This window comes from Lutjanus erythropterus, chromosome 9 (assembly GCF_056507025.1).
Source record: "Lutjanus erythropterus isolate fLutEry1 chromosome 9, fLutEry1.hap2, whole genome shotgun sequence".
In the NCBI taxonomy this organism is placed as follows: Eukaryota; Metazoa; Chordata; class Actinopteri; order Lutjaniformes; family Lutjanidae; genus Lutjanus; species Lutjanus erythropterus.
In genome coordinates, this window is record NC_139325.1 from 34,414,338 (window position 1) to 34,558,516 (window position 144,179).

Genomic DNA, 144,179 nt, shown 5'->3' on the forward strand with positions numbered 1-144,179 from the left:
TCAGCCGCTCCTCACTGCTAAAAAACATGATTGGCACATGCAGGACTTTTTAATGCCAAGCCTGCGGTTCAAAATCAATGCAAGGCGCTGGACTAAATGTTCACTTCAGGGAGAAAAAGATTAGGATACAGGGGTAGCTATTAAAATGCACAGTGTAAGCTTTGTCATTCCCGTAAAGCGTTGCAGATCGCACAGCTCCCAGGGGGAATCCATTCAACATGCACAGAAATAAACAGATAGACACAAAGGCTAAAACGCCAGTGTTGAGTCTTTATTTAACTTCCATGGTACAGAAAGACCACATTTCTACAGGAATGCTACCAAAAATCACAAGACTGGGTATCTGGAGGATTGCACGAGCCACGCATGAAGCCACCAGCACTATGTCTGTAGTGGAAATGTGTGTACGTTGGGGGTTCATGTTTAGAAAAGTTGCCAAACACAAACTGACATTTGGCTTTGAAAGGTTCTGTAAGATAGCCTATCACTCACTGATAGATAAAATAGACATTTATAAATAATAGATTTGAAGCAACTCTCACATGTTTTCTTACTGTATACATGCAGATTCACTGGAGAGACAGAAATGATGCTCCTTGATGTACAACTTTCCTTTGGTGCACCCAAGACAGCTGATTTACAGTGACTTGATAATGATATGAAAGGAGATGATGGCGGTTTTGTTCCAGATTGAGATACTTGGCTGTCAGGTGGAAAAAAAAAAAAAAAATCCATGTTGTAGGAACATCATACCTTTGATCACACGCACAGTTCACACAGATGCTCATTTCCGTGATGACATAAATCCGTCTTTGTTGCGTGCCATCCGGAAACCTTTGGGAATCATTGATTTTCAGTAGGAATGCCTCCTCTATCCGTCCCCGTTCTGAATATTTTATCTCCACGGCTGAAAGTACTCTATGCTTAACACACCTCTACACAGTCCAGCAGGAACAAAGGGTGCTCGCTAAGGCTCCACAAAAGAGGTGAACGTAAGCCAGATAATTAAGAGAACAAATCATGAGGAAAAAAACGAAAACAAAACCGACTCCTCTACACGCTGCGGAGGAAAAAAGCCACACTATTTGCATTTCAGGCGCCCAAAGCAGGGAATAAACAGCAGTTTTTGGAGCGTGACATGTTAAACACATTGCCTGTTGGCTACAGCCGTGCCAAACAGCTTTGTGAAATACCCCGTTCAGTGTTTGGAAATGCTGAGAATGGCCTTTTAACCATTGAAGAACCGGGCAGAACTGAGCTGAATTTGAGTGAGAGAACAGTCTGATAGATTGGAATTAACACCGAACAGCTTCACGTGTGCAGCCGAAACGCTGCGCACAGTCGTGGAAGCACAGGTAAGGGGCATCTCAGGGGTAATGGGATGTTGCATGGCTGCTAAACTGCTTGTTTGTGAATTAGTCATGGCAGGTCGAAGCGCGGAGCGGGTTGGGAAGCTTGGCGGGGCTCGGGGCCATACAGGGGGATGGAAAACAGGGAGCAGGTTACAGTGACGCAGAGCCACATAAAAGAAATTTACACCGAGCACAGAGGAAGGAAGGAAGGAAGGAAGGAAGGGAAGGAGAGAGCACTGGAGAGGGAGATGAGTTTTTTGGGGGGGGGGGTTTAGACCGCAGGGGAGCCGAGGAGTTTTGTGATGGCTGGATACCTGGGATCCCTGAATTCATTTCACAGTTTCAGAGAAAATAAAACGGCGCTGCGGGCACACCCTCTGGTCGCGTTGATGTTCCTCCTCAGGCCCCGTAGAAATGTTTACCATATGGAAAAACAGTCACCTCAGAGGTTCACAACTGGGATCCTGACACAGCAAGAGACACAGAGAAGAAGGAGAAGAGTGAGAGGGAGGAGGAGGAGGAGGAGGAGGAGGAGGGTTGTGTTATGATGGGAGGAAAGACAGAAAAAGAGAAGAGAAGTGGAGCAGAGAGGCCTGAAGCTGGAAAAGTGGTGTACACGCAAACGGAAAGCTGCATCACAGGGGACAGAGAGGGCGGCGGAGGGAAGAGAGACGGAAGAGAAGGAGGAAGAGGAGGAAAAGCTGATGGAGAGGAGGACGAGGAGGAGGAGGGGGGGATGGAAGTGAGAGGGAGCAGTGGTGTACAGCACTATAATTATCCTGATTGAGATTAACTTTAAATACCCTCAAATAAAAGCATCATTTCATGGACGGCGGCGGCGGCTGGGCGCCTTTTCACAGGCCCACGATGACTCATCTGGAGAGGGAGTTTAAAACACTGATAGGCACTAACACTCCAGCCCTGAGTGCTCCACAGAGAATAACACTACTGTCCAATTATACTGCATGTACATCCTCACAATGCACGCAAAAAAGGTAATAAGACACTCATATACACACACACACACACACAAACTTGAGTCCAGAGGTGCACGGAGACTCACGCATGCACATCAGACTCATAGACTTATAGACACACACACTCAGGCTGTGCAGAGCTGGCGAGGCGACTCATTACCTCTCCCTGTCGGTGAAGGAGGAGGAGGTGCTGTGCAACGTCTGCCGGCTGTCCTCCGAAGCGAGGGATCGAGGGAGCGCGAGGGAGAGGGGGGGAGCCACGCCACGGGAAAGCGGGGGTGGATGCTGGGAACAGCTGCGATCGTAACTGGGAGAGGAGGATAGTGGCACAAGATAGATGGAGAGAAGAAGAAGAAGAAGAGAGGAAAAGGAGGAGAGGGCATGGAAGAAGGCGAGAGATTGTGGGAGACGTGTAGAAGGAGAAGATAAGGATGGAGGATGGGAATTCAGGATTAAAAAGAGACAACGAAAAGAAGGGGAATAACGGGAAGACAGACAAGTCCAACAAAGAAAGATGGAAAAGTTAGGGACAGTGAGGCAAAGAAGAAAAGAGGAATAAACAGGAGACAGACAAGAAACATTCGGAAATTTAGGGAAAACGAAGCAAGTAAGAAGAGGTGAATAAAGGGGAGACGGAGGAAAAGAAAAAGATGGAAGTTTAGAATAAAAAGACCAAGGAGAAAAGGGGAAAAAAGAGAGAAAGACAAGACAAAAAACAAAGATGCGGGAAAAAAGGGGACAACGAAGAGGGGAATAAAGGGGAGACAGACAAAAGGAAAAAGACAAAAAGTGAGAAAAAAGAGAAAAAGAAGACGGGTAGAATAAGAGGGAGACAGATGAGGAAAAAGAAGGATGCAGGAAAAGAAAAAGGTAGAAAATGAGGGGGAAAAAGAGATTAAAAAGAAGATGGAATAAATGAAACACAGACCAGTGGAAAAAGATGCAAAGGGAGGGAAAAGAAGACAAAGAGGAAGAGAGGACATAAATGGGGACAGACAAGAGGAAAAAGAAAGATGCAGGAAAAGAAAAAGATGGAAAAGAAAAAGTAACAAAGAAGAAGGGAATAAAGGGGACACAAGAGCAAAAAGAAAGTGAGGACAAAAGAGAAAAGGAAGAAAAGTGGAATAGAAGGAAGACAGAAAATAAGAAAAAGAATGAAAGTAAGGGAAAAGATTAATAATAATAGGGGGTAAGGGGAGACAAAACAGAGAAAAAAGACAGATGCAGGAAAAGAAAAAGATGGGAATTTAGGGGAAAAAGAGAAAAGAAGAGGGGAGTAAAAATAATACAGAAAAGTGCAAAGACAAATAGTGAGGAAAAAGAGAACAGGAGACAGACAAGAGTAAAAAGAAAGATGAAGGAAAAAAGACACAAAAAGACAAGGAAGAAGATGAACAGGAATAGAAACATGAAAAAAACAAATAAAGTTGGAGTAAAACAAGGTGAGACAGTGAGAGACAGAGAAGGGAGTGATTGAGGTTGAAATTGAGGGAGACAGACAGAGAAACAGATCAAGAAAAACAGCAGAATAAAGAGAAAAGACAAGAGGGGGGGCAGAGACAGAGAAACAGAGTCAGAGAGCATCGAGAAGAAAAGCCGAGCCATTTAGCATCAGCGAACACATTACACTGCCACTGTGAGAGAGAATTAGTGCGCTCATCGGACTCATTAAAACGCTGTCAGAGGGGAGAGGGAGGCAGAGCGAGAAATGGGGAAGGAGACGGGCACTGTGGGATGACGGAGGGACGGACAAGGGGGGAGGAGGGAAGGATGCAACAAGGTGGACAGAGGGGGTAACTTTAAAAATGAACTCTGATATGATCATTAATTTGATGTTATAAAATACAGTGAGAAACCTAAGTGCAAGTCTCACAGTATCAAAATAATGTAAACTAATTACTTCTCGCTTCTTTTGCATCACTTTAATATCAGATATGGTGAAACTGTTTCGTGTTTGTTGTTGGTTTATTAATTGTTTGTCCAGATATTTCTTCCTTTGTTGTGCACAAATGCACGTTTACATTAATAGCTGTAATTATACACATTTAAATGTACTTTCTTTAGTAAGACTAAGCTATTTACACGTCACTCTTAAACTTTAAGTAAACAGTGTTCAAGTATTTTTACCCACACACCATCCTGGTCACCAGTATCACCACCTACTGTCCCAAAACGTTTTTCAGTAGTATTGACGGGTTAGTTTCTGTGTAGCCGGGCTTGAAGAGTAATGGATTACATGTAATAGGATTAGATAATTAAGATGCATAAAAAAAAGGTGACTGTATTCACAAGAAAAATGTTACAGAAAAAAGATGTCTCAGAAAAGAGGAACATCACAGTAGGGTGACAGTTCTGCCTTCAGCTGTGAAAATACTGTCATCATCCAAGAACTCCACATCTGATTTACAGAAACATTTACACCTAAGATCAACTGGTAAAGTTAGCTACACAAAACAACCTCTAATGTTAGCTACACAGACCAACTGCTAATGTTAGCCACAAAAACCAACTGCTAATGTTAGCTACACAGAACAACAGCTAATGTTAGCTACACAGAACAACTTTCAATGTTAGCTACACAGACTAACTGCTAATGTTAGCTACACAAAACAACCTCTAATGTTAGCTACACAGACCAACTGCTAATGTTAGCTACACAAAACAACCTCTAATGTTAGCTACACAGACCAACTGCTAATGTTAGCTACACAAAACAACCCCTAACGTTAGCTACACAGAACAACTTTCAATGTTAGCTACACAGACCAACTGCTAATGTTAGCTACACAAAACAACCTCTAATGTTAGCTACACAGACCAACTGCTAATGTTAGCTACACAAAACAACCTCTAATGTTAGCTACACAGACCAACTGCTAATGTTAGCTACACAAAGCAACCGCTAACATTAGCTATACAGACCAACCAATAACTATCCTTACATCGAGTTAGCGAAGTATTAAGTAACCCATCAATACTACTGCTATTATTGAAAAATATTTTGGCACAGTAGGTGGTGATACTGGTGACCAGGATTGCGTGCGAGTAAAAACATTTTTTTCACATTAAGTTTGAGTGTGAAGTGTAAATAGCTTAATGTTACTAAAGAAAGTACATTTAAGTGTGTATAATTACACCTATTAATCTAAATGTGCACATTTGTGCACAACAAAGGAAGGACTATCTAGACGAACAATTAATAAACCTGCAACAAACATAAAACATTACATTAGACTAAACAGTGTCACTATATTTGATATATAATCCAAAAGTAATGCAAAGTGAGTTACTTTAATATTCTCATACTTGTATTAGGTTACTGGCCACATTTCTTTAAACAGGTAATTAGTAATTGTATTAAAATACATTTTTAAACTGACCCTCGTGACCCCGTGTGAGGCTAACATTACTGGTTAGTCTGTGTAGCTTAGCGACTATTTTGTGGTGCTAATGTTAGTGGTTGGTCTACATAGCTAATGTTAGCAGTTATTCTATGTAGCCGATGTTAGCAGTTATTCTATGTAGCTGTTGTTAGCAGTTGGTCTGTGTAGCTGATGTTAGCAGTTGGTCTGTGTAGCTGATGTTAGCAGTTGGTCTGTGTAGCTGATGTTAGCAGTTGGTCTGTGTAGCTGATGATAGCAGTTGGTCTGTGTAGCTGATGATAGCAGTTGGTCTGTGTAGCTGATGTTAGCAGTTGCTCTTACCCGTAATGTTTCTTTAAATTAGATGTTGAGTTCTTGGACGATGACACTTTTCACTCTTTTCTGACTTAAAAGACAAAAGATGTTGAACTTTTAACCAAGTGAAACTAGAGGCCATGATGATGAACTGACTGCTGATTGGCTGGTTTTACTGAGACCAGAGTGGTGCTGTGAGACACGCCAGGTGTTGTACTCTGCAGTGGAATACAGTTACCTTTCTTTTGCATCCCAATCACGTAATTCCCAGTACATGTAATCTATTACTCCCCAAGGCAGATGACGGCATTATTTCAATGAGGACAGTGAGTTAAGGTGAAGACACAGTCGAGAGCCACGGGTTCAGCCTCTTAAGAATACTTAGTGGCACAACAAATCTGTTCTTGCAGCCATAAAAGCCATCCTGCACCCTCGTCTTCCCTCAGTAACACCTGTCTACTTCTGGCTGACTCCTCTCCTCCTCAATGTGCGCACACACACACACAGATACACACTAACACTGTCACGCTTGACAACATTAGCCACACTGTCGATTTTAGGGCTGGGAGAATCACTGAGCACATATGCCGCTCTTCTATAATCATAATGAACTGGACGGTGGCCAATTTCCACTATAGGCTATCATTTCAGTCCATCTGTACCCCCCTCTCGTTCATTCCGCGGCACTTTCTCCCCCTAACACATGGCGTTATTTACACATTTATGACACTGAAGCACGAGCCAGTCTATAGAGAGGAGGCTGCAGCCATGTCTACCAGCGAGGCCCACTTTGGATCCACCAGCAGCAGCAGCAGCGGCGGTGGGTTTTCCTCCACAACAAGGGGGGAGGAGGGAGGGCGGGGCGGCGAAGTAAGTTATCCAAACAACAGCGAAGGCCAGTCTCAGGAACAGAGAGAAAAAGGGGGTTTATCGTGTATCAGCTCACAGCAAGCTGGAGGATTATCTGTGGATCTGCGGCCGGACTGGCAGTGCTGGGAGAGATAGGAGACTGGTGAGGCAGATAAGAGGAGTACCAGCTGTGCAAAGACAGCCAGCGTTAGAGCTAGGCAACAACGATAACTGGAAGTAGGCGAAAGAAAAGAAGAAGGGTGGTTGTGGTGGTGGGTGGTTGGGGGGGGAGCACAGGTATTCACGGAAAGAAAGAAAGGAAAAAAAAATCCCTGGGAGGCGAAGGGGAAGGAGGCCCAAGTGGGAGGAAGGGAGGGTTAGAGAAGGCGAGGGGAGATAATGTAGGAGTGTGGGAGCAAAACTGAGATTAAGAGCGAGTGTGAAAAAACGAATATGAAGGAGAACGAATTATAGCCTACAGATTCAGGCAATGAAATAAAAAAATTACGATACAATAGAAACGTGGGTAAGATGAGCAGATAGGAGCATTACAGTAAAGAGGAGGAGAGCAGAAGTATAACATTCATTCTTGAGGTTTGGGGCAAAACCGCATTTTGAAGGGGGGGGGTGATTTCTCTTCAGTAATGCTGGGAAAATATCTGATAAAAGATCAAACTCTTGGCTATTAAAAGCTTGTAACAGGCCAACCTCCGAGTGATTGATTTTTTTTTTTGGATTAAAGACGTCAATTCCCTCAGATGGAAATACACATTTTTAAAACATGATTCTTATTTAACTTTTTAATATGTTATGGTTGAGACACATCTGACAGCAACGTTATTTAATGAACTGATCAAAAATACAAAGTTTTTTACGAGCCACAGCCTTTTTTAAACCAGGAAATGAGACACGTGTCTTTAAGGTATAGCTAACCTCTTCTATGCCTGATTAAATCTTTTTCTTTTTAATCTGACGGAGCTGAAACAATGTTACATTTTTTAATTTCACAGCATAGACATAGTGAGAAGCCATTTTTTTTATTTAAAGTTGCTAAGCGTTTTCTTAATGCTAAAAAATACACATTTTAAACCATAATTCTTCTTTAACTTTGATTTTAAAGGTTATCGAGTTAATATGTAATGGTTGAAACACAATGAACTGATCAAAAATAGAAAGTTTACCAGTACTTGTTGTCCCGCCTTTTTTAAACCAGGAAGTGAGACAGGGGTCCTTAAGGTATAGCTAACCCTTTTTATGCCTGATTAAATCATGTTTTGTTTTTTGTTTTTAATCTGACAGAGTTGACAAAATGTTACATTTCTTCGTTTCACATCATAGCCATAGTGCGTAGCCATTTTGTTTATTTAAAATATCATTAAATTAACTTAAAATAGAAAGTTTATCAGTGCTTGAGCAGTATTCCTGCCTTTTTAACACCAGGAGTTTTTGTAAAAATCTGACGGAAGTGATGGAAATCTGGGGCACAACTTTAAAGGGCCAACATTTTCATTTAAAAATGATTTTAAGCCATAGATGATTATAATAGCACCTATATCATCAGTAGGTATTGTTAAAATTGATGTTGTGAATTCTTGTTTGTCACAGAGCAACTTTAGGATTTTAAAAAATGAAAGCAAACCAAAACATTTCATAAATTACATCTATTTCAAATATATAAATATTTAAAGAATATTTTCCACCAAATATTGGAGTTACAGTGTTGGTGTTAATAATTTTTAAAGGTTGTCTTTGGTAGGACATGATTTATCCCAATTCTCAAGAATGAGTGTGAGATTAAGAGCGAGTGTGAAAAATGAATGTGAAGAAGAACGACTTATAGCCTACAGATTTAGGCAATGAAATGAAAAATTATGATACAATAAAACTGTGGGTAAGATGAGCTGATAGGAGAACTGCAGTGGAGATGAGGAGAGTAAAAGTATAAAAAAGGGTGAGGAAAAAAGGGGGGGACTGACAAAAGAAGAGAAGAAAAAGCAGAGTGTGAGAGGCAGGAGGAGAGGGGAGAGAAGTCCCAGCGGTCAAATAAACTAGGTGTTATTGGTTTGATCAGCAAAGCGTGGAAGTGCTCCACTACATCACATAGATGACTCCCCGTTTCCAGCTAATGGCCATGTGTGCAGCTTCCTCCAAGGCCAGAGCACTCAACATACACAGACTGATCCCCCACCCCTGTGTTTACATGCTCCGAGAGCTTTAATGGCTGCTGGGCTCTTAAGGCGTGTTGACACCCGTGAAGCCATGTTGCTGCTCGCGCCTGTGAGGCAACAGATCTGTTTTTGTCTAAGGGCTATAAAGAATTTTTAATCATTGCAACTCTAATGGCACTAAATGACACATCGGTGCCGACTGTGACTTTCGGGAACACAAGTGCTGTTAATAAAGTCATTAGTTAGCAATTACTCAGCTCGGTCTTTACGGCGGGAGATACGTGGACACATTACGTAATCGTGGACAGCGGGGACACAGACAGGACGGACAGATCAACATGCACGTGCAAACACAAGTGTAACTGTCTCATCTGCACAAAAACCCACACAACTGGCCTCGTCATCAGTCCAGACACATCTTGCCCAATCCATACATTTTCATCTCGACACATCAGTGAGTAGAAAGGGGCGAAATGGCAAATTCTAGATGCTTTCAACCCCATCAAAGCACAGTATACTCTTAAAGGGAAAATTCACCACTTTTCATGTGTTGATGGCAGTGTGTGCTGTACTGATCAAGAAAAGCCGATTTCTCCTGCTTGCAGAGCAGTGCCGTCATGTACCAGGATGCATTGCGTGCAAGCTTCTGACGCCCGTGTTGCTGTTTGTCACCGCCTTAGCCTGTAGCGGTTACCGTGTTAGCCAAAACATAGTGTTAGGTGACAAAAACAGTCATCTTGCACTTGGGCTGCCTCCGATGAAAGGCTTTTCCAGTTGGCTTGTAGTCATTATCTCAAGCCATAATTGATTAAAATCTGCAAAATCCGTTTCTCTTCCTGTTCCAGTGATGTCACAGTGATGCAGTTGGTGTTGCAGAAGAACTACAGCTTGAATTTGTAGTCTCCACCTCTGCACAGCCAGGGGGCATGCTAGACTGGGCTGTTTAGTCTTTTCATTAGTCCATTAGTTGTAGATAAAAGTTTAAAAAAGAAAAAAACACCTCACATTACATTAGGGAGCTGTGCCTTGCTGTTAGGCTCAGGAAAGTATCAGGGGATCGTTGCAACACGGACCTTTCCTCTGCTAACAGTGAGGCAGGTTGCTAACTGTGCTGTCATTAGCTGGTTATGTCCTCTGTCTTATTAGACCGGGACACAGCCTCCGAGAACGACAGAGGTCAGTTTGATGACAGGGAACACAGCACCAGAATGATTTACAGAGGCTGCGACCAGCAGACTGACACCGGGGATGAAGGCGGCACGGCTGGTTCAGACGGAGACAGGAGGTGTGAAGGGGTTGAGGTACAAGTTTGCAACTTAGTGAGGTGATTTGTAAGTATACATCATCCATCATGATAATAGTGGGTGAGCATTTGTTTTTGTGGAGTTGGAAATTATTTATTCCTGTGTTTTGAACAGCAAGACTTGTGTGAGGTTATATTGTGTTAAAATAAACCAACAAAATGTTCCCGTCTCCTGCTGGCTGTTCCGACACATTCAGAAACATTGCCACTTTTGACTTTAGCATTTAACAAGCTAATGGCTACGAATGGCTTCAACTGACAATTACTAGTCAACCTGAAAATCTTTGCTCAGGGGCAGCCCTTGTGCTAGATGGGTAATTTTGTCATCGAACTCTTATGTTTTGGCCAACAGCCTAAGGTGGGGATATGCAGCGACATGGGCGTGGGCGTCAGAAGCTTGTACGCTATGCATCTTGGTGCATGTAGGCACTGCCAGTGTTCTGACTATTTATGCAAGGCAGCACCTGTGACAGAACACCTACTCGTGGGAAGTTAGACTCATCTTTTTTGGTCAATATAGCACACAATGAGGAAATAATTGCTTCAACTGACTACAATTACCATCAACACTGATTTGACATCAACATAAAAAGTGCTAAATTTTCACTTTAACATTTATGGACAGCCTAAGCAAATGATTGAGTCAGCTGTTCCAAACATATTTTTTTTACCAATTTAAAGTCTACATGCGACTTATCTTTATGTGTACAGATTATAAACATAGATATAGATGTAATATGTGTGTGGCTCATCTATGTTGGAAATAAGATCACATTTTGAAGACGGTTAAAAGATGTTGCTGGGAGGGTCTTTAAAAATTGACATATAAAAGTAGGGCTGCACAATTAATCGCAATTGTAATAAAATTGCAATATGGCCAAGTGCAATATCCAAATCGCAGAACCAGAACCACATCGCAATTTTTTGAAAAAGGAATAATGTGTGAGAAAACAGCATTAGAATTAAGTCCTGACCTAAAAATCTTGTTCTCCAGATAAATTAAAATATGTTTGTTTTGTACAGACTTTAATAAATATCACATCATCAAGATTTTAAGTTTTTTTTCAGTGAACCTGAAAATTGTTCTGCAAAACTGATCATTTCCACTTATCGTATCACAATTGCAATTTCAGTCAAAAACCTTTTTTTCGTGCAGCCATATATAAAAACACATCTTTAGTTAGCTAATGTTAGCTAAATTGTTAGCTAATTTGACACCAGTTGTTAGCTAGCTAGTTACATCTGATAGCTAATATTATCAAAACACTTGCTAACTGGCTAGCTAACATTTATGTAGATCAGCTAGTTGGTTAGCTAGCATTTCACTAACATTAGCTAACTTAAGATGTGACTATATGTTTTACAGGTCCCCCAGCAACATCTTTTAACCATCTTTAAAATTTAGTTTACTTGCAACATAAGTTAGGTTAGGCTCTTGTTAATGATCTCGCAACTCCTCAGATTTATCTTGTGACTCCTTTAAGCACGTCCCAAAACTTCTGTTCTAAGGAAATCTACAATTGACTTTAACACTTCCCTGCTTCAACTGAGGTACACTCAAACAAAAAAAAATCCATTTCTTTCTGAATAAATAATTCATAGTCTACAAGATGGTTTCAAATCAAGCACCTCATCTAACCCTCCCAGTCTACACATATCCAATTTAGAAATCCAAAATGACTCCACGTTAAGGGAGGACTCTGATATTGAAGCGCACACTTCGCCTGTGGTTGTCCTGAAACTGAGACAACTTTTACTGTAAGAAACTAAAATCAGGGGAACCAGCAGTGTCCAGCTCACACAGGCAAAGTTTGCTGATCATTCACTCGTATTCAGCAACATCCACTTTATATTCACATGGTCATTCACACACAAACAAGAGGAGAGGAGGGAGTTTTGGAGGAGAGAGTTGAGGTTCCTACCAGAGTTTGGCTGTAATGACGACTGCCGTCAAGATGAGCAGCGAGGAGATGGTCACGGTGACGTAGAACTGAGGGTCCACTGTAACACACACATACACACACACACATGCTCATGCAGTTACTAATCTCAGACCATGACCATGTATAATTGTATCCAGAACAAAAGAAGAAATCAGTGAAGCCAGCTGAGACATGAAATTGGATGTGCGAGACGCCGGCCCCCAACTACACCAACACTAATCCGATGACGTCTTCTCTGTATCTTGCAATTTGACAGCGGCCAATTCCTCCCTGTGAGTGATGAGAACTTTATTAGGCATTCCCCGTCGCAGACACAGCCGGCTGCACACACTGTCAGCCTTCACCCTGGTGACAGCTAATTCCCTGGAGGACTTGTGGCGTGTGTGTGTTCACATGGACTGCGGCTCGTGGCCACCTTTATTTAGAAATCCTTCATGTGCATCTCCTGATGCCCACCTTCCTCAGGCTCCGTCTCCTCCGCCTCCGTCCCTCCATCCTCCACTCCCTCCTGGTCCTTAGACTCCAGCGGTGCCTCCTCTCGGGGCTGCACGCTTCCATCCGGATAAGGCCAGTCCTCGGACGTGGCGGTGCTGGCCTCCTGCTGGCTCCCGTGCTGCTGCTGGTGGTGCAGGGGGTCCGTTTCCTGGCTGGAGAGGAAGTGATAGGTCTCATCCTCCAGAGGCTGCGTGGGACCCCACACCACCGCCCACAGAGGGGTGGGTGTGACCTGGGCCGTGACGGACAGCTGGACCGACAGGGCGTCCACCTGCTCCTCGACCTCGCTGTCGTCACGGTTACAGGTGGAGGGCTGTGTCACCAGAGCAACCAGGAGGAGGGAAATGAGGCAGCGGAGGGCAGTCAGTCGTGCGACAGGAGAGATGAAGCTGGAAGAGAGAGGTGGAGGAGAGGAGAATGAGAGGCGGTGGAGGAGTGACAGAGAAGTTATCTGAGAAAATGTATTGTCTACAGGCGCCCTGCACAACCTCATCAGCTCACACATTGATCCTCCTGCCAGCCATCACTCAGAATGACATTTTATACATTTGCACACTGGTGGACTCAGAGGGGGGACAGAGAGGGCCCCATGTTCACAAAAACGCCGCAAAGGTGCCCTCTTTGATGCCCCTACAGTAGATAAAACACGATAAATATCTTCTAGAATGGCCCAATGTCCAAGAAAACGTGATAAAGTGCCCTCTGGAGTGCCCTTCCTGTGGACAAAGCATGGTCAAGTACCCACTAGAGTGCTGTTCCAATAGACAAAGCACAGTGAAGTGCCCTTTAGACTGCCCTTCCAGCAGGCAAAAGTGGCTAAGTGCCCTCACAAGTGCCCTTCCAGTAGAGAAAACGTGATAAAGAACCCTCTAGAGTGCCCTTCCAGTAGACAAAGCACAGTGAAGTGCCCTCTAGAGTGCCCTTCCAGTAGACAAAGCACAGTGAAGTGCCCTCTAGAGTGCCCTTCCAGCAGACAAAAGTAAGTAATTGTCCTCATGAGTGCCCTTCCAGTAGACAAAGCACAGTTAAGTGAGTGCCCTTCCAGAGGTAAAGTGCCCTCTAGAGTGCCCCTCCAGTAGAGAAAATGTGGCAAAGTGCCCTTCAAGTGGACAAAATGTGGTAAAGTACTCTCTAGTGTGCCCTTCCAGGACAGAAAGCGTGGTGAAGTGCCCCTCCAGTGGACAAAATGTGGGAAAGTTCCCTCTAGGGTGCCCTTCCAGTCGAGAACACATTATGAAGTTCCCTATAGAGTACCCTTCCAACAGAGGCAACATGATAAAGTGCCCTTCCAGAGGACAAAACGCGATAAATGCATCCCATCTTCCGGCGAGCTGCTGCCCCACCACATGCAGCTGGTGCCCTTGTTTTATTTTTGTTTTTTTTCGCCCCGGCCCCTCAGACAGCCTGAGTCCACCACTGCATCTGCACACCACACATCCCTCCTTCACCTCAGATTCTATCCATCTTACCATCTCTCCATCGCTCCGCTGTGTTCACTGAGACTCCGCTCCGCCGATCATCTCTCTCTGGAAGATAGGACAGAGGGGAAAGAGGGGAGATAGAGAGGAGAGAGGGAGAGAAAAGGGGGAGGGTCCAGCTTTTTTTTTTTTTTTTTCTTTTTCTTCTTCTTCTTCTTTTACGTTGCCAGATAAAAACCATAGAAAGTCACTTTTCTTTCCCCCCAATACAGACTCCCCTGGGCTTTTTAGATTTAACACTCAATTATCCACCACATGTCTGCACAGATTCCACATCTGCATCCAGAAACAGCCACAAGTACACACTCACTGTCACAGTTACAGTGCACACACACACACACACACACACACACACACACACCTGAGCACGGCACATTAATCATCATTAGACGCGTCATGCATGGAGCCAACACTCTATATGGCACTTTGAGCAGAGAGCTGTAACTTCCCATCCACGAACTGCTGCCTAAAATGCCACAGAAATGTCACTCAGAGAGAGAGAGAGACACACACACACACACACACACACACACACCACAGCAAAACACCGGCAGAGACGGACACAGACGCTCACACACTCCGACACATATCAGTTATCATGCCTACCTCTGGCAGCGGAGAGAGAGGGAATGAGGGAGGGAGACGGAGAGAAAGGGGGGAGATACAGAGGAGGAGAGAAAAAAAAGCATCGGTTGCCGTAGCGACTGAGACATGTAGAGTCTGCTAGAGTAAGAGAGAGGAGAGAGAGAGAGAGAAAGAGGGAGGGCAAGAGACTGTAGGAAAGAGATTTAAATGCTAATTATGTGTGTGTTTTTTTTAAACGGCTTCAATTAAATGGACGCAGAGGAAAAGAAATGAAATTGACGAGGCAAACAGAAATGATACTGAGGACAACATTAATAAGCTCGTTTTAGAAAAAAACAAAAAAAACAAAAAAAGAACTCTTCAATTGTGTTTACAAAAAACAGCAAGGACACCCCAGAGAGAAAAGAGACAGCAAAAGAGGAGGAGGAAGGAGAGCAGAGGGGGAATAAAGATGGAATAAAATTTAATTTACATTCATTTACACAAGCTGCGCCGGCAGAGCGGGGCGGTGAACTGGTGTTTGAAGAGGAGGCAGGGTCAGATTGCGATTACGAAAAAAAAAAAAAAAGAAAAAAAAAAAGGGAGAGACAACAAGAAATGCAAATTTGGAGGTGAGAGTCACACGGTGACAGCTTTATTGTATGTGAAGACAATATTTACATAGAAAACAATCTGCCCACCGCTCACACATTCACACACACACACACACACACACACTTTCTCCATCCATATGCTCCCTCTCTCTGACACTCAGTCTGTCACACTTCACTCCCCTCCCTCACTGTCACCTCCCCGTCTTCCCCCCCCACTCCCCCCGTCTCATTTCCTCCTCATGGCTGCAGGCGGTGGTGTCCTCCGCCGGCACTCACTGGAGGACGCAGCGGAGCCACGAGCCGGACCCTCCGTCCTCCTCCTCCTCCTCCTCCTCGCCGTCACACCGCCTGTCTCTTCCTTCATCATCGTTGTCATCATCATCCTCACAATCTAAACGTGACAAATGAGGTCGTAATGATTCGTCACGACATCTAAAATTAACTTGGGAGTGAAATCTGCAATTCCATGGTTACTCATTAAGACTGGCTTGCACCAATAAAAGATTCATTTAATCTGAGATTAGTTCTCATCGGAGTTCAGCAAAACTGGGTTTAAAATGAGTAAATCCACGTTTAAAATTAAGCTGAGCTCTGTTGCACTATTAAAAATGAATCTCTTTGGTAAATTCAAGTTTAGTGATTTAAACTGAAATTAAATGGAATTCAATCAATAAGTGGAGATGCTTGCTTACCTAAAATTAAATGAAATAAAAAATAAATCTGAGTATTGTTGGGAACCAGTAGGTATAAAGGACAGGGGGATGCCTTGTTTTCTAAAAAGTTTGTAAAAGTTTTATTGTTTGCTAGCTATTATCAAAACATTGAATTGTTTACTGGCTAACTTGCTAAAAGGCTATGTTATTTTAAAAAATGTTATATGCTGGCTGACTGGAAAGTTAACCAAATTTTGCATCGTTTGCCAGCTAACTAAAAAGTTATATTGTTTGCTAGTTACCTAAAACATTAATTAAAATCTAGCTTGCTAAAATGTTAACAAAACATTGCATCATGTACTAGCTAGCTTGCTAAAAGATTAAGAAAGGTTATATTGTTTGCTAGCTGGCTAAAAAATTAACAAAATGCTACAATGTTTGCTAGCTGGCTAAAAAGTTATTGAAATGCTGAATTGTTTATTAGTTAGCTCACTAAAAGCTTTTAAAAAAAAAGATTATAGTGTTTACCAGCTGGCTTAAACCTTGTCTTTTTTGCTATCTAGCTTAAAATTTAATAAAACCTTGCATTATTTACTAGCTACTTAAAGAGTAAAATTAAAAAACTTATGCTTGTTAGCTAGCTAATAAGTTATCAAAATGCATTTCATTGTCTGTTAGCGAGCTAAAAAGTCAATTAGCCTAGTTAGCCTTCTCATAACTCAGCAGAAAAACTTGAATTTCTCATCCTTTGAGGAAAACTTGTTGCCCGAATTATCACTGTAATTAAAGACAGAAAAGGTGCGCATCATAAAAAGTCATTTGGTTTTTGAGTTTGTCTCTTTCTTTTTCTTCAAGGAACTTGATTATTTTGCTCAATCCAGCTTAAAAAAAACGCAACCATTTGAAAAGTTAAACCTCCTCAAGTGTAAGTTTAAAGTTAATAAGACATCAAATCGGAGTTTAGGGTTTTGGTGCAACAGATTTAAATTTCATTTGGTTTTGAGTAAAACCTAAATTGGGATTTTAAGAGAAATTCATATTTAATCTTTTTTAATTTTAAGCTAGTTTAAAAGGTTTGGCGCAACGTAATGATTTAATCAGGTATGAAAATTAATCCTTGTTGGTGCAACTCAGCCTAAACGTCAATAAATAAAGACATGAAAGGGTGTGAAATTGCAGCGTGTGTGTGTGTGTGTATGTGTGTGTTTGTGTGTATGTGTGTGTGTGTACCATCAGTCTCCCCGTCATCTTCTGTGTCTCCCTCCGACTCCAGCATGCAGGACTCCAATCGGCCGTCTCTCTTCACTGTGATGTCACCCCTGTAACAATTCATTAAACAGCTAATATCAATAGAAGTGTGTGTCAAAGTCAGTTAAACCCACTCGCACATTATAAATCCCAGTGTAGCTTCAGAATTAGCCGTGCCGTTGACCTTGGAAGAAATATGCAAATAAGCAAAATAATTGAGCAGTTTACATTAGAACCTTTCTGGCTGAGTACCGCTGACATGCATCGCACCCACCTCTGCTTCCCAGAGCTGGGGAGCTGCTCCCATACGACGAGGTCTCGACCTCCGCTGACCCACCGGTGGTCTCCGCTCCCCGTGGTCCACGTCGCAAAGCAGAGGATTCTGGGAGCGTCGGGCCAGGTCAGAGAGGCCAGGTACCGACACCGAGGCAGAGAGAACACTGGAGGGAGGAGAGGGGGATGAAGAGAACGGAGGTCAGCGGAGGAAAACAAAGTGGTTTCGATTTTGTCTTAAGTCCTTTCAACCCTCTCAGAGTGGAGACTAACTTCTGGCTGCACACGGTTTACTCCGCGACTCACAGTTTAGAGAGCTCTCTCCATTCGCCAGATCATAGCAGGAGCCAATTAGGAGGCCTCCTGCCTGGTGGGCGCAATCTGTTACCCCGGTGATGCTGCTGTGATTGGTCAGTCTGGACATCGTTCCTGTCATAATTGGACAGATGTTAGGCGTAGGGATTATGCAGATGTTCCTGCATCTACCTCCCTTTTTCAAACTTTCACACACGCATGCTGCACACTTTTAGAAACAACGGTTCCAAAATGGTTCTTCCTGAAGGGCCGAGGTTCTACCCAGAGCCATTTTCTTCTTTAGAACCCATTTTGATGGAAGGGTGCATCGAGGGTTTTCTGTAAGACTAAGGGTTCTTCAGGGACTGTTGAAATCCTCAAAGGGGTGGGTGGGTTCTAGATATAGACGAATAACAGAAGAAATAGAAGAACAGATGAGAAGATTCTTGGTTCTTGGTAGAACCCCCAGGGTGGGCTGAGGTAAAACCCTTGTGATATAAAAAGGTTCTCTACAGAACCTCCCCTGCATGGGTTTTAGAAAAAAAAATCATGGAATATAAAACGTTTCTTGGTAGAACCCCCTTGGTGGGTTTTAGACAAAATTCTTGTGGTCTAAAAGGGTTCTAGGTAGTGTTCTTGTTAGCATCCTTAGAAGATGGAAAGGGTCTGGGTAGAACCCCAAGAAAGCGTTCTGGGTGGAAACATTACACCATAGAACGGTCCTCAGGAGAACCTCTTAAAGGGGGTTCTCTGTGAGACCTTTCACAGATAGTTCTAGGTATTATGTTGTCTTCTAGGTTAAACTATGTGGAATATTAAAGGTTTCTCAATAGAGCTTAGTTCTTGTCAGCATCCTTAGAAGATGAAAGTTTTGTGGATAGAACGCCAAGAGAGGGTTCTGGGTAGAAACATTACACCATAGAAGGGTTCTCTGTAGAGCCTCTCATAGGTGGACTCTCGGCAGAACCATATGAGATAGTTTGAACTGGAACCTCTATAAAAGGTTCAACCAGGAACCAAAAAGGGTTCACCTATGAGGACCACCCAAAGAACCCTATAGGCTAATAAGACTAATAGTTCCATTAAGAACCCTTTTTGTAAGAAAGAGTTAATCAGGGATTGTTGAAATCCTTGATGAACCCACTGGATGGGTTCTAGATAAAACCTTTGAAACATAAAAGGCTTCTCGGTAGAACTCGGTTCTTGGTCCTTAGAAGATGGAAAGGTTCTGGACAGAACCCTAAGAGAATGTTCTGAGTGGAAACATACAACAGAAGGGTTCTTGTAGTACTTTTCATAGGAGGTTAAGGATGAAGGTATAACCCTTTATGTTGAGTTCTAGGTAGAACTCTCTGATAGGCCTTTTCCACTAACACAAAGTATTTCCATTAAAAATAAATCTGTTCAGAACCAAAAAAGTTGGTTCCCACCTGTAGCCAAAAACAGCAGGATTTCCCTGAGAACCAAAGTGGGTGTGTCATGTTCTGCAGGTTGCTGTGGGTTGTGCAGCACCCTCTGTTGATGACATCCTTGATTACAATGGTTCCACCCAGAACAGGGAAAGTGGCCCGGACAGGCTGAAGAACCCTGTATGTTTCTAGTTAGCACTTGCGTTATCCAAGCCCGTTCCACAGCTCACCAGTCCTCCAGTGCAGGATCTTGAGCCAGGCGCGGCCGTGAGCCAGGAACACACGGTCCCCCCGCGGGCTGAGGGTCAGACGGCCGCCGGGCCCCCCGCCGCAGCCCGTCACCTGGCCGCTCCAGTGGTGCAGCAGCCTCAGAGGGTCTTGGTCGGAACACCGGTTCTCCCACACAGACACCCCCCCCTCGGCCGAGCCGCTGAACACCAGCGGACCCTGAGACTGTGGAGGGCACAGGAGACACGGTTGTCATGGTGATCTGAGTCTGCACCCAGTGAGTGTGTGTGTGTGTGTGTGTGTGTGTGTGTGTGTGTGTGAGAGAGAGAGACACACACAGAGAGGAGGAGAGAGTGCACATATGTTTGTGTACATGGAAGAGAAGTGTGTGAACATTTCTGTGCTGCTGCTGGTTATAAATGGATTGTGCGCTTTGCATGATAAACAACAAAGAGGATGACAATGATGCGTTACGCTTTAATGCTTTAGGCATATTTTGATGATTGCAAATTGAAAAAAAAAAAAATGTGCATATGCAGCTTTGGATTTCGATATCCATAAAAAGCCTTTTTACTCAAAATATGTACAGTATGCTCTCTAAAATTGGCCGAGCTCCACAGCTTACATCTCAACAAATATCTTTGATTTCCATTTGAAAGCGATAAACAAGGAGAGCGTGCGTGAGGATGAGAGTGTGGAAATATAGCTGTTTGATTTTCTGAGGAGAGGCTTTTCACAAATTAATAATTAAGAGTTCTTAAACTACTTTAGACACTTCCTGCAGAGAGAGGAACGGTGGCGTGTTCTGTCAGCCAGCGCCTTCCTTAAAAATAAAAATAGGCCGAGCGCGAGGAAGCAGCGTGAGCATCCTCGGCGTGGACAGCGATTCCGTGACCCACCCACCTGGACGGAGGTGACTGCTTCCTGGTGAGCGTTGATTGACTGGCAGTTTTCGAAGGTGTGCCAGCTCCAGGCCTGAACTTTCCCCCCGTCTGCAGAGGTGACAGAGTGTGAGGTTAACATGTGCTGACAGGCGTCTGGCAGTCATTACTGCTGGTCACGGTCGACCCACCTGAGCCTGACTGCCTAAACTGTGCGCCTCCATCTCTCTGATTCGGCCCGATAAACCTGCGCTACACCCTCTAACTCGGTGGCAGATGATGATGATGGCACGGGGTGACACTCCACATAGTAGTAAAGAGGGTCACAGATTACTTTGAAATGTAGTCAGTTACTGAATTGCACTGTAATTGCATAATAATAATAATAACATAATTAATTGAATTACAAAAAGTGCAATCTAATCTGAATACTTTTGGATTAGTTTTGAATTACTTCTGCATGAAATGTTGAAAAACTTGCACCTTATACTACAAAATAATTGTTTTCTTCTCTTTAGACATCTCAAAACATTTCAGATTTAAATAAAATAGTTTTGTACATCGCTGTTTTTTCTCCAGCCAGGCCCGTCAAAAAATCTGAGCTCTTGTCTAAGAACAGCAGTATATCAGATGTGCTTTTCATGAGTTATTTAATGTGGGGTTGTATGAGGTACTTATCTACGGTCAGTGTTTTTCTTGCAGTAGATGTCGGCTTGGACAAGCAGAGGAGAGTCACGGAAGTTAAGTTAGCAATGTACTGCTCAAAAATCAATATTCATTTAAATGTATATCTATATTTATTTATTTGGACTGCTTTACTTGACATCAGATAAATTCTTCTGACAGGGAACTTCGCTTTCTGCAACCCAACCAAACTCCACAGGCAAAATCTGGTATTTTACCTCGCAGAAGACAGGAGTTGCTCGTCTGCAGCTGCCTCGTTTAAGGAGTTTGCTTCCTGTTATTGTGTGATTTTGGTGAATGTGAACTATCCTTTTAAAACACCAAAGCAACTCAATAACACAAACAAACTGACAGATTGAGGCAGCAGTAGAGCAGCAACTCCAGTGTCCTGTGAGGTAAAATGACTGAATTCTCCTGTGGAGTTTGGTTGGGTTGGAGAGCGCGTGATTTAGTTTACATAACGGCGGCTTCGTGTCCGGAAAGGCTGTCTGACGGCAAAGTAAAGTGGTGGAAATATTCTAAATATAGCATACATATTTATATTTTAATTAATGTTTTGTATTTGATTATTTATTTTTTTTAGGTAAGCAGCGATGCAGTAAACAGGATAATGTACAATGAGCAGGTCATCGTTGGGGAAAGAAATCAATTTTCTTGAAAGTATCCAAAAGTTGTTAAAAAAAAAAAAAAGAAGACAGAAAGTCAACATGCTTTGAGAGGCGTTTTTTATGATCTAAAAACTACTGGTGAGGACCAGCGCCAAACTACACTGTATGTCAGTTAAAGGAGTGAGTTTATGGAACAGCTGCAGTGAGGAACTGAAAACGTGTAGAACATTAAGTAGGTTTAAAAGTTTTTTTATGTTGTATTTTTTGTCTCTGTTGTTATTTTGATTGTCTTGTTTGGTTTTGTTTTGTTGTTGACTGCTACATATGATGCGCTGTGAAAAGGGTAGGTGTTATAAGCTGTAGCTTCAGCCTACACCTGTTTCAGTCTACAGAACAATTATCTTAAACTTACTTTACTGTAATATTTTGCACTGCCCTATTTAAGTATCTGACATTTTCTGTAAAAGGCTATGCATTTATTTACATGAATTTGTAGATTAATACACAATGTTCTGATTTCTATTTGCAGACTGAAAGAAATTCTAAACTTTAATAACAAATCCCTTCAGGGTGATTCGAGTCTTGCATCAACCTGTCAGGGTTTATTTCGCAATAATGACGCAGAGGAAGGAAGAATTTAACCGTCTCACACGGAATTGCAGGTCTCTCCGGTGCCCTCAGGGGCAGGATACTGGTGTCACGGGAAAGACACACTGGAGCACGAGGTGACAACTGACATTTCGACGCATACCGCGCTTTTATCAGTGTCAAACAGAACAGAGACTCACATCCTCTTAAATAACCTCCTCTAATTAGACGCTGATTCAGCACCGGCTGAAACGACAGATTCGCTCTTGTAGAATATTCAATAAGTCAACAACAATTCATTACATCAGTAAACAAATTACTTATAATCAACCACTTATATCAGTAATATCACTCAAATCAAAAAAACATAAAAACAAAACAATATCTAGAATAAAGTGTTGAAAAATACTGTATTAACAGTTGATTAAAAGGGGGAATAAGAGATTAATGACACCCAGCTCTCAACAGCAAACCCCATCATTCAGAGTTATCTGTATTACAGCTGCACAATTAATCAGAATTTTATCAAAATTGCAATATGGCTTTCTGCAATTTTCAAATCTCAGGAGGTGCAACGTTTGTTAAAGATAAAATGTGTCAATTACAACTGAGGCTTTAAGCTGAAGATGCAGCGTGAGCGGAAAAGTTAGTCAATAAAACTTTGTCGCTGTGCTCCAGTATGTTTGGACCTGTTTTCCAAATCTTTCCTGTGGCAGCCCTACTTCTCGCTCACTGTACATTTTCACTTTATTATATTTTGTAAACTGATTATGTAATCCTGATTACATGTAATAAGTTATTATCCAACGCCGGCATTCATACACGTACGTGTGAACATGTCCAGAACCAGGGGTGTAATTTATGGATATTGTGCTTTTATGAGTAGATTTTCAATTCTGTTGAAGTATGCATTACACCATGTAATCTACTTTTAAAATCATAATTGAGTATTGAGTACAATTTTATATAATATCCAAACTATTCATCTGCATTTTTGTAGCCAGTCAGGTTATCTCAATGAAAATGAAAACGATAACAATCACTTAAAATGAGAAAACAAAATGACAGTATTTTGTATCTTATTAACATCCTCAACTATCAGTTAAGGGAAATGCAGAAGTTTTGCAGCCCCAGTTTGAAGAGGTGACTGTGAGCGCCGAACAGAACGCAGCAGCAGGTGGGAGTAATTCAGACTGGAGATTTGAAGATTTGGTGAAACAGAAACACCTTTGATTGAATGTTGCATTTCATAATGCCTCAAAAACCAATGGTTAAAAAGTAACTAGTAATTGAGAAATATTGTGGTGATGTAGGAGAACCCGTAGTTCAGATTTTCAGTGCCCTTTTCCAGCCCTGTCCAGAACACACACTGTACAGAGGGAGACACAAACACGATGTGAAACGACAACATCCAACTCCAATTACTGTGCTGACTGTGTCACTGGCTCTCAGTTCTTCCACATGCACCTGCTCTCCACACAGAAACACACCTGACCCGGTGATGATGTAGCCGTCTCCTTCTGGCACAAAGCAGAGCGCCGTCACAGCGTTGAACGTGTAGATTGACTTAATACACTGCCCTGCAGGTAGCGGGAGAAAACTAATTTAATTGACAGGACACAGCCCACCAGTCGCACAGGAATACATTGATTACGAGGTACGCACACACAAACACGCGTTCGTCAGACAGAGCCCCGAGGCTGCGTCTACCTTCATATATATGTATATATCTGTGCGTGTATGTGTGTGTGAGTGTTTGTGTGGTTCAGCCTACCAATGCTCAGGGCCCAGATCTTCACGTAGCAGTCTGCAGAGCCACTCAAAATAAACCTCTCCTTGTCGGACAAAGACAGGGACCAGGCTGTCGAGAGGGCAAACACAGACAAAAGGCCGGGAGGGGGGACAGAGGACGAGGAGGAGGAAGAGGAGGAGGAGGAGGAGGAGGGTCAGAAAAAGAGAGACAGAGAGGAGAGGACGAGAAATTAAGCTGGGTGGAAGCTGTAAATAAGTGATGATGTACAAAATGAAAAAAAAAAGAGATTGCAAAGACAGAAGACGGAGAGAACAGATTTTAAAAAAAGAAACAGATTAGTCGATGAACGCAGAGTGACGATAGTTTGACTGAGCTGCATCATTTATGCGCTGCTTGGTATTTTAAGTTGGGGAAGCAGGTGGGGGGGGGGAGTGTGGGAGGCGGAGAGGCCGGTGGAGTTCAAGTGATGGAAGGCTGCCTGCTTCAGACAGACAGTGAACTCTATAAAGTGTCTACTGAGGTTATCTCTCACTGGGGTCGATCTGATGAACCGCTCCTATAATTACCAGACCGCAGGACACCGGCATTACTCAGCCCACATGTAACAATGTATGTGTGTGTGTGTGTGTGTGTGTCCTCACCCAGCCTCTTGCAGTACTCAGGGGGAGGCGCAGACAGACAGGTGACCCCGCCAGAGTGACCCCCCAGGTTCTTGTGCTCTGTTGCCGTGGGAACGTGCCACACCTTCACTGTCGTGTCTCGGCTTGGAGGAGAAAAGATGAGCAGAGATAAAAAAAAAAAAAAAAAGAAAGGAAGAAAGAGAGAGAAAGAGAGGATGCGGGAAGATATAAAAGGGAGTTATGGTGAGCGAGAGAAGGCAGGCGAAAACAAGCAAAGTTAAAAGGCGTTCGACATAAACCGCAAGAGATTTTTGCGCCGAGCGATCAGGGAGGGGGAAGAAAAACAAATACATGTCAGACAGCGAAGGCAGAGAGCAGTAGCATATTAAGTGATAAATTAGGTGAAATGTTCACTTTGCACATCCATTATGCAAATGGGTGCCTCTTTCCTGCGTTACCTTCCAGAAACCACCAGGTTGTCAACGGCAACCACGCAGGTGACTATGTCATTGTGACCCTCCAGCAGCCTCAGGCGAAACTTTGCCTTCTCCCAAGACGATTTGAGGGATGTAAATTCAGCTTCTGCAAAAGAAATGATTTGTGCAATTAAGCAGTGTTGCCTCATCAGCACCCCGGCTTGTTAATCTACACAGTTCTTCAATATGGATTAGTCTGCCAATGCGAGGAGTCGGGCTAATTTAGCTCCAAGGATGCAAAACGTGGGTCCTGTCTTCAGGGAAGCAAATGCAGCCTGTTGGTTTTAATACCGGCAGCCACATGAGCTTGTTAGGACTCCTCTGGGCATACATGTATAATCTGATTCTAGATGTTAATCGCAAATTAGAGTGCCGCATTGTACTTTTAACCGCCTGCGATCAGTAGATGATTTATTTAAGCAATGGATGAGAGCAACACATCCGGGTGCTCCTGAGTCATGCCCCCCCCAACGCTATTTTGGGTGAGAACAAACACTCTAATTTGTCTGAGGGCCAATACAAAATCAGAAGTCTGTGCCAGTTTAAACGCAGAAAGTACGAAAAAACATATCGCTGTTTAGCTGTTAGGAAACCAAATCCTCTGGCCAGTCAGGGGAACAATTAAACTGTGCCTTTGCTGATCAGTGATCAGTGTTGGTACACAGTCTGCCTCCATCAGAGTGGACAAACCTGACACACACATCTACCTTACTGAATCTTCTTTTTATATCGTTAAGACACTTTATTTTGCTTTTTTTTTTTTTTTTTATAGTTTTATAAAAAGGCCATATTTCTTTTCACAGCATCATCACCGAGACTGTTTTCTGATTCCCTTTGATCCACAGACACAATCAGCACACACGTCATTTACTCAGTAACATCTTTACAGCAGCACTCCCTCTTGTCTGACGTTGCTTTTACACAACAGTTTTACAGGTGCCATTTATTAGTTATGATTATCAATAGTCTGTTGATTATTGTCTCGATTAATCAATCCCGGTCAGTTGAAAGATAGGTCCATACACGTGGAGCAACATTACTTATTACTGTTGACCATTTTCTCCATTAATCAATCAGTTATTTGGTCAATAAAACGGTGATCAGTGTTTCCCAAAGTCCAAGATGACGTCCTTTTGTTTTGTCCACAACCCAAAAATATTCTTTACTGTCAGAGAGGAGGAAAGAAACCAGAAAATATTCACATCTAAGACACTGGAATCAGAGAATTTTGACTTTTTTTTTTTCTTAATAATTCACTCAAATCGATTAATCCCTCTGCCAGCACAAACAGTTCCAGGACTGGACTGGAGTTGGTCCGTTGCCGAGCAACACTAACATTTTGTTGCACACTGATATTAGCTTGGTAGCTACTTTGTCCTTTGTACTTTGTCTCAGCTCGGTCTGAATGTGCGTGTTCAAATTTTTGAGACTCGCCGAGGCTGAAAGCGGTGCAAAGAGGAATGTATGTTTTTACTGGCTATGACGGCAGCACAGGCGCAGCGCAGGGAGCCTCAGGTAAAATGAGACGGTGAACTTTAGTTGTGTGATTGTCTTTTGTTTTGTTACCAAGTTAACATCTACATACTACAGTCATGTTGGGGGATAAAGTTAAGCAACCGCCAGCAGGTACTGGCAAAGTAAATATTAACAGGTTAATAAACTCAGATTGCTCTTTTCTTAACTTTAACTGAATAATTTCCCTGCCTTTCAGTCTGCTATGTTAACCTCTCTTATCAGCTGTTATCAAAGTATAAAAGCTGCCAAATGCAGTTTAATAACCTCTCTATGATCCATTTATGTCATGTAATATTTGTAACAGTTATTAGAACATCTGTAAAGAGGAGTGATACTTGTCCCAGTGCGACTATCCTTTATATCAGTTATCATGGAAAGCCTCTCGTCCAATCAAACTGTTTAGTTGGAACTAAATGTTGTATTACAGTTTTTGACAGTGGGACTGATCCAGTTCGTGTCATTCAACCGCGACTAGTGAACCAACTCTTGAAGCTATGCAGTGTAGTTTAGAGAACGTTGTAGAGCAAAAAGTCGCAAATACACGTCTCCGCCTTCAGCAACACGGACAGCTTCATGCATTTATCAATACACAGCACAGTGAGGCTGTACTGTGTATTTCAGAGCCGTGGTCGGGGCCATAGATTATAACTTGTACAAACCTCAGATACTTACTACGTTTACATGCACAACAGGTTTCCACTATTATTCAGAATTTGTGAATATTCTGAATTTAACAGCATATTACATTATTACATCTTGAATTGGTGGGATACACCAGCACGACTTAGGTTTTCGGTTTTAGCATTCTTTGAGCAAAAGAACCCCCAGCAAAAATCAAATATCCCCACTCCATCTGCAACCAGGGGAGAAAGAGGGGAGCAGGCCCACAGCCTTTTTCTAATTCACATATAGTTTAAAATGTCAAATTAAAGTGACAAATTGCTTTAACTACTTAGCTTTACGGTGTGTTGTGAACAAAAGTCGGCATGCGTCACCTCGCCAGCTGAGCTGAACGGTTCTGTGTCCATCTTCTACCTTGTGTCTGTATTATGTGTTGCATTGGTATTTCATTTTAAGACACTTTGGGACAAGACAAGCCGAGACATTTTACACGCCAATTTTTCATTGTTATGCCACGTGTAACTTTAAGATGATGGTTTATTGTTTGGTGAACTTGAGTAATGAGTGTTAGAGCACTTGACAGGTAATTTAGGGCAAAACCTGAAAGACACTGCAGTTGTTCTCCTCCGCTCGACTTGTTTGACAGCGAAAGTGATTTCAATGCAAAGAGAGGCTGAAATGAAAGAGTGATTTTAAAATTGGCCATATTTGTGACTTATTTTGTGCTGGATTCTAGTCCAATTTTCATCTATGTGTTGGCATTATTTCATAAGTGACTGCCGTTGCTCTCAAAATGCATAGATTTAAAGGAGAAATCTGTAATATATTTACTGTGATAAATCATAAAATGACCATTATATGTCATCAAAGATCAAGGAAGCAGTTGAGTTTACTCAGTTGAAAGAGCTAAAATGCTCATGTCTCTGACAACAACGCTCCAGCCGCGGTGTCCTGCTTTGAAAATTTCTGTTCCAGGCCGGAAAAACAGTTTTTGTTTGCCCGTGTCACGTTACAACTCATCCTAACCACAGATCGCACTATATATTAAACAGGATTTCGACTCCTTAATCCCCTCAACTGGCCTTATCCAGTCCGCCAAAGCTTACTAAAGATTACAATACGTATATACTGTATTTCCAGTATTATGAACTGGCAAAATTTCTATATATAAGTTACAGCTGAGATTTCCTGCTGCTGCAGCTTGACGGTAAAAGCATTTAACCGGTTTTATTCTGAAGAAGTCACAGGAAATGCAATGTGCTTTCTCATTGACACTGACAACAAACGCTCGTCTAAACCATGCAGGACAACAAATGTTTCCAGGATTTGTTGGCAGCAGATCAGAGAGTCACGAACAGTCAGGAGCAGCCACAGTGATCAGGAGCTGCAGGCGACAGGCCAGGTAACCAGCTCCTCTGTCTGTGCTCTGCCGTTCACAGGCTCCTGCTGTGTGCTGCATTAAGTCAGATCACGGTCGCTCACAGAATGATGGAAAAAGGCCAGTTGCCCAACTTCTTTATTGAAAAACGCCCCCAGAATTTTGTGACCCGTAGTAATAAATCAATTTCTTGTTACCATCGGTAACAACAGGTGTCACACGCACAATAACGGTGCAACAGCATAACGGCATCAAAACCGTTGAAAGTTGACTAATACGTCCTGCCAATCAGGGCTGCATTCTGCAATTAAGTTTCTGGAATTACAGATTTTAATCATCACTCCTCAGTGAACTCTCACTCAAAACTCTAGTTCAGTGTTTCTCAAACTTTTTTCACTGCGTACCACCTAATAAAAATATTCAGCTCCGCAAGTACCACCTCACTGTGGCGTTATTTGGCGCTGGCAGGTGCTGTGGACACTTCACTGGCACTTCTTACTAACACTTGTGCTCAGTTCACTGTCTTTCAGTGAATTTTCAACACGGCTGCATGAAATATTCTCCTACTGATCTGCACTTCTCTTTATGATAGTTCCCAATTTGGTTCCCCATCACAGTTTAGCTTGAACTACCCATTATCAGGCTGATATTTAAAAAAAAAAAAAAGGGACAAAAATTATTTTAAATTCAACAATCTGATATATTAAGTATTTTCATATGAACATTTGTTGTATTTTGATAATATTATGTTTAAATTAATAAGTTTCATTTAAAAAATCATGTATTCCTCTGTGGACCACAGTTTGAGAAACTAAGTTCTAGTTTGTTTTAGTTAAGTTTGTAGCTATCATTTTAGATTTTCCATGTGTTTTAGGAAAATCTCGTCTGTTCACACTGACAGGCTAATTAAAGTAATAATAACTCCCCTGGACAAATGCAGGTGAAAACACCTGCTGTAAACATGATTTTAAATGCTGCCAAATCATTTACAACTAAAATGCAGTTGTTGTTATTAAATGCAGCAACATATATAATATATCTTGCTCCAGCTTCATTTAGTTGTTAAGAAGATACAGACTTTAAAAAAATGATAAGTTGTAGTCCTGTGAATGTTGACTCATTTTATCTGATAACTAACTGTAACGTGACGGTTTGATTTGTGGTGGTTGGATCACTCTGGTTGAGAATAAACAGCAGGATGGAGACGATATTTCCTTAAGCGGTACTTTACCGTTCTCCGGACTTCAGCGGCTTCATAACAACATTTCCCTGGTTGCACTTCTTTACTAAAATACATAAATTAACTTAACTTGTAACCCTTACTAACCCCTGGTCTCCTGTCATTTTGTAAATGTGGCCCCTGTGCAAAGAAAGTTGAGTATCCCTGACATACATCACTGGCTCCGACTCACCACTGGGACTGCTGTACTCATTTTTGCACGTGAAGTTGCCTCTTATTGCTCCTTTACACTGTAGCCTTCCAAATATTTTCAGGGGGACATACCCCCAAACCCCCCTCGCATGGTCAGGGTGACCAAAATCCTGACTACGGCCCTGCAGGGACAGTGGCAGGTTAATAACTGGGGTGCATGTTGGTCAATTTTCTAATATGATAGATGCCCCCCCCGAAATCACCTACTGCCTGCAACAAACTGCAATAAGAATCTCTTCAGCCACTCTTCTTAATTACCCCACCTTCTTGTCGCAGTTGCTGCTCGTTGTCTGACTCTCGGCAGCGATCTGACACGTTGGCCGGCTCCGTCCTCTCCCGCTGCTGTCTGCCTATCTCTGCTCCCCCTCCTCCTCCTCGCTCCCGCTGCCTGGCAGCCGGCGCTGGCGTTGCTTGAGCTTTGGACTCCTCTTCTCCCTTAAGGATCTTGGAGGCTGGAGGCGTTTGTGATGGAAGGGCCTCAGGGGCATCCTCCCTGTGCCAGAGCAGAAAGCAAGAGCTGAATGAATAATCAAGATGCAAACCGCACACAGCATCCTTCTGCGACAGGGAGAATACCTGTAGAGGATCTCCGAGTCCCACACAAACAAAAACAGCGCTTCTTAATAACCAGCTGTGTACTCGAAAGAAAACTGTGTTTCACTGAGTTTGATGTTAATATCCACACATGGTGGTTTCCGGGGCCCTCGGGGGCTTTATTAGTGAGGATGACATCCCTGGATGATGTTTACATGACACATTACGAACAGTAGAAAGTTCCCGTTTTCTTCAAGCGTGACAGTGTTTGACCTCCGGTGTGTTTGGATAGACATACAAAAAAGATCAAAGGCTTCAAAGTGAATGTTGTTGCTTTTGAAGAATTACGCTTCTCTCCATCTGGGCCCCCCCGCCCCTCCTCGCCGGTACCTCTCCCTCACTTCCTTACACTTGTCTTTTCATCTTCTCCTTTTTTCCGTCTCCCACAATCCCCAGAGTTTGCTGCGGGCCAGAAAGCTGCAGCTGAAGCTCAGCCAATCTGGAACGCAGCTCCGCCTTCCTGGAGATCTGAGAGGGAAGAAGGCACGAGATTGGTTGTAAACCAAGCTGCTAAATCCACAAGTTGTTTACATGCACAACCAACACACTCAGCCTGTCTGGATTTATTACACTACAACTGGCAACACACACTGTACTCCTGCCTGACTGCGAGTTGTGAAATGTGCATCAATGAGTGGGTTCGCTACATCAGTTTGGCTGTTTCCTGCGTTAAAGGAGCGCTCCACCAGTTTTACACGTGAAATGTCACTACTCCGATAGTGAAAACACCTTTATGATGTCTGTTGTGGCTCTGCTGGAGCTTTGATGATGTAACAGTGATCTCATCAGGGTTATCTCTCAATTTGTTTCACAGAAACTGAAAGCATGACGTTTGAAAATATGTGGGCAGGGTAGATCTGACCACGACAACACTGATTGCATAGTGAGTAGGGATGTAATGATAAATCATTAGTCCATTAATTGTCGCTAAGAATGTAACAATTAAAAATGTAGTGTTACATGGCTTTGTTAAATACTCGATTCTGATTGGTCAATTATAGCAAGGTCTGTTATTTCTGTTTAACAGACTGTTGTTATGAAGAACAAACCGTTGCTAAGGACACAGTTCTGATCATAGACTCTGAAAGAACAATAAAATCATTGTTAAATCGCTAAAATCATTTTAAAACTAATATTTTGTCACATAAATGTGTGCCAAATATTTTTTTGGTGAGTAACCATGTAATAAGTGGGATAATGTACAGTGAGCAGGTCATTATTGTGAAATAAACTCATTATCTCCATGTTTACCATTTCTCTAGAACTCACAGTTTTTCTCACAGTTTATTTTTTCTGCCTGGTGAGACTATAACTGGCAGTAATTTGGCATCGTTTCGTTTGGAGGAGCTCTTTGTTGAATAAGGACAAGATGACAAGAGCAGCTGTTTAGAGTGAGTATTTAATTATTCTGTTGGTTTAAATGTTTGTGCTTTGTTACTTAATGTTTCACATTACTTTGCCACTTAAATTATTTAGATAAAACTTAAAATACAGAATAGGCATTTTGTACGCTGATTACTAATCGATCACTTGATTGTTAACATTTTCAACTATCCTTCAATTAATCATTTATTTAACTAACTGTGAAAATATCCCACTACAAGTAAAAGTCCTGCATTCAAAATATACATATGTAAGTACTAGTACTAGTATCAGATGTTAAAGTACACTTTGTGCAGTAAAACAGTCGCTGTCAGAGTTTTACTGTGATATTTTTGGATTAATATTAGTGTTGCATTAATGTGTATTTTGCATTCTTTTACTTTTATTACATGGCTTTGTTAAATACTCTGCACTCTAAGGTCTGTTGTTTTTGTATAGTAGACGGTTGCTATGAAGAACAGACTGTTGCTATGGAGAACAGATTGTTGCTATGGACGCAGCTCTGATAATAGACTCTGGAAGAGTCATTTTTAAACACATAAAATCCTTTTAAATTAATATTTTGTGTTAAATAATTGATTTTTTTTAGCCTGATATCAGACTGAGTTGTTTAAGTTTATTTTAACTACTTTATTTACTGTTGGGTAGTTTAATCTACAGCGATGCATCATTTTCTTTATGATCAACATATGTTTTTAGAGTCTCTGTCGTCCTGCGAGAAGTACGCACCTCAAAAAACTTTTCATGAGAAAAACAGCCCTGTTTTTCATGTTTGTGGCGAGGCATTTTCTAGATAATTTGGTTTAAGAAAGATGAGAATCTTCTGAACATATAAAGAAACTAAAAATCTTTGAGAAACACTGATCAACATTTTTCACCATTTATATAGCCCAAACAACTAATCAATTAATCAAGAAAACAGTCCTATTACAAACTACTTTGATAATCAATCGTTTCAGTCATTTTTCAAGCAAAAAATATCTGGTTCCAGCCTCTTAAACGTAAGAATTTACTGATTTTCTTTGGAATTTATGATGAGAATGAAGAGTCTTCGGCTTTTGGACCGTTAGTTGGACAGAAGAATTTGAAATTGAAGATGTCAGTTCGGGCTCTGAGAAACTGTAATGAGGATTTTTTCATAAAATTATTAACAATTTAAATGAAAACAGTTTTTGAAAACAGTTGGCAGATTAATTGATAATGAAAAGTGGAGTATAAATATAAAGTTGATTAAGTTTACTTGAGTAAATGTAGCCTATTACATTCCAACAGTGTCAAAATGTGAAATGTTTCTTTATTAAGGAGATAAAGTGTGATGTTACTTTATTATTTATTGATTTGTTTTACAATTATTTTCTGTTTGAATGCAGCTTTTTTTCGCACTGATACATTTGCAGAAAGGAAACAGAACTTCTTCACAGAAGTTAATCGTTCATACTAAACCAGTAACTTTCACCGTCAAGACCAAATGATCCTTAGATGTAGACGTGTGAGACTCCAGTACATGCATCTATTTTCCTCTTTCCAATTAGAGGGTGGGAGGACAGCTCAGTAAAGAAACAACACGGTTGTAGGGCACGGCCATAACTCACAGAACTCACACGCTGCCCTTTAACATACTGAGTCTCTCTCAAAGTTCCTGATCATTATTTTCTCTGATGCACTCAAAGTGTGCGCTTCTGATCTCCCAAAAAATCCTGAGGCAAAAGCTGTCAAATTATTCATCCCTCCATTATTATTAATTCATTTTAATCACATATATTTCTTCTTTATGGCATCGGGCGCCGTTATTCCTAGTTTACGAAGCCTCACTTCATGACTTTGTAGCGATCCAGCACCATTAAAATGTCATATTTATTTCATCATGTGAACCGCTGTGTGCCAAATCTGATATAGGGTGGACTGGGGACGGTTGCAACAAGTCTTATTCGTCTAATCAGAAACCTGCTGGAGCGACGATGATCATACTGCATTACGCTCAGTTAGAAGGAAGACACAGTCGACGTCTGCTGCCGCTTTACTGAAAAAAAAAAAAAAAGGAAGCATAAAAGTGTTTTTTCATGAAGCTGCATTTTTGTCACACAGTCCTGACTTTTAGTATGAATTAATCAGAATTTACTCAGTTTTACTCAGTTTCTTTGTTGACTTTTAAAGTGACATGTTTAGCATGTGTCAAGCTAGAACATGATGTTTTGTCACGGCTGATAGGGTGGGGACAGTTGCGACAACTTGTTGTAACCGTCCCCATGCTAAGCAGCCACAGCAAAACAAACCACACAACATAAACTAGTCATTGTTGCAGTTCTGCACAATAAATACATGTTTCATAAAAGGTTGTAGGTATCGAGCGATTATTCGGCTCATTTATATTATCACCCATGCAGATTATTATTATAGTTCACTTTTTTAAAAAACCTTTATAGGCAACATTTTATTTATACTCAATTATGTTAAAACCAATGAAAATTTACTGTTTCAGCACCCTGGTGTCATTTTTAATTTTAAATATACAAATAAGGAATATCAGCCGATTCAACCATATCAGAATTTTTTTACTCCTTAATATCAGTATTGGCATCAGCCCCAAAAATCCAGTATTGGTCGGGTTCTACTTTGTTGCTGCAAATTGTTCAGTTCTCCCTGTCTCACACTGAAACATAGAGAGACTGAACAGCATCTGTAACATCTGCACGTTGACTCAAGGTAGGCCTACGTTCAACATTTAAAAAACAACACTGTCATTTAAATATATTACTAAATAAATAAATACCATAATATTATTGTAAAACAATGCTTGTTTTCAGAATACTTATTGAGACACAAGGCAGAAATTAACGAGTGAAATTTTTCTGTATTTTTAACATGTTACAACTGTCCCCAGGGTTGGGGTCAGTTACAACATCGGCCTTCTTCCATTCAAAAATTTAAATTTAAGGTAAACAATTCAGCATATGTGATCATCTTCGAATGGTATTATAATCAGATGTATGTTTGATCTATATTTGGTCGGCCTAGTTCAAATTAGGGTTGTAAATTTTGGGCATTTTCCTTAACTCAGCTATCAATCAGTTAACTTTTAATAATTAGTAACAAAATGCCCCACAAAACATATATATATTTTTTTAAATCTCATTTCTTTTCTCACTTTAAGTTGATGTTTATGCTTCCTTATGCAACAAATGGCTCTGCCAGACAAAACTGTCAGATGATAACACAATAACTACCACTTCTATACTAGTCCACTAGTCCTAGTTCTCTGAGAAGCTTAGAGAAGTGCAAGAAGCGTTGCATCGGTCCCCAGTCTCCCCTTCAGTGATACTGGTGTGTGAATATGCAGCAGTTCTCTGTTTAAGGCTGGTGAAGTCTGATCCCTGTTCTAAACACAGACCCAGTCTGTGCTGTGTGTCTGTGCTGTAGTGAAGCCTGAGTTGCAGACCTGTTGTCTCACCTGAGGGAAATCTATTCGGGATTTGCGGAAGTCACACAGGTTACACACGGATCACACACACTGGGGAACAAAATGCAGATGAAGTGTTTCTGTACCTTGAATCTCTCCTCGGGTGTAAGACTGATTTTTATTTCCAGATTTTCAATCTGTCTCAACTTCTTCTGCAGCTTCCTCACCTCCCCCATCTGAAGCTCTCTGGGCTCGATTAAAGCGCCTGATCCTGATCCTAACTACACTTTAAACTGCCCGACTGGAAGTGACAAAGATAATTACAACATCGCCCTTTAATGAAAGCTCTGGGGGGCTTTAGATAAATAAGATGTATGAGACGCTCGGCGGTGTGTTGAGGAGACGTGTCGCCGGATGTTGACGATGATACAGTAACGTGTTTAACCGTCCTTACAGCGACACCACGTGGACGGTCGGAGTACTGAAGCCTTGGAAAATGGTTAATTAATACACTTTCAATTTCCATTTTTTCAATTTTTCAGTTTCCATGGAGATAAATTTAAGCAGATTTAAATGTTATATATAGGCCTAGTTTATTCACATAACAAAAGTATGACTAAGTCACTTTGTCAACTGGAGGACAGTTAGAGTTTTCTCTAAGTTTATCTTATCTTATCTTATCTTATCTTATCTTATATTATATTGTATTGTTTAACTCCTCAAAAATAAATTGTACCACGATCCTACCTCTATCCTCCTCTTAGGTACCAACTCACTCTTAAATGCAGCTTCACTTTTCAGTTTTCAGAACATTTTGATTTTTTTTATGATTTATAATTTAATCACCCATTTGCTTTAACGCGTCTGGTTTTTGTTTTTTTTTTTTCTGTGAGAGGCATAAAAAGAACTACATCTGCTACATCTCATCATATAACTGTGTTGTAAAACGATCAATAAAGTAAATTATCCTGGTTTAAAAAATTAAATAATTATGTTAGAAAATAAAAAGAAAACATGAATTTATCATTCTTAAACAGTTGGTTCCAGCTGCCTTATGTTTCCTTCATTTTAGCTGTAAAGAAAGAAAATAACAAAATAATACATAGCCTACACTTCAACAGCATTTACTCTGTACTTACTTACTTTTAATTCTACTTCTTATTTTTGAAAAAGGGAGAATAAGTCTCCTGTCTGGCGTGACCTTGCTATAATTTTTTTCAGATTTTCCTTTCAAACTTTCCTGAAGAAATATGAATTCTTCTTTCCAGAAATACCAAAATTAAAAATCTAGCAAAGACAGCCAATAGCTGTTATCAGACCTTTATTTTGAAAGGGCTCCGTGCTGTGTTCATTGGTAATGATAATGAATTGTATTTCTAACTTTTATATAAAACTGTCACTTTATTCACTCAGTGCTGTAGATCCATGTTGTTTATGTTGTCCTTCTTTCTTTTGCTGACACCATCTGTTGCAACCTATATGCAGAATGCATGGTACACTGTAAAACATCAAGGTTTGGACACAAAACAAAATATTAGCCCACAATTCATCACATGGCAATTCAGGAACGGTGACCAACATTAGAAATGTCCGAAGTAGGACACTTCTGACCATTCTACTATTAAAGATTTGATTGTTATTAGGAACTTATATCATTTGTGTCTCGCCCACGGCAGCTTGATTAATTTCCCATGTGGCCCCCCATGAAAAATAATTGCCCACCCCTGTGTTACATGTTGATTAGTGAAGATAAATGTTAAGAAAGTCTAATGTTATGAGCGAATGAACACGCAACATGCAGACACACAGCATATTTTTATTATTACTAATTTATTTTCAGGAACACCATATATTAGAGCTCCCCTCAAACACACCAAACTAGATTTTCAGGGGAGCCCATGTCCTTTTCAGGGGAGCCGAGCTTCCCTAAAATCATGATATGAAATTTCACTATTATAATTCTGATTTCATCGATATATCGCCCAGGCCTATGTAAAGCTCAATTATTGCAACCAGTATCAGGAAGGAAAAACGGTATTGGCACACCTCAATATCAATAACAATGTTTTTTAAACTCCCCAAATCAAGCATCAAGTGGGCTCGGACATGAAGAAATAATTTGTCAATTGAGAGAACAAATTAAAGTAGGCACTGTTACTTCCGACAGCACATGAATGCATCATAGTAGCTGCCTTCACTGACAACTTGAAGCTGAAACGTAACAAAGTGAACCCAAACAATCGAGTACAGATGTCACATCCGGGAAGATTCATTATTTAACTGCTACTGTAACGATACCAACCAGCTGACCGCTAACATGTGAATATTTTGGACATTTTTAGATTTACTGCCCCCCCCCACCCTCCCCCTCAGTTACAGGAAGTGACATCACACACACTCTTCTTTTGTCTGACGACCTTATCCGGAGGAAGTGAAGCTCAGACGAGGCAGCTGCTTCACCGGAGGGAAAAAAAAAAACTAAAAAAAAAAAAAAAAAAAAAAAAAAAAGGAGGAGGGGGGGTTAAAAAACTTGCAGGAATTTGGACAGATTTGTAAACTGTGTCTAAACTGTGCCGAGCCTCGAGAGTTCCGGGGAGGGAGACGGAGCCGTCGGTCCCGGTAAACGCCACTCTTCTCCATGCAGTCGGTAGTATTTTTTTTTTTTTTGAGTAGATTTGCATGACTCTGCTGCCTCTCCTCCACCCGTCTCCACAGCCGGAAGTCTGTGAGGATGGTCTGTTGGTTTTTTTTTTTTTTTTCTCTCTCTTCGCTTCAGTTTTTTTATCCTTTGGTTTTTTTTTTCTGCTTTGCTTGTTATTTTTTTTTCCCAGGCAGGAGGGCACTACAGACACACTGTGCTGCTGTCTGTCTGTCTGTGAGCTAACTGTATGTTAATCAGCACGTCGGGCCTGATTAACTACAAGATGCAAGCAGCCGAAATGGAGTCCTTCTGTTAGGCTGCGGTTTATTCTAAACACTTGTGATGCATTTAATGTGCGGCATTTCAGAAAAGTTAGCGACGTTTGGCGTTTGGTTGAGCCTTGCGCGCCAGACAGTTTGTAACCGAGAGGTTAAATCTGCCGCAAATGCCACAAAATTGAGGTTAGTGACTGTGTGTCGGTGCTCAAGGGCTGCAAAATCCAAACCTTACAGGTGAAGTCCAGCAAAGAAAGTTGAACATTACATGAAATTATGTCCTCTAATCTCTAAAATACACCACTTCCCCTTTATGTTATTTGATAGAGATGATGCAATTTAACACGGTTTCGGTTCAGAGTGTGACACTGATGTGTTGCACGGAGAGTTTAGAGCTATTGCTAATTTTCAACTCTTTTACATGCAGGCCTGCAGTGTTGTGAAGTAATATACAGCTGTTTTGTTCACAGTGTCGAGCCAAAGACAGCCTTAATCTCGGAGGCCAGCCTGTTATTTTTGTTTTTCATGGTGTCTTTTAATCAGTTAGTTATTAAACCTTTATTATTCCTCTTATCAGTCGTTCCACCTCGGTGTATCTCTTTGTTTATTGGCTTTTGCCAGTAGGATCCTGCAGGAACGAGCCTGGCAAAGTAGGGTTGAATGTTAGCATACTGGGCTGCACAGTGCATTGAAATTTTATGGCTTTTTGTGCAATTTTCAAATCGCAGCAGGTGCAATATTTATTAAAAGCAAGATGTGTGTAAAAAAAAAAACACAACTTTTAAATTAATGAAGGCATGAGGCAGAGATGTCCTGTCCCACAAATGGTACAAAAAAAAGATCACACTGGTTATTTTAACGTGTTTTTCAATCAGACTAGAATAATGATGTTAAAAATGTCATTACCTCTAATATTGTAAATGTTGCAAATGCAATATCAGTCAAAATGATTGCAATTACATATTTTTTTCAACATCATTATGCTCTAATATGAAATATATCCCAATACAGGGTTTACAGTTATTGCGACTGTAAGCAGTAGGGGTGTGAGAAAATATTGAGTATCACAGTGTTGTATTTTGTGATATTGTACTGATTCTCATGATGTTTTGATACATGCAAAGATTTGTGTCCGTGGTTAATTTTGAGTTGTGTTTAAATTTTCTAGACCACCTTCACTGTTCTGACTCCATAACAAGTAAACTTTTTGTTAATGCAAATGTTATGCATACGGTGGCGTGTTCTTCATACTGTGATAGTTTTTCTAAGATTAGATTTTAAAAAATAGCGTAATATCACCTTATATTTCTAGTTTATCTTATCTTACAGTTTCTGAACATACTGAATCGTAACACCCTGTATCGTAGCTCCAGTGATCAAGAAGATATATTGATTTTTTTAATCTAATTGTAGGAAAGCTGTCATAACTACACAGATAGATTATTTTAAAAAAAAAATGATTTGTAGCTTTTGGGGGTTCAAGCGCTAAATGAACCATCACCACAAATCTTTGCGTGTATCATGATTAGGGTTGCAAATTATGTGTATTTTCCTTAACCAATAGTTTAAATCGCTAACAACAGATTAATCGATAAATCAGTAATAATTTATAAGACACAAAACACTTTTTCCCCTCATTTTAAGTTTAAGCTTCCTTATTCAACAAATGGCTCTGCCAGACAAAATAATGTGAAATCACGTACAATTACTGCCATTTCTAGACTCCCAATTAATTATTGATTAATGCATTTTTAATCTGTTAAATTCTTTGCAGTGATTAATGATCAATCATTAACATCCCTAATCACAATACAGAAGTATCACAAAACATGTTATTGTGACACTCAAGTGCGTCAGTATTTTTCTTACATGAGACCAGGCATCAGGAAGAAGTGACTGAGGAGGCTGTCGAAAGTTATTCCTTCATAAATTAAAATTAATTGATGTAACCATGCATTAGACTCACAAAAGATAATAAACAACATAAGACGACTGTTTCGAAATCAAAGAATACATTTACTAATCAGAGCACTCGCATGAGAACGCAGAACCAGCCGAGTGATTAATACGTTTTAAACTTTTCTTTGAACAGTGTCTCTGTCAGAATCAGCCGATGTGTATAAACAGCTGTTTGCAGCTGAGCTCTCTGTCTCTCTGTCTCTGTCTCTCTCTCTCTCTCACTTACACACCCCTTACACAAACCAAACACCGCTGTTCTCAAACAACAGTCACACGTCTGTCGGCCAGTGGCTTTTGCTATTTTTCTATAGAGACATAAAGCTGGAACCAGCAAATGACTGAAACAATCAGTCAACCATCAGAAAAGTTTGCAACTCATTTTTCTTTTTTATGCAGCTCTATACTTTATGTTGACTTGTGACTTGAAATTTCTCTTCCCTGTAACTGAAGCAGCTAAATGGAATTCAGCCATCATTCATTTTAGTGTAATTTGGCCTATTGCAATGTTGTCTGGTAGTACGCAAAACTGAAGCGCAGTAGTCAACATGCTAAGTGCCTTAAAGGTCCAGTGTGTAAAGTTTCTAATGATTTATTGACAGAATATGGCAGAAGTGTGATATAATATTCAGAACCACTCAACAGACCTCCGTTGGCCGTTCTTCATCTCTGCTTGAGGCTGGTGGCTTGAGGCTTTCTTTAGCCGCTACTAGCATAGCACAAATCTACAGTCGAACATCAGGAGGTAGAGCTGCATTATGGGTAATGTTGGTGCCACATCTCGACAAAGAAGAAGCATGGAAATAAAAAAAGACAATGTCTCTGGTTCTGATGCATAGATTTTGATCCTTGTCCATGTTGAGTGTAGTAATGTCGTGAAGTATCAGTAAATCAGTGGAGTACTCTTTTAAGTCCTCATCAGTAAAATTACCACACAGCAAACCTGGGGTTTAATTGGGTTTTAATAGAGGCTCAGCAGCCCATTCTTGCCTTAGGCCCACCCTTAGCAGGATAATCGTTAGATCATGGCTGGGACCATTAAAAAAAGACATCATTCCAGCATTTTTTATTTAAACTTTATTGATCTGAGGAGGAAAAGGTAGTGTGTATTCTCTGGCTGAAATCTCTCAATGATCGGTCCCACTGGTGGCCGCCTCAACAGATTAATAACTCTAAATCATCTGGGAGAAACGTGATGCTTTGTTTATTTAACTAATTATGGATTAATCGCCCTGAACCAGGAGTGATGAACTCGGTTTCATCCTGGACCACATTATCATTACGGCTGCCCTCAAAGGGCCGGCTGTAAACCTCAGACTATACAGTATAATTGAATCAAGGCAAATTGTTATCATATTACATAATTGCCTCTGCATTTGATTATTGTTGGTTTTAGTTATAAATTAATAACTACCTTTGAAACCATTCAAGTACGTCCTGTTGACCTATATAATTTAATTTAAAAAATTATATATACAAATTAGTTGAAGTAACAACGTCAAAATAACAGTAAGGTGTGTCTCAGTTTGTGTAGCCTACAAGCAAATTCAAATTTTGACTTTTAAATTCAAAATTTATATTTGCCTAAAAATGAAATGGTGGCGTTTTGCAAGGATGCGACAGTAAACATTACAACCACTAGACTAGAGTGCTGGAAACAGCTAGCCTACGTAATGTTGAGACTGTCTGGCGTGTACTGACATCTAGCAGCTACAGGCCTTCAGTGCATTCATAACAAAAATCTGGATGCATTCTGGGATATGTAGTGTACGGACGGCGTACTTCCTTCTGCAGTGCAGCTTAGAAGTGTATTGCGCAAATAATATTCTTTGCAGGCTTTTCCAGGCTTCTTAAAGTGAAACACTGGGAAGGATTTGTCCTTAAACTGCTCTGATCTGTGCACTGTTGGTTCTGTTGGTCTGTCATATTTATTACTGAAAAGCAACCAGTGGTAGTTGTAGTAAAATACTGACTCGGTCATTACAGTAATTCACTGTTGCTGCTTTTGTGTCTTTGCAGAAATGATGGAAGATTCTCATTTTAATTCGTCGTATTTCTGGTCTCCGATCCCCACCGTGCCGGGACAGGTGAGTCTGGACTAGAGGTCAAGGATATGCTGCTTCTTCAGGATTGATGTGAAGAAGAAGAAGAAGAAGAAGAGTGTTTTGTGACTGAATAAGAAGAAGGAAAGGTTTGAGGGAGTCCAGTCTGTTAAATCAAATTAAAAATACTCCTCTCTCCCGACAGATTGAGAATGCCGTGTTCCTGAACAAGGTGAAGGAGCAACAGGAAAAGACTGCTTCCTTCTCTCCTTCCTCCGCCTCCCACTACCAAACGGCTCTCCTCACCATCCCCACCCCTGGGACAAAGACAGATGGAGGAGGGCAGGCTGGTGGTGTGGCACACCTCCACCCACCTCACAGCGCCCAGAACATGCTGCCCGTCCCCTCCACAGGCATCATGACAGCAGGTGAGTCTGAAGCCTCCGAGTCTGTCTCAGTCCGATCAGGTTCTTGTTTATTTCACGATACGTTTGACATAATATCTCATGATCACAGTTTAATATCAGAAGAACACCAGCGGTCGAGGCTGAATTAAGATGCCAGGAGTAAAGTTCTGAACTATAAAATAACAGCGACGTGTTAAATTATGTAGTTAATGAGAACAAATTGAAATTCCAGTTAAATAAACCCTCGGAGCAGCACTATAGGCTAAGAGCACAAAGTAAAATGAACAAGTGTGTCTCAATTAATGCTACAACCTTCTTCAAATAACAGAAAAGTAATGCTGTGTGCCTCTAATATCAGCTTTGAATTTTATACTGGCTGTTGTCACCTTTGTCACGTTTGATCATTTCGTTTTCTTGTGTGTGTCTCTTTTGATTTCTGTCCGTCACTTTCGGCGAAGCGGGTCTGGTGATCACGACTCCTCAGGGAACACTCGTCTCTCCCACCTCCTCTCAGTCGTTCGTCTCTGGCCATCCAGCAACGACCATGATCGTCTCAGCACTCCAGTCTCCAGGTAAAACGCGCCTTTATTTAATCAGGCAAATCCCACTGAGATCGAGATCGCATTTTTAAAAGACGCCTGGGTACATTAGAACATCACTTAAACATAAAACAACCAATTTAAAATGCACAAATATACTAAAACAGTAATAGTGACACAGCGAGAATAAGTGCATCACAATAACAGGATAAATCAGAGAGAAGCTTGCAAAAATGCAAAGGGATAACGTTTCAGCGAGGAATTATAAATAAGGGGAATCATAAATATATTTTTATATTAGCTGGAGCTCTTATTTAAAGGAATCCTCGTGACAGCGTGTGCTGGTGGTTAACTGATGGGAGGCGGTGAAATGAGAGTCTGGTAAACAAGTTTCAGCTCTTGTTTTCTTTTTATCTGCGTCACTCTGTACGCAGAGTAATGCAACAGCATGACAGACTGTAAACTTTATAAACCGGGTCTCTAAATCACCACAAACCACAAAACTAAGTATGATGGTAGTGGAGAGGAGCGGCAGAAGCTGAGCACAGTTGACATGCTGTCAGACACTTCGGCGCGCCGCGGAGTAGGTGGTGCTTGCTTGTGCTTGTTTGTGCCACCGACAGACTCAGACTGTTAGACTAAGTGTCTGACAACATTATGGAAAGGATCGCCACAGAGGAAGATGTATTTTGGAACTGGAAACAGCGTTTTTTTTTTTTTTTTTAGTGCTCTCGCCAAACTAACCAGGCTCCTTTTGTAAACATGATCATCGTCAGGGTCATTCAGACTCCACAGAAACAAAATCAAACTCACCAAAACTCACCTTTGTTTGTCTTTTCGCTGTTCCAACAATCACTAACTCTGATTTGGCCGAGCGCACGGGGCAGGAGATGCCAGCCAGCGGGCAGAGACTTCGCTCGGGTCCACTGATTTTATAATAGAATCACAGGAGGATGCACAATCTTACTTTCTCTGACTGTGAAAATCTAAAGTTTCATATTTCACATGATGAAAAAAGGCATTAAAACTTCAGTCTTACGTTTAAAAGTCCTCATTTAGGCTGATATGATGTAGGAATTTAGTGTGGCAAACTGAACTAAACAAAACAAAACAAAAGAGAACTGTCAAATAGTCAAATGTTGAACGGTCAAATCTGAGTTGATCCACTGGAATCCGAGTATCAAGCCTCAAAAAGTACACTGCAGGTAGTTCTTCCTGCAGCATCAACTCATCCTGTGAGTGGGTGATATGTGCACCAACTCTGCAGCCAATAAGCACAATTTTGGGAAAAAAAACATAATAAATAAAAAAAAAATAACCATACATATAACGTGTTTCTAAAATGTAATGCCTAAACAGATTTTCTTTCACTGAGCCGCCATTATTTAATGAAATCTCATTCACATCACAATTTGTAATTTCAATATAAAGAAAAAAACTTAAATACATCAAATGTTTCTTTGTTCCATCTGCAGCCACAACTGTTGCAGACAAGGGAGAGGGAGAAAATACTTTTTTGTTGCTCAGATGTACTGATTGTTATATTACTAGAGAACATCAGTGTAGATAATGGAATATAACGATGGATCAACTCTCCCCTGAGAAATCAGTGACACCGCTGAAACCAGCATTTTCATACACATCAGCGCTCGCTGGTTTTTGTGGGCGTACACGTTGCTTTTATTTTGCTTTTACCAGAACTGCAAATTATATTTCAGGTCAAGGCCCAAGAGACCAAATGCAAAACATCTAATTCTGAGGCATTTAATGCTGTTTTAGTGTTTTGGAACACGATCGGGGTGGTTTTCACCGCAACCAGGCTACGAGAGAGAATTAGATTTTGCTCTTAATTATATCTCTGAGTTGTGAATCAGTGGAGCACTTCTCTTCAAAGCACACATTGTTCTCAGAAGTTACACAGCAACAAAAGCAGCTAATGATTTAATACTTTTCCAGACGGTACCAGTAACTTATTGTTCTAAAATATCTTCCAACTCTTCTTAAAATATCGGTATGTTAAAGCATCTTTCAGAGGAGATGTTGTGAATTTTCCTCCTTATATTAGTTGAACATGTGAACAATCAATCTACTAATCATTAATATTTAACAAACACATTTTTCTCTAACCGCTACATTAGTTACGTGAAACATTAATGAAGCACAAACACTTTCCTTGCAAACTCCCGCTGTTGCTTGTTTAAGATTGTTCTGTCCTCCTAACCCGCTGCTGTTCGTCCTGTTCCAGACAAAAAAGAAAGCGACGGGGCGCCCCACGTAGTCGTGATGCCGGCGCCGTCCAAACGAGGCAGGAAGAAGAAGGCGACGACACTGGCCAGGATCGGACCTGGACCGGGAAATGAAACACTAATACTGGCTCATCTGACGGCCGGTGGCCAGGTAAGAAAGAAACAGATCTAAAAACCCCAATTTGCAAAAAAAAATGGGATGCTGTGTAGGGGGTAAATAAAAGCAGAAAGCAATGACTTTTTGAGCTACATTCAGTTGAATACAGGAGAACCGAGGACGCTAACTGTTCAAGCCTTGAAAGTGAAATTCTTTCTTATTCTTGCTTGATGTACGACTGCAGGTGCTCGGCGGTTCAGGGTCTCTGTTGTCGTATTTTGTGCTTCATAACGCACCACACATTTTCAATAAGACACAGGTCTGGACTGCGTGCAGGTCAGTCCAGTGCCTGAACTCTTTTACTACGAAGCCACGCTGTTATAACACCTGCAGAATGGGTCTTGTCTTGCAAGAATAAGCTGGAACGTCTCTGAAAAGGACATCATCCTGGTGGCAGCATTTGTCGCTCCAAAACTGTTAATCTTTAACTGTTAACTGGCGTCGTTTTTCATAAAGTGACGAACCTCACCTAATCCTAATAGTGAACAACCGAGCTGTTCAATGACGCACTGTCATCTGTTACCAGTTAACCTGTTTAACTTCCGAATGCTCCAAATATTTGATTGCAAGTGCAGAGGAGAGTGTGTGGGAGTCTTTACCGTCAACTCTTCTCCTACGCACCCGTCGACCTACAAGAGTGCAAAAGTGTTTTGCTCTTTGATATTTTAGGTTCCTCAAAGTAGACACCTTCTGCTTTGATGACAGCTGTTTGCACACTGCAGATATGATCTGAACCATGAAAAAAATAATGAGAAGGTGTGTCCAGACCTCAGTTGGACGTAGCATAGCATTCTGTTTGTACACAACATCCCCACTTTTTTTTGAATCAGGGTTAATGATAATTAATAATTATTTTTGACAGGTGGCAACTTTGCAGCATCACGGCGGAGACCCGTACGAGCTGTCAAACGAAGACGAAGACCACGGCCCGAAGGACAGCACCAAGACGTACAGGTACGGCGTCGAAACGACACCCGCTGTGCATCCCTGTTTCTCCTCGCTCTAGCTGTGGAATGCAAGCGCACCTGTTCCTCTGTTGTCCTGTCGAAAATCAGCGTAGAGACGTCCGGCTTTTATAGACGAACTAGGCGCTGCTGAGTAGAAGCATTTGACACAAAGAGACGCCTTTAAAGACAACTCACTGCATGTTGCGGCAGAACTCGCCTGCCTTCCTCTTTTAGTGAACGTTTGATTCTTTCTCGTAATGTATTTGAGATGCAAATACATCAGTGCTTCGTAGCTGCTCTCTCTGCCTCTGCACACACTGGAAATGAAATGCTGCCTGGCCTCTGCCGTCCTCTTTGTCTTTATATAGCCCAGCATGCTCTGTAAGCACTCTTGTGCCCTGCTCTGTTACACTTTTTATAGTATCTACAGACCTTTCCCTGTCAGATTTCACTGATTTCTGCCTGACATCTTTCCCTGTGTTTATGTGTCTTTTACGTTTTTATTTAACTCTCCCCGTCCTCATTGATTTATCTAATATTATTCACTTTCCTTTGTGTTGTGAGTTTTATTTTCTGTCATATCTTATTTCTTCCTCCTTCCCACAACCTTCATCTCTTTCCTTTTCTGTCATCTTCTCTTGTGTGTCCTTGCGTGTCCCCCTTCTTCCGCCCTCCCGTCTCTGCCTCGACATCTTTCCCCGTGTTTATGTGTCTTTTACATTTGATTTAACTCCCCGTCTCCCTGTCCTCGTTGATTCATTCCCCTGTCTCCTTCCAACAACCTTCATTTCCTTCTCGTGTCTCCTTTTCTGTGTATGTGCTGCTCTTCTTCCTTCTTGTTTTCCTTTCTGTTTTACATTTGATTAAACTCCCCTGCCCTCCTGTTTCCATTGATTTATCTAATATAACTCATTTTTCTTTTTATTGTTTCATTTTCTGTCATATCTTATTTCTTTCTGTGGGTCAATACTTCTAATTTATTTCCTTCCCATCTCCTTTCTTTCTTTTCTTTTCCATCATCCTCTTTCCCTGTATATGTGTCCCTCTTCTTCCTTTTTCTTCCATCCCTCCCTCCCATTTCTGCCTTGACATCTTCCCTTCAACTTCCTCTGTCTCCCCGTCCTCATTAATTTATCCAATATCGTTCATTTCCCTTTTTATTTATTCATTTTATATCATATCTTATTTCTTTCTGGTGGGTCATTACTTCCAATCTGTCTCCTTTTTTTCTTTGCTTTTCCATCATCCCCTCTTTCTGTGTCCCGTCTTCTTCCTTCTTGTTCTTCCATCTCTGACTTTCCCTCAACTTCCGATGTCTCCCCGTCCTCATTATTTTATCTAATATTGTTAATTTTCCATTTTATTGTGAGTTTCATTTTCTATCATATTTTATTTTCTTCTGTGGCTCAATGCTTCAAATCTGTCTCCTTCAAATCTCCTTTTTTTTTCTGTCCTTTTCCGTCATCTTCTCTTTCTGTATTTGTGTCCCCTCTTCTTCCTTCTTGTTCTTCCATCCCGCCCTCCCATTTCTGTGTCTCTCCGCCTGTAGGTGCCGGATGTGTGCGGCGACCTTCCTCAGTAAGTCTGACATGCAGATCCACTCCAAGTCGCACACAGAGGCCAAACCTCACAAGTGTCCTCACTGCGCCAAGTCATTCGCCAACTCCAGCTACCTGGCCCAGCACATCCGCATCCACAGCGGGGCCAAGCCTTACACCTGCTCCTACTGCCAGAAATCTTTCAGGCAGCTCAGTCATTTACAGCAGCACACACGGTACTGCAGACCCCCCGCCTCCCTCTCCCTTCCTCCCCCCCATTACCGACCCCCGTACCATACCCCCCCTGTCCTGTTACTTGTCCTGCCAAGTGCCTTTTTAGAAGCCCAGACTCCTTCTTCTTCTTCTTCCACCTGGGGAAGAGGTTGGAGAGGTGTGCAGATGCATATTTCACCGACATGTAGATGTTGGCTCGCATGCTACCAGATCCATCCAGCAGTGACCTTTTTAGCAAATCAGAATTCAGATTGCACCGTTTAAAGTTGGGCCCTGTCCATGAGAAGATGTTCCATAATTTATACATTAATCAGAACGGCCATTTAAAATGCATGGAGCTCTGTTATATTAATTGTTACAGTGAGAATATTTGATCTTTTTGTTCTCATCTCTGCGCGCACGCAATACTTGCTTCTGTCTGTGCTCTTTGCTTTGCATTTTCATTACATTGTTCTGCTTTACACGGTCCTTCTGTCTTTGCGTTCTGTCATTTCTTCTGCCAGTGCTTCTTCAACAGAAACGCATGCGTACACATTTAGAAATACATGTTGAAACAAAGGTTTAAAGGCAAACTTAGGTCCATTGTGCTTCCCCATTTAACCCACTATGTTATTGTTTAGTTTACCTCTATCAGTGCCTTTTCTGTCTTACTTTCTCCATTGAATGACAATGTGCAAGACAAATCCTCTGCTTTCCTGCTCTCTGCACTCATTTCGTAGTCATCCTGTTGTCTTTTTTTTTTTTTTGCTTTCATCAAATCAATTCGCACTCATTTCTGGAGGCATGTTTGTCTAAATTGGGGATCAGTAACCTGCGGCTCTTTCGCCCCTCTCCAGTGGCTTTGACAAAAACTTACATGGAAATGACTAACAGCTCTTTTTCTAGCATTGTAATTTTTCTTTTATCATTGTTGCAGGCCCAAAGTGATTCATACATTCTCCTATCGTAAAAATGTGCATCATATACGACCCCCCTCCCCAAAAAAAAAAAAAAAAAATTTAATATGTTAGCTACAGTTTGTGTCAACTAAAATGTCTATAGCCCAGCAGTTATTCCTCTAAAATTTGTTGGTGGCTAATCTTGACTCTCTCTTGGCGAGGTCCCTGAGCTATGGAAGCCAAATCCCCCCCCCCCCAAAAAAAGAAAAGTCTCAGAGGAAACTAGAGAATTGACCCTTCCTACGTCCCGTCCCTCTTGAAACCTCAGTCTGTGCTCGGCTCGTCTATTTTGAAAAGAAAAACAAATGCTGAAGATGGTTAAAAGACGTTGCTGTGGAACCTGTCTAAGTTACATATATAGTATTCTCACATCTTAAATTAGCTAATGTTAGCAATGTTAAGTTAGCAAGCTAGTTAGCTAGTGTAATTTCTCACGCAGGAGAGTTGGTTGCAATCTGCAGTTTCACCACCATTAGTTCACTGGTCCTTTAACCATCTTTGAAATTCGGTTTTCTTTTCAACATACACAAGCCAAAGTACAGGAAACATGTAAGGAGAAAGCTGACTGAAGCTTGATTAACTGTTATTTGGAACACAGAGCAAAAGGGGTGGGACTTATTGACGGGTCAATTTAATCGTTGCGGCTTCAGTTTGTTTGCCTGTTTTTTTAAAAGTAAAGGTTACTGACCTCTGGTCGAAATGGATGTGGTTGTTAAACCTTTTAATCACAGTTATTACCTTTAATATTATGTTCTTCTTCTAGAGTCACAAAACTTTAGTCTTTCACTTTATTATTATCTTATTATTGTTATTCTGTGAATGTGTGACGCTGAAATTTAAAGGAACATAAATTACAACTGATAATGCACTGAGTAGCAGAAGTGAGAAAAGATGCAGTATTTTGGTTTGTTTTTGTTACAGTTTTCTCTTTATTTGTCTGTGATGGGCTTCCTGACAGGGCTGATTATCTGAAGCGATCACTGTGAAATATGTCTTCTTTTTTTTTCTCGTTCTACCTTTACAATCCTGTTTCCTTTTCTCTCTTTCACCCTCCTGTCTGCCTTCATCAGGAACCACACAGAGTCAAAGCCTCACAAGTGTCCCCATTGTACCAAGTCATTTGCCAACTCTAGCTACCTGGCCCAACATGTCCGCATCCACACCGGAGTGAAACCCTACACCTGCACCTTCTGCCAGAAGTGCTTCAGACAGCTCAGTCACCTTCAGCAGCACAACAGGTGAGTGACTCACTGGTCTTGGGTTTCTCAGGTGCCTTTCTGTATTTGCACGGCCGGGTTAGATCACCACGAATGTAACAGGAGCGCGTGTATGTACATGTGTGTGTTTGTTTGTGGTTTTTATTCAGGATTCACACCGGAGATCGGCCATACAAGTGTTCTCATCCAGGCTGTGAAAAATCCTTCACGCAACTCTCGAATTTACAGGTGTGAAAGAATTTAGTGTTCCTCTCATGTAGGGGTGTCACAATTTCAACATTAAATCAAAAATCTTTAAATTTAAATAATTGAAAGCAGAGGGAGAAACAAAAAATTTAATTTTTCTTTCTCTACATCCACCTACTTGCGGCATCCGGCGCTTGTCTGAAGAAAAAACACCACCTTAAAGATGACAGCTTCCTGAACAGCTTCCTGAACACCTTCCTTCCAAGAGAACGTTACACTATCCGATGATATAACGAAACGTAAATGACCCAAACAGTATTTTTTTAAAAATAAAATTTAATCTAAAATCATTGAAGAGAACTCTGCAAGCATCCAGCACCGTAGCAAAGATTGGGCCGGGAGAACCGGTTGTTATCCGGTTTAAATTTTAATCTGACCATTAACCATGTAATAATAACAGGATAATGTATAGTGAGGAGGTCATTATTGTGAAATAAACCCCTTGAAGGTGATTTATAATAACCAGTATCAAAAAGATGCACAAAGTAGGAGCAGCATAAATATAAATTTTACATTTACATTTTACATTTAAAGAGATAAATATCACCTGACGTGAGACAACAAACACTGTCTTTAAAAAGGACAAAAGTGTGACAAACAAGTGAAACAACCACAAACAAAAACCTTGGCATCATTAAAAGCATAAATATGAATTAAAGGCAGAGGTATAAACTCAGCACCATAGTGTTTCAACTTAAAAAACATAAAATATATTTTATCCAAGCACATCTGAGCCAGATGTTTAACGAAAGAGCAGAAAAAATGGCAAATTCATATATCAGCTTTATATCAGCATTAATGTAAAAGTTTATCAGGAATACGGTGCAAAACGTATGTATGAAAAATGTAATCGTGGTTTTGGAGAGTTGTGACACCTCTACTTCTCATACAGTGAGTGCATGTCATGTGTTGCATATTATTACCTGTCTCACAGAGCAGTTTGCTGTACTGTAAAACTGTTTTTTTCCCCCGATAACCATTTTTTTCCCAGTCACACCGGCGTCAACACAACAAGGACAAGCCCTACAAGTGCACCAACTGCAATAAAGGATACATAGACGCGGCGAGCCTGGAGGTGCACATGTCCACACACACAGTCAAACACGCGAGGATCTACTCATGTGGTCTCTGCAACCGCACTTATACCTCAGTAAGACAAATGTCCATTTCTGAAGAGCATTTCTACATGAAACACTATGAATCGCCTCTCTGGCATCAGACAGCTGGCAGCTACTTTACACCGTGTAGTCATGTGTCCACTGTTTCCCCTCTACCTATCCTCCCCTCATCCCAGGAGACGTATCTGGTGAAACACATGGAGAAACACAACCCAGACCAGTTGACTGCACCGGCAGTCGTGGTGGCGGCAGCAGAGTCGGCGCAACAACAGAACCGGAACCAAAGCCAGGGCCAGGCCGGAGCTCGGAGCCAGGTAGAGGGCGTGGACGGAGGATCGAGCCGGCCCGGGGGACCTGGGAGCGGAGGAGCGGGCGGAGGCCAGCAGGGACAGGGCCAGGGCAGCTACCCCCAGACAGAAAGCATCTCCTGCCCGTTTGACCTGCACCAGTATAAGACAGTGTCTGCCAGCGACATCCAGTACAAACCAGTCAGTGTAGCGGACATTACCTCCCACAAGGACCTCTGTCTCACTGTGTCAGCGTCCACCATTCAAGTGGAGCACCTCAACTCTTAGAGGTCGTGAAAGGAGGGAGTTTGGGGGGGTTGGGGGAGTTAAAATTAATCCAAGAAATGGAGGATTCGAAGGATTAAAGCAATACTAAAATGATACAAGAACTTTGGAAGACACAAATGACTGTGCCTGAGCGAAAGTTTGAGGCCAAGAGGACAAACAATATGTAACCGAAGGCTATAATTTAGTTTTATTATTTTTTTTTTTAGTGTGTCTCTTTTTTCTTTCTGCCTTGTTTTGATTTATTTTCCCTTTGCTTTGCTGTCCCATCTTGAGTATAAAACGCATGTAAAGCCTGCAATAAAGTAAGTTTCAGTCCATCACAGTGATGGTTTCATGATAGGGACGAGAGTCAAAGAGACAGTGCTTCTCTTTATTGCTGTTTTATCGCCTCCCGCTTTTCCCTTCAAATACAGCTTTGGCCGGAGCAATTTAAGGCCTCCCTGTTGATGAAAACGGTCGTTGACTGTGAAGGTAAATTTTTATACTTTTCGTACAGAGACTTTCAGTTTTTACATCAGTGTTAATAATACCTCTACTGTGTTGTAAAATACATGCCCGCATTTGATGCTTTCTAACCTAAAAAAGGGACGTGGAGGTTATTTCCTTTCCAGAAAACAAGAAATATCAATCAAGTATATATATCTATAGATATATACCACCAGTTTATAAAGTATGATTGTGTGTTTAAAGGATGTGGTAATGCATATAACCTGCTTAGACCCTTTCACAGGCCTTCACGTGACCTGCAGGGAAGTGAAGAGCCGGTTCACGTTTCATGTAATCGTATTGTACTGCTTTGTGTCTGTGTCCTAAAAGTAATGTTATCCAAATGTGTTCTTGCTATTATACTTCCACGATGACAATGTTTATAATATTTCTTTATAGACATACTCGCACATCTGAAATTTGTGTTTTTCTTTTTCGGCTTATGATACAATAAACCCCTATGAAATGTTTCTCATTTTCCTTTTTTTTTTTTCCTCTTTCAGTCTAAAACCAAATTAATTGTCAGAGACTTCATTCGCTGTCTGCTGTTTAGTGCAGCAACTAAAGATTATTTTCATTGTTGATTCATCTGTTGATTATTTTCTGGATTAATCCATTAGTTTTTAGTCTATAAAATGTCAGAAAATGGTGAAAAATGCAGATCAGCGTCTCCCATATGATTTCCTCAAATGTCTTGTTTTGGCCACAACCCAACAATATTCAGTTTACTGCCAGATGAGTAATGAAAACAGAAAATATTCACATTTTAGAGACTGGAATCAAAACATTTAGGGTTTTTTCCCTTTAAAAAAATGCTCAAACCAATTTATCAGTTTTCAAAATAGTTAATTAATTTAATAATTTGTCCCATTTGAATTATAAGGCTCTGTCTGACCTCTTTGGCTAAATTAAGTTATTTACAGTTTCTTATTCTGTGATCTATCTTCACTTGACATAGCATTGTGATAACATGCAGAAAGTGAGTTCTTATGGTTAAAAGGTTCTATCTGCATTTGATCTGTTTCAAAAAACACATTTACAGATTTGGTAGGATTTTGATATTGTGCATTTAGAATACAGTAAAGTTTTTTAATATATGAAAGTGACTTAATCCACATATAATTTTTGCTATTGGGAATTCAAAAACCTCTCAAAATCAATCCTAACGCATGAGGGAACCTTATAAATCCAAGTGCATTGACAACTAACCAATTAATTGCTGCAGCTCTACTGCTGTTTCTAAAAATGTTAAATCTGATGAGAATTTTCTCAAATGCTAAAAATGTGAAAAAATAATGAAAATGTCTATAAAGATTTCCCAAAGCTGAAGTTAACCTTTTAGATATTTGCCATTTCAGCTTAGACACATTACTTAAATTATCAAGATGGTTATTTTCTGTCGATTGAGCAACTGGTTAATCAACTTCTGTTTCAGCTCTGCATTCATTACATGTAAATGATTATTTTTTGTCAAGATAAACTATTACCAGGATATTTTAGATATAAATAATACCTGAAAACAGATAATTAAACACTGTGCTGCCTGTGTTATGCATAAGGGTCATAATGACACTTAATGATGCTGCTGGTCACCCAGGTATTTATTGTTTCAAGCATGTCTGCTCTGCTGGAATGTGCAAATTTGTGAGGTGTTTACAAAAGTGGACTGTACCATCACAGAGGAGGGGGGTTACTCTTAGTTTAGCCACAATTTTCTCAGTAAACGTACATAATTATAGTCGAAATTAGGGTATTTACTCGAAGCAAAGCTCATTCTAAGTAAGATAATCTAAATAAAGCCAAAATGATCTAGATTCGGGCAGTTTGCGGTCACTGAGATGTGGTCTCGTCCACCATTCTCTGCAGTCTGCAGTGGATATGGCGTCACTGAAAAGTGTAGGAGTCGAGAAACTTCATCCATGTAAATAACGTCAATAAGAAAGCTGTGTGTCAAGCTGTAGGTAGCAATACACAGTTTATAGCTATACACATTTAACAGCCTATTTTTAAGTATGCCCCGGAAAAAGCCATTTAGCAACAAGCAGAAGAAGAAACAGCTACAAGTCAAGCGGGAGAGAAAGAGAGGTAACTACATTTGCCGTTAGCGTTACCAAGCTAGCGATAGCAGTTAGCTAACGGTTCGTGCTCCACAGCTAACTAGCGTCAAACGCGTGGAGCACGAAGTGTTGTGTGTCTGTGTAACGTTAGTCCTGATTTAAGAGAGATTTTCGCGTAAACTACTGCTTATTTAGTTAGCTAGCCTGTTAAATAACCCTCCATGTTTTCTGTTAGCTAGCTGTAATCACAAGCAGTGTGACATAACTTGCCTTCTAACTTGACCAATGTGAATAGTACAGCAGAATAGCACAGTGTTGTGCATGTGAGACAGTGGTGTTAAACATTACTTATACATCCGATTTTTATGTTGCGCTTTACAGTCATGTCTGAGATACTATGTCAAATTAGAAGAGGCCGTGGGGTCAGTGTACGGTCACCAACAGATCAATTTCAAGACAGCACTTAACAGTGATGACATGCTGGCTCTAAGACTGTCATGTGCTTATTATACAGCAGGGATACTCAAGTTGCTTTGCCCGGTAGTCACTTCTGTAAAATGACGGGAGGCCAGGGGTTAGTTAATTTAAACATTAGTCATTGAGAAAATAAACGTACATACTTTATTTTTTAATTAACTGTCTAATTAACTTGGCATATTAACTATGATAACTTGGTGCAAGGATTGACAGTGTTACTGCGTTTAGTAACTGCAACTTTATTGTACCAAAAAAGTTTAAACTAGGGCTACACAATTAATCACAATAAAAATGCAATATGGCCAATGCAGTATCCAAATCACAGGACAAAAATAGCAATTAAAAAACAAAAAAGAATGAGTGAGAAAACAGCATTATGATGAGGTTCTGTAGTGCTGCATTTTTTCAGTGAACATGAAAAATGTAATGCAAAATGGATCATATCCACTAATTATATCGCGTATTTCAGTTTCTTTCTTCATTTTTTAACCAAAAAAGTGGCATGTTTGCTGCTGTGTTACATCACCTTTTTTTTAAATAATACATTAAGCATTTGGGAAGTGAGGACACTAATTGTTGAAGTTTAGAAAGTGAAATGCTCAATTATTCTTGCTGAGTATACAACTTTTTTTTTTTTTAAACTTTTATTTATTCAGGGAGGTTTCACTGAGAGTGATACTCTATTTTCAATGCCTCGATCACATTCACACAGTTACACATTCATACCTGGAAGCTGCTCAGTACAACCTCAGTCTTATCTGCTGGCCACTGAGCAGCTCCACTGTAGCAGTTGGGGTGAAATGTTTTCTCAAGGGTGCCTCTGTGGTGGCAGCGAGGGAGGGGCTGGCGCTGTCCTTCACTTTACCCACCCAGATTTATTCTGCTGGTCGGGGGATCCTTCTGGTCCCAAGCTTGCTTCTCTAACCTTTAGGCCACCACTGCTACTGATTCAAGTGCTCAGCAGTCCAGGATCTCCACTGTTGTATTTTGTGCTACATGTGGCACACGTTTTCAGTGGGAGACAGGTCTGGACTGCAAGCAGGTCAGTCTACAGCCCAAACTCTTTTACTACAAAGACACACTGTTGTGACATGTACAGAATGTGTCTTGGCATTGTTTTACTTAAATATGCAATGGCGTCTCTTATAAACACATCATCTGGATGGCAGCATATGTTGCTCCAAAACCTGTATGTATCTTTCAGGATTAATTTATAATTAACGACTCTGCCGTCACAGATGTGCAAGTTACCCATGCCACTGGCACAAACACACCCTCATATGATCACAGATGCTGGCTTTTGAACTCTGTGCTGGTAACATTCTGGATGGTCCTTTTCCTCTTTAGTACGGAGGACACGACGAAAAACATATTGAGATAGGAACCTGTCACACCACAGCATACTTCCTCGTTTTTCGTTCTGAATTAGAAATGGTTATAGGGTCATCCAGCACCTTATCAAGGACCAGATTTGGCACGCAGGCTGCAAGTTGATTATCACTGAAGTATTCAAGTACTAACACAGGACATCACATCATTTTATTCCCAAAATCTTTGTGTGTGCAACTCTCGCAGGTGTTGAATTGCCACTATATTTATAAAAGTCATTGAGATATTCTTTAATCCTCCTTCACATTTACAATACAAGACCACTTTTCTGTCAGTATACACTGAAATTCATTTGCATCCTTGGGCAGCACCGTTAAAGAGATTTCACATAAATTTAACGTACAGTACACATAAGACACATTCAACAAACATACAAAAAACAGTCATGACCAATACATATCATATTTCCTCTGGATTCATATCACAATTAGCACTACACTGATATTGGTTTAGTAACAGGATAGACTGATGTATAAAAAAGTCTTCAGTCAGTTTTGTTTTAGAGGAGGGTCTCTGAATCATTGGTTGCAGGGCTGAAGTTGGTATTTACTGTTTGCAACATGGGAAGAGTCAGACAAGTTACCGATAGCAAGTCTGAGCATGCTCTTGTTGTGACACTCTGTGCGTGTTCTTGGTGTGAGTTGCTTGACAGGAGAGTGCCACAGTTTGGCCAATGATGTTTACACGAATTTGGATTTGATTTAGTTTTAAGTTTCAGAGATAGACTGCTGAATGAGGCTGTAGTGCAGAACAAGAAGACACTCTGAATCACTGATATGAAAAACGGGAAAATAATCTGGCTGCTAGCTCCAAAAGATCCGAGTCTGCACTGAATGTAAATATGCTGCTGCATCAAATAAATTCTATACGAGGAGATTGTGATAGGGTGTCATCTATCATAAAGCTCATGTATTTGTATGAGACTTGTTTAATCTCTCAATCAGTTGGAAAATGTATTTCAAAAATGTAGACTTCATAATGTTACCTCACTTAGGATTCAGTAACACACTTTAAAATCTTCTTTGACTTCCAAAACTTGGGAGTAAACAACCTATTATTGACCAGGGTAAAATTATACTGTTGTTAATAATTTCATTAGCGCAGGAGGCCATTGAAAAGTCAGTGAGTATCAGGCAGAACAATTTGAAACTTCCTGGATTAGCACTTGGCTGAGGACACCTGATTAAAAGCATATCAATATCTGTAACAGCCAACATGAGTGGAAACGGAGCTCTTGGTATTGGTTTCAAGAAAGTTAATTGGTGTATGATGAATCCCTGTATTCGACTGTGACCCCCTGACTTTTTCCCCCCGACTTTCAGGTGACACGGGCTCTGGGCCAAGCAGCCGCAATGCCAGCGTGGAGCGAGGAGGAGAGCGGCAGTCGGACACCTCAGACAGTGAGACCACAGATATTAGGAAACTAAATCAGCAGCCCTTCAACAGAGAAGGTAGATATGACCCCAACAGGTGAGTTGTCAGTATCATTACTAATACTCACTTTCATTAAAAGAATACTGTTGTGAAAGATATAAAATTCTGCAGAGATAAATATATATTGTGACATTCAGGTATACTTGCAATTTATTACCTGTTGCAGCAGCAGGATGCTTGAATTGGAAGAAAAAAGTGGCTACTCTATGATAATTAAATTCATAGCAAAATGTCAGGGTATCAACACTGTATTTTAGTGACTTCATTTATTGGAAATGGCTTAAATTGGCTATAGAAAACACCATATAGTGTATTGTCAACTCAGACATTTGGTGGTCATTTGTTGCTTTAGTGTGTAACATAAAAAACGAGAGAAGAAGCAGCTCATGTTTTAAGTTGCCATGTTCTGAAAATTATTTAAATTACATTTTTTTAGATAGAGCAATCCAGCTGTTAGGCTAATCTGTGACGTAGCCTTATTGACGCCCCTCTCGCACTCCACTCAGGTTCCGACTGCACTTTGAGAAAGAGAGTAAAGAGGAGGTGGAAAAGAGGAAGAAGCTGGCCAGGGAGAAGGTGCTGCAGCCGGTGTCAGAAAAAGAGCTCGAGATCAACATCAATGACATCTACCCTCCAGAGAAAGGTCTGGCTGTGTGTGTTTTTTTTTTAAGCTTTTCACATGACTGTCTCAAAATAAGCCAAACAGATGAGCTGACTAGGTTAATGGAGTGGGTCACTGCTTGACACGCTGAAATTTGATTATTCGCTGCCAGGTCTTGGTTTCCCACGACGGCCGTCCTGGAATTATGAGATGACACGAGAAAGCCTGTTGAAGAAAGAGGAGAAGTCGTACAGAGACTACCTGGACGACCTGCACTCCAGAAACCCACCCGGCTCTCTGAGCCACTTTGAGCACAATCTGGAGGTCAGTCACTCGATAGATTCACTCTTTGAACATCAAAATGCCAGTACTGGACCAGAAACTCTTTTATTTTTTCATTTTGCTTTCAAAATTAAGATTCACATTATTTTGGTGAATGACGCAGCTTAGTTTTTGTTATACAGATTTCAACTGTGTGTCAGCAATTAGGGCTGCAATTAATGATCACTTTTGTCATCATCAATTAATCTGTCGATTACTCTATTGATTAATTCATTGTTTTTTTGTTCTATAAAATGTCAGTAAATGGTTAAAAATCAGTCAGTTGGTTTCCCAAAGCCCAAGATGACATCCGTAATAATCATCAGCGATCTTCATTTTACTGTCAGAGATTTAAAGAAATCAGAAAATATTCACATTTGAGAAGCAGAAATCAAGAGAATTTGGACATTTTTTTGATATCAAAAGAGTTGGTGATTAAATTAGTAATTGATCCCTTGTTTAATTGTTGCAGCTCTATTAAAAACCTAAATTAACTCAAACAAAGGTGAAAACTGGTGCCATTGCAAAGTTTCTACTGTATATTTAAGGCCCCAGTTCAGGTAATTACTCAGTTGTTGCCCAAGCAATAATTCAAAATTCTCTCCATAAGATTATTAAATGACCCAGGAAGAAATGCGGTGCAGGTCAGAGCTCACCATTTTTCCTCTCTCACCCCTCAATATTGTTTTCTTTCACTGCGAGCAGTGAATTTAGCATACAGCCTTAGTATAATTTTTATTATGCCTCTGCGCCAGCAACAGCTGTGGCCAGAGACATTATGTTTTCACATTGTCTGTCTGTTCCATTCTGGTGAACACTTTATCTCAAGAACGCCTGGAGGTATCACAATAGTAAAATTTTGGTGCTTTTTTAGTACGTTTTGTTAAAACAGTTTGGTATTAGAATTTCCAAACATTCGGTATTTGTCGTAGGTCAATATTGGTTTGTTTGCACAGAAAGGGAAGTAAATTTTTGCCTCACACAGACACAGAGGGTGTGTGTCGGTGTTTTGCTCAGCCTCTGACTCACCTGTGCACTCAGACTCCAGTTCTTCTCTGTTATTTTCCTCCAGTCTCCCTTCTTCTTCCCCTTCTCCTCTCTACGTTCATGAAGTAAAATCAGATCAGATTTGAATCGAATCCAAAGTGACTTGCTGTGTTTATTCCTCCAGAAGCTCTGGCTCTAACCCCAGCGCTCTCCCCCAGAGCTTCCTGGGGCTCAGCAGCTGTCTGGCGGGCAGCAGTTCATATGTATGATTATTAAAATTAGAAGATTTCATTGTAAATTTATTTTGTACTGTCTGTGAGTCTCACGGTTTTGCAGCAGCATGCTGGACCTCCAAGGTTTATTTCCCTCGTGGACGATCTGTTTCTGATCCACTAGAGATCGAGTGTCCGACCAGTATCGATTCAGTCTTAAGTATGGTTTTGGTATTGAGTATCATGAAACTAAACTTGGCATTGGTGTCCAAGTCAAAACGTTGGTATCATGACAGCACTACTTCACAAAACTCTTTTTGGCCATAACAGATTAGCAAATCATCTTACTGCATTTTAAACAGTTAAAAAATACACTAAATAAGGCTTTAAGTCATTCAGAGTCTCCACTACATATATTAAATGGGCAGACATGAATATAAGATGAAATTTGAGTGGTTAGCATAAGCAAACAACTGTGAGATGGTAATTCTAGTTATATGAAAACCAGGTTTTAAAAGCTCAGACTGCCGGCATCCTGTCTGTGCAAAATGAGTGTTTATGAATCCCATCAAACTCTTTGACAACAGATAACAGCACATGAAGTAATCCTGCTTGTTATTGAGTGTCCATGATACACCATGAACTGAATATATCATTGTGGTGAAGTTGGATCACGTAGGGATTTGTCATAATTTTAGGACATACCTGTGCATCGTCTGTGATTTTCCACTGGGAACAAAGTGTACTTTTCTGCCTTACATGCAGCGATATTATTCTGTTTTGTTCAGGCTGTGAAAATGCTAACACTGTTTCTCAAAATCAAAAACCCTGCAGATCATTTAATTTCAAAGCGTGGGCTGAGCTCAGGAGGCACATCACAGCAGAAGCAGGCATTGAGCAGCTGGTGGTGTGATAAGTGACTCTCAGTAATCTAGAGATGATGGCTTTTTAAGTGGAGCTGAGGATTGGAGTGATGGAAAAATAACACATACTATATGAATAAGCTGCCTGTTTGAACAGGTTGTTTTGCCTGTTGGACTAGATTTTATTTTTATAGCATTAAATCCGAGCATTACAGGAAACAGAAAATGGATATTAGCTTTAAATAGCTTTTAAAAGTCATGATCTTTTTTCGTTTCCTAATAAACTGTCATGCTGATTAAGAACAGAAAATGTGCATTTATAGACAGGACTTTGTTTTGGTTACAGTTATAACTCTCACCATACTTCCCATTCCTTTTTTTTTTTGTCTTTTAGACATGGAGGCAACTATGGAGAGTGTTGGAGATGTCAGATGTCGTCCTGCTCATCGTGGACATCAGGCACCCGGTAGGTAGTCTTACAAGCAAAAACCGGCAGGATGGATCAGACCACTAGATGGAGACACAGTCAACATCCATCCGAGTGTCTGACGTGGTGTTTATTATTTATGAGTTTATTTACCTGACACATCTTCAACCTTGTCATGTTTTTGTTTTGTAATTTGGTCCACATTATAATAATATTACATTTATTGTCCACATTATAAGGAACCTTATTTTTATGCTGAAAAGACACATGCATAATGATTTATTTTATTGGTGTCAAAATAAAAGTAAAGTTGACAAGATGCAAAGATTGCGTAGAAGTAGATTTGGAGAAAAGTATCCCACCTGATGGCTCTACTTCAAACACATACTGAAATTTTATGTGGTCTGACCTTTTAGAATTTAAATTGAGTTTTATGAGGAGTTCAATGAAAATCTGGCCCCAATTTAAATGGTCAACACAAATTTAATGACCATATTTTGTATTTGGATAAATCTGACCCTCAGATCAGCAGTTAAGTTTGACATTGATCATTTGTTTTCCTTCAGAAGTGTCTCATTAAATTTTAAATTACATACATTGTTGTAGTTTTGTTCACTGTGTTCAAGACGTGTCTGTGTCGTTTTATTCCACGTTAAATTAAACCCGGTTCTTTGGTTCTAAATATAAGACATCAGCTCCTGACATACTTCTAATTCTAACAAGCCAGATATATTTTATGTGAAGTGAATTCATGTCCTCCATTTAGAGTTTCTGGTGTTAATATTAAGTTAAAAATGGCACAACTCTTCTTGTTCCTATTAAGGATATGTTCGAGTGATTTACTTCTTTAAAGGGACAGTTTACCCCAAAATCAAGAACACATATCTTTCCTTTCACTTGTAGTGCTATTTATCTATGTAGACCAGTGTTTCTTAAACTTTCTAGACCATATACCACCTCAGAAAGTATTAGGCTCTCCAAGCACCACCACTATGACTGACATTAAAATACAGTATTGTAGGCCAACCCTATTCAGCTGCTTTATACAGTGACAGTTCACCCAGGAGGCAGATTTATTCCTAATTAAATGACTGCCTATTGTTGACTGTAGTTCTGTCTTTGGGGCTGTGGCTTACTGCAAACACAGTTTAACTTCGAACTAATCATGGATGACATATGCATACGCTACATGCAGGCTGATACTGAAAGAAAATTATTACAGGAAAGACAAAACTTATTTTAAATCACATTTCGCTGATCTTATGGTTTAAGTATTTTGTCGCATTTTGATTATATGTTTATAAATTGATTTATTTAATTTTTAAAAATCTTGGAGATTCCTCACTGTACCACTAGAGGGAGCTCAAGTACCACCGGTGTTGCTCGTAGTCCGACTCACTGGATGCACATTGTGGGTGTGAGTCTGCAATTGGTTGCTTGTTTCAAGCAGCATTGTGACATCTGCTAGCTACATTTTCAAAAAGTCCCAGAGAAACAACAACAACAACCTCTGAGGTGCAACCTAAATGCTGATTATGGCAAATTAGCACTGCTAATGGTACAAGTGTAAACAAACGAACAGCTTTTAACTTTTCTTTTGCGGTGATGGAGACATTTTACAGTCAGAGCTCGCCTCCAGATGTGCACACGTTCTGCCAAAACACGTTCCCCCTCACCGCTATTTTGCAGCAGCACCATCACTGCATCCTGGGCTTAGCTCAACCCAAGAGGTGATTGGTTTAAAGAAATGCAAACGAGGTGGGGTGTTTTTTGCCCTATAGCAAAATGTGTATGTGGAGCCAGACTTTTCTCCAGCACTGTGGAGGTCTAGCAATGCGAGACTACTCTTACCATAGTTTGAGAATCTAGGATTTAGATTCTTTTGGTGTGAGGTGGTGAGTTTTGGAGATATTGGCAGTAGATACGTCTGCCTTCTTTCAAATATATTAGAACTAGATTGGCCTCAGCATGTGGTTCTCAAAACATTAAAAATACATATGAAAAACTCAACAGTAAGGTCTCTTTCCAGAAACCGTGACCTGGTCCCTCAAAATAATCAATAGCAAGAAAGTAAGTTCTTCATGAAACTGTGGGGTGAACTGAACTGGGGTGAACTGTCTTTAAATAGGCCATACTTACCTTTTCAACAATGGGTCTTCTCATTTAACCCACCCAGGTGTTGCAGTTTCCTCCAGCCCTGTACCACTACATCACAGGAGAACTCCAGAAGCAGGTGGTCCTGGTGTTGAACAAAGCCGACCTGTGTCCTCCCCCACTGGTGATCGCTTGGAAACACTACATGACCTCCCAGTTCCCCCACCTGCAAATAGTCTGCTTCACCTCCCACCCTGGACAGCCCTACAGCACAGGTGAGGAGGGAGAAACTGGAGAGATAAGAAGAGTGACTCATATAAAAGATGACATCAGGGGGACCTTTAGAATTTAAATAAACCTGCCACTCAGTGAATTTATTTGAGTGCAGTATCACCAGAATAACCTGACTGGCTCTTGTTGCAGTGCGAATAACAGTTTGTCTGTCCGTCTGTCTGTCTGTCTGTCTGCTGGCTCGTAGTGCTCCAGAAGAAGAGGATGAGGAAGAAAGCTGGCTGGAATCAAGCTGGAGGTCCTATAGATATCCTGAAGGCCTGTCAGGAGATCACAGCAGGGAGAGGTGGGTGTCTGTCCACTCTAAATCCTTCATACTCATAGATGTCAACCATTAAATTAAGTTTGATAACTTATTAATCGTTTTTGGTCCTTTTTTATAAAGAAAAAATGTCCAAACTGTCTGATTTCAGCTTCTCACATGTGAACATTGTCTTTTTCTTTAGTCCTCTGTGACAGTTAAACTGAATATCTTTGGTTTGTGGACAAAACAAGACATTTGATGTCACCATGAAATTTTATGGACTAAACAACTAAGCAATTAATGAAGAAAAGGATGCCAGATTAATCAATAATGGAAATACTTATTAGTTGCAGCCCTATGTCTCAGTCAGTTGTCGTCTTTGTTAACTTGACTCCGTGTACAAGTTTTTGTTGATTATTGAAAGTTCTTCCTTTTGTTTTCAAAGTTGACCTATCCAGCTGGGAGCAGAAGATTCAGAGAGATGCTGTCGCTGAGCAGCTGGATGGGGAGCGGCAAGATGACGGAGCAGAGTCGGTGCTGGTGGAGCATCAGAGTGACAGCGTCATGGAGATGAGCAGCCCGTCCCAGGAGCTCTACAAAGACGGCATTCTCACACTGGGCTGCATAGGTAAACATCCAAGCTTTCACAGAGAAATTTAATTGAGCTATCCTAAAAACAAAAAATCTTGCAAAGAAAAAATTAAGTTTCTAAGTAACTTTTCAACTGGTGTTTCTCATCAGTTTTTGGTTTAGTTACTTGATTCGCTGAAGATAGCTATAGGGCTGCCTCAGAAAATTGGATGAGTCGAACCATCAGTTGAGAAAACCACATTTTTTAGCTGCATTATTGTACAATTGTGCAACAGCTTGGCAGGCTGTAAACTTTCTCCAGAGTGTCCTGGGGCATTAAAAAGTCTTAAAAGTTCTAAGATCCAAATTAAAATGTCTTAAAAATGATTTCAGTGGGTCTTAAAAATTGATTGGATTAATAAAGCAAACACTACTTTTATGCATTTTCAGTCTCACTTTTAAATGGTTTTAGGGAAAAAATGGTCTGGATCAGGCAGTAACAGCTTCAAAATAAAACCAACATGGGACCAATAAGCACAAATGCAAACTCTGCAGTAATTCCTGCAACTCCAGTAAACGATTTCCTGACAGCGTTTTGATCTACACCAACATTAAAAGCGAACGTGCTCTGGACCTAACAAAAAATCACTCATATAAAAGCATATGTTTGGTACTTTGCTAGTATGGATGTTGAATAGGTCTTAAGTAGCATTTATAATGATCCTAAACAAGTATTAGATTTAACTTAACAGAATTTCTGTGGACAAACCAAGTCTCAAAATGACAGCAAACATAAAACTGTCTGTGATGGAAGCAGAGAAGGGTGATAGAAATAGAGGGCAGCGTGACTCTGGTCTGTTGGCTGCTGCAACGCTCTCTGCTCCAGTGATGACTGTCCGTGAGGTCGGCTGAACCCCGTTTGAACCACGCGGTGATACAGCCTCCTCTGCTGCTGTCCACTGTGATGTCCCTTCAGCTGACAGCCCTTTCAACAGCTTGGCAGGAGAGACGCTCTGTGATATTTAAAGATCCTGGGGTTTTATAACCGAACCACGAACAGGATGTACTGTTTTACTACATCAGACTGTGTGGAAATCTGATGTTTTCACATCACAGATGATGAAGAAAGGTATTAAAATATGAACTAGGCTAAAACTGAGACTGATAAAAGCGTTTACTGTGACGCTGACTTGAAAAAATGTGTAACGAATAGTCAGATTATCAAATTGAACAGCCAAATTTGATTCAACTGAAAAAAATCTGAGTCGAGTTCAGAACTGTGTAACTGCATCAGTACAATGAGCACCTTTCTCTTCAATCCGCTGGAAGAATAATTTACCAGGAGTTATGAGTAAAAACTTCTCTGGGGACTCAATATTATTCTTACCTTATTATGATTAGGAAAGAAAACAAGGTCCACCCTATCCCTTATTTAACCTGCTGAAAGTTCTTCTCTCTTGATAATCCACAGGAATTTCATCTGATATGTTATGAAAAACGTGTCCATATAAAGTAAATCACACTCTGCCTTCCAGTCTAAAATATACTATAGTTAAAGGCTTCAGTATCAAAATAAATAAATAAATAATACTGCAGAACCACATCACTGAAAATTTTCAGGCTAGAGTCAACAATCCAATTTAAGAACACCTTTTTTTTTTTTTTTTTTCAAGAAAAAGAAAAAGGAGACGCCATATTTCACTTGGATACCAACAGAAGTACCTACTGGGCAACGAGGTGAAAAACACAATAAAACAAAAAGACAATAAAAGGAAAAACCCAAAGAGATTTTTGTTTTTTAGTGAGACAAGAGTCTAGAGGACAAGCTAAACAAAAATTATAGTTCAAGCTGTGTACAACAGAGTAATAAGTAAAGGAAACACAGACTTTCTGTTTCCACAGGAGTACGTCTCATTCAAGAACCACGCGTACGAGCAGATTTGTTCGTAAGTGATGTGTGCATGTGATTTAGGAGAACTTGTCGCACTCACCAGTTGTTCTATTATGAATTATCTTTCAGATCAATTTATGAGCGGTTCAGACTCATCGAAGGAGTCGTGCAGTTAGTCAGTTTTTCACTAACGACTGTATATTTCATTAGCTTGATGACATTTTGAGTTTGAAAAATAAATTACACTTCATAATTATGTCGACAATTTATTCTGTTTAACTGCATTTCAAATTCTTATGTAATTTTAAATTTGCATATAAAGCATATCATCATTAATTTAATGATGTATTATTAGCTTCTGTCAGGTGTACTGGCTGTATATCTGCACACGCAGGTTTATGAAGCCGCTGTCCGGGGGAACATCCTTGCTTATTCTGTCCTCTTATCTCTGTGATGGAAACTTCGACCCTCTCCTCCGGTTGTAGTCATCGATCACCTTGCTTTGGCGAGGCGTTTTTCTTCTTCTTTTTTTTTCTTTGAAGCTGTTTTCATATCGAGACACTTCTTTATTTCAGTGACATTTCGACCCTCAGGTAACACGGCTTTTGTTTTCCTGTTACTTTGCTTCAGCAGGTTCTGTAATTCTTCTGCTGACACTGTTAAAATTATAGATTTTCCTTGATGGATCTCTGAAAGCAGAACTTCAAACTCTTTTACTCCCTGATGTCATTTTCATGAATGAATGCTTTCTGACATATGTGACGGGAAGCATGGCCTTATATGGTATTATTGGGGGATTAATTCTACTAATTTACAAGCCTCGTGGACGTGCACTCAAAATACACACAGGCAGATCATATACACAGTTCTCTGGAGTTACGAGCGTTTGCTGAATCTGACATGGCATGTTCGTACGAGCCCTTTGTACAAAAAAAGTGAGAGCAATGTTCTCGTATGAGGCCCAGCGTCTGTTATAACCTTCCACAGATGTTGTTCCTCAAAATAAAGTTCAGGAAGGTTGGATGCAGCTTCCTCCATGGAAATCTTCGCCAGGAATTTTTGGAGTTACAGTCCCCGTTTCAGCAGATCTGCATCCTTCCACTTTGTTGCTCTCAGTCATTAGCTGTCATGCATCCGATTATTAAAACTTCTTTCAAAGTGTAATTCAAAAGGCACAATGCTGGATCAACAGTGAACAGTATAGCCAGCAATCTTACTCAAGGATTATGTAACATTTTAGCAGAAGGTTTTACTTCATAACTTCTTACCGTGAGATAAAAAGCACCTTCATCTTGTTTGCAGGGCAAACAAAGATCAGAGTCAGATACACCCTTCTTATGCAATCGAACAGGAGTGAAATTTGTTTTGTGTACAAAGTTAAAATTGGTCATTTTGTTCTTTATTGATTTGGATCTTTTGTGATGGATTTTCTAGACATGATCTCATTCTTCAGTTTTCAATGAATGACTTCATCTAAGTCCCTTTCCCAGTTTCTTTGAACAGCATTCCAATTTTTTTTTACTATGTTCAGCATTTTGTATTATTTTCAATGCAGTTTGAACCTTTTATCAGACCATTGATGCACGATTTGTAGGTCTCAAGTTGTCCTTTTTTTTCCCTTGCAGGCTTTCCGAATGTCGGTAAGTCATCTGTCATAAACAGCCTGGTGGGGAGGAAGGTGGTGAGTGTGTCTCGAACCCCAGGCCACACCAAATACTTCCAGACCTACTACCTCACCCAGACGGTCAAACTCTGCGACTGCCCCGGACTGGTTTTCCCCTCACGCGTTGATAAACAGCTGCAGGTATAAGCTCACTTGTGTGCACTCGAGAGCAGATGTGACTTTGTGTTTGCTTGCCTGTTTAGGCTCAATAGAAATGTAATTGTGTTGAACAGACACACACACACACACACCTCTGGGAAAATGGATTATCGATTTTATTCATTCCCACTTGTTATTTTCAAAGGCTCTTCATGAATTCCAGGGTTGTTTTGTCTGATGTCTGCTCAACATTTTTAATAGTGTTTGGATACTAAGTTGCCATTTTCAAAATGATGTTGGACTTCTCTTTGATTAATCTCATTGATCTTTTTCTGTCTCCCCCTTGTCTTATTATCTTTGCCTTTGTTTCCAGATCCTGGCAGGCATCTACCCCGTGTCTCAGCTGCAGGAGCCCTACAGCTCAGTGGGTTATCTGTGCGAAAGGACTTCTTTCCTCTCAGTGCTCAAGCTCAAACATCCCAGTTTGCAGGAGAGCGACGCCCAGCAGGGCAACCAGACGTCTGAGGAGCTCAGCTGGACTGCCTGGGACGTGTGTGAGGGTAAGCCGATTCTCAGTGACACTGAACATCCAGTTCCTAGTTTCTCAAACTGTGGTACGTGTATCACTGCTGGTTCGTAAGCTCTCTATAGTGGTACATGGAAGAATATCAGATTTTTTTTTTTTTAATGAATAGATTATATCATAATCATTGATTGATGATTAAAATATCAAATATAAATTCTTAAAATGTGAGATCATTGCATGTAAAATATGTTTTTTCTTTGTATTTTTGTTTTAATGTCAGCCTGATTACTGGTAGGCCATTTGCTTTTCTTTTGTTTAGTTTTTGGCTGGTTTTTTTGCTTGTTTTTTAGATTATTTTTGGGGCTTCATTTGTTAGGGACAGCTGAAGATATGACAGGAAAGGAGGTGGAGAGAGGGGGGATGACATGCAGCAAATGGGCCGCAGGCAGGAGTCAAACCGGCGGCCGCTGCAGAGGACTAACAGCCTCAGTACATACGGCACGCACTCTACCAACTGAGCTACTGCCACCCCATGTTTGGCCATTTGTGAAAAGATGCATCTGATTTCTTGTTGAATCTGTTTGTACAGTCAATCACACCGCAGCTCTTCCCCATTTTAGATGTGCTCTTTCAAGCTGAACACCAACGCTGCCACTCAGTGGGTGTAACCATGGTGACTTAAGCGCACTATGACATCAAGTGCAAACCCTCTATATCGGTCTTAAGTTGATTCACTTGGTACAGTCAGTTTTTGGGTTTCGTCTTTGAGATCAGGGCTGAAGCTTATCTGCAACTAACCATATTATTGGATCCGTTAGCCTAATTTTTTGTGCACATTTATGACTGTATGCTCAAAGACTTCTCTTCTGTTCTATTGTGCAGTGAATTCACAGTTGTTGAATCTGTAACCCGTACAGACTGTTGTCACATCACTCTTTTTCAACAACTGCTAGGCTGAAAAAAAAGCCTTACCCACTAGCAGTGTTGGGGAGAAACTAGTTATTAGTTACGTGTGATTAGATGTGATGTGATTAACTAGTTACATTTGATTAAATTACAAAATAAATATAATTGCAATCCATCCATCCGTTATAGTTACTGGGGAAAAATATGTTGGTGATTACAAAGAGGTTACATTCTTTTTGGGTTGCCTGGCCGAGATCTGTCATCTATTGAGGCACTTTTCTTGATAGAGTTGTTGGCTATAAGCAGTGTGTGTTTTGTAAAAAGAAAAAAACAGAATGGCAGGGGGCATCGCAGCAATGCACCATGAAGATCAGTGATTACTATTTTAATTGTTATAACATATATATAGACATTTTCGTGACTTCTTCTGTGTTTTTTTTTTACTAAACAAGTTATTATGTTTTATAATAACAGTTATTTGATAATAACAGGGACAATTGTGGAACTGGATTTATTGTTTCCTTCCAAGTGTGAGTCTCAGTCCTCATCGCCGCTGTAACATACGAGAGTTCATGACTCTGTCCACTCCAGAAGATCCATAAGTTGTGTTTTTTAAAAAGCTAGCATGGCTGATGAACTTGCATCATCTACTGGCAGGCTTTGGAATTGCATTTAATTTACTCAGTCTGACCAGAAGCAGAGATAACATGTTTCCCCACTGGGGATTAAAAAAAAAAAATGAGTGACCACAGGGGGGATATCAAAATCCATCCCGTTTCCCCCAGCAATTCTCACCCAGGCTATAAGGAAAAAAGATTATCACCAGACTTTTCCTTTAATTATTATGGCTTGTACCATGATGTGTTATACTGTCACTAACATCTGTCATTAAAATATTCCCTCTCTTTCCATCTCTTTATGTGATCTTCAGCGTGGGCAGAGAGGAGAGGCTATAAGACGGCGAAAGCGGCTCGTAACGATGTTTACCGTGCAGCTAACAGTCTCCTGCGGTTGGCAATTGATGGCAGATTGTGCCTCTGCCTCAGACCACCTGGCTATAGTTGCCTGAGAGGTAAAAGAGGCTCTTCCATGGCTCATCATTTCAGCTTCAGCTGTATTTGAACAGTTAAAACGGCAGGTGGGTAGAATTAATTTCTTTTTTGGGGGGGATTATTTATGGTCTACAGAGCATTGGGAAAATCACCCAGACCTGCCGGAGATTATGGCTCTTCAAGGAAGGACGACAGAGGAGGAAGGAGCGGGAGAGAGGGACGACGACGACGACGGGGAGTCCAGCACCGAGCCTGAGGAAGAGAGGGACCGGGACGCAGACGACGATGAGGACGGAGATGATGAGGACGAAGGGTTTGGACGTCCGAGGCGGAAGGACGATAAGACATCTGGCTTCACCGTCAACATGTTTAATGTCCTTCGGGAAAATGAGTGCGAGTGATAACGAAGGGAAAGACGAGCAGAAAGTTCGGTCACACTTTATTTTATGGTATAACAACAGGAAGCAAGCTGTACTTTTTATCAAACTGGACAAAAACTAGACATATTATGTTCTTTATTAAACCCTTATTAGACTTAAATAAGGACACGTTACAACAGAACTATACTGTAAATAAAAGTGAAATTACATACCTGCCACTTCCCCGTTTAAAAACAATATGTGGACCAGATCTACCAAGTAAAGGGCAAAATTGCAGGAGGAATATTTTGTCTATAGGTGACTGCACAGACTTATTGTCACACTGTAGGCAGATAATGTGATTTGATCAAAGAAGTAGGCATCGGTCTTTGTCTCTTCCAGTTGTATGGGATCATCCAGGGAAGGTGTGACTCTGAAATCAGTGTTTCCCACAGGATGACGGCGTAACTGTGGTGGGACGAGGATGGAAAATAGAAAATAATATATTATTTCTGCTTAATTCTCCACCTCACTTTATGGTTTAGTCCCTCCTCTCTCGGTTTCTCTCTTTGTGTGTGTCTGATCTGTTGACCTTCATCATCTGCAGGATGTTTTATAAAGTCACCCAAAAAATGCAACTTGCATTTTTGAAGGAAAAAAAAGCCAAAAATCCATTTTTCACAGCAGCATGTGGAGGAGGCCTTTTATCAGTGACATCGCCTATATAAAACTGACGTGGTAGCGTATTATATTGACACCAACCAGGTGTACTTACAAACTGCAGAAGTCTGTGCGATGTTACTTCTGTTGCTTCTGAGGGAAGGGAGAGAGGGGAGATTGTGCTCTAATCAGTCGCGTGTGATTTCGTCCTTTCGGATAGATAATACATTTCAATGCCAAAATGGGTCGCAAAATATACTTGAGCGTCCGCCCAAATAAAGTGAGTGGGAAACACTGCAAGGGTGTAACATCATGCTGGCGCTGCTCGTGTTTAGAAGGGAGCACCAGACCTGCAAAACACAGGACGACAGTGATTATTATCAGAATCAACGTGCTAGACACGACCGAGAGAGAGGAACGACAGAAAATCAGCTCATGGTGGCACATCACACGTTATTGTGTCAAATAAATGAATGTAAGGGAAACACTGGAAATAAAACACTTAAGTTTATGGTCCTGTTCTAATGTGTCCCTAATTACCCTCTCATGAAGTGTCTAATAAAGAACATTACTTCTGGTTTAATTTGGTACAAAGTACAGCTTTTTACGTATCATTAGTTTACTGTACAATAAAGTGTGACCGAAAGTTCTTCCTCTTCCCTGACTTTTCCCTGTTTACCCCCAGTGCACTTTTCATTCCTTTTATTTTCCTAAATCGGCATTCCTTCTCATTTTTCTTGCCTCCACTCCTCCTTTCATTACATCATCTCCTCCCATCCATTGATCCAGTTTGCTCCCTCTCTATACTACACAGAGCATATTCATGTACTCCATGCTGTGCCTCTGCTCTGCTTGTTCATCCATGAAGCTTATTCTTTAGTGTTGCTTCTAGGAATGGGTTTGGTTTGGTTTGATTTAATCTTCCTCTTCTCTCTCTTTTTTTTTTTTTTTTTTTTCCTTCGCATGTAGTTCTCAGAATCAAATGAACAAAGTTAACTTTACTCAGCCTGGAATAATCAACCGACTGGTTTTCAATCTCTTTATTGATAAGTGACTTCACAGCTGAGATGCCAAAGTTCAGAAAAAGACGATAAAAACCAATCAGAAGCACTGTCAATATGATGTCATTCACTGGAGCAGCCATTTGGCTCTCAGAGCAGCTGGAGATTTAGGAACGCGACTCTAAATCTTCTTTATAGACCATCATTTGTCACAACTTTGGTTAAAGGGTGTGGGGACGGAATATGGGAGGTATCAGACCATAAAAACCAACATTTTACACACAGTTTTGCTGTTACCAGTGTTACCAACAGCTCTGTTAGAGGTTTGTTAAACTGACCTGGGGTTTTGGTGTAGATTATACTGTATCTGAGAGTGATATTTTATCTGGTGTGGTTCCACACAGTGAACGGGAAGTTAAAATAACTGGGGGTGGGGGGAGGGAAGGGTAATTGAATCCTGTATTGCTGGAAGAGGCTGTTTCAGGAATTAAACCTGTAGTGTTTTAACTACTACAAACATGATCCTTAGATTCTGACGGAGATCTACAGTATTTGGTGCAGGATTTTGGCTACACTCATTCAGCAGGTTTATATGCTAATGGCAGCGCAGAGACTGCTTAAAAATCAGTTACAGGAATAGTTCAGCAATTTGGAAAGTACACTTTTTTTTCTCAAGAGTGAGATGAGGAGATGGATGCCACTCTGGTCAATATGAAATTGGAGAGTAATTTAGCTTCACACAAAGACTGGAAATGGGAGGAAATAGCGAGCCACAAAAACTGCCTAGAAACAAACCGACAATTGTCATCTATATTTTCAAATTCTTTAAAAAGATAGTCTACGTGGTATGAGGTCCGGTAGGCAGCTACTGTCCTGAGCTGTGTTGTTCTTTTCTTCAGACATGCGTCCGATGCAGCAGGTGGGCAAGGCTGAAGAGAGGGACGAATACTGGCAGAGTCGCCAGTCCTGCACCTTCAGTTCAGTTCTTGAAACTGAAAGTTCATGTCAACTGATTTTTGACTTAATATTGAAAATATGGCATCCCTGCTGTCCAAACTTTCAGCCATTTTACACCTAGTTTTTAGTCTAGATGTGTTAATATGTGGGATTTTAAGGTGCCTGGTAGGCAGATTTTTTTACTTTTGGACATGACCAGACCAGCTGATTCCCCCACCTCCAGTCTTTGTGTGCTAAGCGAAGCTAAGGTTCATTTTTACCATGTGTGAGCGTCGGGCCCGACCAATACTGACTTTGGGGCTGATACTGATATTAGGGAGTAGAAAAATTCTTACATCAATATATCAGCCAGTCTTCTCTATACAGAATATAGAAAATACAAATAAACATACATCTTTTGCAGTGATTCCTTAAAGGGATAGTTCACCCAAAACTGAAAATCCAGTCATTATCTGCTCCACTTCATGTCGATTGAAGGTCAGGTCTAGTTTTTTAGTCCACAAAGCGCTGCTGGAGTTTCACAGGAAGCAGCGCTACAGAATCTCACAAACAATTGCAGTGAGTTGTGACCAGTTTATACATGGAAGAAACAACTGGAACAAAAACAAACAAACAATAAAATTCCTCCGCACTGCTCGTCTGGTGTGATCCAAGTCTCCTAAAGCCTCGACACGCCAAGTTGACATGAACGACATAATTCACGCCATCTTATCTTGGAGCCACGCGTGCAGGTACACCGTCTGGTGTAATGTGTGCAGGTGCAAGGGAACAGCGCGTCGGGGCTTCAGGAGAGTTGGATTACACCACAAGAGCAGCGTGGTGTTTTATGGGTTGTTTTTTCCGTTTGAATCCTGGTCACCATTCACTTCAGTTATTTGGGAGATTGTGCAACGCTGTTTTCCTGCGAAAAAAATTTAACCCGAACTTCAATCAGCATGAGGGTGAGTAGAATTTTCAGTTTTGGGTGAAATATTCCTTTAAAAGTGGTTAACATTTGACAAAAATACATAATGGAGGCTGGATGTTTTGCAGTTTAACAATAAACTCTATTGTCCAAAATTATATCAGTAAACTTTCACTGGTAATTTTAATAATTATAAATCATTTTTAAAAAACATATATATATTTACTGGATTAGAGGTATTTGAATTTATATTTATATTTAGTTTATAGAAGCATATCTGACCGACACAGCTGTGATAGTCCAGGTCGGGCTCTACATGAGAGTGGTATCGATCTCTGAATAAGTGCGTTCATCAAATGTTGAACTGTTCCTTTAACCACACAGAAAGAGAGACTGGCCATCTCGGCTTCCATCTGTCCATCATTATAAATGACATTTCACACTCCGTCTTTGCTCCGTTGTTGGTTTTATGAACTGTGACTTCGACGCGGCGCTCGATTTCGAGGTCAGGTCCCGCCGTGCTGTTCAGACACCTGCCGCCGACGAGTCACGCCGTGTTTTCATCAGACCCCCCGTCGAAATGACTAGATTAATAACCGATATCTGCGCTGTTGACCAGTCTCTCTCTCTCCGTCTCTCTGTGACGTGCGACGGCCCCGCTCCGATCCCGAGTGCTGTATTATTAAAGCGTGCTGTTGTCTCACCTCGTTCATGTGTTCATCGGTGAGGCGACTCCGCAGCGCAGTGCTGTGTTACTGTGTAATACATCACAGTCATTTCTACCATCGGTACAGTGTGAAGCAGTTACTCAACACTACCATGCTGTTAGACACACAACGGACTTTTAGTTGTGTTGATGTGGATTTTTGTTTTTGTTTTTTTGTTTTTTGTTTTTTTCTTCTGGAGATATTAAAACTGACAGCGTCTGGAGAGTGCGGTGTGAAGGCTTGAGGTGTGTTCAGGCTATTTGCTGCATTCCTCATTTCATTCCTAGTACGCCTAATGATGACTGGACTGCTTTCTGCAATAAAAGAAAAATAATCCTCTAAACCAAATAGGTGTCCGTGGCTGGTTTTGTCTTTTATTTAAAGACATCATTAAGAAAAAATCACCCGTAACCCGCGTGAGTTAACGAATGTAGATTATTAAATATATTATCAGGGAAAGATCTTTTAAATTACTTCTGCTTTATTAAAAATGACACACACACACACACACACAACTCCTGCTCATTACAGATGCATGCGATTAAACCGAGAGCAGCTGATGTGTGAACTTTAAATGTTTTGACAGAATTTTAGTGGCGATTTGTGATCAAAATGGACAGCTGGGCCGTGTTTGGATGAGCTTTGTCAGACTAATTGCACCGTGTGTACCGCCTGAATGCTAAACAGACACAGAGTTATGAATTCACTCTCATGGAGATGTTAGTGCTTTATGGTTAGAGTTGTCTTGTAATTAGTCAGGGGACTTCCTTTTATGAGAACCAAAGACAGATAATTACTGCGATGAGATTTACTGATAGCCTACTAACGATCAGCTGCACCGTACACAGATCTAATTAAAGTCCTCCCAAACTACTTAATTTGTAAATTTCCAGATGGGGTGTATTTGAAGCATGAAAGCATGAAATGGAGGAAAATGTACCAAACCACAAAATCATTAAAGAAGAATTTAAGTTACTGTTGGCAAGGTTGAGCTCTCACTGTATAATTATTTTTTAATGGGGCTGTTTACATGTAAAACTAATGTTATACTACATATTTGTGCCCATGTAGATATTTTACTGTTAGCAGAGTTACTGTACGACCCCAATTCCACAAAAGATGTGTAAAACAATTTGTATTCATTGCATGCATTACAAAGACAGGATATTTAATGTTAAAACTGAAAACACAAATTTAGATTTTGATGCCTGCAACAGGTTTCAGAGAAGCTGCGATGGGGCAACAAAAGACTGGGGAAGTTGTGAAGTGCTCAAAAACAAAACTACCTGTGTGGAACATTTAAAAATTAAAGGGGCGTCCTGGGAAGGCTCGTTCATTCACGAGCCTGGATGGGGCGAGTTTCACTACTTTGTGAAGAACCGCTTGGGCAAATAATCCTGAAGTTTTAGAACAATGTTTCTCAACACAGAACTGCAGGAATTCAGGGATTTCACCATCTGCAATCCATAATATCATTAAAAGATTTAGAGAGAATCCAGAAAAAATCTCTGCATGCAAGGGGCAAGGCTGAAAACCAACACTGAATCTTTGTGACCTCTGACCCCTCAGACGGCACTGCATTAATGCAGAATGCTACATGGGCTCGGGAAGTTTGTCAGTTGTCGTTAAACAGTTCGTTGTAAGTGCGATACAAGTTAAGACTCTGCCATGCAAAGAGAAAGACATATATCAACAACAGTCAGAAACGCTGCAGACTTCTATGAAACCTGAGCTCAGTTTGAACATTAAGTATCTCGTCTTTGTGCTGCGTTCAATTTAACACAGGTCAAAAAGTTTTGGTAAATCATTGCTTTCTGTTTTTGTGTTACACAACGTCCCAGCTTCTTTGGAATTGGGGTTGTAGTTTTAAATGTAATTGTTTTTTATTTATTTTTGTTAGCAGTTCAGTTTGGTTTCAGTTAGTTTCCAGAGTGGATTTGCTCGTTTCAGTTTTGTTTTAATTCTTTGAAATGTTTAGTTTTCGTTTAGTTTTTATTAGTTTCAGTGTTAGTTTTAGTTTCTTTTTAATTATAATATGTGGGTCAAGATTTAAGAAGTTCAGAATAGGTATTACAAAATAAACACTTGGTGAAGGTTATTGACTCACAGTCATGTAGATATTTCATAAACACATGAACCAGTTCTTGGTTGTTGTTTTGTCAAATGTGACCAAAATGATAAAGTTTAAGTCTACAGACATTTCTTCCATATTTTTATTTTATTTTTTGCCACTTTCTTACACAGTATCCTTTCAGATAATTTTCAGTTTTTCTAAAGTCTAGTTTCTTTTATTTCAGTTAACTAAAACATATTTTCACACCAGGCTTTGTTTTAGTTTAACTATAATAACCTTGATTATTAGCTTTGTGATGACTGGGTGCCTTTTGCCCAGTGCATTATGGGACAAACTCCAACCTCACCTGTGTGGGAAGTACAGAAAATGGATGAATGCATTCTCTGAAATTAAAACCTTTTTACCTTCTGCAAAGCCAGTGCAAATAATATTGAAGAAAAATATTCAAATCACGTATTTTATTACAAGCGGTGCTGAAACACTGCATGTGATTTATTTGCCCTCTTGCAGTTTTTCTTCATTGCATACGCACAAAAAATAGAAACTACACACACGAGTCTGACAAATTGAAGGTTGTGCATCAATAACACGACTCCAGACTGCTAAACTCTGAACATAATCCCGTTTTTGTCTGAACACAAATCACATCATTCAGCACAGTTTGTTCACCTGAAAAACACCGGCCCTAAAAACGCCACACCTTAATTAACAGTTTGTCTCACTCACTTCTCACCTGTTTCAAATTCAATTGGAAAAACAGTTCAGTCTGCTGTCAGAGCATAAAAGAGGCCTCGGGTGACGTCTGTTGTGTTGGGGGGGAAAAAAATGTGGCAGCACGGAGAACAAAGAAGAAGAGGAAGAGCGAGAGCAGGAAGAAGAGACAGTATTTCTAATGGCATCCACAAAACTTTGGTTTGAACTCTGAACAGTGTCGCAGAATCAACTGTAAGTTTGAAGTTTAACTCTGGGAGGATGGGCAGCGAGTTCAGCCAAATTAGAGCTCATTGGTTCACTGAATCCTGCCGATGCAGTGACTGTCGAGGTGATATTATCATATTCACAGTATTGTACCGTAGTGCAACATGGCAACCATCTTTATGTACCATAAAACTACAACTTATTTTGGAACAAAATTTACATTTGAACATGTAGCATGACCTCATGAATCGAAGAAACCTTTTTTAACGGTAGTGCTTTGGTAGTGGAGAAATTCATCACACCAGTGGGTAATATATTATATTTAGATGCCTGTAATAAGCATTAGTTAATAGGTAATAGGGCCCTTATAACATGCTTATTAACATAAATATGCATTAATAGGACTGTATAAGTGCGAATAATAGCATCATAAACACATAATGTTATATTATAATACATATATTATTGTAGTACCTATAAGAAACTGGTCAGCAGTTTATATACTGCTGAAGAATGTTAATAAAAGCTTCTTTTATAATTGGATTTGAAACCCATTAATTGAATTTAACTAACTTACCTATATTCTTCCTTTATTAAGATGTGTGCATTAGTTTATTATGCATTTATTAACAGTTAACTATTAATTTATTAACAGTTAACTATGCATTTTGTTGTTACCGGCTCTTAAGTATGAACAACGCTTATTAAGGTTAATAAATTATTCAATATGCACTTATTAACTGTGCATAATAAAAATGTTTATTGTTAGGACATTTATAAGCGCCTAAAAGAAACTTGTCAACAGTTTATAGATGGCTTAATAAGTGCACAATAAAGGATTTATTAACCTTAATAAGCATTGTTCCCACTTTAGATCCAGGAACCACAAAATGGATATTAAATTGTTAATAAAAGCATATTTAACTGCTGATAAATGCATAATAAAATATACCTTGCAAAGATTTAAAGGGATAGTTCACTGTGCCTGTGTACCTGCTCCAGGCGTGTGCACGCGGATCCGGTCTGAGAGGCTACAGTTGATATTTAGGCTAAAAACACGGTGTAAATGGCGTCTCTTTGGGTCAAATTTTAATATCGCGGCTTATGGACACTTGGTTACACCACACGAGCAACGTGGAGACATTTTGTGTTTTTTTTGTTCTTTTTTTTACATTTTAAAACTGGTCACCGTTCACTTCAGTTGTACTGGTTTTGGCTGCGACGCTGTTTCCCGCTGAAGCTCCGGGAGCGTTTTGTGAACTGGAGATCTTCACCCATCCTCACATCAACACAGGGGTGAGTAGATATGGAGTGAAATTTCTTTTTTGGCCGAACTATCGCTTTAATATGAAGTGTTACCCAACAGTGTTTAAATTGTTGCTCTGTAAAGAGGTTTTCTTATAACAGCTGTGTGTATTGTTCTGGAGAAAAAGAAAAATCACTTTTGAGGAGACAGAAAATGTTTTTGAGTTCAGTGTGTTTCATTTTGTAAGAGATTTCTTTCTAGTCTTGTGTTCAGAATTTAGAGAAGTTTCAGGAAACGTGTGAAAACTGTATTATCTCTATGATTAACAGGTGCCTTTTAACCAGTGCATTATGGGATAGAGTCCAACTGAACCTGTGTGGGCGGTACAGAGAGTGGATGGATTCATAGTCCAACATTAAAACCCACTAGCTTCTGCAAATAATACTGAAGAATATTCAAATCACATATTTCATTATAAGCCATGCTTGGAACACACTGCTTTTGATTTATTTGCTTTCTTAGTAAGCGTCTGATCCCTCAAGAGCAAAGAAGAGAATCAACAGTCTCTTGAAAAGACGCCGCAGCTGCGTTGTGAGTCTGCTTTTATTATAATGGTGTTTGTTTATCAAAGCACTTCCAATTTTCTTTTTAAATCCACTGTGTCTTACATGACTACATTTAATAAAACAGGATATGCATGAAGGGAAGAGGGTGGCTCTGACAATAAAACATAACCCCCAATCATTGTCCGCTGCTCCGCTGCTTTTATTAACTGTGGAGCATATGGAATAAATTATCACCTCTCTCAGCTCCTAATAAAATCATTTCTATAGACACGTGCTAAAAATTTGAGATGCATCCTTGCAGTGGCAGACGCAGACTGTCTGAGGCGAAGGGGCGAAAAAAAATAAGGGCACCAGCGTGCAAAAAGTCGTGATGCATTTTATCATTTTTTTGTCCATAGGAAGGGCAACTTTAAGGGCACTTTACCATATTTTGTTGACTAGAAGGGCACTCTAAAGGGCACTTTATCATATTTTATCCACTAGAAGGGCACCTTAGAAGGCACTTAAACACATTTTGTCCACTAGGGTACTGTAGAGGGCACTTTAACATGTTTTGTTGACCAGAAGGGCGCTTAGAAGGAAACTTTACCACATTTTATCCACTAGAGGGGCACTCTAAAGTGCACTTTATCATGTTTTGTCCATAGGAAGGGCACTCTAGAGGGCACTTTATCGCATTTTATTCATTAAAAGGGCACCTTAGAAGGCACTTTGCCACTTTTTGTCCACTGGAAGGGCACCTTATTAGGCACCTTATCATGTTTTGTCTTCTGGAAGAGCATTTTATCATGTTTTATCTACCCTGGGGGCAACCAAGAGGGCATTTTCAAGTTTAGGGCCACCACGGGGGGGACAATTGCCGCACCTACCCCCATGCCCCTCCTCTGGGGTCCCCGAGTGCATCCTTGAAATTTATGTCTTATTTGTGAATGTCACTGTCATTATGGGATGACTGTAGTGGCAGTGTTTGCCAAATTGTTCACACTCTTGACGCCACTTCAGTCCTCTTGTCAGAATAAATCTGGCTGTAGCTATTATCTCATTATGTTTATCGTGACCCACTGGGCACCATTCACAGGCGAGCTGAGACGGTACGGTGATAATCACCACTGAGCACTGCCATAATCATTATTTACAGGAGTGGAAGTGGGTGGAAATCCCCTCATCTTGCATAATTGGGATTCAGTGCCAACTTGTATGGTACTCAGGGATGCTATTTGCTGACTAGATAAACTCAGACGATGGAAGAAGAGAGGACTCATCTGGAATTGTTTCCGATTTCGCAGCCAGAGCCATGAGCTGCTTAATTTCCCCAGAAAGAGCTCTAACTATGTTGTGGTCCTCAAACCTATATGGCAGTAATTACAGCCAGACAAAGGCCCGAGATTTACTGGAGCATGACACCATAAATTTCAAAACTGTTAATTAAATTCTGCTGTGTTAAATGTCTTTGCTGCCAGCAGCGGTCACGCCTATCATGCCCATGTGGTTTGAATTTGATCTTTTCTTTTTTTTTTCTTCTCATCTTGGAAAGCTTTCTCATGACGCAATCAGGTTGTTGTGGCCTCCCTCCCCTTCCCTCCTTTTCTCTTTCTCTTATTTGACCCCAGTCTCGCTCCCTATGTGACCCCCGCTAACATGTGGGTGAGACCGGGGAGTAATGAATGAGTTTCATATGAGAGCCGGAGTGTAAGCAGAGCAGAGAAATTCATTAGTCTGGTTTTATACGCTCCCCTGGGCGCTGCACACGTACACATGCACACACACACACACACACACAGGTGAGATAGAGAGTGTGAGCGGGAGGTTGTAAAAAGCACTCAGGATGAGGGAGAACAACAATAGCCACAAGTGTGTTAGTGTTTCATTTAAAGACAAAAAACTCAAATCAAAAGTCCCAGTTGGATCTGCAGAAACAACCAAACTGCAGCGAGCCTCATTATGGTAAATTATAGTTCTATATCTCAGCTGGCAGGTACACCTCTGTGGTCACTAGAGGGCTATCAAAGCCAGCGTTAGTGTGAGTCTGTGCTGCAGTTAATAGTCAGGTGCAGCGAGCTGATTGTGCACAGGCGTCTCATTTGCGGCGTTAATAGAGTGTATGTGTGCAGTAATGTGTTACATGATATTACGGCCGTGTTCAGGTTTATCACCTTCAGAGGAGGCGGGTCAGGAGGTGTGGAGTGTTCAGAGCTATTACTCAAGTGAAGGTGGGACACCAGTACCGCAGTCTGACAAATACAAGTCCTGCACTGGGAGTCGTGCACGAGTCTTATCAGCTAAATGTGCTTTAAGTTTCAGAAATAAAATACTTGTTCAGCATTAAAACGTCCCCCTGTGACTGATATATTAATCACATAGCCCACAGGACATGATATCATTACGCTGTTAATATTAATGTAAAAAAGCATAAGCAGCGTTTTAGTCTAACAGTTGGTCAAAGTGGAGCTTTGTTTAACAAGTTTATATACAGTTTGTTGGGCACAGTGTTTCCCAACCTAGGGGTCGGACCCTTCCAAAGGGCCATACGATAAATCTTAGGGGTTGTGAGATGATTAAAGGGATATTTTGGATTATTTGATGTGCAATTGTTTGCAACAAAAAGCATTTTAGCCACTTAAAAGAAGGCGCACCTAAGAAAACTTTAATATCATTTTGACTGTAGGCTATATTTAGAATATTTTCACTGTTTTACTTTGCTGTCATATAGCCTTTTTCAACAGGAAACCACCATTATAAAAGCCAAACATTGCTCTCTCCAACCCAACCAAACTCCACAGGCGAAAGCAGCAATTTTACCTTGCAGAACACAGGAGTTACTGGTCGATCTCTAAGTTTATTTGTGTTATTGTGTGACTTAATTTAATCCAAACTATCCTTTTAAACACCAAAGTCACACAACAACACAAACTAACTAACACAACGAGACAGCGGTAGAGCAACATCTTCATCTTTAAGTTGTTTATTTCGCCCATGGTGTTTGGTTGGTTCGGAGAGAGCAACATTTGGCCTGTATAACAGCTGTTTCCTGCCAGATGTGGACCCTGTCCACAGCAGTTCATTGCTCGGCTAACATGCTGGTGCCCCTCTCTGCTTCTCCAAACCAGAGGTCTGTCGACCGTCATCTGCTGTAGGTAATACACAACCCCATATCCACCAATCCAAACCTTCCTTTTAAAGGACCAGTGCATAGAATTTAGTGGCATCTAGTGGTGAGGTTGCAACTGAGTACCCCTCCCCTCACCCTTCCTCTTCCAACTGTGTAGTGGGAGAACCTACAGCACCTACTACTTTAACATAAAACAATTAATACAATGGAATAAGAATAATTTCCCTCTAAATCAGTCATTCCCAAAGACTGGGTCGGGACCCACAGGTGGGTCACAGGAGATTTTATTTGGGTCCCCAAATAAATAAAAGACTATGGAAGAAATTCTGCAAATTTAAGATTTATATCTGCAGTACAGCTTTTATAAAACATTTAAAATGTGTTTTTTTTTACTGGTGAGATGAAAAAAAATGCACTTACTTTTTCTCATTTATGAAATAGACTAAAATGTCTTGTGTTGTTTTCTTGCTAAGAGGTAATTAAATCAATGAGATGGCCTGAGAAACTCAGCCTAAATTAATTTATTTGTCATTTCTAAAGCGTCAACATGGGCATATGCTCTCAATAACATGTCAAGATAATATAGGTTGATGTGGAAATGGCAATAAAATATTTCCATTTATGCATGAATGAACTCTGCCAGAATTTATTGAGGCTTCTTGTGAATTAGGTTGCGATGGTTTGTCATTTTTAAAAAGTGGGTCCCCAGAGAAATATGAGTTTGGGAAACACTGCTCTAAATTGTAGGGTGAGTTAAAGTTGGCCTGTAAAGTGACAACATACTTAAAGAACAAGTGAAGTAGAGGGCTTGAGTACAGCTGCATTCCACCACTGATGAGGGTTGGTTTATGTCAACGACACTGATCACAGATCAGCCTGAATGCAGCCATCAGAGATTCATACCTGAAGTTATCAGTTGTTGTTTAGTTTACAGACAGTGTCCCTTCCTCATGCACTTTTAGTAAATAAAATTGTGTCAGAAACCCCAGTTCTGCTCTGTTGGCAGAGTCACACACTTTTCACGCATACAGAGACCACACACACACACACACACACACACACACACACACACACACACACACACACACACACGTACAGAGACTGATTTACAGCTCGGGCAGTTGTCCCTCCAGCCAGCGTCCTGGAGCTCCTGCAGCGCTGTGGGGGGTGACGAGGCCTCGGCCCTGAGGATTACATGTCCTCCTCAGCTTCTTCTGATGTTGGTTTCATCTGAAAGTAACTAAGTACTTTTACTCAAATGTTACTATAAGTACAAGTTTCAGTTCCTCGAGTGTTTCCATTTTGTGCTCTTTCATTTTAGGCTGAAATTTGCTTTCTTCTTTATTTCACTTTTTATCATTTCTGGATACATTTCAGATTAAGATTCACCTTTCCTTTACTTCTTCTTTTCTCTGTACTGTAAGTCTGTACTTTTACTCGTACTTAAGTATGCATTTCACTATGTAATCTACTTATTTACTTTTTAAAATCATAATTAAGCACAGTTTGAATTCATATCAAAGCCCAAGCGAAAAACAAAACGAAATGCTGCAGCAGCACACATTTGGAGTAAGGATGCTGATGATTAATCATTCACTGATTAATCACCGTTAAGAATTTAACCAATTAAAAATGTAATCATGGCTATCTAATCAATAATGGAGAGATGGCAGCAGCTGCACCTCATTTGACATCATTTTGTCTGCAGAGCCATTTGTTGATTAAGGAAACTTAAACTTTAAATGAGAAAAAAAGATAAAATCCCTTATAAATTATTATGATTTAGTGATTTTTAATACAGTTTAAAACAGTTAAAAAGTAACTAGTTTTTGAGATGAATACTTCTAATGCCAGTACTTTTACTTGTAATATTTTAGCAGTGTAGGAGTACTTGTACTTGAGTACAGACTTTCAGTACTCCTTCCACCACTGAGGATTTCACATGAAACAACATCTCATCAGCTTGTAAAATACGATGGGTTGTTGAAGATTAAATTAGTGTCTGCTTGGGGGCTCTTTGTCACGTTAGCAGTTCGAATGAAGGGAGATTCCTCCTCCACACTTCTCTTGATTTAAAATAATTGTTTGAGGCACAAAGATCATTACTTTCTTTCCAACTCCATTAATCATCTCACAGCCCCTTAAATTTATCTTGTGAACCTTTGATTTGTCTCGGCTCCCCGGCTGGGAACCACTGAATCAAGTAGTGAAGTATTTAATGGTATATAAAGTAGTTGCAAGCGACCTCTTGACCAGCTACAACAGTAAAATGCCTCCTATAGTATTAATTAATTATTATTAGTATTAAAGCATTAAACACGGACCACGCACAAAGACATTAAAGTGAAACAAGGTGATTTATGCCAGGTTTAGCTAGGAGCTCATTTCCATCTGCAGTCCCTCAGCAGGGTCACGCAGAACAATCACCAGAATCTAAAACATTTATTTAAATGCAGCACCATCACATAGTCTCCATCACAATAGTACAGATAAATATCTGAGCACACGTCCACATATACAGACCAGCACATTCATCCAGTACAATTCAGTACAGTTTATTACAACTAATTGCAGTTATACAGTGAAGCTTCAATAATAATCTAATGTCATTTTATGCTGACGTTTTTATGCTGACGCAGTACTTGGTGTTACAAAAAAAATCATCTAATCTTCTAAATCTTCTGTCTAAATTTCTCCAAACTCCGTCTCTGTTCTGCTCAGTGGTCACAGCCACCTCTACAAACTTTGTGCATTTTCCTTAATCAATATTTGAAAATGTGAACGATTAATTAATCACTGATAATTTTTAAGAAACAAAACACTTATTATTTTCTACTTTTTAAAGTTTTTTGCCGTGTCATTTTAAGTTTAATAAGTCTCTTTATTCATTTATTATGTATTATTTTATTATCATATATCCACAAATACATTTTTAATTGGTTAAATTCATAACTGCAATTAGTCGATTAATGATTCATTATTAATCATTAGTCTTGTTTGTATCTCACAGTTCTCACTGGCCTGTTTGTGATCAGATCACCTTATCAGCTATAAAAAAAAAAAAGCAAATAAAAGGTTTGAATATCAATTCAAATAATGCATAATAAATACTTAGGTACAAGTAAAAGCACAAACTTGACAATCTACTCATAAAAACTACTTAATTACAGTAACTTGAGTATTTGTAATTAGCTACCTCCACTCCTGATTTAAGAAAGTATTTTAGGATCTTTTTCATTGGTACTTTCACTCAGATTAAAATAATCTGAGTACTTCTTCCTCGACTGATTGGAATTTTGAATGAGGTTTGGTGACAAAGTGCTGTGGACATGTGGGCACAAACCTGATTTTAAGGTCCCTTCAGGTCAAATCAAACAGTAGACATAGATTAATCTATACTGGATGGTATGAACACATTTTTGTTAGACAAAAGTTCATCCAGGTGAACACCACACCCATATGTTGTAATTCTTGCTCTGAAAACTGAGAATAATGAAAAAAAAATCCCAGACTGTTAGCTGATCTTTACTTCAGGTAATCAACGCTTGGCAAACTGTCTCAGCAGTATGTCATCATGAGGCAAACTCAGGAACAATATTTGCCACAGCGAGCATTCAACACAGTGTGTACAGAGCAGCTTTCCCATATTCCTCCTCCTGCAGAGGGTCACAATATGGCAGCTGGGTTTGTTTGTTCAGAGCACTTGTAGCCCGAGTGTGGAAAGGGCCTGCTCTCTTTTTGACACGGAGCTCTCCAAGACACAAAGCACTGCCAATGCAAACTCGCAGGGATTCAGGTTTTTGCAGCTTCAACGTAAATAGTTTCTGGCTTTATTCACCATATTAACACGGCGGCTGTTTTCCCCAGACGTCTCTCTCGGGGTCAGAAGCCCAAATGTCTTACTGCTGTGTTCCAGGTTGAAAGTTATACAAACATAGAGAATCTGAGACATCATTAGCATTTTATCACTTCCAGATCAGCAGCTGAAAAGCAATGGATAGTGAAAATCTGGATGGACATCAGGTCATATTAGAGGCTAAAACAACATATTTTTTTAAACCATTAGCTACCAAACAACTAATGTTAGCATTCAGTATGGCTAACAGTGCCGTTTGATAGTGTCACATGATATGATAGGGCATAAAGGCATGAATTAATATCAATGCACATTTTAGACACATTTATTTCACGCCAAGCCTGGAAATAAATCCCACAGGATCAGTCTTGCTATGTAGACTAACGTTAACTGTCTTGCTCTTTCTTGTTCAAGAATATAAGCTATATAAGCTAACCACTTCCTAGCTAACAGTAGCATTTGATAGTGTTACATGATGTTACATCATTCTGACATATCAACACGCTAAGCCAGTGAAACACACATGATGTGATCAAGCTCGCAATGTATGCTAACATTAACATTAACTGTCTTGCTAACCTCAGAAATGTTTTGGTTAAGGCAGTAATGTTATGTAACTTTCTGCTTACTGGAACACAACTTTAAATGTAATGTTCATACTGATTACATCCAACACAAAACTTTATAGTATTATAAGAAAAAAAATATTTAGTTCTAACATAACAAATCAGTAACCCTGTTTTAGCTGCTTAGCTTACATACTTAGAGAGACAGTGAGACAGTTAAGACATCAAACAGTACTGTTAGCTAGGAAGTGGTTAGCTTATATAGCTTATATACTTGGATAACTGTTAGCTAATGTTACATGGCAAGCTTTTTACCTCTAGGCTTAAATAAATGTCTCCAAAATGTGTATTGATATTCAAAATTAATTTGCAGCTTTCTTATCATATCATGTAAGGCTATCCAACAATATTGTTAGCTATGAAGTGGTTGAATGCTAACAGTTGTCTCTTCATAGCTAATGGGTTGTCAAATATTGTATGTTAGCTTGAATATGAGCCCGTGTCCCTCCAGATTTTCACTATTCATTGTCTTTTCAGTTGCTGATCAATGAGGAAAACAGTGAAATTAACAATTTGTCAGCAATACAACATTTGAGCTCCCCAGAGGGAAAGAAAAAAAATGGCCGCCATGTGAATATGGAGATCATACTTTTATCGTTACACTGATGCGTGTGCATATTTTCCCAATGTTTCTGCACTCTTGTGTGTTTCTCTGCCTGCTGGTGCATGAATGAGACCTCTTTAGTCACTGCCTTGTGTGTTTGTCTGTGACCCTGTTTGTGAGCTGGAGCCCATGTGTCAATAGGTATTTTTAGCACCACCTCTCACTGCATTGCAATGGCACTCATTCGCAAACCCCCCCCCCCATCCTCCTCACCGTCCTCACCCACCCACCCCATCCCTCAGTGCTTTCCAATCTGCCACAACATTCACTCTCACTGGAAGAAAGGAGCCAGCAACAGCGCTGGCCTGAAAGTTTCACAAAAGGGAGGGGAGTTTGGATACGGGAAGCAGATCAGACTTGGGTTACCATGGTGATAAAGTCCTCAGGCAAGCCGTTCAAAATTACTCCAGTACATTAGCTAGAGTTTTGTTTCTCCCTTGAGCTTTGGCCAATTTGAATATTAATTAAAAATAATTAAAGGATAGCTATAATTATATGTCTTCACACACAGACAGTCTCACTCACACAGGCCCTGGGAACATGACATGGCTGTTTGAGGCAGCCATCAGCCAAGTTTAAACTACTGTTTGAGCTAAAGAGCAGGGGCGTGGAAAGGCTAAACATGTAATTGGTAAAGACAGCAGGGTGGAGGGCCAGACAAAGAAGATCAGAGCTCATCCGGTGGTGGTTACACTGACTGAACAATTCCCAAAGCACTATTGTTAGCAGCAAAGACAGGCTCGGGGAGTAATGGATTACATGTAACAGGATTATGTAATTAGGATACAAAAAAAAAATAGGTGGCTGTTTTCCATTACAGTTAAAGAAAAAACATCATCAGATAGTTACTTTTAGTACAAATGGAGATTATTAGCAGGATTACAATTTTAAAATACGTAATGATATACAAACGTGCAGTGTGCATTACAACACTTCACTCATAACACCACTCTCATCTCAGTGAAACCAGCTAGAATCTTACAGTCAGTTCATTGTCACGTTCTCGTGTGAAAAAAAATGCTTAAATGGGGGGAAATTTCAACATTACGTTGTCTTTAAATCTGAAAAGAGGAACAACATCACAGTCGAGTGCACAGTGAATTCTTCCATCCAAGAACTCAACATGTAATTTACAGAAACATTTACAGGTAAGACCAACAGTTAATGTTAGCTACATAGACCAACCACAAACATTAGCTACATAGACCAACAGCTAACGTTAACCACACAGACCAATCGCTAACGTCAGCTACATAGACCAACCACAAACATTAGCTACATAGACCAACAGCTAACGTTAACCACACAGACCAACCGCTAACGTCAGCTACATAGACCAACCACAAACATTAGCTACATAGACCAACAGCTAACGTTAACCACACAGACCAACCGCTAACGTCAGCTACATAGACCAACAGCTAATGTTAACAACACAGAACAATCGCTAACATTAGCTACACAGAACAACCACTAATGTTAGCTACACAGGCCAAGCGCTAGCGTTAGCTACACAGAAATCCAGTCAACTAAGTGTAAACTAACCTGTCAATGCTACTGCTACTACTGAAAATATTTTGGGACTATAAGTGGTGAAACTGGTGACTAGGATGGTGTGTGGGTAAAAACACTTGAAGACTTTTTCACTTTAAGTTTGAGTTTGAAGTGTGAATAGTTTAACATTACTTAGCAAAGTACTTTACATGGGCATAATAACAGCTAATCTAAAAATGCATTTACTTTCAAGTTACTTTAACATTGTTATACCTGGATCAGGTTACTGACTACATTTTTTAACAGGTAATTAGTCACTGTATCGGAATACATTTTTACAGTGACCCTCCCGACCCTGAGTGCGGACAGATTGGAGAAGAAAGGGAGGCCATTCATTCAACGCTGGCTTGCTCAGACAGGTGAAGAGAGGAGAGGAGGGAGGGAGGGAAGGGGTGAGGAAAAAGGGAAGTAAAATCCTAGAGGGGCTGTTGGAGTGACAGTTTGAACAGAAGGCGACAGTTGTAGAGGAGCCTCCCAAATGCCATAGCAGAGGCTGCAGGCCTCCACACTGTCAGATGTCTGTGTGTGTGTGTGTGTGTGTGTGTGTGTGTGTGTGTACAAATGAATAGCAGGGGATTTCTGAACTGGGGGGGGAAACCTGACACCCAAAAGAGTCTGCATCACCCCCTCCCTCCTCCACCTCCAGCCATGAGGAAGAGAAGGCACAAGTGCTCTGCTACAGCTGAGAGGGTCTCCAGGGACTCCTGACTGTGTGAGGGGTCATCTGGAAAGCCCACCCCACCGACACCCGACAACCTCACCGCCCTCCCCTCCCCGCCTCACCCTCTCTCCCAGCATTCCCCTGACAACACTGAGCTCATCACACCTCACACACATCCAGCTGCATGATCACAAGGGCACTCGAGACAGGATAGGATTTGTCCAGCAAATAACTTCAATTTTGAGAGAGTCTGGTATGGTGTCCCAGATAAATTAATTTGTTACAATAAAAATACTTTCCTGTGTGTATAAACAGGGTTTGGTCACAAAATAGTGGAAAGAGTCCTTGAAAATAGTGTAATTTCCTCTTTCAAGAACATTAAAAACTCAGAATCAAAACATACCAAGAACTTTTATAGGCAATGAATCATTTTTTGACAGAATGATGAACACTTCAAACGTCTGAATCATCGCTTAAAATGAAGACCACGGTGTACTAGGATGGAAACGTCGTTCCACTCTTAAATATTTCAGAAATGTTGGATGGGTAGTCTAAAAAATTTGTGCAGACATCCATGCTTTGTGCTTCGTGCTGATGTATACTAATAACTTTTCGATGAATCCATTTAGAGATCTGTGTCAGGTCGGGCCTTATTTCTCACATATTTCACTGGGTCACATCAGGCTCGAGCTGCACTATATTTATTTGTTTATTTATTCTCATTTTTCCTCCCAGTTTAGTTATTGCCAATTCCATTTTCCTGCATCTATTGATAAAAATGTCAGGCTGTAATCAGGTTCGGGGCTGAAAGATGCTAATGAGGGACGGTTCTGGATAAAATTTGGTCAGCATCAGGCCTCGATGGGCTCAACTTTTCAGGCACGATTAAAGCGCTAGATCCCTTTGGTGGAGGTTTAAGGACCAGTGCATAGGATTTATCTATGCATCTATTTTTATGTTTTATTACTTAAAGCTGTGGGAGGCAACATTTTTTTGGCATCAGTGAGCGATAGCTCCATAATAACCTTTCAGCATATTGTAAATCAAGTGGTCTGAGACAGAACAGAACTTCTGCACCTCCTCTTGGCTCTGTTTTCAGGCTTTAGGGAATCTGGCCCATGATGGTTGACTGAAACCAATCACAGGTCATCTCAGAGACCGGCCGTTCCTATTGGCTGTTTCTACTAGTGCACCTGTGTTTGCATGTTCCTTCGGTGAAACCCTGAATCAATGAAGGAAACTCCTGCGGGGAAAGTCGCTGTAAAACTGAATTATCAGAACGAGAATCTTAAAATGAGTCCAGCTAACAAGCAACATGCTCATCCCATGAGTTTGTCAGCTCTCTGGTTTACTTTTTACTTCAGCTATGTTCATTCATGTCTGTTGTGGGGCTTTTTCCAAGGCCAAGAGGACTGGGCAGAGCTGAGACACAGAGCCGACAGACAGCTGCTCAGATCCGGGGAGCTCTGCAGGAGAGGGTCGGTGGCAGAATGGAGCTTCTGGAGGAAGAAACACCGGAGTCCATTGGTCAGTCCATTGAGTGAGTGTGTACGGATCAGGCAGTCTGCTTCTATTGAACTTTTTCAAGTATCACTCGCAATCTAACAAATAAACAAATAAAATATATATATACAATTAATTAATAAAATATTTATTGTTGTCATTGGATATAGAGAGTGAAACATTTAGAGTTTTATGTGCTAAATTGGTCATTATTAAGCCCTTTACTGGCAGAGATGGATTTATTTTAAAATAATGACCTGCTCACTGTAGATTATACTTGTGGAAACATGGTTATGTACCCCAAAATCAATCATTTGAAACAAAATATGAATTTTAAAATTTAGTGATTAACAATGATCTTATTGTTCCTCCGGAGTCTATGATCAGAACTGTGTCCATAGCAACAGTCTGTTATACAAAGCAGCAGTCTGGTATAAAGAAATAACGGACCTTAGACTGCTGTAGTTGGCCAATCAGAGTTAAGCAATTAACAAAGTTGTGTAATAAATAAAAAGACGTCATAAAATCTTTCATTCCATTTTCATTTCATAAGCAGACGTTTTTTCAATGTGCAATGAGACGTACATTTTAAGATAACAAAAACACAGTGATTCTTATTTTTGGGTGATTACACACAAATGAAAACACACCTCTGTTTAATTTCTGCCATATTCTGCCAATAACCCCCATACTGTGAAAGGTCTCTTGAATGGATTACCGTCAATTCTGGTGCGGAAATTCATATCTCCCTCAGGCTGAATGATAATAATTTGCTGATCCCCTGACATTTCCTTGTGCAACATCATCAGGTCAAAATTTGCATTTGTCCAATACTTTACTGCACGACCAAATACCTGCAAAATTAATGCCATCTCCACCAGTGTTTGCTGTAATTTGTGTTTGATGCTAATTTGCAAATGTTAGTATGCAAATATGCTCCACCACAGTATGATATAATTTAGGTCAAAGCAGCAACATTTCTTCGAACAGCCAGAAGTGGATGAAGTATTTCGATCCTTTTCTTAAGTAAAAGTACTAAAACCATACTGTAAAAATACTCTTCACATAAAAATGATACATTGACAATCTTATTTAAATAAAGTATCTATGTTTCATCAGGAAAATGCACTTGAGGTATTAAAAGTAAATGCCTACCATGACTATTATTATGTTATATCACTAGATTATTACTCATGCATTAATATAATAGCAGCATTTACTGTTGTAGTTGGTTGGTTTTCTAACATTTAGGACTGCAACTACAGTATAATGCATAAATCTGCTGATTATTTTCTCAGTTAATCGATTGATTATTTAGTTTGTCATACTGTAACTCAGAAAGTAATGAGAAGTTCCGTCCTGACGATCGCAATATTTGATTTGTAAATCTAATAGCTCAAAAATCTAAAAACTAAAGTAAAAGGTGAAGTAAAAAGTACAATATTTGCCGCTGAAATGTTTAGGAGTAGAAGTTTAAAGTGGCATGAAAAGAAAAGTACAAGTACAGCAAATGTGTACTTCAGTAAATGCGCTTATTACCTTATATTCTATCTAGTGAGTGCAGCCTCACAGATCTGCAGTATTGACTGTGGACTCTAATCTTGCTAAGACAAAATATCAACAATCTTGTATCCAAAAATAGAAACACAAGAGGGAGCAAACAGAGACGACAGAGAAGAGAGCGGTGTGGAAAGTGAGAGGAGCTGACACGACATTTTCCTCACAGAACACCTAAAAAGAGAGCTCCGGGGCTGTGACGCACACACCCTGACCGCCCCCTTTCCCCCCCGGGGCAGACACTGACCCCGTGACCCCTGACACCTCCACCGCTCCCAGATCCTCTCCAGGGGCCAATCAAATACAACCTGCCCTGGGGCCTGCAACACTGATACTGACAGAGCTCAGACAAGACAGTAAACAGACATGAGGGGGTGGGGTGGGGTGGGCCGGGGTGGGGGGCACGGGGGTACATGTAGAGTAGACACACGCGTGCACACTCTCACACATGCATACATGTATGTTCAAACTAAACCTGGACCTGAAGTCACACGTGCGCGAGGAAAAGAGGGTAATTTTGGTCGACGACTTCTTACAAGATAGAAAAAATACCAAGGACCCCCTCATGTGTGACCCCTGGAATAATTTGACATAGCTTATTTTTTTTACACCTTTACTTAGTTCTGCAAAAGAACAACACATGAGAAATGTATTAAAAAATATTAGTTATTAAAAATATTTCCATCACATGAAAACACAATACCCATAACGCACATGAACACAACACATCAAGAACGCAGATTCTGATTATTTAAAATAATATACAATAAAACATATAATCTTGTCTGGCCAAACAATGGGAAACAGAGACTGTTGTGTCATCAAGATCTGCTCCACAGCATCCTGGAAATCGGGCTTTTGCACCTGAGGGGTGGATCACACTCTTGAGGTTGACAGGACAGGATTAGTGCAGGACAAAAAGAGGAGGACACTGTGTTTTAACATCAATGATGCTTCGCGCTCAGACTCAGTCAAAGTTGTTGCTGAACGTTTAATGTGAGGATGTCGATGACATTATCACCACCATCTTATTGCGGCTGTTTACAATCAACCAGAACCAAATTTCAGAATTATATCCAGGGTATTTTTTTGTATTATAAAGGAAATACAACTCAGTTGTCGTTGCACAATCCTGTTCTACAGTGAACATAAATGTCCCTGAATCCTTGAGTAATGCATGAGAGCATAGAAATTATAAAACAGGTTTGATAAGAAAAAAAAAAAACATTAAACAAACGATACCAGGCCTAGTCTGGGACTTGAATATGAGATAGCAGGTTCCCACCATTAATCAGTGACATGTGGGTGACATATGCTTGACTGTTGGAAGGAAGATTTATATATATATTTATTAAGAGTTATAGATTATTAGATTAGCTCAAAGTGTATGTCAGGCATCCTCAGAGGGACTTCAAACAGTTTCGGGGAACGCTCAGTGAATGGAGGTGAAAAAATATTACATAAATTATTACATTAGTTATTAGGGTTGTAAATTGTAAGCACTTTCCTTAGTCGATCATTGGTAACAATTACAATCAGTTAATCGATTAATTTTGCTTATACCAAAGTTTTATTTCCACAGCAACATGTTGCATGTTCTCTGACAGTATCTCTATTTCAGATCTTTATCAGATACATATTTTTACTTGATTGAACAAGTTCTTAACAACCAACTAATCAATCATTGATTAGTTGTTATTATGACTTTTAGTCATCAAAAGGAGATCACATAGAATAAATGTGTGTGATTCGGTAAGAGAGATGGTTCAGCAATGCAGTGTTGATGAATTTCTTTCTTCTCACTTTCCCAGAGTCAGAAATCAATAAATGCCTTTGGACAGAACTTTTTTTTTTTATGTATTTGGTGCAGTTTGAAGTTATGTAATGCAGCAATATTATGCCACCTTGGCTCAGTAGTTTTCTATAGGATCAAATAACACAATCATGATTGCAAACACATTCATAAATTAAGGAGGGGAACTTTTTTCCAAGCTGTGTGTGATGGAAGGAAAACACCTGGATTTGAATATAAAATACTATTTTGTTAACAAATAAAAGCTTTATTTTTTTTTAAATCATGACAGTTTAAAGTGATGAATCTCCAAATTATTCATGAAAACTGTTGTTTGGCCGAGCGCTGCGGACCCCCACCAGTCTTTGACCATTGCAAATGTGAGACATTTATTGCTTTTGGATATTCCCAGTGAAAAAGACAGTGGCGGAGATGTCTGAGGGGGCAGTATGCTTGGTATGTGGTTTTACGCCAGTTCCCAACATACTGCAAGCCTCGCATTCTGCAACTGATCTGTGTTGTCTGAATCCTGCAGCCCTGCACAGCTGTCAGACCGTGACAGGGGGGTGGACAGGCCTGCGTGTGTGTGTGTGTGTTTGAGTGTGTGTGTGTGTGTGTTGCCTCATGCCTTTGAGTTGAACACTTCCATTTCTAATTCAGATGTTTGTGTTTTTGACTAAAGTGGTGTCAGAGAGGTGATAAATTCAAGCTGTATATTCAACATGACAAGGCAATAGATCATCTGTCATCCCTCCTGAATACAAACTTTGGGTGAAAGCGGTAATTTTCTACTCAATGCAATAACCTTTTTATATTAAAAAAGTAAACACTTTATTTTAACTTTTCACACACTTTTCTCTCTGTTGAAAACCTCCTTTCTTCTCACTTTCCTTTTGACAGTGCATTGATGTTTTTTGTGGCCGCTCGTTCCTTTTCTTCCTCTTCTTTTTTTAAATCTCTCCTTTACCTATCGCACCAAGTACTTTCTTGTCCTCGCTGACTCATAAGAGCAACACAACTTGAACTTTTCTCTCTGTCTCCGTGTTAGTCTCTTTCTCTCTCCAAGTGAATTCCTCACAGGATCAGACCTGCTTTTTATGCTCCACTGGTTTTCACTCAAAGCGAGAATGAGCGGGGAGGGAGGGAGCAGGGGAGGAAAAGGGGGGAGATTTAGTGACAACAAACCAAAACTCTGTGGAGGAGCTGAGCATATTTTGTGACAAAAAAATATGAAAAAGGATCAGGGCACCGAGAAAGTGAGACACAAAGAGAATAGGAGAGAGGAGGCACGGAGTAAGAAAGGAAATAATACTGAAAAAGGTCATTATTTCTGCCAGGGGATTTGCAGTTGCCCGGACAACGAACAAAGCAGAGCCAGTTGGACGATGTGCACAACAGAAAAGGCTGAAAAGAAGAGTGAAAAGGCTCTGGAGAGCGAGGGAGCAAGAACTGAGAATTACTGTGCTCATCAGCAGGATAATTTCGGTGAATCAGTTAACATTTAGTCGTCCTGGCTCATGGCTCAAATATCCACTGTGATTTCTTCATCATTTCTTTAATATCAGCTTAACTTAATTGCCCCTTTTTATTTGCTTAGCATTATTGGAAAGCAAAGTTTAGAGATAAAACTAACCAAGACTCCAGTGAACCAGAAAACATGAATAAATTATGACCACATCGTGGCTAAACAGAGAGAGAGAGGGAGAAAAGAAAGAAACCTCTGCTCGCAAGATGATTTTTTTTATGTCCGGGACTGAAGGCTTAACCATTAAACACAATGAGGGAGAGGGAGTGTTTTGGTTTGGTTTAGCTCTGAATTGAAAAGTGGTGAGAGAATGTTAATGATATGCAGAGAGAACGAGGCCGGGCCAGGCCAGATGAAAGTCCAGCTCAGGTCTTTATACACACAAAGAAACTTGGAGAGAGAGACGGAGGGAGGGTGAGGGGGTGAGGATGGGGGAGTGGAGGGGGTGTGGTGGCATGAAAGGAGTGGAAACAAAGAAAAAAACCCACAAAATTAAGAGTAGAATTGAATCAGATCTTTTGAGAATTAATTGACAAATAGCTTTGTACTTGTGTGCGTTGAGAAAAGCTCATGTTTAAAGTATTTATTTGTGTGATGTTTTGATCTCCAGGCTCTTCCTGCCTTCTCCTCTTCTCTATCCGGGTATTTTTATGATCCATATTTGGGTTTATGGATGTACGTCTTTTTCATTTTTGTCTTGTATTTGTGAGCACAAGCAGCTCAAACAGCTGTTATATTTCTATTTCTGATCATGTTTTATTTGATTTTTTCCCCCCTTTTTTATCTTTATATCAATGCGTTGTAAAACCACACATTAGAAACGAGGATTAACTCATATTCATGTTGCACATCTGTTAGTTGTGGAGAAAAGACAGATGTTTAATGGCCTCTCCTTTCAAATACATGGCATCAGTAGTGGAAGATGTCAGATCATTTTCATCAATTAAAAGTAACAATATTGCACTTTTAAAAACTCTCCATTTCAGGTTAAAGTCCTGCATTCAGGGTGTTAGTAAAGTACAGAGAAGTTAGCAAAAATGAAGCTACTAATGTAGCCACCTAAAAAAAATAATATCAGTTCAAGTATCCCTATATTTACAAATGGTTTACCTTGCTGTGAGACAGCATTTTCCAAAGTTATATAAGCAAAATATCACTCTTTCCAAAGCCACCATTACCATAACACACCAGATGGAACCATCTGGGAAGTTGACCTTAGAAATTGTTGTGAAAAGGGCAGGCACTTCAACCAATCAGGTCAAACTCTTGCAGAAGCTGCAGAAGAGCAAAAGCATCTTTTCCACCGACAGGAGCCTTCTGTCGATGAAGAAATACTCTCCAGTTTTGATGTAACTGATGCTATCGCAGTATCTATGCTAACCCCTTCAGGAGCCGCCATTATGTGTTCGAAACAAGTCGCTTTGATGGACGTTTCTTGCTGTCATCACACCTAAAACGATGCCCGTAGCTGCCAGTAGTCCCTCCTAGGATGCTGATTGGCTGCACTGCTTTTGGTGTGGACACAAACGGATAACTTGAAGCCTGGCAAGATGGATTCTCATGCAAAATCCAGATTTCACAAATCCAACTGTCTTACAAGGAAAAAGCCACCAGACAGCAATTTTACCACACAGAACACGGGAGTTGCTGGTCTACTGTCGCCTTGATCTGCTGGTTTGTTTGTTTCATTGTATGACCTCAGTGAATCCAAAGCGACCCTTTAAAACACAAAAGTTCACACAACAACTTAAACTAACTGATCAAGGCAGAGGTGAACCAGAACATATGTTGTTCTGTGAGGTTAAATTACTGATTTTGTAAAAGGAGTTTGGCTGGTTTGAAGTGAGTGACGTTTGGCTTTTATAACAGTTGTTTCCCATCAGAAAAGACTGTCTGACGGCAAGGTAAAGTGGTAAAAATATGCTAAATATTGCGCATATTTAAACTGTAAACTGGCTCAAATACCTTTTCTTAAGAATAAAAAGTCCAAGTACTCAGAATAGCTGTTGTCTGTGTTAGATTTTTATATTACATGACATGGAACATGGAAAGGTTAGTGTTGTAGGAGGTTGGACTGCTTCAGGGTAGTTTGGTCTGTGCCAGTGCACCATATTTTGTTAACTGATAATATGTTTAGTATGTAAAATCATAATCTGAAAACTAACGCTTTAACTGTTGCTGTTAAAAACGTGGACTAAAAAGTGGACATTTTTGTTGCACCACTACATGGCCTGAATCACTTTTCTGACTTTATTTCAGTCAAAAACATTTAACTCAATTACTAAAACTGCCTCATTTCAAAGCATTAATGAGATCATTTGTACACATTCGAGCTGGAACATGCATGCACACATATTTACAGTATACACACACACAAAGGAGAACATTATCTGCAGCAGAGAGTGTATCAGTGTTCCTCTTCCCTGTTTACCCAAGGTGGAGCTCAGACTGTGTTAAATGACCTTTATTGTCCCTGGCTGCTGATTGAGCGCCAGTTAAAGTTTCCCTCCTCTCAGTCAGCCGGGCAAGTACCGACACATACTGTAACTGCCGCACAGACTTTTTAAAAAACTGTCTCTGTCTCTGACTATAGCTCAACTTTTGATGTAATGCAGCATTAACACTGGCAGATGTGGCTGTTTTAAAGCATGAATTCCTATCTCACTGCTGCTCCTACGTCAGGGTCCCATATCAACAGCTCTCATGAGGCCGTATCACAGAAACTTCTTTCTTAAGTCTTTAAGTTAAGATAGGAAGCGTCTAAGATGGGATTTTTCCCAATTTGGTATTACAGAAGCAAATCTTAATCCTATTTTATTCATCCTATCTTATCACCAGTTAGCAAATCCTAAATACTCAATATGACATCGCTTATCAATTTTTATGTCTGTTACCTAGCAACAGATGCTACGTTTTTCATCTCGCCGAGCTGAACAACTTTGAAACTGTTGGATTTTTATCATTGACACATACTGAAACAAACAAACAAACAAACAAAAAAAGGTGCACAAACAATAATGGCCACTAAACGTCAAGATGGAGGTGCTCGTAACCCCCTATATAGAAATCCAAGGTTTTCTTTTTGGTACATTTACGACAATGCTAACATGAGACGTAAAAGAAAAAGAGTGGTTTAAGATAACAGACAGAGTCTCTGCCATATCCGGCATCCATTGTGTAAAAGCAATAAAAAAGCAGTCTTAATGACTGAATAAGTTAGTTAAGTCTACTGCTAGCTTCTGTTTGGGAACTCTGTCATTAGCTACAGTTAGCAAACACTACTGAAGTTCACCAAAGTTAACACAGCATTGTTAGAAATACTGCTGTAGGGGATTGTAAGGAACACTACTGTTAGCCACAGTTAGCGAACACTACCGTCACCAAAGTTAGCGAACACAGCTGATAGGAATACTACTGTCAGCTACTGTGAGGAATACTACTGTCAGCTACTGTGAGGAATACTACTGTTAATGAACACTACTGTCAGCTACAGTTAGCGAACACTGCTGTTGGGAATACTACTGTCAGACGAATACTACTGTTAGTGAACACTACCATTAGCTACAGTTAACGAACACTACCGTCACCAAAGTTAGTGAACACCACAGTTAGTAATACTGCAGATACTGTGAGGAACACTTTAGTGAATACTATACTTTTATGTCCTATTAAGAACACTGTGAGTGAACAATACTGATAGTGAGTACAACTGCTAGCTAATATTAGGAACACTACTGTTAACTAGTGTTAAACTGTTAGAAATACTGTCTGCTAATGTTAGTGAACGCTACTGTTAGCTACCATTAGCTAGGTAGTATATTAGCCACTACTACAAGTGGAAAAGTGAAAGGACTGTTAAATGTTTTTCCTCCAGTTAGCAGAGTTTATTTAAGATCTTGAGAAGTTAGGATGCTTGTGTAATACATTTTGCCTGTCTCAAGTTGGACAGGAACATTGGTGTTTGTCTGTAATGTCTTTTTTCCTTAATCAGGTCCTAACCCTAATTACCATGGTTATCAAACAGTTAAGATTAGATCTGCAGGTTAGGAAGTTTCTGTATGGGCCCTGCTTCCAGCTCCATCTCTGCAGTGTTTTACTGCACACCCTTCAATCTGAGTCATTATAGCCCAGGGGCAGTAATGGTATACAGTTACAGCACCAATACTCTGTAATAAAGTTTCCTTTAGAGGTAAATACCAAGGCAGAGTGTTGTGGGTCCACGTGAAATGGCACAGGCCAGATGCTGAGACCCAGAACAGATCACTCAAGGAGTTTACAAGTTTATATTCTGGAGAAAAAAAAAAAAATGCTTTAAAACATCCGAGCAACAATTCCTAACATGCAAAGGGTTAACAAGGTGAAGGCACTCTGCGTGCTGCTGTATCATATGTCATATTCCCCAAATCTCAGCGTTGCTGTAACAAAGAAACTCCCATTGCCCCCGAAGGCTCCACATTGAATTTCATTCTCCGGTGTTGTTGGGGTCACAGCTCCCGCCCACAGGGAGCTCCGATTGGACGGTGCGCCTGCTGGAATATTCAATCAGACACCTTGCTCTGATCTGTGATTGGACACAGCCGGTGCAGTTATGTAAATGAGCACCTGGTGGCGCCTGCTGGCCCGGCTGTGGAGCCCGGTCTGATTCAGAGAGAGGGGGCCGGAGCGCAGGGACCCTACGCGATCTGTCCGTGTTTTAAACACATTTCCCCTCATTGTCGACAAGTTTTTACAACAACTCACCCCAAGAGTGTCGAGTGAAAGTCGGTCCGCGGGGTCCGATATCAGCCGGTGCGCGCAGATAATTTGGATAAATTTGTTGTTTTGTGAGTTTTGACAGAGGTCGTTCACTGAGCGCAACAACTGCTCCGGAGCTCCGTTTGGATTATTCCGAGGACGCGTCGTTGTTCAGGGCAGAAACGCAGCTTTATTCGTCAAATACAGACTTCATCTGAAAGTTTGGACCTGCTGTCACAGCGCACTTCTCTGCGTATTTTAGGTAAGTACTGACTTTAAACCCTTCGCGCGTTTCCTCGCCGCGCACACGATCTTGCTCCATAATAAGCGGCTATAATAATATTGCAGCGGATATTTCCAGCTGTCTGTCTGTGTGTAAGTCTGTGTCTCACTTTGTGGCTTGGCGTCTATAAGTCTCGGTGTGAGGCGGCGGGCACGGCAGCCCTGGACGCTGGCCACGGACTGCTGGGAAGCGCATGTGAGGTGTAACGTTGCGCTCCGGGTCTCTGCACGTTAGTTTGTCAGATAGAGAGACGGTGGCGTAGCTGAAATATTCTGACAGTGTACATCATGGTCTGGACTGGTTACAAGACTGTGCGGCTCAACAATAGCTCAGTGTGGGTCTTTGGCAACAGAGAAAACATTACCCAGAGTCCTGGTTTGTGCCCGTCATCATTTCCAATATTTACCCACTGAGTCCCAAACCGGAGGGGAGACCAGGGATGAGAGAAACACTATTTGTTTGCGCATCAGTAACTCAGTGGTTGTTCGTGCCATAGATTTCTCAAACTTTATTACACTGTACCTGTTTGTCTACTTCAAATAAAACCCACTTGGATGCCCAACTACACAGTCACAGATTGTGTGAGTTAATATCAAATACAGGGAGTTCTGTTGTTACAACCTACCCCACTACACGGGTGAGTTGTAACACTAGCTGGGAATAGATGTAACAATTAGAGGTAATTTCCCATTTATTTTGTAGTTTTTAATAAAATGAAATATTTAATTATTCTGAATCTTTAAATCTATGTGTGTGGATTGTGTTCCAGAATAATTACCACAGTTGCGCACAGACAATGTACACAATTGACCCACACCTCTTTTTGCCTTGAGTTTGCAAAGTGTTTCATGCAAATAATGCAGAAATTCTAATGATTTTAATAAACTGTTACAACATCCCAAGCAACCATTACATGGCTAACTCTTTTGGCATGTTGGTTTGATGGTATTGAATGCAAAGCATCAAATATAAGGGATATTTAATGTTCAGTTGTTTGTGGATACTCGGTGTATCACTATTACAGTAGATGGCGGTCGGCACGCCCCCAGTTTGGAGAAGCAGAGAGGAGTACCAGCAATTGAAGCTATGCAGTGAATTGATGTGGACAGGATCAGCAGCAAAACTGTTTTTAGCCACTTTAAAAAGGTCCACTTAAAGAAATAGATATTAGTTTAAGTGAACGCTATGTTTAGAATATACTGTATCTTGCCATCAGACAGCCTTTTGCAAAGGGAAACTGCAGTTATATAAACCAGATATTGTTCTCTCCAAACCAACAAAACTCTACTACTCTACTCTACTGCTGCTATGATCTTTTAGTTTGTGTCATTGTGTGACTTCGGTGAATTCAAACTATCCCTTTAAAGTGCCAAAGTCACACAAAATCACACACAAACTAACAGATCAAAACAGTGGTAGACCAGCAACTCCTGTGTTCTGCGAAGTAAAACGACTAATTTTGCCTCTGGAGTTTGGTTGGTTTGGAGGGAGTGATATTTGACTTATATTTTGTCAGTTGCCTGTTGGAAAAGGGTTTAATACGGCAAAGTAAAGCAGTGAAAATATTCCAAATATAGTGGACACTTAAACTGATATTGATTTATTTAGATGTCTGAAATACATTTTGTTGCTGATCCTGTCCACAGCAGTTCATTGCTTTGCTCCTCTGCTTCTCCAATGTGGGGGCGTGCTGACATAGCTAATACACTGACTGTCGATAAGAACCCCATACACTCCCACTTAGCATAATTTAAACTGTCCCTTTAAACTAGAGAAACTGCTACTTTGAGTTATGTAAGTCAAATAAGGCAAAAAAAACTTACTTTCTTCTTGACAGGAAGTTTTTAGGTCCAAAAAAACTACAGTAGTGCTCACAGGGACATGCCAGTTTTCCTGCAAGCTCAAAATCTACCTAACTCGGTGTTACAACACTCCCTTGTCTCCCCTACCCACTAACTATCAAACTGTGTGATGGGTTTGTTAATTTTTTCTCTTCAGTCTGTAAAACCTTCACTTGCTTTACATTTGCAGCTCATTCACAAAAACACACACAGACCTCCCAAGTTAAACAAAAGTAGCTCTTCCCGGCACGCCCAGCTTTAAAACCACAGCAGCCGTGATGCACGGGCCAGTAAAATGTCTCAAGGGTGACCTCCACACATCCAGGTGGTGGTCATCGCACCCGCCATTAACCCTGCGACCCTGCAGCACTACAGGTGACCTCTAATAATCTCCGGTTTCTTTTACCTCTGGCCTTAAAAGAGGAGGTGATTCAGTCCAAACTCTGAGCTCATCACAGGGCGTCCTGGCACCGGAGAGGAGAGGCTGTGTTGATACAGAAAACACTGTCAGAGTCTGGGGAGGAGCTGCCAGAGGGTTTGGACTTTGAACTGAATACACATTTTTGTGTTTTCATGATTCAGGAGAAAAGGGGCGCTGTGAGTGAATCAATCATGTGTGTAATAAATGATTCTCTTCTCCGTGAGCAGGCTAGGTGCTGAAATCAAGAAAAAGTTACGCTCAGAAACTGCATATTTCAGCTTTCTGCCTCAGTGTGTTTGTGTGCAAGAGAGACAGAGAGGTGAAAATGTGGGCGTGATTGCATGTGTTTCTGCTGCCAGCTTGTTGCTGTGTGTGTGTGTGTGTGTGTATTTATGCATGCCTCAGGGGCGGAGGTGGCCTGATGGAGGAGTTAACAATGGGCTTCAGTGGGTGTGCAGTGCAGCGGGCACTCACCTTTCCCACCACACCACAACGGTACATGTGGGTACTTTGTTGGCCGGGGAGGAGCGAAGAGGGGGGGGGGTTGAGCAGGCAGTCCAGAGGAGGTGTAGCATTGTTAGACTGTTGGAGGGAGGAGGTGTAGGTCTATTTGCCAATAGATAGAGAAGCAATAAAAGGCTATTTTCTCTCTCTCCATCCCTCCCTCTCTGCCTGTGTGAAGGCAGGGGCATAAAGTGAGGAGGAGCCCGGAGTGTACACAGTCCCTCACAACAAGCTCAGGTCTGCTGGATCCCCGTCTAATGGGCATCTGGCTGCTAATTCTCCCACAGCGTCCCACGAGAGCCATTGGCCCTGCATAGCTGCTCTTTATCAGCAGTGCAGTCCAGCGGAGGAGACGCAGAATATATTAAATAGTGGGATAGACCAGTTCTGTGAGTATAACTGTGTGCATGCACACACTCGGGGAACAGTTGTTTTATTGATTAGTCTTTGTTTTGGCAGGCTCAGGACAAAATGACGTTAATTGCATAATAAGATTTGTGGAGAAGTATGCACAGAGCAAAGTAATCTGTCTGACAGTGTCTGTGAAATGGCTGCATGTTATTTGTTTTGTTTCAGTCTTTAGAGATTTTGAGACTCGGCAACAAAAAGTCTTTATGTCTCGGACAAGTTTTGCATTATTGTTGTTGTTGTTTTGTGATTGAAAACTCACAGATGCCCGTGTGCAAGCTCACACACACACACACCACACATACAGCTGCATTAATTGATTAAACGATTAGTTGATGGAAAGAAAACTAGTTGTCGGCGATTTTGATAAACAATCCATTAAGTCAAATGTGAGGATTTGCTGCTTCTCATTCATTATGGGTTTTTCCACTGCTGGATGGATAACAGAAGTAATTTGAAGATGTCACTTTGGGGTCTGGGCTGCATTGATTAAAATATCAATCATTTTCTCCAGTAATCGATTAGTTCTTCGGTCCATAAAATGTCAAAAAATGATGAAAATTGTCAATCAGTGTTTCCCAAAGCCCAAAATGATGCCTTCAAATGTCATGATTTATTCACATCCTAAAGATGCTCAGTTTACTGAGTGAAGAAATTTCATAGTCGATTAATAATTTATAAATTGTTGCAGCTCTACATTTCATAGATTAAACGACTAATTGCAACTATTGGCAGATTAATTTATAGTTAAAAATAATTGTTGCAGTCCTACCCACCCAAGATGGGGGACCTGAGTCACATGACTTGAGTTGCAAGTTTGAGGACCTAAGACTTCCTTGACCAACATTGATAAAAGACTTGACTCGATTTTGACATGATATGCATGACTTGAGACTTGAAAGGACTTGACTTTAAAAAAAAAAAAATAAATAAGTAAATATTGAGAAGTTTTGTTAAATTTTTGAACAGTATTGGGCAACAGGCAGCTATCATGGAGGGCAGAGGTATTAAGATTGATGGTCTGCAGCGTGTGCAGCTCAGCGACCATCACAACATCCAACTTCATCCCTCACTACAAAACCATCTACCAAAACCTTTTTAGCGACCTTATTTGCTGGTCAAACATTAACTAGAAAGCTAACATTGAGTTTGAGCTTTGTTAGACTTGGCTTTGAATCAGTTATGCATTTTATTGAGAAGAGATATAAAAGACAGTTATGGACCAAATGTTAAACTATGGAGGCACGTTTCGAGCTAATTTGACTCGTGACTTGCTTGACCAGAGCAATGACTTGACTTGTCTTGCTTGAGTTATAGCAGGGACTCAACAACGATTCATCGATTAGCTGTCAACTATTAATTTAGTTGCAAACTATTTTGATAATCGATTAATTGGTTTGTATAATTTTATAAGGAAAAAAAGTAGAGATGCACCGACGCCACATTTGTTTTCAGACCAAATAGAAGAACTTACATTTGAATACCTGCAGATGCTGAGCACTGATATGAGTACCTCTTATCTTAAATATCTTTAGAAAAAGATATTGTATTTACACCAGATGTTTCTCACGCCTTTAGCGTTAGCAGACTTTTTGAATTCTGCATGTTCTTGGTTCGTTAGGTGTTTTATCAAGTGGACTGGTTGTTAAACAGGAGACATTTTGGGCTTGGCAGAGCAGGAGAAACAGGTGGACTTAATAACGGTGATCACGGCTCTGTTCCAATTCGTGTCACAATGACGGTGAGAGTTAACCACCTGATACCACTTTCATAAAGTGGTATCAGGTGTTTTTTTTAAATGTGAATGTTTTCTGTTTTGTTTTGTTTTTCTCCTCTATGAGACTGAACTGAATATCTTTGGATTGTGGACAAAACAAGACAGTTGAGGACGTCATTTTGGGCTTTGGGAAACGCTCATTTTTTTTGACATTTTATAGACCGAGCAACAAATCGATTTATCTGGAAAATAACAAATTAATCAACGCGACTTGCTTGATTCTCACCACAGGAACTTGGGACTTACTTGACACTTGCTCATGTGTGACTTACTCACATCTCACACACACACACACACACACACACACACACACACACACACACACACACACATAGAAGCACTAGTTTGTCTTGTCTGGTTTGTCCTGTTTGGTTGATCATTGACCTCAGTCTGTTGTCCTCTATCTGGGTCATTGTTCTGCTGGCTGCCAGGCTTTGTGACTTCTTTGTGTTTCTGGTTGTTGACCGTTCTGAAAAGCCTTTTAGCAGGTGGACCCAAAAACCCAAAGGCAGATCCTGCACAATGACCGAATTGAATGTTTTGCACGGTTGGCTGATCTTGACGGCGCTGTGGCAAATGTGGCTACTAGTTAACCACATGAGAGAGAACAATGATGATAATGGTGTTCTCAGTCCTTGAGATCTGTCTTTTCCGCGACCGCGATCATGCATTAGGCAGCAACTCCACTAAATTCTGTGTTTGCTAGTAATTGGCTCCCCGCAGACTGAGCGGGAACCTTGAGGCCAGAGGAGGAATTCATTTAAGTCCAAAGACATGACACGGTTACTCGCCTCCCTGCTCTACAGTCTCCCTCTAATGGGAAATGAAACCAATTGAAGGCAGAACTCCACTGTCCAGCCTGTTTCCCTAAACCAATTTCCCCTCAAGTCTAGACAGCTGGACTCCTCAATTGCATCTGCCGTACGTGTGGTCACATGCAGCGCGAGCTCGACGAGACAGTCAGATAAACAAATTCATCAAGTAATGGGTGGTGACACTTCAAAGCGTGAACCAGGGTGTGCTCGAGCTTTACTTGTCAGTGTGTTCTCAAATCTCTATTTGATTTCCCCACTGTGAATCTCCATCTCCAAAGTCCTACCTTCTTTCAGATTAGCCCTCCCCACCACTCCAGCACGCCTTCATCTTCGCTGTCCCTCCATCCAGCACATCTTTGATCCCCTAATTGATCATTCTGGCAATCTGTCTCTCCCTCTCTACATCTAACATGGAACACACTCTCTCCTTCTTCATCTTCTGTCTCTGCATTCCCTTTGAAGCAGCACTAGATGTTTCATTTATCCACCCTCACCCCCCCACCTCCCCGTCCTTCCTCCGCTCATCCATCTCATCCTCAGCCTCCCTTCTGCTATCGTCCCTGCGAGTCTCCTCATTTATCTGTTTGCTCTTCCCGTCGAGGGTGCCCTGGTTAGATAACAATGCCGCTGCGTGGATGTGAGCAAACTGGGGTCATATTTTGGCTGCTGAGGTTTATTCAGAGAATTTGTCACAATATCTTATCGAGGCGTGTTGGGAATGTGGCTGATGCCTCATTTTAGCTCAGGAACCTGCAGAAATTCCTCTGCATATATCCCAAATTTAAAGGTGGCCCATTTTGGGAGGTCCTATATGTTTTAATTCATTAACTATCAGTGGCAATGTAGTTTTGCACTTTTTACAACACAAAAGTACAAAAATATAGACATTTGCAAATAATACCACACTAATGCATAATTTCTCAAGTGCAATACATGTTTTATGAAATAATAAAATACTCTCACTGAAGGATTTCTTTACTGATTTAGCATTCATCAGACTTAATTGGACAAAGCATTAAAATTGAAGCAACAGGACCACAGATATAATCATTCTTCTTCCTTGTCAAAACTTGGCTCCTGCATTACCCACAATGCAGGTCAACCGTGAACAGTTCACCTAGAAACGATGCGGTGGTCTTGAAATAATCAGAGAAGTGAGCTCCTGATGGGAAATTTCACCTGAATGCCCCCTCAAATCAGAACAACAACTCAGAAAGTCTGCAAAAGTTTTGTGGCAACACTTGCAAAGTTGTTGTCTGTTGATGTCCTGTACTCAGAAACACAGCGGATTAATGTAAATGTTTTTTTTTTTTTAAATTTACATCAGTATTTTTTGTTTATTGGCATATTGCATAACTTTTTGCTCGTGTGTAATTTGCAATATGATATGTAAAGGATCATGTACAGTGAGCGGGTCGGTTTGGCTAAACAAGCCCTGAGAGGCTGGTGCAGGACTTCACTATATATTATTCCTCTTATTACACAGCTACTTATTTAAAATAAGGTGACAGGTTTGCCCTGCGTTAGCCTACTAACTACCAGCTCACTACTATTATGTTGTCTGAATTCCCCGCCTGCCGTAAATTGTGGTGTTTACAGTGTTGTTTCCGTCTCTGCAACAATGAATTTTGATGTTGTGGAACTTAAAACTTAAAATTAAAACTAAGCCATTGTCATTCCATCTGACAAGCTCTTTGTACCTCAGGATGAATTTAAAACGTGAACATGGCCATGCATGTTGTTTTGTAAGGTTAAATCCGATAATTTCCACCCGATGCTGATCATCAAACTGTATTGCAACAACATGAATTTTAAGTTGGATGCTACAGGAAGTACAACAACAACAACCCAACCCTTTGCAGTGTCCGTGTGTCTTCCACAAAGCTCATAAACACAACAAAGTCAGAGAACGACTTTCCACGTGGAAGTGGCACAATATGAGAAACACATTAATGCAGCATTAGCCCGTGCTATGCTAGTAGCAGCTAATGTAACCTTGAGCAGCTAGCCTCGAGCAAAAGATGAGGAGTGGGCTACAGATGTCTGGTAATCTAATTCTTTCTCTGCTCTCCCAGATTTTTTTTTTTTTTTCATTTTCAAACGTGCAGCCTTCAGCCAACACCGCCCGCCTCAAGCAACATTACTCGAGGCAATTTCTCCGACTTCGCTTAACTCCCTGTAGGGCCGCTAAAGGCATCATATAACTTTTTTTTCACATACACATTAGTTTTTTCATAACACCAGTAAACACACTTTGATGTGTAAGATTGGTGTAGTTCTCCCTTAAAGGGGAAATTCGCCACTTTTTATTTATCAGTGTTTGGCGATAAGTAGTTAATTGAAGCAATAAATTCCTCAGTGCTATAAATTCCTCCTGCCTCATTGACCGAGAAACCTGAGTTCTCCTCCTGCAAAATCTATTGTTACTGGAGAGTGCTAGATTGGTATTTTTGCCACCAAATGCTATGTTTTGGTCCACAAAGCAGTATCAGTACAGTGTCTGTGCACAATGCATCCTAGTGCATGTAGGCAGTTGTGTCGCTAGTGATGGGCAGATTTATACCAAAATCTTGATTTCTGAAAATCAATTCTAATGTCAAGAGAGCCCCTGCACAAAAAACTCCACTAACACCCAGCTTTTGTCTTCAGTGGGAAAGGGTACACCCATTCATTTCCAGGTCAAATGACTCTGCACCAGTCAGGGGTATTTATCACAGCTCTGACCAGCAGTGATGTAGGTTGACACGCTTTTTTAAACCCCTTTTGAGGCACTGAAGGCTTGAATGAAGGCTAATTCATTTTGACTTGGTGCAGCAGCTCAGCACAGCTGAGTTTGCACCCACTTGAAGGTTTGTATTTAACTGATGACCACCTGTCATGAGTCGAGCATCTGAACAGTGAATAAACTTTCTATTTTCTTTTTTGTTCAGATGTTATGGGGCCTTTATGTATTTAATGGATAGGACAGCTGAAGTGGGGAGAGAAAGTGGGGGGGTGACATGCAGCAAAGGCGGGAGTCGAACTCACGGCCGCTGCAAGGGGTGAATGCTCTATCAGCTGAGCTATCAGGCCACTAAACATTCTATTTTCTATAGATTCCTCACAATAAAAGTCCCCAGTTATTTTGTTCTCAAAAAGATTTTGTTATGAATCAGGTAATCTCGAGTTTTCATCAGCATTAACTCCTATCCAGCCGAAAGTGAAGATGAAACAGTAAAATAAGGCAGATACCTGAAAGTACAAACAGCGACACAGGAGATAAATTAAACTTCAAACTACAGAGATTCAGTTACAATCTACAAAAGTACTGATAGCTGAACACACAGAGTCTTTTAAAAACGTCTTCCTCTCTGATCTCCTGCACACACGAGTTGAGTCTTGGCTTTCTGGTGCACATAACAAAGAATGGCAATGGAAAAAGGATCAATTGGCTATTTTTAAAAAACCTGCATACACTCTTTAATTGTGTTGTAAAAAGGATTGGTACCAAATAAGGGATCATTTTCGTTCCTCTTAATGGCACCATTTGTGTTTTATCTAAGAGTAGTGCATTTAACTTATTCTTTGCTTCTCCGCTGCTGCTGTCTGTTTGTCTGCAGCGCGTTGCGGCATGTACTCTGACGAGTGTAGTCCGACACCTAATTTCTGTGATGAGGTAATTTGCCTCAAACCTGAAATATCAAAATGGCTGAGTAAGCTTTCTGTGTAACTGTGAAAGGTAACGGATTCTTATATTTAAGCTGATGATTGCCAGCCTTTGGAAAATCATCAAGTCCTCATTAGAGCTTGAGATCTGTGCCCGAACCCGACAGGACCCAGTGGGTTTGGGCCGGGTCGGGCTGTATTTCTCACATATTTCATGTGCTCATGTTGGGCTGTAGTTTATTGTTGGCAATTCAAATTCCCCCCATGTCTTGTCCCCGTCACTGCCAACTCCAACTGCTTAGTACATAGAGGGAAGCTAAATGTCGGGCTGTAATCGGGTTCGGGCTGCAGTATGCTAATGAGGGATGGGTTCGGGTCGAGTTTGGACAGAATTTTGTTGGGCTTGAGCATTTTTTGGGGCTCAACTTTTTAGGCCCGATTAAAGTTCAAATTCAGATTGAGCCTATTAATGATGATTCAGCTCATAAATCCCAACACACTGCTCTCCCCAACATGAAAGTACACCAGCTGCTTTTAATAATAAATCAGTATCAATATTAGTGATTCTCACCCTGAATCACTTGTTCACCAAAGTTTGCAGCATTGCCCACCCAGCCAGCAGGAGAACTCAGCTTTCTTCATCAATACAGCAGCCCTGAGGAATTTATTGCTTCAACTGTGTACATTTACATTCAATACTAACTGGATATCCACATAAAAAGTGGCAAATTTTCCCTTTAAGTCACATGACGTGAAGTTAATGAACCACTGAGCCAAGGTTGCTCGAGCTGAAACCAACTTGTGAATCACGTCAGGCTCCTTCACACGTCTCGCCGACAACTGGCAGCTGAAGTTATCGGTTGTGGAAAAAGTAGTCGAACCTTATGAAAGATGGAAAGTCTCGCAAACTTAAAAGCCTGTGTGCGCTCTGTTCTCTCCCTCTCACCCCCTTTTTTCTTTCTTTTTTTTTTCATCTCTGTTCAAATCCTCACACTGCGGTGGTGTTTTCGCCAGCACACACCGTGCCTCTCGTGGCTCAGTTATAACCACTAATAATTACTAATGGCCTCTGGCAAAGTAAGTGCTTTTGAATCCATGTTGGAACATGGAGGGATATTATGTTCAACATCAAAGGTGACCCTCTTTTTTTTTTTGAGTACATCTTCTTTTTGTATGATGAATTTGAGTTGTAACGACATCCACATTATGTGGGGCGGACCTGTCTGTCTCTCCCTCCCAGGGGTTCAGAGGGGCACATTAGCATCAGGAAACTGGTGTGTGATATGTAATTTAGCTCTTTTTAGGAGGCTTTTTCTGCTGAGAGGGAGGAGGAGGAGGACTGCAAGTGTGATAGAGGTATCAGCCTGTGCCTGAGGCTTTTAACAGAGATGAAATGTGTGTGTCTGTGTGTAGTCAGAGTTTTAGTAAAGGCTAGATGCAATTTTTGGATCCTAATTTGCTTTTGTGTGAGTGCATTTCTTTGTTTGCCCGCTGTTGAAGCTGAACATTAAACAGCTCAAAGATGTATGAAAGTCTTCAGTCTCGCTCTGCTCGGCTGTCGCTCATGAGACAAGAGAAGAAGAAGGAGAAGAGGAGGAGGGCTGGGTTAGGACACACTCTCAGAAATGAGGGCTCATTTGGTTCTGAAGGACCCCTTTTGGGTTTGTCAAGGGTGGTAAGACCAAGGGTTCCATTTAGAACCAAAAGAGTTCTTGGAAGGATTTCGAGAATCCTTCAAGAACTTTTTCTTCCAAAAATGGTGTAATAATATATAAAATAAAATAGTTATCAGTTGAACCTCCAGGGTGGGTTCTAGATATAACCCTTTGAATATAAAAGGGTTCTTGATCAAACCCCCTGGATGGGTTCTAGCTAAAACTCTCTCAGTAGAACCTCCTAGGTGGCTTCTTGTTACCACTCTGTGAAGATGGACAGTAAACATTCTGGATAGAACCCTCTCTGGTGGAACCATCACACAGTAGAAGGGTTGTTCTTAAGAACCTCTCATAGGGGGCCATGACTAAAACTCTTCACAGATGCTTTGAGGTAGAACCCTTTATGTCGGGTTCTAGGTAGAACTCTTTGAAAGGGTGGAATCTTTATAAAAAGTTTCCATCAGAAACCAAAAAATGGTTCTGCTATGAAGACGAGCCAAAGAACCCTTTCTAGTTCTACTTGGCAGCTCTGTTTGTGAGAGTGCAGAGTGTTTTTCTCACTTTGACTCAAAATGCTGAGTGTGGCTGAACTCATTCCTGTCTGACCTGATCTCTCTGTTTTTTTTTCTCTCTCTCTCTCTCTCTGCTCTGTTCAGTTTCTCTCCGGGCCATCCCTCCGTCTCTCCTCACACTCCTCCCGTTCACTCTCTCCCTTTCGATGGCTGCTCGCCGGATGAATAATTGTCACCCTCCTGCGGGCAAAGAGTTGCCTTTGTCCCACGCTGGCTCTGCCCCTCGTTCGTTTACTGGAAGGATTTCTTTTTTTCCTCCAACCGACACGGCATTTCTCCGGTCCGTCTGTCGGTGTGTCTCTCTGTACCTCCACCTCTCCGCCCATTGTGAGGGTAGCACCGTGCTGTCACATGCCTCTCCTTTCTCCTTTCACCCCCATCCTCCCCCTCTGCTTCCCACTTGTCCTCTGACAGGTGGCAGTGAGACTGTGCAAATTGAATTCAGGGAATTGGGCTGCGGTTTGCCATCACACTGCAGCCCTAAAGCGGCCTCAGTTTCAAACTAGACCACGACACACACACACACACACACACACACACACATGCACACACACTGCTGCTACCACGCCTGTCATATTAACATGCTAATGCTACCACATATCTGCTAGATTCTCATTATGATTTTAACACCCAAGCTTCAACAGAGGTCAGTCTCAGAGGTAATCTTCCCTCAGTGCGGCGGCGTGAAGGTGCGTTGTCATGCAGCCGATGACTCAGGTTCACTTGTAGTTTAAGGTCTCTCATTAAATCACTTTCACTGGGACATAAAACGACGCCCCTTTCATTCCAGATGTAAAAAGAGCTGAGAACAGTTAAACTGCGTGCACGGACATGTGTGAAGCTTCAAGCCCTGAGAACCAAAAACGGCGTTTCAGTTGCCAGTCGCTGTCAGTCAAAGCCAGTTTCCCACAGGAGCTTATAACACACTCTGCTCTAGTGTTTTTCCTTTGCGTGCACAGGCAAGAGAGGACTTCGCTCTTTGATTCACACGGTGCAGCTAATGAACAGTCGACTCAACGTACTGTAGATCCCGTTGATTGCCAGAGGTGCTAACAAGGGGGAATAGCAAGATAACAGGGCCTCCGCTTGGTGGGATATTTTTGTGTTGCGCTTGTTTCAACTCTCACAGAACGTCTTCATTTGTTTTATTTTCGTTCGCTCTTAGTTGTTGTGCATATGGCACAGACAATCCACCCCCTTCTGTACTGTTAATGCATCCAATCAGGCTTATTTTCTTTTGATTGCCTCTGCAGATGCTATAATATTGAAGCACAATGATGCAGCTATGATTAAAGAAAAAAAAACAATCTGGAAAAAAGTATTGCGTTTGTACTGTTGGTCTGTCGCCATATAGAAAGCTTTGGATCCACTGGGTTGCAGCTTTTTGATTTGAACCTCGCTCATTTCTGTGATAATTGTCAGAAGCAAATATCACATTCATAGTCTGACTCAACAGATGCAGACTGTTGCCATTGGCTGCCTTTTTCTTTGGAGCTGCAACGTTTAGTCAATAAATCAATGTTATAGTCAATAAAGTTAATTGCCACCTATTTTGATAAGTGATTAATCATTTTGAGTCATTTTTTTAAGCACAAATTCTCTGATTTTAGCTCCTGAAATGTAAATATTTTCCAGTTTCCTCACTCTCAGGACATTTGTTTGGAAACAGTCAGCAACATTTTTCAGTATTTTATGAATGAAACAATCAATTCACCAAGAAATTGGTTGACACATTAATCAATAATTATAATAATCCCTTGTTGTAGCCGTACTCCTCTTCTTTAGCTGTCCGAGCCTTACTATCTAAAAAATCTCCATCATTACGGGAAACAACAACAACAACAACAACAACAACCTGGTAGAAGCTACAAATGAGCTTTTTTCCCCTCTCCCTGCACTGTGTATTATTCATCATCCTTTTTTGTGTTTTTTTTTAATTGTGCAAAACTAAATTAAACATCTAAGCTAGAAACTTGTAGCTGAAAATGGCAAGTTACTCTTACCTTTTATTTTGCAGAGGAATTAGCCATTTTAATGCCGCAGGCTCGCATCTCCATGTGCAACTGTTTCACCAAAACAAGTTCCCCACGGACATGTGATTAGTGTAAAACTGATATGTAAAATATCTGGATTAAAATGTCTAAAAACACTTGACATATGTTATATATTTTGTTGAGTTTTGCACTTGCATTATCCCAAATGTTTCCAACAGTGTTAAAACACAGAAAAATACATGATTTATTCAAGGCCGGCACACGTGACTAAACATAATATTACTTCATCCATGAACATGATTCCTGTCTGAGTCATGTCAGGTAGATTTTCATCAGCTTTTGCGGTTGTTTATAAAGTGAAGATAACAACTCCCACGATCCCACGCCACCTCACGACGTCATCAAGCTACGTCTTTTGTTATTGTTTCAATGTGAGAGAGATCGTTAGCAGCAGAACTGATATATTGTGCGTTTAAAATACAAACAATCCAGACTGTTTTCTGCCCTTATAGCAGAATGATGTTGTGTGCAGCCAGACCAGCCTGCAGCGCTGACACAGACAGTCCTGTGGAGATACGGTGGGTCTGTCTGGCGGTGTGACAACACCTTTTCCACAACAATCCACCAGCTTTTAATTGGCACAAAGGTTGGATAAGTCAGCTGCCAAAAAGTGACATTACCAGGAAAAATACAGGCAACTAAACAGCAACTTTGCTTGCACAGCACTGAAACACAGTGGTGCAGACTACAGAGGAGGTTCTGGATCAAGAATAATTTTGTTCAGCAAACCAATTAGCCACATAGACCTGGTTTGTTAAGACAAGACCTCGATGCATTGTGCATTTTTTTTTTACCACGGAGCATTTGCTAAATTAAGCCTGTTGAAAGCTGATAATAAGGAAAGACCAGGAACTATCACATGGTGGAACCTGGGAACTGGACCGAAATACATGTAGCCATATTTAAGAATTTAAACAATATGACAAACATATATACATAGGGTGATGGAAAACACTGTTTCCAAGTTACCAGGGCTGCAACGAACGATTAGTGTCATTATTGATTAATCGTTCAGTCTACAAAATGTCAAAAAATTGTGAAGAATTAAATTCCCAGTGGCCAAAGTTTGCACAAAACCGCACACTGCACTAGAATTTACCCAATCATATTTAAAAAACAAAATGCAACTTTTCAATAAAGCCAAATCCTGCAGCCAATGTTGGTCAAACAAGTCCTTAAAATTTGTAATGACTCAAGTCCCCCAACTCTAGTGTGTTATTATTTTCATGATTAATTGTTTAGTCTGTAAAATGTCTGTGGGAAATGCTCATCATACTTTCCCAGAGCCCAGACTGACGTCTTCAAATGGCTTCTTTTATCCAACAAACAGTCCAAAACCTGTGATACATGACACAGAAAAGCAGCGAATCATCATATTTAAGAGGCTGGGACCAACAACTGTTGATGATTAATAAATTATCAAAGTAGTTGGCAACTATCTTTCTTTCAGCTGACTAATCTAGAGCTGCAAAGACGAGTCAACTATTATGTTAATCACCAAATATTTTGATTATCGAATAATCGTTTTGAGTCATTTTTTCGAGAAAAAATATGCAAATTCTCTGATTTCAGCTTCTTAAATGTGAATATTTTCTGCTTTCTTTACTCCACTATGACAGAAACCTGAATATCTTTGGGTTGTTGACAAAATAAGACGTTTGAGGGCTTTAGGAAACACCGATCAACATTTTTCTGACATTTTATGGATCAAACAACCAATCGATTCATCGAGAAAATTGTTAATTGCAGCGCAGTGCCCAAAGAGACGCCTTCAGGTTGCTTCTTTTGTCCAACCAACAGTCCAAACCTTCATTTACTGTCATAAATGACGCAAGAAATGCAGCAAATCCTGACATTTAAGAAGCTGGAGCCAGTTAACATTTTTGCTGAATTGATTATCAAAATAGTTGGCAACAACAACTAATTTTCTATGGATCAACTAATTGCAGCCTCTTGGTTGTGTTTACAGATGACTGCCGTCCTCAGTCAGACTCTTAAATCAGCAACTTTTTAAATAATTTCTGGCTTGGTGCTACCATGTTCCTTTGAAGGCATTGAGGTCTTGGATATATGTGAATACTCATTGATTTTATGCATCATTCATCGATGTGCATCGATGCGTGTTTTCAGCTGCGTGCCACCTTCACAAATCAACCATATCTCGACCACCCAAAACACTCAACCTGAAAGGAAAGAAAACCAAAGGAGATTGTGTTTGTGGCCACCAGCCTGGTGTAATACTTTGTCCCTGCACTTACAAATAGGTTTGTGTGGCTGCAGTTGATGAGGGCATTCTTCATTTGCCAGCCCAGCCTGTGGTAATCAGTCACCATTTGTCTCTGTCCGCCATGCAGATATGCTGAGCAATGCTGCAACTGGTGTGGGCTGAGGGGCCAAGTGGACCTGCTGCTTCCAAGCAAAAAACAGGCAGCGCAGGGGGAAAAAGATGGAAGTTTCACCCTTTAGTTATGATCGATTTCAGCTTTGTGTAGCCACAACGCTAATGAGCCCGATGCTATTGCATTCATTTTTTACTCATTTACGCACCGCCCCTCCAGCCTCAGCTCATGTGTTAAAACTGCAGCCAGCGTCAGCTCCTGTATTACATTTGCCATTCGCCGTGTTGCTGCACAGCTCTGCCTTTATGATACGGCCCTGCTGCTGCGTCCGCGCTGCCAGGAAGGTGTGTTTTGAATTGGGTTTTCTTTTTTTTGGGTGAAAGCTGAGCTGTCTTCATGAGTCATGTGATGTTCTGCACAACTAAACTATTCCCGGAAAAACAACGTTTGTCTTTTACAATCCCCTTACCATGCTCTTCACCGTGATTCACCCCGGCCTTCAGTCATCCATCAGTCACATGCTATGCTACACTTTCTCCTCGCTGCCGTTTCATTTGTTTTTCTGACTGTTGCTGTATTCTCCTTCAGCTCTCATTATCACCCTGTGTAAGTGACTCATTCATCCTGCTCCCTCGACCTCTGCTATAACTCAGTAAAATCAGATTCCACAGTCGTGACTGGCTCTTCCTTGTATAGATTAATAGTGACACACAGCTGTACAATCTGATGACCAGCATATGACCAACACTATGACCAACAGCCGGGCACAACTCCAGACTTTACCCAAAACTTCCTGGCACAGCCATTGTGGATCATCTGTAGATGTTAGAGTGGGCGGTTATTAAACAGGGGTGGATTTTGAAAAAGTAGAAGCACTGATTCAGACTTCTTTACTCAAGTAAAAGTGAGAAACAGGGTTTGAAATGTTCTCAAAGTACAAAAGTGAAGAACGTCCCTCTGAAGGACATTTCTGCCGGCTGTTTCTAACTAACTGAACTTCACCTTTTCACCGCGGTCGAGTCTCCCTCTTTGTTTCGTCTTGATGTGTCATTCTTTGTCTCCTTGTGTCTTTTGTGTCATTTTTTTGTTTTTTCAGGCGTTTTTATCTTAATGTCATTTTTTGTCTCTTTAGTTTTGATTTGTCATGTTACATCTTTTATGTTGTTTTACATCTTGTTACATCATTTTTCTTTCTTTCTTTTTTCTTGTCATGTCTTTTGTGTTGCTTTTCTTTTTGTTATGTCTTTTACATTGTTTTTCATATTGTTGTTTTTAATGTAATTTTTGTTTATAAGTCTTTTATATCATTTTTGTCTTATGTTTTTCTTCTTGTTATGTCCTTTGTGATGTTTTTTGTCTCGTTAGGTTTTTTCAGTTGTTTTTTCATCTTGTCACGTCTTTTACGTTGTTCTTCATCTCATGTCATCATCATTTCTCATCTTGTTGTATTTTACTTTTTTGTCTCATTAGGTTTGTTTCGTCTTGTTGCAGTTTCATCATTTTTTCTCTTGTTATGTCTTTTACGTAGTATTTCTTTTTGTTATAGAGGAATAGTGATACTCAGCTGCACAGTCTGATGACCAGTGTTTGACCAACAGTCGGGCGTAATTCATTCATGGGTGATTATTAAACAGAGGTGGGAAAAGTACACAAATTCTTTACACGAGTAGAAGTACAGATGCTTAAAAATACTCTGGTAAAAGTAATTAGAAGTACCGATTCACCTTCTTTACTCAAGTAAAAGAGAAAACGTTCTGGCTCTGAAGCTTGTTTCTGTGCAAATCTAACTGAACGTCACCGGTCGAGTTTCCCACTCTGTTTGTTTAGTTTTGATACGATCTTTTTCATCTTGTTATGTTGCTTTTCATCTTGTCATATCATTCACATAGTTTTACTTCTTGTTATATTATGTTAGAAGCATTGCTGTTTTATTTGATAGCAATCTTACTTTGGACAGCCGCATCAAATCCCATAATACAATCATATTTCTTTCAACTCAAGAAAATCTCTGCCAGATTATTGCAGCTCTCCTTTCTCTGTCTGCAGCAAAAAAAAAAAAAACCTCTCTCCTGACTACAATTTTATCCAAAATGGAGCTGCTAGGATTTGATCTTGTCATCTTTGCTGCCTCTAAGTTTTAGAGTTAAAGTTTTACTCATCATTTTTAAAGCTCAGACTGGTTTGGCTCTGAAATATATGTCAGACCTTTTAATCCCCCCGTGTGCCCTGAGGTCCTCAAGTGCTTCCCTCCTGGTGGTTCCCAAATCCAAGCTAAAAAACACAGGTCAGGTCATACAGCTTTTTGCCACAAGCCCCCCCAACCTTTAAGAGGAGATTAAGGATGGCTAAGTCTATCTCCTCCTTTCAATTCTTACTTAAAACACACTTGTGCAGGCGAGCCTTCCTGTGATCCCCTACTGTGTTGTGGTATTTTATTGATGATTTTACGTCTCGATTTTTTTGTCTCATTCTTTTTTGTCTTGTTGTCTCTTTTAAGTCTTTTTTTTGTCTTAAGTTTTTTTTGTCTCATTCTGGCTTTGACGTTGTTTTTCATCCCACTACGTCTTCTTGGCTTGGTATCTCTTTTTCACTGTTTTTCGTCTTTTTATGGAATTAACATCCTTTTTGTCTTGTTACGTCTGTCGTGTTATACGCATCAAGGAATCGCCTTTTCTATGTATAACTGTCTCATCCATATAAGTTGAAATCGGTCTTGATGTTTGGAAGGTGGTGTGCTGTGATGCAAAATAATAATAATCAACAATTCCCCTAAAATGCATTAAAGCTAAAGTAACAAGCCTGTTTTGAAAATGTAGGTAGTAGAAAGTACAGATATTTGTGTAGGGAGTAAATGTCAGCAAAATAAATACCAGAGTAAAGTACAGACACCAACAAACTCTACTTAAGTTCAGTAACAAACTATTTGTACGTAGTTACTTCTTGCCTCTGTTATCGAAGTGCACTGCCTATATTTTCAGTTTTAAGAACAAAAGTCTCCAGCCTCCTTCTGCTTTCATTCTCACTGAGGGAGGGGGAGTAGTGAGTAGAGTAGATTTGTGTTGTTTCCTCGCTCTTAGAATGAAGGAAATATTACACAGAGTGATATTTTAATATTTAACTAAAGTAAGCTGAAGGAAATTCTTTCAAGATGAAAAAAGGAACCCTGTGGATAGATTTGTGCAGCCAAACAACTTAATGCCTGCCCTTGGAGTGGGTCTTCAGTAAAAACAAGGAAACAATGGCCCCCCAGAGAACAGCACTTTAGTCACACGGAAACAAGCATGTTTTCGGGGGAAAGCATCAAATGACCTTGTTTCTGTGGCTGGCGGCGTATTGCCCCTCAAAGTGTTGCGAAGATTGAAGATTAATTCCTGCCCTCCTCCAGGACTCGGAGGGCAGCGGTGCGTACGACCTCACCAGCTTCCTCCTCACACTCACCCTGACGGAAATCCAAAACAAAGAGCTCACTGCTTTCTGTCTCCCAGCGGCCATTAGTCATGTCTAACGGAGGCAGACTGTTATCTGGCTGTGATTGGAGACTTCACACGATGAGGTCTGTGTATGGACAAGAAAGACATTACAGCAAAGATGGGAGGCTTTTAGCATAATAACCGCAAATCTTATACTTTACATCACTGCTGACCATTTTCCAAATGATTCAGTACTTTAAGACACGATAAGTACCTTTCATGTAGACTCACAAGTCAGTCTCTAAACACTTTGCTTCACTTAGAGGTTGAGGACAAACTCCCAGCTTTCTTTGCTTAAACTGGGTGGAAATGAGAGTTTAAAAAACAAACTCCATTGCCAAACCGATCCAGAGCGGCCCTTCATATTGGGGTGGTGACATCTTGTGCTTATTACTGAGGAGAATCTGGGCAGAGCATCATTTCTGGTGTGAGGTGCGTCCTTGAAAAGACGTAAGGGGTGTCGGATTGATAGCAGACGTTCTCTGTGCCATTAAAGCAACTTCCTCGGATTTAGAAATGTCAGGCTGCAAGATCTCTGACTGTCTGATATTGCAAGACTACCTCGTATGCAGCAGTTGGCAAGCAACATTTTTTTCCCAGGATTTCGAAGACATCGTTCCATTCTGCCCTGCCTCTTACTGACTTACCCTGATATTCTTGCCCTGACCCACTGGTTCCCAAACTTTTTCTGGCATGCCGCCCTTTTAGAAGGAGAAAAAAGTTTGCCCCCAAAAATTGCAGTTGGTAAATGGTATCATTTGCGTGCTAACATGTCGATTCAGCTAATGGTTTTAGCATGTTAACATTTGTTTATCAACAACTGGTGGATGAGGTACAGCTGAGGCTGATGGGAATGGCATTTTACCTGATGATGGCGCTAGAGGAAAGATTAAGTGATCATTAAAATCATACCAATATTTCCTTTTGGAGATTTTTTGTACCAAACCAGTTCATCAAAACCACAACCTCATGGGGGCGCTAGAGAAAAGCACCAGAATCATGAGGATATATTGTCTGTGCACATTTCTTTGCCAGTCCATCCAGTAAATGTCCATTGTAGTGTCATAAACTGAGACCAAGTCATGACCAAGAGCAGAGTGTATCGAGCATGAGACCAAGACCGCAGTGTGTAGCTTTTATGATGGAGCTGACTTGAGCTAATGCTGCGACGTAACGTAACTGCACAGTACATATACATTAGCACCTTAGCTTTATGCAGCCTGTCTTGTCATTATTTATCACAAAAGATAGCTTAGCTAGAATGCTTTGCTAGCATCACTTACGCTTAGCTTACCTTTCTTTATGATTCCTCTCTAAGTGCCCATAAAAGGTTGACGTGGTTCCAGTCGTCTCTCCGAGCGTTGCACTGCAGAATTTACATACTGCTGTGTGTTTTCTTTTGGACGCTGTTTGCAGTTGAACTCTTTATGGTTTAAATAATTTTATTACAAAAGATTCTGCTGACATCTCCTCCCAGACTGCCACAGCTTCCCTCCCCGTCTAATGCGTTCACTTTTCTTGCGTGTGAAGGGGGAAATCGGAAATGAGCCAGATTGTTGGTTGTATTTGAAGCAGTTTCAATCACTGTAATGACGCTGACAAATCCCTGCAGTTGTGGTCTTGACCGATCTTGAAATAAAGTCCTCTTTGATTGAGACCAGGACAAGACGGAGTGAAAACGGGTTCGATTCCAAGACAAGACCTTCAAAGAGACCAATCTCGATTACTACAACATGAATAGACGTTGAGGTTTTTCACAAGATAAGTGAGACCTTTTACCTTCCACTACCGCTTATCGGGATCATCAAAGTCAGCGTAATTCATCCTCTGAGGAGCGTACATTTGTTTAGAGATTTCAGTCTGGATAAGGGTTGGACTGATTGACTGGCAGATCAATGAAAGACAGTGTCTCTGCTTATAGTTTTATAGTCATGCTGCTATCTTCTTCTCAAACATCTTTCAACTAACATGAATGAGTTTGTCTGCTGAGAACCTGGAGCTGAAATGATTTGTTGTTCCGTAATCTAAATGGAATAAAAACCAATCATTGTGGAAAGCATATTGTAATTTTCTGGTTTCAGGCTGTGTTGCGTCTCTCTTGAGTCTCAGATGTTGATTATGTAACTGTGAAAAAGTGGACCAAATATTGACTGTGATTGATCACCTGTCTCAGCTTCCAACTCTCTGCATGTCGATTTTTTTATGCACTGACACAGACTTAAAGTAATGGCTGCGCGGGATGTAGGAAAACACCAAAAAGACAGTAAGTTATGAGACAGCTTTAAGTCTCTCAGCAGTGATGTAAAGCACACACAATTTGCAGTTAATGGGCTGAAACATGCCAAAGCACCTGAGTAACCCTTCAGGTCCCTCCTGACGTTAGGACTGGCTCTATTATACAACTGGAAAGAATAACGAGTGCAAACGCTCGGTTCCAGCATGAGGAGCTCGCTAGAAACGATGCTAACCGGTGCCAAGGCAGTCCTGCCAGTTCTTCACTGAAGCGATCTAATTATAGAGGCTCTGGCAAACTATCTTTAATGATGCAATGCTGCTAACTAAAAAAGTTCTGTGCGTCTCTGTGCTCTTGACTCCGTCGCTCTCTTGTCACTTGTGTTTTGTTGCAGAAACAGCAGCTGCTCATAAGTATTCATTAGTCCTGCTTATGGATTAGCTGAGACACAATGTGAGAGTGTAGATTGGGCTTCACACTGCGCTGCCTCCTCCAGAACACAGCGGGCCCTTCTCCGCTCTCCGCGAGCACTAACCACAGCTGTTCAACACCACTTGACTTTTCCAACAACAATGTTCTCGCATGGCTGTGGCCACTTTTGTTCCTGCTCGCCAAAACATTTGTCCCACTGGTTTTCTTCTTGTGTTTGTAATGTCTTCGTCTCTTCGCCGTTGATGTTGTGATATGAGACTTTGTCTTTTCCTGGTTTTACAAGCTGCATTACAGTAAAGTGATGTCATTTTCTGAACTTACCAGACTGTTCTAGCTGATTATTTGTCTTTTGTCTTTTTATTGTTTATCAGAAATCTCATTGTGCTCATGTTTTGTGAATGCATCAGTGACCGTATCTCCACTACTTTATATACTGTAGGTCGTGTTCTAGAAGTTCATCATTTATAGCATGTTATTTTGGAGAAAATATGTATATCAAGTTATATATTGTATACTGCAAAATAGGCTAACAATAATAAGATATTTATAAGCCATATCACTGACCCCTACAATGAGATTTTGCTAAATAATCATCACTAATGTGGATATAAGGATTAAATGGATAAAGACAAATAATAGAACAGCTAGAACAGTCTGGAAAATTACATCATTTTACTGTAATGCTGCCGTTAAAACTAGGAAAAGACAACCCTTGTTATGTCACAATATAACGATATCAAGATCTAAGGCAATATTTACTGTCATATGTTGATATTGATATATTGGGCAGCACTAATTGTCATCCCTACTACCTAATATTGTTGCAATATTGATAAACATCTTTATTGAGGCCTCAAAAATATTGTGGTATTTGCCCTACTACATCATAATCCTTAAGATCAGTCGGGTCGAGTACCAAACTCATTCCTTTAATCAAATGTGGGGTTAAACTTTTCAAAACTTGGCGCTGAAAACACTTGCTGCAGTAAATGTAATGTGAAAGGCAAAGCTGGCCAGAGCAACACACCTAACCAGAGGAAGCACCTGGTCAAACACAAAATATGTCTGAAAGTTAGAGTGTGCTGTGTTTGATACAAGCCTGAATGCCAAGTTCCCCACAGCAGCTGCAGCTAACGTTAGCACGCCTGCAGCCAGCGCCATTGAACCTTCAACGGTCGACCAGACTTTTAAATGAGGCATCGACAATTTTATCGACATCTTCAGGTGGTTAATTAGCTTGTTGGAGAAGTTGTTGTTGGAGATAACTGGAGTTTTTTTTTTTTTTGTCATGGTTGAATTAAACTAGCATTAGTTGACACTCAGTCAGTGATTGCATCCAAAATTCCCTACCACCATGTTGAGTCCTGCTCCAGGTCTCGTGCTCACAGGTACTCACAGGTACTCACCACATGACTTGCAGAAATGGTGTGTAACAGGTGAAAAATACTGTATATTTATGTAAATTCATGGGTGCAGGCACAGGTAAAAATTAGCAAATTGCAGGTGAATGGCAGATGAAAACAATAATATAACATACAATACAATAATATGTTTTTTCCCTGGAGAACTCCAGGAATTTTGTGGTATTTTTAACATTTTTACATCCACTAATACAGTAATAATTCAGGGTTTTGTTGTGAAAGACTGCGTCACAACCTTTGACCCCTCGTCCTGTTAAACAGCGCGATGTTTCTGACAAGCAATGTAAGCTAGCGGCCGGCTAAAATACATGACATTAAAGCAAAAATAGCCAGTAGAGAAAATTGTGGACAATACATCACCGAAGGTCAAGTTGGACGTTTGTGAGGATTTTAGTGAAGCACTATGAAAGCATGCCGACAGCTGCAGGAACACAGGTGCTGCGCCAGTTGAGAACACAAGTGAGTGACTAATGAGTGCCTGTTTGTGTGTTTAATCACGGATATGGGTCGGGTTGCAGGGCTTATACTAACAGTTCTGGGTCGGTGCAGATTGGACTTGGTGATAATTGCGGGTAACCGTTCTGGTTCTAGCTTTACAGGTGCAGGCAGCAGAGGCGGGTTTGCAGAACTGAGCCCGTGCAGGACTCTGCCACCAAGTTATTTAGCACACTAAAAACAGAGTGTGAGCGTCATTAGTATGTGTGAAACTTTGGTATTAAACCAACAGTTTGACATAGTGGCATAGTGGCTCTGCGGCTTTTCCCCTGTAGACTTATATTGAGAAAGAAGCGGCTGTAAAATGGCAGATATATTTTTTGGAGTGTCACAACCACTGCGAAATGACTCGTTTCACTGAATTTGATCCAAACCGGTCCAGTAACATTTGGAAAGTCTAGAGGAGCCGCACGATTAAATCATTTTATCCCATTCAAGGTAGCAGAGGCTAAACTGGAAGCCAGCCACTCGGCTGCAGGACGTCTCTAATGTGCTGGCTCTATAGGTCACATGTATGGAAGCCCTGATGCTGAAGTTACTAAGTTCTCTATAAGAGACCCTTTTACAGTTTGTAAACAGCGAGGAAGCTGCGTGCGCAGTTTGGCAACAGAAGTATGACCGACCACAACAGCTTGTCAGTTTAGATCGTGTCCTCAGTCCAGTCAACATGTTTAATAGCTTGCAGACAGAGACGCCAATTGCTCTGAAGTGGTCGTGATCCTGTTGTAATCCTGTGCAACTTGAGTCAACCGGTGGATTATTGATTCTGACAACTGTACATGCAACAATCAATCATTTTGGTGATTCTGGTGCTCGTAAACCGTCTAATTCCAGTGTTTGCAGCTCGATAACTCGTCCGGATGACTGGGAGAGAACGATACTTCTGTTACCGAAATGCGCACGCAGCTGTAAAAAGGGTCTATACATTCTTGAACAGGAAGGATATCACATGTACTTCCTCTGAGTCGTACACGGCAACACTATGCCCTGATGACAGACTGACAGGCTGCAGGTTGTTGGGATGGGTTCGGGAGGGGAGACAGGGAAGGATTTTATTTCGTGTGGCATGTGAGACGCTATGAATAAATAACAAATAAGTCTAAATAAATGATGAAATGAGTTTGGACTTATTTTTTACATCTGAAATTACATTTTTGTCATTGCAGAGCGAGAAAAGTTCTGAGAAAAGCCACAGTTGGGTACCAGTACCGAATTATGGGCACCGATTCAAATGTGAACTTTGAAAGAATACGTGTATATCATCATTTAGATCATACTGTGTAGCATAAAGATATCAAGATATCGCTTCATATAAGTCATATAATCCAGTCCTAGCTTGTTTCCCTGTTTCACCCTCAGTGATGAGACGCTGTCAAGGACGGTGTTTGTTGGCACTGGTTGTTATGGCAATATCCTCAGATTTGTGGCCCCAGTCATCAGGTTCTCAGCTCTGATTTTGCACACGCAGCTCCGTCCAGTAAGCACCATATTTCAGCATTTTGTCATCTGGCGTACTCACACACACACACAGACACACACACAGACACACACACACACACACACACACACACACACACACACACACACACACACACACACTCACTCATCTGGACAACTTGGGTGTTTTTCTGCAAAGAAAAAAAAGTCAGCTTGTCCTTCTCGCTCAGTTTTTTACCCCCTTCCTGAAACACATGCACGGTGTATCGGTTGCGTTGTGTCTCCCCTTCAGGACAGCTGCACTGGCTGGCGATCCCTGAGATCTCCTTTATGCCCACATACACGCCCCACGCACCCATGCATACACACACCAGCGAGGCCATAAGTCACCCTCTCTACAACACCCCCCCCCACCCAAACACACACACACATGTAGCCATGTCATCGCTGCTCTTGTTCCATCATCTCCGCCCTGTTGTGCCCGAGCTCGCTCTACTCTTACTATTTACTCCGTTTCCATACGTTCCCCCCTCGGCGACCCCCCCTTTAGTTTTCTGTCACTACAGCTGTGTGTCAGCTGTCGGCCTGTCCCAGTCTAGTCTGAGATGAAGCCGAAACACAGAGGGTCTACGGGGAAGACAGCCTGGCCTCTCTGTCTCTCCCAGCTGTCACTCCCACTTCAGACTTCCACTTATCATGAGGTTTCTTTCCTCCCTCCTGCTCCACCACTGGAAGTCTTCCTCCAACACGTTCAAAACTAAAATATGCACAAGGGGTAAAGCAGTGAAATGTGCTTATTTGTGTCTCGATGATTCACATATTCATTTGGTGAAATGATATTGCTGCTGTCAGACAAAAAGCACAAAAGTTTTTTTTTTTGGAGGAGGAAAGCACTGAGTACTGTGTCATTTTGAAAATATTGTAGATATAAATTCAGTTTCCAGTTTTTTAGGTGCATATTTGTAGCTAAAACTAATGCAATCTAATCCAGAAGCTTTGCAGTAAATCCTACCTCCATGTAGGTTATAATGTTCGGTTTTTGTTGAAACTGTTTCAGAGAGGTGCTGATTCAAATAAATGATCGTTTTGGGGGATTTATTTGGCTCTATCACAGAACAGTTCAACAGCACCAACAGACTAAATCCTCCAAAATGTTCGTTTAGTTGGATCGATGCCTGAGTAAAAAGGTTGAAACAAAATCTGAACATTATAATCTTTAGTTCTAGTTGTTTAGTTGTACCTAATGAACTGACTGTAGGCGTTTTGGTAAGTTTTAAGCTTTCAGTGATCTTTAAAGTCGCGAAACACTAGAGCAAGGAACAATAAATGAATTAGTTATCAACTATTAAATTAATCACCAACCTATTTTGAGTCCTTTTTTTTAAGAGAAAATGTCCAAATTCTTTGATTTCAGCTTCTCAGGTGTGAATATTTTCTGGTTTCTTTAGTCCTCCTCTAACTGAATATCTGCTGGCAAAAGAAGACGGCTTCAGCTTTTGGCAAGAGTGATCAGCGTTTTTCACAGTTTTCTGACACTTTTTGGACCACACAACTAATCGTTCTTCATCAATAGCGACACCTGATCAATTTTAGTCGAGCTGGATGTAGCCTGTAGCAACAGTCTGCCATCATCTAAAATGGATGAAATGAGAGAATATTTGCACAGCTTTGGTTTTCAGTCAGGTTTTCTTAGTCAAAGAAAAAAAAAATCCGCTTTGCCTGCCCACATTGCACTGGTGTTATTAAAAAGGGATATTTACCCTCGGTAACAGACGTGCTGTCTGTTTGGAAAGCAGTAGCACTCGTGTGTGGAGTATCAAGTATATGGCATTCCTGGAATTTAAGGCCATGTTGCGTTTAAAGTGTTGAATGGTTCAGAATATTGCTGGTGTTTTACCTGAATTATCATTTTTACGCAGCACTGTTGTCTCTGTTTATAAAATGAAACCACGCTGTTTCCTTCCTCTCCTCTCTGACCCATTTTTGTTGCAAGTTTCCAGTGGCGTAGATGCACGAGTTTGACGCCATTGTTTTGTTATGCACGATAAGCTCGGAAGCATAAGATCCCGGGGGATCGGACAATTTACAACCGGTTCTCAATTCACAGCCCTGCTCAACGCAAGCGATGGAACGATTAATCAGGCCGATTGTCTGGCATTTTGAGATAATCAGAATAGAGCAATACTTGTGCTCATGAGGGCGATGAACAAAACATGTCTGCACACACATCTCCACACTTCAGTGTGGCGGCTGTGAACAAAGTTGCGGCTGAAGGTGGTGAAAAAGTCAAACCCTGTGCTATAACTCTATAACAGTGTTTCCCAACCCGGGTCCTCAGGGCCCACTGTCCTGCATGTTTTAGATGTTTCTCTGCTCCAACACACCTGATTCACGTGATCAGCTCGTCATCAAGCCTCTGCAGAAGCCTGATAACAACCTGATCATTTGAATCAGGTGTGTTGGAGCAGAGAAACATCTAAAACATGCAGGACAGTGGGCCCTGAGGACCAGGTTTGGGAAACACTGCTCTATAACATTTGCCTCACCATTGTCTTTTCTAAATCTTTTTCTTCATTTTTTCTTCTATCCTAAATGACAGCAAATCTAATCTAAAACTGTTACTGGGTAGTGTTAAATATATTCATTATGTTCTAATAATACTGCACTTGAATTAGGATGCTTCTGACATTTTGATGTATAAAACCCTTAAAGGTCCAGTGTGTAAGATTTATAATTTATTATGTTTTCATTAGTGTATAATCAGCTAAAAATAAGAATTGTTGTGTTTTCATTACCTTGGAATAAACCATTTATATCTACAGAGGGTGCAGGTCTCATGTTGAACCACTGTGTTTCTATAGTAGCCCAAAACGTACAAACCAAACACCGGCTCACCGCTAGATGCCACTAAATCCTTCATACTGCTCCTTTAAATACCAGTCATGCTCTAAAATCTGCAGTGTATTTTTCTGCTTCATTAATTAATAAGAATTCTACTGGCTAAGATAATCATGTAAATCTATATTAGATGGTAATGTGCATGAAATAATAGAATTAGGTCATACACATCCTGACAAAGAAAAATGGCAAATCCTTACATTTAAGAAGCTGCAACCTGCAAGTTTTTCTTGACAAATGACCAAAACTGATTTTCTTGCCAATAACCGATGAATTAATTGACTAATTGTTGCAGCTGTAAATGGAATTATACATGAGATTTCTTTGTTTTGATGTCGGCCACCCTGCTTTCTAAATATTGGCGTCTGCACTTGAAAATAACCCATACTGGTGGACCACCGCTCAAGACATGCAAACTGTCTGTGATGTGGTGTTATGAGCAAGTCATTTACTTTGTACTAACCTCACACAGACCATGTTTGTGTCCTCATTATCTCTGACTGTTTTGACATCTGTCCTTCTGTTGTCTCTCACTCACTGGTTTTCATTTCTTCAATCTTACAGTTTCATCTGTTTGTCATTTATTCCAAAACAAGCATCTCCCGCCGGGCGCCCTAAATACGCTCCGTCCTATTAAGGGAAAGTAGGTTTGAAATCAGTAATTTGGAGAAATTATTGACATTTCAAGTACAGAAGGAATACAAATTCTCTGGGAGTAAATGTGGCCGGCTAATTATACCATCCTCAATTACCAAGCTGTTTGTACCCTTTCTAAAGGCAGCAAAGTATTATTGTATCCCGACATTCTGCTGCCAGAGAGAAAAACAAATTAGCGTGTGAGAGCGGCCTTTGTTGTGTGGCTCTGTGCTGCTTTGCTCCTCTGGGGTTTGGCCCATTGCTGAGCTCCGCATGCAAAAACATTGAGAAACAAACGACTGAGAGACAAGCTTCGTGCTCCGGACTAAGAGGATTTGATTGAGACAGGGTTGAGTTATCGATGCTGAGCCTGTGAGCCCTGCAGCGGCCTCAGGCTACAGCTGTTTGTGTGTAATATACACTGTGTGTGGGCGTGAAAATAAAATCATTTGTGAGTCGATGGTGGTTGCTGCAGTTTCAACAAGCGGACATTAAGTTTAAAGTGGATCTAAACGTCTCTTTTCTTCCTATACAGGTATGCCTGTGGTCATCAGCGCGTCTCCGGACAGGTAACCAGGTGTGTTGCTGCTGTCATGGCCTCGCCAACCCTGCGGCTGCTTCCCGTCACTGTGCTCACAGTCCTGGTGACGCTGGTGTCGTCAGCGGTGGACCATGAGTGGCACTTTAACCCAGGTAAGATGTCACAGACCAAAGCTGAACCGCCGTAATATTCGATTTGGCCCGCCAGACGTTTGTAGCGTTAAGTGTTTTTGTTGGGATTTTATGTCATTGTTAGGACAGGACAGTTGATGACATGATAGGAAAGGGGCCGGAGAGCAAGTGGACGACATTTAGCAAAGAGCCACAGGCGGGAATCGGAACTACGGATGTCACAGAGGTGCATGAGGCACACAATCCACCAACTAAGCCAAAAATACCAAAGACTTGATACCATGATATTTTCTGTATGGTCCAAAGACTACGGCAATGCTCTGATTGCAACCGTAGCAGAAAATGTATTGGCAATAATTAATTCTTAAATTTCTTCCCAGTTGAGAAAATAATCATGAGATAAATAACTAAACAATTACTTGGCTGCCATAAGATTCAATTTGGCTCACCAGATGTTTCCAGTGAAAAAAGAAGAATAAATTTAACAATGTTATATTGTAAATAACTGTTTCTGCAGTTTTTGTGAAGTCTTTAAGTATGTAGGATGCATAATTAGTCATTATGTTTTTACATCTGCACGGTGGGCAGAGTGACAGATTGACAAGTCAGTCAATTAAGGGAACTTGTGGTCCTAGTACCATTTGCATCTTAACGATACGGTATGCGTTTGCTTAAAGCCAACGGCCCACCATTAAGTTTCAGTTTCGACCCTCTAAGGGTAAAGGTATGGGAACACCTATCACAGAACGTCTGAATCTTTCTTTAAGCTGTTGTTTTCTTCCATAAAACTGCCAGGTTTGAAACAGCTTGGCCGATTGTTTTTTTTTTTTTATTCCCACGAGAGATGATTGCAGTTTCAAAGCTCTCTTGCCCTCCTCCTCCCCGCTCGTCCTCGTATCCACGGGCGCAGCAATCGTCTCGTCCTGCTGCTCCGACATTCTCCTCACATTCTCAGATCAGTAAGGCTCATTCTCCGGCCGCTATCAACAGGCTATCCTGTGTCCTCTCCCCGTCTGCCAGCCAGTCGTGTGTAATAGGAGAATGAGATAGCCGGGCGGTCCCCCCCCCCCCCCCCCCCCCCCCCCGCACCTCCCCTTGGCTAGTCAAGACCACTAATGCACAGGCAGCTCGTGAAAGTGTCAGTCAAAATGTCGGGGAAGGGAGCGCATGAGGGGCTCGTGAATGAGAGGCGACCAGGTGTAACCAGAGGAGACTGTTTGCAGCGCGGTCGAACTTCTGAATGAGCTGTGAATGAGACCAAGGCTGCGAGTATTGATTGTTAAATTAATTATATGTTGATTACTTTTCAATTTATGGCTCAGTCTGTAAAAGAGAGAAAATAAAGCAGCAAATCCTTACAATTGATAAACGGAAACGTTTGGAATTCTCGCTTGACTGAAATGATTAATAGATTATCCTAATTAGAGATGAAACAATCAGTCGATCAATCAGTAAATAAACAAAAAAAGTGTATCTTCTTGCTGCGTGGCTCTTGTGTCGGTCCACCGATTTGGTCCAGGCTGCAGTGCCTCAACATATTGGAAAGGATGCCTTGAAATTTCTGTTGCATTCCAGAGTCTGGAATCCAGACAGAACTTAAAAATTTCTGACCTCCTACTTGGAAAAAGAACAATGGAACGGCACTAAAAGTTGGAGTTCCTACTTGTGAACTCGACAAGAAGCAGTTGCGGTAGCGCACCCACAGAAGCAGAAGATAATAATGCTATCAGATAGTAGAACTTGTTCTGCATTGAAATTGATATCAAAATATGTTGTCAGTGTTATTAAGTGCATAATGGCAGTTGTTACCTCACAGGTCATTTTTCCTCCTACGTGTCGTTTATATATGCAAGGAGAGAGCACTGCTGAGAGTTCAGTTGTGTGTACTCTTGCCAAATAAACATCAGTTCGTCACGGTCAGCCATGTTTTTTGCTTTCGTTTGCCGTCGTGCGCCAAGAGAACTTAGAGGAAGTTAGAAGTTGAAAACTTCAATGGGGAAATTCCGACTTCTGGCTTTGGAATGCAGTATCAGTACAGATATTTATGTTCCCTTCAGGATCTCTGGTGACCCCTCAACTTTGTTCTTAGTTAAAATTTTAGTTCCAGATAAAAGTCCACCTCAATTCAGTAGATGTTGGCCGACACGCTTCCAGGAGAAGCAGAGGCACCAGTGTGCTAAGAAATGAGCTGCTGCAGAGATGATCAGCAACAAAATGTATTTTAGCTGCTTCAAAAAGGTCCATCTAAAGTCAACATTAGTTGAATGTCCTTTAAAGTGTAAGTAGTTTAAGTATATTGTGGTTTCCCGTCAGAAAATGCTGCCTAACAGTGAAGTATAATGATTCAAGTATTCTTAATATATTGTACACTTAAACTGATATTGTTTTTTTGTAGGTGGATCTTTTTTAAGTGTCTAAATACATTTTGTTGCTGACTCTGTCCACAGCAGTGCATCACTCAGCTCCTGTGCTGGTTCTCCTCTCTGCTTCTCCAAACTGGGAGCATGCTGACCACCATCTGCCTTAGATAATACACTCGCTGTCGATAAGTACCTCATACAAACCCACATCAAATAATCTGAATTATCCCTTCAAACTAAACATCTGTGGGTTTTGGACTGGTGGTCGGACAAGACAAGGGATTTGAAGATGTCACGTTGCTCTTAAGGAAACTGTGAAAGAGATAAACTGTGTTTTTTTGATGTTATATAAACGAACCAATTAAAATAGTGAAAATATGTGTGAGATTTAGCGATAATAGATGTAATCATTTGCTGCATCCCTAATTCAAATTGTTGTTGACTGTCTTGAATGACTAATTGATTCATCAACTGATCTTGTCTGCATTAATTGAGTCTCACTAGATTGATGGACAGGAAACAGTTGGAGACAGATGAGCAGACTGTGACAGAAAACACTCGCAAACAAACGCAGACACCCACACAGTTTGTCTTGTTGAAAGAAGTCGGTGCAGAGTGACGGTGTTAGCAGGAAGGATTAGTGCATGGGCTTAAAGGCAGAGTTTACCCCCAAAATAAATAAATACATATATTTTTCCTCGCACTTGTGGTGCTTTTCATGCATCTAGATTGTTTTGGTGTGAGTTGCCAAGTTTTTCAGATATCAGCTGCAGAGATGTCAGCCTTATCTCCATTCAGTTTGTGGTGCTCAAAACCACAAAAAAATACATTTGAAAAACAAGGCTTGGGCGGTACAAAGGTATCATGTTATACCAGCGGGGTGATATTCAATACTGTCATAAATAGATGCACTCTTTCTATTAATTACTATTTTGTCTGACTCATCGGATGCACACTGCAGGTATAAGTCCTGCCATTGGTCGCTTGCTTCAGGTGGCATCGCAGAGTCCGCTATCTACGTTTTCAAAGTCCCCGGGAAACGAGAACAACCTCCGAGCTGCAACCTACATGCTGAAAACAGCAAATTAGCACCTGGGGCGCTAATGGTATAAACACAAACAAGCTACCAGCTGTTACCTTTTCTTTTGCTGTGATGTAGTTATTTTAATGCCAGAGCTCGCCTCCAGACGTGCACATGTTCCACCACAACGAGTCCCCCCATTATTTTGCATTATTTTGCAGCAGCACTGTTGCTACATCCTGGGCTTAGCACCACCCAAGACGTTAGTGATCGATTTAAAGACGTGCAAACAAGGCGGGGCTTTTTTTCCCCCTATGGCAGAATTTGTAAGTGTGGAGCCTGACCTTTCTCCAGTGTTGGGGAGAGAGAGTCTGGCTATGCAAGACTAATTTCTATTAAACTGATTAAAAGATGTGATATTGTAGTGTGCAGCACACACCAGCATGAGTCTGTAGTGGTGAACAAAGATGCACAGCTGAGCAAAAAAACATGGCATCTGGGAGATGAATTTACAAGGCTAAAAATGGGTCTGCCCTTTGGATTTAGTCCCGATAGTAAAAGTAAGCTAGCAGACTACTGATCGGTTAGAGGAGTGTATTGTAGTGAGCTTGTAACTTTAGTATGCATAAGAGAGGGCGAGTGGCAGACTGATTACTGAGGAAAAGGTGAGCAGTGAAGTTGTCAGGCTGGCAGTAAATGTACAGTTTAAGTTTCAGTTTGTCAACGAAGAGATCAAGACCGAAGCAGAGCTCCTGCGTGTGTGAGTTGTTTCCCATCTGGTTGAATAGCATCGCTGTGATGATCAGCTCCACCTACTTTTAGTTTGGTAGGTCTGCAGAGGAATACAGTCAATATGAGCTGTGTTACACAAGTTTTACACAAATGCCACCTTTAATATGGTACACCCTGGTTAAATGTTATGAAGCAAAACCAAAAGCAATGGGCCTCATGCAAGAACCGTTCGTACAAAAAGATTTGCTCTTAAGCGCTGTGTGTGTGTGATTTAGGAGAACTTGTGGCATTCACCAATTTTCTTGTGTTTTGAATTTTCTTTCAGATATAAACACAATTTGCGAGCGGTCCAGACTTGTTGTAGTGTCACGTGCAGCTCGTATCCAAACTGAAGTTTTTCACTAACGACTGCATATTTCATTAGTTTGAAGACATTTTGAGTTTGAAAAATAAATTATTCTTCAGAATTATGTTGACATTATCCTGTTTGACTACATTTTGAGTTATGATGTAATTGTGAAATTGTAAAAAAAAAAGCCTATCATTAATTTAATGGTGTATTATTACCTGCTGTCAGGTGTATTGGCCGTATATCTTCACACTGTCCAGGCGAAGATCCTCACTTATTCTGTCTTCTATCTCTATAATGGAAACTTCCCCTTAACCCCCTCCTCGCGCTGCCGTCATTGATCGTCTTGCTGTGGCGAGACATTTCTTTTTCTTTGAAGCCATTTTCATTTTGAGACTTTTCCTCTTTATTTCAGTGATAGCCCGACCCTCAGGTAACACGGGATCAACAGCGCTAGTTTTTCCTCGTTCTTTGTTTTAGCAGGTCTTTTAATTCCACTGCAGACGCTGGTAAAATGACAGATTTTCCTTCGCGGATCTCTGAAGGCAGGACGACAACCTCAAAAAGTTATTTTTTTCTACACTTTTGATGCTTGTTTGTAGGAGCCATTCCTATCACAAAAAGTAAGAGAAGTTTAAGATGAAAACACGAAAACGTTCTTGCATGAGGCCCGTTGTCCAGAAATCATGACCGGAATGTCTTTCTTTGTACCAGACAGAATGTATGCATGTATAAAAAAATATGTATTTTAGATTTTAGGGTGAACTTTCCCTTTAAGATTTCTGGAAATGACAAAAAGAGAAGGTGAGAGCAGAGGACGCAGAGAGAGGTGAAAAGATTACAGATGGCGTTGACTGGTGATTTGTTATGATGATGATGATGATGAAATGGGCACCTGTCTGCAGGGTGTAGATGAATTGTCTACGTGTGTGTGTGTGTGTGTGTGTGTGTGTGTGTGTGTGTGTGTGTGTGTGTGTGTGTGTGTGTGTGTGTGTGTATTAGTGTGTGTGTGTGTGTGTGTGTGTTGCACTCGTTGCGGTTTTTAGGGTTTGTCATCCTGCCCAACATTCCTGTCCGCTGACTCAATGACAGAAACTGAGTTAGACGCCCAGCCCGCCCCCGCCTCTTTCTGTCACCCTCGGCCTCCCCTCCGTATCACTGTCAGTCCCCCTTTCCACTTTATCACTACTCAAACCCTCAGCCTCTCACCCCCCTACGCACACACACACACACACACACACACACACACTCACTCTCTCACACACACACACACACACTCACACACACTCCACCATCCCCTCCACATGACTTCAGAGCAGATAGCTGGGTCATTGGGTAATCCCTGCCTGGGACCACGCTATCTGGATCATTTGATAATACTGCTGCTGGAGCGGAGTCAGCGCAGTTATCTGAGACCCGTCTGTGTTCTTTCATTTGCCCTTCGTTTTCTGTCGCTCTTTTGTTCCCTTCCTGCAAATCCCCGAGCGGCGGTAACCGGAACAGGGGCCGTGTTGGATAGCCGGAGCCCCGAGGAGGCGTCTTTGTGTGGGACCGAGCGGTAGCCGGGAAAAGACAAAAGAAAAAGAAAAAAATGAAGGGATAGGAAAGGTGTAGTTTGAGAAACGACGGGTCACAGCGACTCACAGGAGAACGCCGGAAGAAGACGCAGATGAATTTTAATGATGATCTTTGATGAAGGCCGTATTTTACAGAACAAACAATCCAAGACTCTGACATTAAGTTCTTACATGAGGATCGACTCTACACTCATAGAAAGAAAGGTTTTCAGTCCTGGTAGAACCCTTTCAGAGAGTTCTACCTAGAACCTCACATAAATGGTTATACCCAGAACCATCTGTGAAAGGTTTCACCCAGAGCCCCCCATGAGAGGTTCTACAAAGAACTGTTCTATGGTGTAATGATTCCACTCAGAACCCTCTTAGAGGGTTTTATACAGAACCTTTCCACCTTTTAAGGGTGATAACAGGAACCCACCCAGGGGGTTCTACCAAGAACCTTTTTACATTCCAAGGGTTTTATCTAGAAGCCACCCAGGAAATTCTACTGAGAACCTTTAGATATTCGAAGGGTTTTATCTAGAACCCACCCAGAGGGATCTAATGAGAACCCTTTTATATTCTAAGGGTTCTATCTAGAACACATCCAGGCGGTTCTTCTCAGAAGCTTTTAAAATTCCAAGGGTTTTATCAAGAGCACACTCAGGCAGTTCTACTGAGAACCATTTTATAATCCAAGGGTTTTATCTAGAACCTAAACAGGGGGTTCTACTGAGAACCATTTATATTCCAAAGATTGTATCCCAAACACACTGAGGTGGTTCTCCCCAGAAATATTCCAGGGACTTTACAAAGAACCCACCCAGGCAATTCTACTGAGAACCTTTTGATATCCTAATAGTTTTATCTAGAACACACTCAGGGGGTTCTGTGGAGAACCTTTTTATATTTCAAGGGTTTCATCAAAAACCCATCCACAGTGATCTACCAGAAACCCTTTTCTACTGCAAGGGTTTTATCTAGCACACTCTGGGGGTTCTACAGAGAACCTTTTTATATTATGGTGAAAAGAACCCTTGACAAAAGATTTCTTCAAGGATTTTCAACAATCCTTATTTCTGTGTGTGAATGTACCCAGAGACTAGCAAATACGAGAACGGGAACAATTTATTGAAGGGTTAGGTATTTTCCTCCCTCGCCTCGGTGTCTGTGAGAGTTATGAAGCATGAAGTCCGGAAGTTTTCCCAGAGATGACATAACAACATTATGCTCCGTGACCAATGATGGCTGCCGAAAGTCTAATGGAAATATTAAGTTTCTCCTGGACTTGTCCCCCATACCGATGAGAACGTTGCTAATGTCTCTCCTCCCTCCTTCCCTCCATCTTTTTCCCCTGCAGCTCAGTGTCGTTACGCCCTGGGGATGGAGGATGGCACCATCCCAGACTCTGACATCACTGCCTCCAGCGCCTGGTCAGACTCCACTGAGGCCAAACATGGAAGGTAGGAAGTGACTGAGTGTGTGTGTGTGTGTGTGTGTGTGTGTGTGTGTGTGTGTGTGTGTGTGTGTGTGTGTGTGTGTGTAGGGTAGAAACCACAGTAATCAAGTGGCTTCTTCCTGAACTCTTTGTGTGGTTGCAGTCTGAAAACTGTAATTCTGCTTAACGCCAGACTGAAAAGTAGTTTTCACTGCATCTGATCACGCAGCATCGCTGACGGGGCAGAAATCTGCTCTGTTGCACCTGTAATCTCACCAAACACTGATGGCAAGCTGTCACCATGCCAGCAGTTTTCTTTGAACAAGATTTATTTCTGTATTCTTGATTTTTATTAAAGCAGCCTTCACAATTCACTCTATAGGCATATTTTGATTGATAGAAACACCCATGATAACGTTCAGATACAACTCAACCCACACCAAAACGAGAGGTAAACAAATAAATAAAATAAGTATACAAATTCTGTAAAATGATCATAGTTTAAAATTAATAATAAAGATGATAAAACAATAAATACATTTAGAATTTGTTAGGAAGAATGAAAATAATATGCCTTCAGGATGGAAAACATAATGTGATGAAAGCATTTAGCTTTAACTGGTGCAATTTTAAATTTGATTACAGTAACACACAAAATAAATCCTTTACAAATGTTTTTCTAATGGAATGTTTGATTGTTTGTGATTGCAATATGCAGTATGATCAGTGGGAAGGAGTACCTCATTATAATACCTTTTCTCACAGTTTTTCTTTTTCAAAAGATTGTGATTTGGTTCTTGTTCTGCCATTTGGATGTTGCACTTGGTCATGTTGCAGTTTTGATAATATTGCCAGTATCTGTGCATCACTTAATCACTTAAATCCTTTAAAACGTAACATAAGAAACAGGAATCCTTCTTTCCAGGACGTCAGAAATTTGCTTGAGTATTTCTTCTTCTCTCTTCCTCTTAGTAATGTCCATTAATCTCTCTGTCTCGCTCACCGAGGAAGACGAGGCTCGAACACGGATGTGTCAAAGAGAGCACGACGGGTGTGAGCTCTTTGCAGCGCCACATGCAGCGGCATTGTTGTCCAGGTGCAAACAGTATGTGCTGCGCGGTGCCAGAAACAAGTCGTGATAATGAAAAGGTGTTGGGGGAAAAAATGGGATAATTTTGACCACGGGGGGGTGAAACCGAGAGAGGGCAATGAAAAACTCCCGGGAAAATAGAGAGGGTTGGCAAGTATGGCATCAACATGCATACGATACTGCAATTTTAAACTTTGATACAATACTAGTATAAAAAAATTATACTTGATGCCGTAGCAAAAAGAATAAAAAAAAGTCCTAGGCAACTGAATAGGATATATGTTTTTAAATTATTCTGCACACAGTGCTAGTACAGAAAAAGTCACTGAACACTGAATGTTTTTTCCTGCTCCGAGCCAAATTTCAGGCATGGGAATAAAAACTGAACCAAATTAAGCTCTCAAATGAGCACCTAGATTATTTTTTATTACCTCTGTGCTTTAGATCTTATAAATAACAGATATTGTACTGTTTTAAACATGTGGTATTCAAAAAGTATTAGTGTATTAATACTTTTGACAACCTTACCCTGGAGTAGAAACGTCTGTTTCATCACTTTGATTCAGCTCAGACTTTTTCAGATAGGTTTTGAATTAAACTGCATGTTAATGCAGCGCTAATGCAACATTCTCATAAGCTAACGCATATGTTTGATGTTTGGCGGCGCGGCGATGCAGCGGAGTTTGCACGTTCTCTCCAGGTGCTCCGACTTTCTTCTTCCACAGTCCAGAGACGTGCAGGTTAGGTCAGCTGATGACTCTAAATTGCCCGCAGGCGTGAATGTGAGCGTGACTGGTTGTTTACGTCAGCCCTGTGATGAACTGGCAACCTGTCGAGGCTGCACTCCGCCTCTCGTCTAATGTCAGCTGGAATCGGCTCCCCCCGAGACCCAGGAGTGGATGGAGGCTTGATGTTCACTTTGATGGATTACACTACTGTTTTTATTTATTCAGGACAATACTGGTTGATGTTCATACCTTACAGAAATGAAAAGAAACAAGTGGAAAATGCATTTAAATTTACAGAACCTCTCATAGACTGTAATGTGATTAGCTGTGATGTAAAATGTGTGTTATTGGTTGGAAACATAAACAGATATAGGCCTTTGAATTTGCCCTGAACTTTGTTTTTTTTTCTTTTAAGTCAAGTTTTGAAAAAGCTTAGTATAAATGAAACATAATCACAGAGTTGGTTGCTTCTTGACACGGTGAATTTAACAGCCTGGTCTCAGACCTGATGTCTCGCCCACATGTCTGATTTCAATCCACTACAACTGTCTGGTGTCACACTGAACATTTCACACGACCACTTACTGAGTAACTTTTAGTGTTTTTAGTCAACTTCTATTATACTTAATACCAGCTGCACTTACAGCATTATGACAGCAAAGTTTGATTTAGTTTTAGTCATATTAATTTGACTAAAATGCCATTTTAGTCATATTTTAATCATCTGATTGTTTTTTAGTTTTAGTCTAGTTGTAGTTGGCTAAATATCAAAGGATGTTTAGTCTACTAAACCTCCTGTAGATAGAGTTAACATTAACATTAGGTAATGATAAAGTAATGAGGAGCTACTAAGTAACTACTCATCTCAAGTAACTGAAGTAACTACTAATCCGTATTACTTTACTTTAGAAAACACAAAAAGAGTAAGTAATCATTGGGTAATGATGAAATAATGAGGGATTACTTAGCAACTACTCATTAACTACTCAGTAATATGTATTTCTCTATATTACAGCAACAAAAAGAGTAAGTAATCATTGAGTAATGATGAAGTATTGAGGAACTGCTTAGTAATTACTCATTAACTACTCTAACTATTCAGTAATATGTATTGCTTTACTTCAGGGGAGACAGAAAGAGTAAGTAATCATTAGGTAATGATGACATAATTAGTAACTGCTCATTAACTACTACATTAACTACTTATCATTTTACTCTAGGGGACACAAAATGAGTAAGTAGTAGTTAAGCAACAGGTTTAATTTAAGTGTAATTCATTATTTAAACATGTACCTAGGATTCCCAGCCTCACACTGCGGGATTAACCTGTTATTAACAAACAGTAAGTACACTACATTTCTGCTTCTTTCTCTCATCATGTCTAAAATTAAGTATACTAGATTTCTTCAAACGTCCATTCTTCTCTTTGTTTCATATTTGTTTCAATTAGAGGACTGTAAAACTTTACATTGTCTTTGGCGTGTCAATTGATCTTTAAATTTATGATCAAAGATCAGCAACGCTGCATCATTTGCTTCTGTGATCAGCACAAGACAACAACTTTTAGCACACGCAGCTCAGGTTCACTGATAAAACAAGCGTTCGCTCGAAAAACAAGAATCATTTAAGTGTGCTTAATGTTATGTTACCTTTGCATGAAAACGTTAGGTCACATTTGTTCTGTTCTTACCGGCGATTGTTGCTCCACATGGTTTATAAGAGGTCTTGAAATGTATCCAGATGTCTGTTCGTCTCTTTCTCCCAAACATCGACATTTCTGTGAGACGTGCGTAAGTGCATGCTTGTTGACTTCCTGGGTAGATTTAATACCATCTAATTGCGTGCATCTAATGTCCCCAGTGTCAGTAGAATTCGTCATAGTTTTTGTCATCATAAATTATTCTTTATTTAGTCATCTTGTTTTCTTCTGTGACAAAAGGCTGTTGTCGAAAAACATTAATGCTGCCTTACAGTGCAACTGATCCACTTCCACTGGAGTAACATTCAAGTCAAGTAACAGGAACACATGCATATGTCACTGTGGACTGATGTGTGTCTGCATGCCTTGCTTTTTCCTCTGTTGGCACCACGCTAAAGCAATTTGTCAGGAGTCTATTAGATTATGATAAAAGATGATAGTGTCTGTCTTTGTAAAACCCACTCAGTAATTATATTACCACCTTGTCTGTCTGGCAGCGACGTCTGATTCATGAGAGCCAAGCAAGGCCTGCAACATGCTAGAGCCATGTGCAAGAGAGAGAGTGTGTGTTTGTGTGTGTGTGTGTGTGTGTGTGTGTGTGTGTGTGTGTGTGTGTGTGTGTGTGTGTGTGTGTGTGTGTGTGTGTGTGTGTGTGTGTGTGTTCATTTGGTCTGTTGGGGTGGGTCTCTTGGCTGAGTGTCCAACCATGTGGAAATAATTATTAGCCCTCGCTCTTTTTTAAGAGACATCAGGGAGACTCCGAGAGAGAAAGAGAGAAAACAGAGAGAACAGTGGACGTTAAACAAAAAAAAAAAGAAAGAAAGAAAACAAGTAGAAGGTGGATCGCTGCGATGGTGGGCTGAAAGGCGGAGAGATGAATTTGAAAAGAGTTTGAGGGCAGGTGTTGGGGCGAAGGAGAAGGGAGGCGGGGTTGAGAGATGCAGAGTTGGTGGGTATTTCTTTTTCGTGGCTCTTATTACTCTGGGGAAGTGAAATATCAGCATATTGGTCTGAGCGAGCGAGGAAAAGATGGAGGGAGGAAGGTAATTGAGAACAAGCGGAGAGGAATGAATTGTTGGCTGGTATTTAGGTAGGAAGCAGAAGACAGACACGGAGAGAAATGGGAGAAAAATGAGGCACTTGGCAGAACAGTGCGCTGTAATG

At 40.7% G+C, this 144,179-nt stretch overlaps 5 protein-coding genes across 10 annotated transcripts in view; 3 read left to right on the forward strand and 2 right to left on the reverse strand.

The window, feature by feature from the left end:
• Nucleotides 1-1,622: 1,622 nt before the first annotated feature.
• pianp (PILR alpha associated neural protein) lies at nucleotides 1,623-15,782 on the reverse strand. Of its 2 annotated transcripts, none has more exons than XM_084727304.1 (6): nucleotides 15,697-15,782; nucleotides 14,234-14,290; nucleotides 12,726-13,153; nucleotides 12,249-12,327; nucleotides 2,490-2,636; nucleotides 1,623-1,816 (listed from the first exon to the last, which is right to left on the reverse strand). In XM_084727304.1, exons 2-6 carry the CDS (start codon nucleotides 14,242-14,244, stop codon nucleotides 1,795-1,797), a joined length of 687 nt encoding a protein of 228 aa, XP_084583430.1. In that variant the 5' UTR covers nucleotides 14,245-14,290; nucleotides 15,697-15,782; the 3' UTR covers nucleotides 1,623-1,794. The 2 variants fall into 2 exon arrangements, with proteins under 2 accessions (XP_084583430.1, XP_084583429.1); XM_084727303.1 differs by lacking the exon at nucleotides 15,697-15,782 and adding an exon at nucleotides 14,849-15,393.
• LOC146321968 (uncharacterized) lies at nucleotides 14,266-35,876 on the reverse strand. Of its 2 annotated transcripts, XM_084727301.1 has the most exons (14): nucleotides 35,602-35,876; nucleotides 31,025-31,143; nucleotides 30,345-30,574; nucleotides 25,118-25,241; nucleotides 24,681-24,802; nucleotides 24,061-24,147; nucleotides 23,777-23,866; nucleotides 20,429-20,517; nucleotides 19,528-19,750; nucleotides 17,901-18,023; nucleotides 17,596-17,761; nucleotides 17,304-17,392; nucleotides 15,697-15,811; nucleotides 14,266-14,290 (listed from the first exon to the last, which is right to left on the reverse strand). In XM_084727301.1, exons 1-14 carry the CDS (start codon nucleotides 35,689-35,691, stop codon nucleotides 14,281-14,283), a joined length of 1,677 nt encoding a protein of 558 aa, XP_084583427.1. In that variant the 5' UTR covers nucleotides 35,692-35,876; the 3' UTR covers nucleotides 14,266-14,280. The 2 variants fall into 2 exon arrangements, with proteins under 2 accessions (XP_084583427.1, XP_084583428.1); XM_084727302.1 differs by lacking the exon at nucleotides 14,266-14,290 and having other exon boundaries at nucleotides 15,633-15,811.
• A 1,985-nt stretch (nucleotides 35,877-37,861) lies between these two features.
• Nucleotides 37,862-53,487, forward strand: znf384b (zinc finger protein 384 b). The gene is made up of 11 exons (XM_084727305.1): nucleotides 37,862-38,189; nucleotides 42,347-42,414; nucleotides 42,575-42,797; nucleotides 43,235-43,348; nucleotides 45,561-45,712; nucleotides 46,581-46,672; nucleotides 48,215-48,439; nucleotides 50,446-50,613; nucleotides 50,742-50,820; nucleotides 51,830-51,988; nucleotides 52,133-53,487. Exons 1-11 carry the CDS (start codon nucleotides 38,135-38,137, stop codon nucleotides 52,529-52,531), a joined length of 1,734 nt encoding a protein of 577 aa, XP_084583431.1. The 5' UTR covers nucleotides 37,862-38,134; the 3' UTR covers nucleotides 52,532-53,487.
• Nucleotides 53,488-54,892: 1,405 nt separating this feature from the next.
• gnl1 (G protein nucleolar 1) lies at nucleotides 54,893-71,836 on the forward strand. Its single transcript, XM_084727306.1, has 12 exons — nucleotides 54,893-55,102; nucleotides 58,263-58,410; nucleotides 58,881-59,017; nucleotides 59,148-59,299; nucleotides 61,753-61,824; nucleotides 63,962-64,154; nucleotides 64,358-64,456; nucleotides 64,860-65,042; nucleotides 68,501-68,679; nucleotides 69,011-69,197; nucleotides 71,001-71,141; nucleotides 71,257-71,836. The coding sequence occupies exons 1-12, from the start codon at nucleotides 55,030-55,032 to the stop codon at nucleotides 71,520-71,522; spliced, it is 1,830 nt and encodes a 609-aa protein (XP_084583432.1). The 5' UTR covers nucleotides 54,893-55,029; the 3' UTR covers nucleotides 71,523-71,836.
• Nucleotides 71,837-101,943: 30,107 nt separating this feature from the next.
• Nucleotides 101,944-144,179, forward strand: part of ddr1 (discoidin domain receptor tyrosine kinase 1) — a 95,767-nt gene continuing 53,531 nt past the window's right edge. For all 4 annotated transcript variants that reach the window (XM_084727307.1, XM_084727308.1, XM_084727311.1 and 1 more), the window contains exons 1-3: nucleotides 101,944-102,296; nucleotides 131,906-132,063; nucleotides 139,421-139,523. In XM_084727307.1, coding sequence (XP_084583433.1) covers nucleotides 131,964-132,063; nucleotides 139,421-139,523 — 203 coding nt within the window. In that variant the 5' untranslated portion in view covers nucleotides 101,944-102,296; nucleotides 131,906-131,963. The remainder of the gene's footprint in view (nucleotides 102,297-131,905; nucleotides 132,064-139,420; nucleotides 139,524-144,179) is intronic.

What these genes read in the sequence shown, in the direction of transcription:
- pianp (XM_084727304.1), bottom strand. An exon ending in GTCATTACAGCCAAACTCTG is followed by an intron (nt 2,637 to 12,248) that starts GTAGGAACCTCA and finishes CTCCTCTCCCAG; the next exon opens with TTACGATCGCAGCTGTTCCC. An exon ending in TCCTTCACCGACAGGGAGAG is followed by an intron (nt 1,817 to 2,489) that starts GTAATGAGTCGC and finishes TTGCTGTGTCAG; the next exon opens with GATCCCAGTTGTGAACCTCT.
- LOC146321968 (XM_084727301.1), bottom strand. Translation starts at nt 35,691, where the DNA reads ATGGGGGAGGTGAGGAAGCTGCAGAAGAAGTTGAGACAGATTGAAAAT. An exon ending in CTACATCATCACCGGGTCAG is followed by an intron (nt 20,518 to 23,776) that starts GTGTGTTTCTGT and finishes TCACCTCTGCAG; the next exon opens with ACGGGGGGAAAGTTCAGGCC. An exon ending in TGGAGAGAGCTCTCTAAACT is followed by an intron (nt 17,762 to 17,900) that starts GTGAGTCGCGGA and finishes TCCTCCCTCCAG; the next exon opens with TGTTCTCTCTGCCTCGGTGT.
- znf384b (XM_084727305.1), top strand. Translation starts at nt 38,135, where the DNA reads ATGACTCTGCTGCCTCTCCTCCACCCGTCTCCACAGCCGGAAGTCTGT. An exon ending in GCCGGAAGTCTGTGAGGATG is followed by an intron (nt 38,190 to 42,346) that starts GTCTGTTGGTTT and finishes GTGTCTTTGCAG; the next exon opens with AAATGATGGAAGATTCTCAT. An exon ending in CACAGGCATCATGACAGCAG is followed by an intron (nt 42,798 to 43,234) that starts GTGAGTCTGAAG and finishes CTTTCGGCGAAG; the next exon opens with CGGGTCTGGTGATCACGACT.
- gnl1 (XM_084727306.1), top strand. Translation starts at nt 55,030, where the DNA reads ATGCCCCGGAAAAAGCCATTTAGCAACAAGCAGAAGAAGAAACAGCTA. An exon ending in CATCTACCCTCCAGAGAAAG is followed by an intron (nt 59,018 to 59,147) that starts GTCTGGCTGTGT and finishes ATTCGCTGCCAG; the next exon opens with GTCTTGGTTTCCCACGACGG. An exon ending in TGGACAGCCCTACAGCACAG is followed by an intron (nt 64,155 to 64,357) that starts GTGAGGAGGGAG and finishes GCTGGCTCGTAG; the next exon opens with TGCTCCAGAAGAAGAGGATG.